Source organism: Onychostruthus taczanowskii, unplaced genomic scaffold, assembly GCF_017590055.1.
Source record: "Onychostruthus taczanowskii isolate IOZ18803 unplaced genomic scaffold, ASM1759005v1 scaffold26, whole genome shotgun sequence".
Taxonomy (NCBI): domain Eukaryota; kingdom Metazoa; phylum Chordata; class Aves; order Passeriformes; family Passeridae; genus Onychostruthus; species Onychostruthus taczanowskii.
In genome coordinates this window covers 8,279,852-8,403,075 of record NW_024499906.1, presented here as the reverse complement: position 1 = coordinate 8,403,075, position 123,224 = coordinate 8,279,852, and the positions used below count along the sequence as shown (strand labels likewise).

Sequence of the window (123,224 nt, the reverse complement as noted above, 5' to 3'; positions counted from 1 at the left end):
AGGAATAATCAAAACAGGAAAGTTCATATATGTACCTTCTGTATTAAACTAATATGACCTCATGAAAGCAGTGCTTGTGCAGACACCTACAGTTTGACTGTTCTGGCTGGCATGGGTAACAAGCTACTCAGCAACACAAGCAAGGCCTTCTAATTACATTTAATTCTGCCCTTTAAATCAAAACTATATTGTACTCTTTTAGTTACAAAGCAAGACAGTACAAATATGTGCTTCCAAAACCTGCCCCATGGAACCACAAGATTTTAATGTGTAAAGCATTCAAAAGCATTTAAAACATTTAGAAGGAAAAAAAAAAACTCAACAGAACAATCTATTTAAGAAAATGTTTTAATTTTTCTTACCTTCTAGCAGCCATTTTCTCATGTGTCTGTTTGAATTCTAAACCAGCAATACAATTTACCCTATAGCCTTTTTGTCTGGAGGAAAAACAAATTCAAGGAAAAATCTCGGAAAAGAAAAGCTTGAGAAGGTACCATTATTCTAAATAGGCTGTATTATTATTGCTTAAGTAAGATAATGAAACACTCAGGGCTGGAGGGACGGAGGCTGGCAGTTTACACTTGGCATTTCCTCTCACGTTTTGTTCTTCCTGCACACGACGTGCCCCCTTGTGGGGAGAGGTTCAGGCCCACAAAGCACTGGCCTTCCATGACAGGTTTTTATTGGGCAAAAGAGGCAGGTGTTACAAAACAGCCTTTTGCTTCCAAATTTCTCACTTTTCAGTCTCTCCTTAGATATGTGGTGCTCAGTGTACTTGTCATGGATCTCTCCTTTGGCTTGTGGGGAGGACGAAGGAAAGCAGCAAGCTGTAAGGCTCCTGAAGAGATGACACCAGGTGACTAGCACAGTAAAAACAGTGTGGAACTGTTTCCCTTCAACCATGGCAAAGACATAAGTTTCAGCACCCTCGTGGAGCAGAGGAAAGCTGCCTTAAAGAAAGCATTGCATGAAAGTTTGCTTGTGATAAGAGTAAGAGGATGTAATTCCCTGGATATAAAGGACATCCTACAAGCCACAGGCATGATCACTGTAGGAATCTCTGCACTGAACTATTAGCAGGCTCTTCACTCATGTCTTAACTCATGCTATGGTAACACTGAAATAGTTCTGAAAATATCTTCAGGCTCATATTAAAAGCCTTTTTGTCCTTTCTTGTACAGTTGATCCGGCCATCACAATGCAGTTACCTGTATGATGTCCTTGCCCACATCTTAAATTAACTTTATTTATTAAAAATAGTCACTTCAAAATGCCAAAAATTCAGGTAATGTGGATCATAAACATCCACTTAACTGTTATTATCATGACAGATCTTCAAGTAGTGTAGCAACTCCACTGGAGTTATGAAAACCGAGGCTATTATATTGCATTCAGTGTGAACACAGGGTGAAGAATACCAGACAATGATACCTTGTGGTTATTGAACACAGGGTGATAGTCTTCCTCCTCCCTTCAATATAGAAAGCATATTAATTTTCACATATGAGAGGTAAGCAAATGAACTGTTTCCCCAAAACAGGTAATAGGCTGATGAAACAAACAAATGATCTTTTGTTAGAAGTACAAGATAAAATACAAGCACATTGAAGCATAGAGTCTGGTAAAGTGACAGGAGGCTGCTCCACTCTGCTACAGAGAGGACAGAGAAAGGGCACCCAAAGTGCAACATAAATGGACAGGAAGGAAGATGGCAAGGAAAGAGAAGGGAGGAAGTCTGTGCTAACAATGCTTCTATCTGAGACATTAGTGTAAGACACGACAAAATAAACACGGTAATTTCTAGATTCGCCTGACATACAATAACCTCTCTTGAAGCAGGTTCTTTCTGTCTCAAATTCTAGAACCCCAAGATCGATCCTCCCTTAGAAAACTGTTTATCACTTCTGGGAGAAGGGGTTATTCTACACTAGTTTGTTCCTTATACCTCAGTACACACCGAAGTCCCATTTCTTATCACTGTGGATACATCTGTCTGCTTTGTTGCTGCAGCCATAAGCAAACTGGAATTGGAGTATGCAGTAAGTTAGCTTCTGGGTGCTGATCCTCACAGCACTCTACAGCGATATTCTCTTCACTTGCACAGGTGTGGAATCTTCTCTTGAAATGAGAAACTACATAGCACATCAAATAAAACTTGAAAAATGAGTGAGTTGTCTTGAGACAATAGACATGCTTCTCACTTTGTGATTTCTATTTCCTTTCAGTTCCATGTAAGACAATTCAGCACTTGAAATACCTGAGAACTGTAAAAGCATTGCAATGTTCATGTCTCTTGCAGTTGACTAACGAAATAAGAATTTTAAAGTCAGTTCTTGGAAGGATTCTGCTCTTTTGTTCAATTATTACATAACAAATTTTACACAAATGGTATTAGCTTTGTGTCAGAAATAAATTTGGGTAGAATCTCAAGCCTTCCACTGAATCATCTCTGCAAAGATGGCCCATCTTTTCAGCAAGAAGCAGCCTAGAGAAAGCAAAAGAAGATGTCCTGTATTACTTGAGGACAACATGATAACTGAAGTATTAAACACAACAATTATTACTTACCTTTCTTTGGCTAAGAGAACAGACATCCCCACCAGCTTAGCAAACTCATCAGCTGTGAGAGAACCCTTTTCAGATACCTATCAAAGAACAAATACACAAATGAGCAAACTATGGCATTAGAAGAAGAACGAAGTTCTCTCAGCTACTGAATCAGGTCTAGCCTTGTGATGTGATAAATTGGTAGCAATTCCCTTGAGAAGAGAATTAATTTGTTTGCTTTTGTAAAAGTACAATTAATTATGAGTATTTCCCCTTAAAAACATCTCTTCCGTGTCCCGGGAAAATTGCTAAGTACAAAAAAGCAAGAGAGAAAAGAGTTAAATCTGTAAAAAATCATATGGTACACATTCCTTTGGATTTTTTTTTTTTTAAAGATGCCTTGGAACCAAATGAACTGAAAAATTAGAATACCTCAGCAGCACAACACAGTCTCCATCAGTATTTACACAGCAGAACTATTCTAAGTGATTCTGCAAACACTGAAGCCTAAAGGAGGAAATAAAAGACCTGTTCAGGGCAGCTCATCGATGTAGAAATACGTTATCTCAGGTGGAAGAGAAGAATTTGAGTTTTATGGCATTTAAAAAACACCCACTGCCTCCAGGAAAATCCCCAAACCTTAGTACTTCACATTATGGCATACTAGAGGAGAAACTAAAAGCCACCATCACATTCAGCTGACACAAAAGACAGGCTCACTCTTGGGTCTCAAACCTTTGGCCCTTTTGTCTCAACCATGCTATTTAATAAAATTAAGCCTTCTCACACATGTTGGAGACGTTCAAAATACTAGATAAATACTACATATGAAGTCTAGACTTATTATTGCATTGAATTTGCCAGATAAACATGTTTTATTCCCTAAAAATTAATAATCCTTCCATTTCTCGGTTGCTTTAGATTCAAGCAAAGTTGCAAATCCGGATGTAGTTGCCATTTCCTGCTTCCCACATAACTGGGTGGGGAGGGGTCTATTCTGCATCATTCTCAGCAGTAGTCCTTTTACAAAAACTCAGATTAAATCAGTCCTAACATGAGATTTTCAGAGGCTAAGAGATCAAATCTGAGTAATGGACGTCAGCTATACAATGGGTGATGAATTATCTTTCCTCCCCAAACCACTATGCTCATCAAGGGTGATGTCGGATTCCTTTGATGTCCGTGTCATTTCCTGTCCTCACCAGCCATTCAAAACCACATCTCTCTCCTGCCTGAAACCTATGGCTTCCTTTCACTTCTCAGAACTTAATGCATAATGTGCAGTAACATTGAAGTAAGGTGCTTTTGGCCACAAGTCTGATCTCATCTTCCCTTTTCCATACAGGCTAGTCTTCCCCAGTCGAAGCCTCTCCCTTCCATTATTCTATGGAGCCAAAGTCTCATATTATGAAAATAACAGAAAAAAGGCACCTTGGTAATAAATCCACCACCTGCTACTTTTGCAGTTGACTTCCCTTGTTATCAAAAAAGATTTTTCCTTTCTTTTCAAAGACATAAGCACTCTTACTGAAGACAAAAAAAAAAACATTAGAAACCAAAAATAATTTAAAAAAAGCACTAAAATGGTCTTGGTATTTTTCTACACATTTAAGAAAATAAACTGAAAATATTAACGTACACTGAAAGACTTAAGCATTTTAGTGTTGTTGATTTTGAATGGAATCTTTTAAATGACTGTAAACATTTATCTTATCTATTCCTCTTATCTAGAAGTCTTTCTGATGAGCAAAAGCTGTAAGTTGACAATCATGCAAAACACACTGAGCAGTCTACCTTGTGTCAAGTGAGGAGGTGTCTGTGATAGCTCTACTTTTTCTTGACTGCCCCCTCTTTGACCTTGATGTTTAACTTTGGATACACTGGATCGGCCTTTTCTCAAATGTATGAAAATCAAAAAATTACACTCCACTCAGAAAGACATGAGAAAATGTAACAAATAATGGGATAACAGGACTGTAAAGCAAGACCACAAAGGTTTATGACACTGAGCAATTCATACAACCTTTTTCCCTGATGAAGCTGGCTTAATTCTATACACACTTCTCTCCTACTGAGTGCTCTTCAGAGCAGCAAACTTGGTACACATACAATGTACTGTTCTATGAAATAAACCCAAACCAAACATATATCAATATTTAAGAGCTGTTTCCACTGCCTTAAAGCAGTACTGTGTCTGAAGTCCACTTCAGACTTCTGTTAAATTAGGTGCTCAATAAATGCCATGAATTTCAACCTACAGAGCAAAAGATTTGGAGGAAGGCTGAAGGTTAAAGAAGTTTGAAAAGAGATAGAAAAGTGATTTATTCCTTAAAGAGAAAATAATGACTAAGATTATTGCCTGCACAGAACTTTGAAGTTGAGAAGTGCTATTTAAATATTTCTCTTAGAAGATATGAAGTGGAATGCTTTGTATTTTGAAACCTCAAGAGGAAATCTCATACCTCAAGTTTTTTAGCTAATGTGTTTAAATTTCTCTAGCATGGTCAGAACACTGAAGGAGATGAAGTACACTTACTGTCTCTAAAGCAGCAGCTACCATTTCCTCTTCGTTATGAGACTGGAGTTCAATCACCATCACACCACTATCAAATATCCGAAGCCTAAAATCAAAAAAGAGAGGCAAAGTAACTGAAAACCTTGTGCACGTCACTCATGGTCACATTTCTAATGCATCCACATCTATAACCACTTTACAAAAGGGCAAAAAATCCCCCCAAACCCAAGCAAGTTCTCTAAGATGAACTTAGGCTTAACAGCATATTCAAAATCTGAAGAGACAGAAAAGAGCAGGGCATATGTCTGGTCTTGGTTAAACCCTTTTCCAGTACAAAAAAATTCCAAGTGAAAAAATAACATCTTCCTAGCTAAAAATTAATGTTTTAATGTAGAGTGAATGTTGGTGCATATGGCATCATCCTTTGAGGAAAGAATGACTTTGTTAAAATATCCACAACAGCCACAAAAAAAATCTATTTCAAGTAAAAATTAAATCATAATGGTCTGACCTGTGAGTGCCATGCTTTATAAATAAATCTGTAAAGCTCTTACCTTAGTGGTAATTTCAGTGATTCCAGCATTTTACAAGCATTTACTAAATCTTCTGGTGACAGCAGCTATTAAAATAGTAAAACATATTTATTCACAGTTTGCATTTCAAGTTTATAGTATAACATCAAAACAAACAAAGTTTTAGTAGCTGAAGCTATAATATACACCAGGCTACATTTATTGTTAATTCTTTTTCCTTCCTATTGTGTAGTCTATTTTCTTGGCTTCTATGCTCCTTTCTGTTCTCTTACTATGTATTCTATAATAATCTTCCTTGTTTTGTTTACAGAAAGAATTGCTGTATTTTGTTAAAAAAAAATTCCCAGAACATTCACCATTCTTTAGTAGTCTCTGACCTTTAAGTTTTGTTTCCAGAGAAGTATGTATTTTCCCTTTTACATGGTATCATAAAAAGCATACATTATTACTACTTGTAAAGGACACATAAATATTATAAAGAAAAATGAGAAGGAAAAAGGTAAAACCCCTCTAATTTTAATAAAGAGCTGATCACATTGTGTTGTAGACAAGTAGAATGAGCCATTGGTAGGGAACATTTTTACCCTTTAATTTCCTTATGACTGAAGTCCTGTTACAGCACACTGACCCAGAGCAGTGCCTCACCTCTAGCCCTCGAGCACGATTCACCAGGCAGTACACTTCTGTCAGAGACATGATCCCCCCTCGCTCCTGTGTTAACGAGCACAAGACTGATGAGAGAAACAGCATTAGCCCAGGAAACTCAGTCTCTACTTGCAGATGGCTGATTAAACAGGTGAGACAGAGGGGCTAAATGATGGGCCCTTATGGGAAAAAACTAAAGAGGCAAGTTGTACCTTTCACTAGTCATTTTCAAATGCAAAATAGTGACGCTACACCCAAGGACTGTGAATTACTTTGATTTTAAACCAGAGAATAAATCACAGGAACAAGGAATTTCAATATATAAAATCTATCAATCAATTTACTGTTTTTACTTTTCAGAAAAAATCAGTTTTCCATTCTGATCACAGTAGGTAGCATGTACCTTTCACAAAAATACTGTAGTATATATGCTTTTTAGGAATAACATAGCCTTGTAAGTTGCAATATTCAATTTAACTTTTTGGTGAGAAACCTGTAATCTGTAATACTTTAAAGATAAATTAAAACGAGATATTACTATGGGTTGGTAATCTACTTAATATTTCTCTCCTATATTTGCAAAATATATAAATTTTAAACAGTTTAAAAAGACTCATTACTTTTATTCTCAGTCAATGTCATTTCACTCTTTCTTTAAAAAAGGAAATATTCTGCAGTAAGGGATAAATACAGGGCTGTTCAAATACAAGAAAGACCACTTGAGTAATTTTCTGAATCTCATCAACATTTTGCAAATCAGAAGTTGATGCCATTAGTCCAAAGAAAAAATCATACTGAACTTTTTTATTCAAAAAGGCAATATATATTCCTCCCCTTAACATGGAACAGGAGGCTGTGCTGCTAAATCTGCTTTAAAAAGAGGTAGACTACTAGAGCCAAAACACACATCAAAATTCAGCAACACATGAAAAATGCTGGTGCAAGATGTGGTGCTTTACCTCTAAGGGAGTCTGCAGGATTCCAGCCAGTTGCTTTGCCAGCTGCATGTGGTACTGTGTACCAGATCCGTATGTTTCCCTCGTAACTGGATTAGCTATACCCATACTCAGTAGGTAGGACTTGAACATAATGGTCTGAACAAGCAAACAAACAAATAAATTTAAAAGTACATCAGCTAATGAGTGATTCTGGTTTTTAAAAATCTTTAAAAAAATTGATTACTATAACACAGTTTTGGTGAATAAATCAATCAGTTTGCTACCAATAAAGTAAATTACTAGACAAAGAGAAGGCAAGACTTCATACCATTTGTTTTTGACCAGCACAGGTGAAAAAATAGAAACATTTATATAAAAGCAGTAAAATCATTGCTTTTAAAAAGAGTTGAAATAAAAATTAACACTAAGTAAGTAAATTGTACACCAAATGTAAGGGACTAAACACAACAAAACCAACCAGCAAAGGTTTTTATTAACACCACATTATTAATCAGATAGCTTTTTGCTTTTCATTGGAACATTTTTGTAGAATTTAAAAACAAAATTAATTTACCTCATCCTCAGTGATGTCACCTTGTTTTTCTTTAATCTTGTTGGCTATTGACTTGGATAATTCCACCATTTCCTTAGCCTATCAATAAACATACACAAATAAGTCAACTTCCAGTGCAAGAGAAAAAAGCATCCTTAAAACTGAGAAAACAAGCCTAAGTCCACTTGGCCAAGTGACACATGCCATTCATCCATACCTTCTCCATTAGTTTGCTAAGGTCCTCAAAAGCCTGAAATGAAAAGCAGACAATGCAGATCAGTATAATTACAGCATTCAGTTTTATGAACACAGGGAAATGCCTTTGTCCACTTACCCAAGCTACTCCTAAGAGCTGCTACCCCTTTAGGTGAGTATGTTACAATATGAGATACCACACCTTATTTGTTGACACAGCTGTTCTACAGCATGTCTTACAATTAAAATAAACAACAAACAACAAAAAAGAGAATCAAACAATCACATACTTTTCCAGTATATGAACAGAATTTCAGAATGATTTATGATGTCCATGTGATAAGAAAGGACAATGAGATATTGAGTCCAAGAAAAGATTAAACTGTCCAAGTTTATTATGTGCTCTGTAAGATGGGGGAAGGTTTCTGGGTGGTGATGGTAGGTTTTATTCCAACAATTAACCCTCTCTCAAGGAGATCTGGACAGCTGCAAGACAGCTGTAAAGCTACAGATGTACTCCTCCTGAAAAGACAACTTTAATCAGTGAATGTTACTTAATTAGTAAGAAACACTCATTTCAAATGAGCAAGAAAGAGGATATCTGAGGGACAAAACCCCTGAAATGTGTGGCAACATCTCTTCATTTAAGTACTCTAATAAAATGCTATGGTCTCAAATACAACAACTCTACAACAATGCACAAAGGGTTTTTAGGCTTAAATAAATCATACTTTAAAAACAGCTGAAGGTATACTGAAATTCCAAACTTTTAGTAATGATAAACTAGCATTAAAAAAAAAAATCATGTTAACAAAAAAAAAGAGCACTAGCAACTCCATTAATGCAACTATACTAAAAAGCAACTCTCTTTTCTCCCACCCTCATCAACACACATTCATTCAGCCTCCTCACTACTCTCAAATGCATGACAACATGTCCAGATGATCAACCTTTTCAAACAAACTTTTTTGAACAACTGGTATGAAAAAGTTCCTGGACCTTTTCATCTAAAGTTTGCCTGACACCAGCACCAAAGCCCTCCAGCCACAAGTAAAGAAGGTTCAGTTACACTGCCAAATGGCCAGAGAGACATCTTGCCTACAGCTTCTAGTCACTGCCTCTATGTCATTTCGGCCTTACTCTTACTTTCCCCACTAGAAAGACACACTTTAGCAGTGTTTTTGCAGGAAGACCCCACCGTTCCCATATACTTTTATGTAGAAGCTTATTGGTCAGAGATTCAATGTGCAAAGAACAGAAGGAGATGCCTCTAGAAAGAGACAGGGTTTGCTTTTCGCCTCCTGATAGTGCCAGGGTTTCTCCACTGACTGAACAAGTTTAGTGCCCTAACACTTGGTACCTGAGTTAGATATCCAAAATCAGGTGGTTCACAGGGAGAAAAGAAAATATGCCACTGTATAACAATAATTTACCACTAAGAAAACAGAAGATTCTATTTGGAATACTTCTTACTCCCTAATCTGCCAAACTGAGTAACATACAATAGATTTCCCAATCTCTAGTGTAAATCAAAGTCCTGCTTCTCTACTTGTATATGATATCAACAATAAATTTTCTGACAGGGCTTTTCCCAGCTTATTTCTAACCTCTATACCTGCATGAAAACAACATTCATCAAAAGAACCCCTGATTTAGCTAAATAAACAGTATGCTGTGTCTAACTCCTCCTCTGCCTGACTCACCCGGGGCAGGCCTGGAAACAAAGGGGAATGTGCACACACCTAACAGGAACTTCCTCAGATAAACAAAAGGCTAAAGAACTGGATTCTTATCAGCACTGAACAGCACATGCAGGAAGCCTTTTCCTGGAAGCCAGGGCACCATTTTTTAAATTAAGTCATTTATAACATTTAAAGCTGGAGGAAGGCAGGATTTTACAAGTCATGGCTTTCCTCTGCTCATACAACATGTATAAATGGATTCTTTTACTCTCTGCAAAGCTACTAAAGGAAAAAAATATGCAGACAATGCCTTTTGAACTATATACCCACGCATGTAACCACAATACCTTTTCAACTACACACAAAACTTCATTCAGTACATTCCTCACAGACAGAAACCAAGAAAGTTTAATGCTCCCAGTATCTGAAACAGCACGTGGCCTGCAAAGGCACTTTAATTTTCATAAGCATTAGAGGAGGGAATGCCTTTTTCTTGTGGCACATCCCATAAAGCTTTGCCACAAGAACAAATCTGCTGCATGTAGTTTATGAGTACTTTTGTATCAATCTCTACTACCAAGACAGACTCAGACTATTTTTGAGGGTATTGCTCTCAGGTATATATGAAGAAATTAGATGCCTCCACTGTCCATCAGTATTGACATCTGGAATTCAACTATTGTGCTGGATCTATGTAAAAGAATGGTCTCCATCTAGGCTAGGTATTTTGCAAAATACTTGAAATATCTTGTCAATGCCTGAACTGCAAATCATTTTCTGTAATTATAAGCCTAAATGTAACATCTAAAAACTTGACTATAAGAAGAAAATCTAGCTTCATCACAGTTATATGCACACACTTGGATCACCATATTCTGCTTAATATCTATTCAATTTTCAATTGAAATCAAAATTAGTTTAATAACTACACACTGTCAGTTTCAAAGAACAATCGTCTTGAAAGGAATTGTTTAAATTAAGTACCTTTACATATACTGGTAAGCAAGTTAAACGAAATAAATAACTGCACACTATACACTCTTAAACAGTTCAGACTTCTCAACAAAAGCTAAAAGAAAGTGTGAATGAATGCAAATAGTTCAGACAGATGGCTGTCCTTGAAACTTCAAATGTACCTACCTCGGAAATGTTTTTGTCAGTCTCTTTTCTTTTTTCTTCTAATTTCCTTTCAATACCTACAATTCCTACAGCCCTTATTCTTCCTGCCTAGGAAAAAAAAAAAAGGAAACAAGGAAAGAGTCAAAATAGGAAATGCTAAGTTTTCTCATCTGCCTCACTGTGAAAATTAGAGGACCGGAAATATTCCCCCAAACAGCAGATATCATTCATACAATAGTTCATACATTTCTTGACAGTAATTTCCAAACCATTGTTAAAAAAAATAAGAAATGTGAACCATGTATGAATTTGCTGTACTAGACAAGTATGATATTGACAGTATATTTGAAGCTATTAATATGGCTTAATATCCAGACTAAGTATTCCAGCTCATCTCAATTCTAGCCTCTCAAGTCCATGTGAACATCCATACTAGAGCTGTGAAAATGCCTGAGTGTATTACTTCAAGAAATCCAGCCTGCAGAAACAGAAACATAGAAACACAATGCTAAGTACAGTCTAATTTACCTTCCTCAGAGGTATTAGAATGTGGGCGATGGTGAAACTTTTACCAGACGCCAAATGTGTTCTAGAAAGGTTGGTACCTAAGTGGCAGCAGTGCCAGGCCTCTCATCTCTGACTGCAAAGCTTAGCACTGGTGTTAAAGAGCTGCCATGACTTAAGTAGAGGTAAGGCATTTTGATTAGATTCTTCATGCATTACTCCAAATGCAGCTGTCCATATAGATACTACATTTACCACAGGGGACATACATGATTTCATATTGAACAATCTTTAAATCATCCTATTTCACTCATGCAATACCATATATTCATATATTCAGCACATTAATATATAGAAACAACAGCTACATGTTTATCAGAGTTAATAACTTAGAAGTATGTAGGCAGATAAACATTACCTAACATATGACATTCTCCCTAACAACTGTCCTTTTAGAATACACATTTAAATCAAACATGTATCAGTTTCAAAGAGTTATATAAAAGTCACATGTTAAATATTTGACTTCCAGCCACAAAAAAATAAATCAGGAATCACAACAAAGACAAAAAATTTTCCAGCTTCATTGGACCTCATATGCTGAATAAAAGTATATGCAAATAAATACTGTATTTGCACAATTATGTGTCTGCGTGTCTAATTAAAGCAAACAAAAAAAAAAAGAGCCCATTATCTAAGCATACTCAAGAAAGAGAGGCAACCTTTGCATTGAAAAATGCAAAGGAGAAGCTAACTTATGCCAGTGAAAAAACAGGCAAACTAAAGCTGAATTCCTGCACATGCCCACGGTGTTGGTTAGAGTCACACGCTGGATGTGGTGTATGGGGGTGGCAAAAAGTGGCAGTAAGAGATTACACACAGATCCTGCTCAGAAGCTCTGCACATACCTGTGAATCCTTGTTAACTTGCATGGCCTGACCAGTGGGCATGCTCTCCCATCTCCTTTGTGTGATTTCTTCTGATAATCGTCTGTAGAACTGCAAACATTAAACAGTAACAATAGACACTTCATTAACTGTGCAGAGTTCCTCTGTGTGTTTTTAGCATCTTGGTGATGACACAAACTTCACAACGTATGGAGACAAAACATGGTATCACCTACACAACTCATTATATGGAAATTCTTAATGCCCACTCTTCAAAAGCATTCACATTAGAAGAGAAACCATGTAGTCACTAAGTACTTTTATTGTAAAATATTTCTTCAGATATTCAAAATGTCCCAAACCATGTTAAATGTTGAGGTATACTCAAGGCATGTTTTTAAAGGAAGGAAAGCTGAGCAATCCAATTGCTATTAATCTGCTAATTCAACAATATAAAACAACCACAGAGATCAATTACACCGATTTGTTTATTGCTAATACCAGAAGGTTGCATTAGTTATCACTAAGTGTGTCCCACTGACCAATACCCAGACAGAAAATCTATTCCACCCTTTTCATTGTTCAGGTTCACAGAAAAGCATTCTGAAGTCATAAAGAAAGGCTGGGGTTTAGTTGATGTGCTAGGCAACCAGTAAGCAGAGTAAGTTTGATTTTGAGACACAACATTAAAATAAATATGATTATGATTGCAAAACACACACATTTATACTATGCATAAACCCACAATCATCATAATCTGAAAGCTGCTCACAAAGAAATGAAAGTGAGTCTGATCAAGCACGTGCATTTTTAAGACATTTCTAACTAATTTGAGCCGCAAATCTTATTTTCTGCAGTGAACAGGTACTGCTTTTTCCACAGTACAAAGTTAAAGTTCTCAGTCTCGTCAAATGAGGATCTTCCACTGTGAAATGTCTTTACAGAGTGCAATTTCTTAGGTTTTTAGGATGAGCTTTCTTTTAAGAATATATTACATTTTTCTTAGAATGCTCAAAGCCTTTGAGATTTGGTGTACGTTAAAAAAATTATACAGTGTAAAATGAACTAAATTTCTGAGGCAACAAAAGGCATTCAGCAATAAAATTAGAGAGATAATTAGGAATAAGTTGTATGATTCCTGTTCAATAGAGGGTACAAAGAAGTATCTTTTACTGTTAAACATTTAACAGATTCCAGGGATGTCATTTTGGAAAATCCCATGTTCAATTTAGTAGATTAGCAAAGGAAGTATAAGATTATACTAAACGCCCTAAAATAAGAACTAGCCTAGTAATGCCTCTTGACATTTTTGGAACTCTATTTGCAGTATTTAATGAAAGTATAGAACATGGGAGGCTCATAGTGTTTGTCTCCCAAAAGGATGTATTGAAAAAGCTCCACCTCAAAAGTAAATATGGAAAGATAATGGAAAATTATCAATAACACAGCAAGAAGAGAAAAGCATGTCCAATGACCTGACTGTGCTTGGCATCCATGGTACAAGACTTACCTCAATCTGCCCATGTTCTTTGAAAGAAAGCTTGATGTAAGAATATTTGCTGCTTTGGAATGGACCAGGCTCTTTGTTTGAAGAAGCAGGGTGAAGATGAACTACTATTTTGGCACTATGAAAAAGGTAAAGCAAAGAGAAGAGATTTTTGTAATATTTAAATAAACTATTTCTGCATCAAAGTAAACCATTTCATCAAAATCTCTATTAACTATCTCACATAAGAGCTAAAGATCACCAAAGAATGCTTTATATTCATGCATCAACATTTAAAATATTTTGATGAAGTAGATCTTGCATAAAAACTACAACAGCCTCTAAAGCAGAAACATTTTACAAATTTAAAATGTACCTACCATCAATTCTTTAGAAATGAACACAACAAATTTTAAAAATTCAAGCAATAATTTTCAAAAACCTTTTAGTTAGGATAAAAACTGATTGTCAAGTTGTCATTTAATTTGGCATTAGTTATTGCAGGTCAAAAGCTAAAATACACTACCTTTGACACAGGAAAACAAAAGGTCTCAATATTACGTGTAACCATCCCACTTCTATATGTCACTTGTGGACACTGTGTGTGAACTTATCCAAAACTAACATTCAAAGTCAACATGCATGAAAATAACAGTCTAAAAGGACACCTACTATCAAAACAAACCTTGGGAGACCATGATTTTAGGAAAATTAACAGACTGCTACCACAACACGACTGCAAGTCCTCCATTCCCATCTCATTCTACTGATAGTCTTTGCCCTGGTCTTTACTTACTTCTACAGCATTAGTGAATGAACTGATTTCTTCTGGATACCTCCACCATATTACCTTGCCAATCTGACTGTAGGCTGCAAGCAGATGTTAATTGTGTATATATTTTTTCAGCCAATATTTTTTCTCTCTTTAGAAACTTAAAATCATAGAATTGTTTATGTCAGAAAAGACCTCTGAAATCATCAGTAGTGATTACAAGACAGTTAGTTAACAAATCACATCAGACATGACTCTCTTACACATTTGACCTCAATGGTCCTTGTGACTGTCAGTATGAAAACTTAAGATTGTAAACGGAACCTACCATGAATTGATCTATAATACTGGGTACCTCACATAACATGCATGTGAAAGGATCCATCTGAAAAAGACAATGAGGATGGCCATACCTCTTTCCTATCCCAGCTGCTTGCTCTTCAATAAATACAATCTGAGACAGAGGTACAGCAATGCAGCACTCCTGCAACAAACACCACAAACGCAGGTGAATTAAACCATATCCTGTTTCTTCACTCTCTAAACCCAAGTGTTCTCTATTTTATAAACAGAATGGATATCTACAGGTGCTGCCTGAAGCACTCTATGTAAAATATGATTGGTAACAACAGAAACAATGTATTACAGTGAAATATATGTAGAAAAATAACAAAAAAAACCCAAACCCAAACCTGAGTTCTAGTTAATTTAAAAACCTCAACAAACTTAAGTGTCAATGTGTCAACTTTAAAAACCTCAAGCTAGATTCAGAGAAAGGACTATGAGATTTAAAAGATCTTTAGATCTAAGGTCAAAATTTAAAGACTAAAATTTTCACACAACTGCACCTTATCTCTGAAGGTGCACAATACTCACGGATTCTTGACATTTTTGCACTGATGTTACTTTGGGAGCTAAAAAAACATCCAAACCCACATTCTTTTAAATGCTAAATATCTAAAATCTACACTATTGTCTGAATGTAATAGGAATTTTTCCATCCATTCTACAGTGAAGGATGCTGCTTAATTCAGCAAAAACAAAACAAAGAGCAAGAAACAAGGCTGTATCCATTTGCTGGAAATAAACTTATCCCAGGCTAAACCCTTTCTACATGCATTTGAGACAGAAGTTGCTATGGGAATGATTCAAAACATCTAATAAGGTGCCTGGTCTTGTTTTGGTGAACATCCTCTGAGGAACATCATCTTCCACACCAACACCTTGGTGAGTGACACAGTCACACAGAATGCAGGAAACACAGCTTGCATTCCCCCTTCTTTCTTCCACCTGCCACTACCTAGCACCAATTTACAACAAACACTATTACAGGGCCCTCTCAATCCCTACTACTAAAACTGTTCCTCTTTCTGTGGAGTAGTTAAATACCCATTAAATATGAGAGCAGGGAAGTATACATGCAGGAACTCCAACTAATAAGTAAATCTCTTATTGGGAAAAAACCTGGGTGGTACTTCCTTTTCTAAAAACTCTTAATGCAAGCTAGCTAGGCTCTTCTATGACTCTAGTTTCTAAAGCTATTACCAACAGTTAATGTCAGCCACAAAGTTGTGGACACTTTAAAAGATAGGCAATATTATACTTCTGTTTAAAATGGTTTTGAAAATGACAAAAAGAGTTCAGCAATATATATGTGCACTGTCAAAGTGACTGATTTGTTTATTTCCAAGATAGAAAGTTATGAACCTATTTTAAGTACAAGGACTTAGAATCACCCCTTCCTGATGAGAGAAGCTAGAGGAAGGGATACAAAACCAGAAATGTGTTAAATATGCTGTGTGTTTATTTGAATTTTGTCTGCCTCATGCTCACATTATGCATGATTGTGTCATTTAAATTTTGTACAAGTCTAGCTATGTAACAAACTTTACAGCATTCCTTTTTTTGTTTCTTAAACACTGTTTAACTGCAGATGACACATAAAAACAGCAGCTATAGGACCCAGCCATCTGTTTCTGTAAGATATGTTAACCTATCATGTGCCCCATTAATTATTATACATTGCTGACACAATAAAAAAGGGAGTCTCTCTACAAATGTTTTCTAGGTGAGCTAGCTAAGGTTTCTAAGTCTGACGTCAAACCACAGCTGAGCTTAGACAACAGCTACTTGTTGTTTATTATGAAATTCACAACTGAATGATGTACAAGAGACAATGGTGGGACTTACATGATTCTTCTGATCCCTCCAGATCAGTCTGTGTGTGCTCAGCAGTAAAACTCCACTATCGAATTTCACCTGGGCAGGAAAAATAAAACAGATCAACAACACATTGAACCAGTAAGTTACATAAATACTGGTCTTGGAAACATTACACCTTACCACAACAGAGCAATCAGATTTAACAAGCTAGTATTTTGAGAACACTCCCTTTTTTCCAGAAAACAAAATACATAAAGTTTAGGAAACAATGGAGAAAAATAGTATAAAAGGATTAGATGGATAAACACTAACTTCCTTTTTCAAGTGAATAAACTTTCCCCCCGGAAATCCTGAGGGATCCTCCCTCCATATACTCTGCAAGATATACTAAAGTTCTTAAATGCATTTTAAACAGGCCTATTGGCTTTGGAACATTCACTATATGATGACAAAGAAGGTAGAAGTTATGCAAAAAAGCAAAGCAACCTAATAAAAAGATGCTGCACATAGTCTGAAATCCTCCATCCTATCACAAAGGAGTATTGCTTCTATCTGTGCTGCTGTTGAAAAGCTCTTTACTTATCAGACAGCAAACAGTACCTGGAAAATCTGCATTAGCAAATTGCTTCCTACTTGTAAAATCAGAAGCATGTGTTCACAGCTTTTTGTGATGGCATGCGATTACCATGGTGTAGAAAAATGGAGAGATCAAGAGTCAGTCCCGCAGTGAAGTGAAGCAATAAGCAGGATGGCTCAGAAGAGAGGAGAGGGTATGTCGGCACCCAGGACGGCTCAGGTGTGAGTTGTGCGTCATGCCCGGTACCACACCAAAGGCAGGCTCAGCCCCGCGCAGCAGTGACAGCCCGAGCAGAGCGACACTGCCTACACACACCCTGCGGGGGCCCAACCCGCACCCCGTGTCACACACACTGTCCAAGGCCTTTCTCACAGAATCACAGAATCAATTCAGTTGGAAAAGCCCTCTGAGATCATCGGGTCCAACCTATGACCCAAAATCCCTATGCCAACCAGACCGTGGCCTTGAGCACCATGTCCAGTCTTTCCTTAAACAGCTCCAGGGATGGTGACTCTACCACCTCCCAGGGCAGTCCATTCCAATGTCTAATAACCCTTTCTGTTAAGAAATTCTTCCTAATGGCCAACCTAAACTTGCCGTGGGACAGCTTAAGGCTACTTCCTCTTTTCCTGTCACTTGTTGCCTGGGAGAAGAGACCGACCCGGACCTGGCTCCACCCTTCTTTCAGGCAGCTGCAGAGAGCAACAAAGTCCCCCCAGAGCCTGCTCTTCTCCAGGAAACAATCCCAGCCCCTTCAGCTGATCTTCCTACGATCTGTGCTCCAGGCCCTTCCCCAGCCCCGCTGCCCTCCCCCGGATCCGCTCCAGCATCTCGATGTCTGTCCTGAGCTAAGGGGCCCGGAACTGAACACAGGATTCGGGGCGCGGCCTCACAGTGCTGAGTACAAGGGGACAATCCTTGCCCTGCTTACCACACTATTGCTGATACAGGCCAGGATGCCATTGGCCTTCTGGGCTACCTGGGCGCACCGCTGCCTCACGTTCAGCTGCTGTCCACCAGCACAGCCCCTCAAAGCCTGCAACTCCGCCCTGATCTCCCCACAGAGACAAACCCTGCCAGACCCTGGCGCAGAGCGTCCTCCCACACCCCGGATCGAAGCTCCGCCTGCAGCCCAAGCCCTTCACACCCTTTGTGTCGCGTCCCTCGCCCAACACCACCCGCACCCACAGCCCTGCCAGCCCCCTTTCCTGGGGCCCACTGCCGCGTCCTTTACCGTCCGCCCCCGCCCCGGCCGCGCCGCCAGGCCCCGCGCGGAGCGACCCCAGCTCCAATCACCTTCTCCTCCCCATCGCTGAGGCGCACGCCGCGCTGCTGGATCACCAGCGTCTCCCCCAGCTCCAGCAGCCCAGTGGTCCACGAGAACCTGTCCATGGCCGCCCTTCCCCTCCCGCACCGGGCCGCGGCCGCTGGGCGTGCAGGGACTGTGTGCGGCCGATCCGCACCCTCTAGCGGCGGCCCGGGGAGCGGCCGCCATGTTCTCCCCCGGCGAGCGGCGGGAGGGCAGCGCCGCCCGCCATTGGCCAGTTCAAGCCCCGCGGCCGGGCCAATCGGGGCGGCGCCGGGCCAATTCAAACGCTCGTTGCGCGGCGGCTATGGCGGTGCGTGAGGCTCCGCAGCTCCCGGTCAGCCGCAGGTCCGAGCCTGCATTCCGCGGTAAGGCCAGGACACCGAGGGGCACGGGGGCATCGAGGGGTACAGCTACTCCCCGCCGCGGGCCGCTCGCTCGCTGGCCCGCGCGGGGCTAAGCGTTACCGGCCGCCGTTGCAGGCTCGCGCGTCGCTGCGGCGGGTGCAGGAGAGCCTGTGCGAGAGAGAAGCCGGTCGGTCTCCGGACAGTGGGAGGGAGCAGGGCAGGAGCTCCAGGCGAGGTCGGAGACCGGGCAGCTCTTAGTGGTAGCGCTCGCTGTTGCGGTCTTGGAGCTTGCCAGTGGGCGTACGAGACTTCACCCCCCTTTGGCGGGGCTGGGGCCGGTACGGACCCCGCCCCATCCCATCCTATCCCCAGCACCAGGTAGGGCTCCTGGGCTGGAAGCCTCCCCTCATGGCAAACGGGACGCCCTGGCGTTAAGCGCATCCTCTTGACAGCAGCAAGTGCGGCGCCGCCCTAGCCCCGGCGCCCTTGTGCTTATTTACTTTCTGCCCGGTTCGGCTGCTGCAAGTTGAGGCGGGCCGTCGCTTTGCTGGGGCTTTGCTGTTCGTGCGAGGGGCGGTGAGAGCCGTTTGTGAAGCAGAAGGTCGTGGGAAGCTCCGGGATGCACGCCGAGCTCGCTGCCGTCAGCGGCTCTTGGCAGGGGCACCGCTGCGGTACGAGCTGTGCTAGCTCCTTCAGAAGCGGGGGATGGACACTGCCTTCTGTAGATTTGTCCAGAGAAGGGCAGGAAGCTGGGGAAGGGTCTGGAGAACAAGCCTTGTGAGGAGCGGGGGTTGGGGGTGTTCAGCTTGGAGAAGAGGCTCAGCGGAGACCTTATCACTCTGTAACTGCCTGAAACGAGGGTGGAGCCAGGTGGGCACCGCCTCGTCTTCCAGGTGACACAGGACAAGGGAACAGCCTCAAGCTGTGCCAGGGAAGGTTTAGGTTGAGCATTAGGAGGGATTTCTTGACAGAAGGGGTGATTAGGCATGGGAATGAACCGTCCAGGGAGAGGGTGGAGTCACCATCCCTGGAGGGACAGTGACAGCTGTTCTTAGGGCCTTTTCAGGATCGATTCATGCTGGTATTAGCAGTCCCAGGAGTCCAACATTTGCACAGATGTCCAAGTGACAGTGCAAGAGAAGCAAATGATTTTACAGACGGTTCACATGCATGGTGCTTTTCACGTGTGCTATCCTTGCTACTGCCACAAATGAAAAGTGTGCTTGCTGAACCAGCTATGTGAAATACTGGACGGGCATACAGAAGACAACAGCAAGCCTGACTTCATGTTGCAAAATTGTATCTCTTTTAGCTTAATACAGCCAACCAGCCAATTTTGTGTAGCTGTGAAGTTACATTCAACCATTTCTTGAATACTGCCTTTCTCAAGAAATGTGAGAATGTGTAAGCCATTGAGATGTGAAAACTAAGGCCTTCTTAATCCATAGCGTCTATATTTTGTAATGTCTTGATGCTTTTCTAAGTGCATTTCCTTCTTGACTAAGAAAATTTAGATTAATATTTTAGCTGAAAATGTAACAAGTCTGTCTGTCTTAAAATCTGCTAGAACAAAGACGACAGAAAGTCGAAGAGTATCTATCAAGAAAGAAGACTTTTTCTGGTGCACCCATTCAAGAAAACCAGACATCGATCAGGTAGTGCTTGTGCCATGGCTTAGATTCTCTTATGTTCATATTCACTAATGTTCCTTCATTTTTATCTCAGCTGGCTTCTGTAGGTCCTCTCATGCAAAGATACCTCTTGCTAACTAGAATGTTCATTTTCAGTCACATGCAGTAGTGCCACGTCTCTTATATAACACATCACAAAGCACCTGAGAAAGAATTTGGATTTGTAACTTTAAACAGAGATGTTTTTCTTCTAAGTTGTCAATACATTTTTATAGTTGCTAGGAGACAATACTGCTCTTGGTGGTTTTGTAACTTTCTGGGTAGTCTGATGCCAGCTCTGGTGCCTGACTGATGGTTTTGGAGCCTGTCAGTGTGGTAGGACTACATGTCCTTGTTCAGACTTGTCTCAGATGGCCTGGGCTCTCATGATTGCAGCAGCTGAACTTCAGCTTCTTCTGCTACTCCCTGTTTCCTCTCAACTGCAGCATTTAGAAACCTGGCCTTCTGTAGCAGATGCATCAGACCAGACAAATTGGTACTCATTCTTAAACATGAGAAATTACACTTGCAGTAAGTTCCAATCTGTTAGACAGCTCTTTATGGTGTAAGAAGGATGTTTTCCAGCCTGGATTCTGATCAGTGGTTGCTTAACCATTTGTTTTTGCTGGAGGAATAGTGCAAGCTAAGCAGAAATGTTTCAGTATGAGTACATTCTGCAGACTACCAACTGAAACATGTGAACATCCTCTAAAAATACATCCCATTGTTGTATGATTTAAGATGTCTTTTTTTTTTCTTTAAGCAGTAGCAGAACTAGGAGAGCAACTACCAGTAAACTGCAAGACAAGTTACAGCTCTCAACATCTCCCAAGCCAGAAATGGTAAGTTTTTGACTGATACTTAAATACTGATGGCACTCTGTTTATATGGCTACAACATTCCACTTACTTAAATCTATGTTGTATGACTTCCACAGCATGAGAAGTTTGTAGGTGCAGAGGTGTGGTTTGTTAGAACTTTATTTAGTCACTGCTTATGATATGCTTTTTGGAAAGCTGCCATATTATGGTAGGAAATTGATTATATTGACATTCAGTTTGTGCCCAGTGGGAGAGAGAGTTAAACAGGATTAAACCATTATTGCTGAAATAATGCTTAAATTTTAACAGTGTTTCTCAAGAATCTCAGAGGGGTTTTTGATACATTTTGAGTCTTTGGGGAATTTATTTAAAATCTGAGTAAGGTCTTCTGTCACAGTAAAGAAGTTTATTGTTACTTGAAAGAAAGCCAAACCATTAAAAAAATTAATTATGTTGAGTATGTATGTTTTTTCAGTGGTGTGCTGGCAAAACTAAGGTAATCAGAAGTAGATGCCAATACCTAATCAGAGTTTAAGGAAATGTGTTCCCTGTATCCTTTCATGTCACTTTCCTGGAATTAAGATGCAAATGGTTGTGCTGCTTAGAAATAGCAAAATAGAGATTCTTCTCCAGACCTGTTCTCAGGGAAAGATTATTTAAAAATAGACATAAGAGCTGTGTTCATGTTAGACAGTTTAGAGTTTGGGTTTCAGAAGATTTGAGATATGGAGTTATTTGAGGAGAAAAGCAAAGAACTTAAAACTTCAAAACTGAATGTTGAGAAGAAATTGCAGAAGTGAGAACAAGTGGTTTTTTTGTTTTAGAAATTTCCTGAAGGGACATATATTTTTTTTTTGTATAAATGTCTTGTATCATTTAAAGTTGAATTAAGCTACATAGTTTCCTGAAATAACAGTCCTCACACTCAAATTCTAGTTATGCTGGCTTTGTCAAATCTAACTACTAAGCCTCAGTGACAGACCAGGAAATGAGTTTTCTTTCAGATCAAGGGCATCTTCTTTAAATCTGCTCCTGCAGACTTCCATGTGCCATTCACTTTGGTTTTTTCTTGCCTTTGGATATTTCACTCTTTCAAAAGCTGCTGCTTGGACAATGCTGAATTAGTTGCTGTAGAGTAACTCTTTTGGAAGAAAAGACTAGATTCCGCTTTTCCTAAGGGGTTGTGCTGAGAATATATGGCTGATTGGTTACATCAGTTTTACACAGCTTTACTGAAACTTTCTCAAGTTGCAGCATCCTGCATATAGTAAGAAAAGTTCTCTTCTGCTGACATCTCCTAGTGTCCTAATTACTGCTACACTCACTTCCTTCTGTCAGTAGGCTATTCACACTAAGTGGAGGAATGGTGCTGCCATTCAGTGATGAGGTATGCAGAGATACTGCTCTTGACTATATACAGCCTAAAGCAAGTTTCTGCTTTATAGCTCCTCTAAGGAGACAGTTTGGGCAGTTTAAAGCCAGCAGTTGCTTTAAGAGTTTTATTTCTTACTTCCAAGGCAGAATTTAAGCAATTTTTATTTGATTTTTGATGTGAATTCTGCAGTAATATTTGACAAATAATCTACTTAATATTTATACATTACTTCTGTAGGCATCTTTAAATTTGCATTTACAGCTAAGCACTTTAGTCCTGTGAATTATTGGAAGCCTCTTTGGAAACAAGTAACATGCAGCATGAACATGTGTCTAACGTTTCCATGAATTTGCTTTTGATTTCAGGAAAATAAAGAGAATGCTGATAAAGTGTCATGGGAGCAATCAATTGTAAATTCAGAAACAAATGTTACTTTAAACTCTTCTACAGTCCCACTGACAAGTTACATAGCAGGGACAAACTGTAATCTTGAAAACCAAGCTCCACAGAATAAAGTCATTGATATAAAATCTCAGAATGTATCACTTAGCAAGGCCATCTTGGAAATCAAAAGAATTAAAGAGAGGCATTTGACAGCAGAAAAACAAAATGCAAGTGTCATCGTACCAAAGAAACCAGCTCTTGGCAGATATCGTGGCAAAGTTATCCAATCCAAGATAAATTCTTTCTGGAAAGCAGGAAAAACGGAGGGGGAAAAGAGTTCTTTGCCAGACAAGAAACCTTTTCCTTCTGCCACCAAACAAGCAGCAAATTCTTTGTCCACGAAAAGCTGTAATACAGTTCCGAAGACCATCAAAGTCGCAAACAACCCTAAGTCTGTAAAATCAAATGGTGTCCTGCCATTTCAGAGCAAACCATCTGACAAAGCTGCTACTAACTCACAGTCTGGTCTGAAGAAACAGACATTTGCTGTGGCACCAAAAAAAGTTATAGTCCCAAAAGCGGTTGGTGGAAGGCAACCACAGCCGCTGAAGGCCGTCTCTAGCAATCCTGATCGCAAAGTGCGGGGTGTGAAGAAATGCTCAGATTTTTGCGAAGATGCACAACCAGAACCTTTAGCAAGATCAACTTTTGCTGCTCCTGGTACAAAATCAGGACACAATTCTAGAATGGATGAAAACAGAAAATCTCTTCTGCCAAAAGAGTCAGCAGAAGAGAGAAGGTAACTAAATTACTGTTATAGCTTACTCTTCAAAGTTATTCAGGCCTTTTTCCCAAGAATATCTAGTTTGATATATTTGTTGCTGTATAGACTCTGAAAAATAGAGAACTAAGTGTTTGGACTTGATGCCCAAGGACAGCTGACTAAAACTTAAGGCTTAAACTGAGAAATGAGGATTCAATTGCAGGACCTCTCCAGGCTTACAAATTTTCCCGCACAGTTAAAAAATAGATGTTGCTGGAGCTTTTTTTTAGTCTAAGTATTGTGACAACCTTAAGGATGACAGATAATCCTGTAAATTAATTTCACATGCATGTCACAGATTAAAAAAAAATTACTAAGGGGGGATGTATATAGGCAGGAGCATCTTTACAGACTTAAGGAGAGAACTTGTCAATGACATTTTTCAATTTGGTGAGTGCAGCATAGACAATGGGTGGGAATGTGCTTCACTGTCTAAAATTACTTACTATTCCTCATATAGAGATCTTTGTAGTAAATCACATATACTAAAAATTGCTGGTCTAGGGGGTAGGGTTGAAATGAAACATTAAAACTGAATTACACTTCACATCAGTTTCAGATTCTATAAATTGTGTGATAGGGTGGTTTTGGGGTGTTCTCCATACTGTCTTATGATATTAGTTTCTAGTTTTCTGGTTTGAAGTGGGATGGGGTGGGGAGGGTAACACATGAATAATTTAGAAGCATTTTTTTACCTTCTTTTGAAAACAAGAGTCTGTAACCTAAGTCTCTTGTTGCAGCTGGAAGGGAAGAGATTAAAGTGCTTTAACCTGGTAGATACCTAAAGCAGACAGTAATATGTGTAGTTCTGAAATTTCCATGCAGACCTAAAAGACAGCTTTATTCCTCTTGGAATTAAAAGAAGATTCAGACTACCTGGAAAGTATATCTTGGCATGACTTCCCCTAATTAGTGTCAGTCAATGTAAAAAAAACTGATAAAACATCTGTCAGTTCAGCTAATAATATTCCTAAATGCAGAGCTCGCCTGGATGAGTGGAGGTCATCTAGAGGAAAAGTGATGAGACGACCTCCTATACGTGCACTTCTGGGACCCCAGTCTAAAAGTGAAGAACAAGAATTCTCTGCTGCTGATGCAGAAAAGGTCAACAAGACTCTGAGTGAATGCCTGCATTTAACAAAACAGGTACTTGGACCCCTGCCTACTGAGTTCTGGTCATATAGGTCCTGACAATGCAAAAATCCTCTGGGCATGTTAGACCCACGTGAGTCAGATACAGGACACTAATTGTTCCCCAAGTTAAGCAATATCATAGCTTTTGCCAACAGCTGAAGAAATTAACCTTTACTAACTCACTGAGGTACTAATTAAGTATAGGTAATAATAGCAATTGAACTATAATGTAATGAGACTAGATAGAAGGAATTAACTTAAAACAAGTTTGCATTTGCAGAAACTTGTCTTCTGAAAAAGTCTGTTTCAAGTAGTTCTGAAGATGCCTGTACATCTTACTAGCCCTTCTACTTACAATACTGTATAAATACTTCTAATTTTGAAGAATTGGTGAATAACAGTTCTTCCAAAGGAAAAATCCCTTCCTTTCTAGTTCAAAAGCAGCAAAACTACAGCACCTCAACGTATCAAATGCATTTACATCTCTACTTGTGTGTTGGCTTTAGGGACATCATGGCGATGAAGCACGTGCCATGTTGGAAGATCTGATACACAGCATTCCTGGGGTTAAAAAGCTTGCAAAATACTGGATCTGCTGTATGCGTCTTGAACAGACGGGCCATCTTGGAAAGCTTATTGCTGTCTATGAGGAGGCCATTTTGGCAGGAGCAATGGTAAGCAACTTTTCTTAAAATTTGAGATTAACAATTAGAAAGGCATGAAAGTATGGTCTGTGAAATACAAGTGCTTCTGATTTTATTGAACACCTTTCTAGTAGGAGAAGAGCCACATGACCTACCTGACCATAAAAATAATGGATTTGGTTTGGTCTGTAGCCATTGTAGGTACTAATTTGAAGAAGAACGGTTTAGGATCACCAAATTACTGTAGTACCACTAGAAACCCAAAATAGAACAGAATTTTACACCTACTGATGAACTTAATTTCTGTGCTTTAATGTCAGCAAGATTTTAGGGCATCAAATACTTCTCTAGCACACCAAATACTAAAAATACAGGATTCACTTGTGTTCTGACTTAACTCTGAACAGTATTAAAAAAGGATTTGTAATATGAAAATCACGTGGCCTGCTTCACTTTCCCTGTAACTATTATACCAATCAAATAAGCTGAGATAATTAATTTTGGAATTGTTTTTCTAAAACAGTGCAACTTTTTTTCAGCCCAGAGAGGAATTGCGACACACACTAGTAGATACTATCAAAAATACTGAAGGTCTTTTTAACTCTGACAATGGTAAGTCTGAGTACTCTGTTCTAGTTATATGTCTGACTTGACAGCCAACACAAGGTGATTAAATTATTTGTACTGATATTAAATTTTAATTCATGCAAAATTTTCCATGGTCATTTCATACTCAGTTGTCTTTGAAAACAATCTTTGCTAAACAAATCCTTTTCAACAGTGGGCATGTTAAAGTGATTGGAGATGCTCTTGTATTCAGACGTGTTAATTAAACTTAATAAAAGCTGTGTTGTCCAGCTATTTCAGCCTTATAATCAAAGAGTAAATAAAAATACTCTTGTGAGCTAAAAATCAGTGCTTCTGTCTCAAACTCCTTCACTACCAGAAGCCTGGTTGTGTTATGGCATAGTGTCAATTAAAGGTTGTAAATATTCTAATTTTGGAAGTAAAGTAGCCATAAATATTTCCTTTCATTATAACATAACCTGACAAGTATCTGAACTCAGAAACTGGCTGAAATACTTGCTGAGAGCTGCTGCTCTTGAAAAGGAAGAGAATGACTTCTCAGGATGTGTACTTAGCCTGAGCTTTCAGGTTGCAGGTTGGTACAGGTGGCTAAAATTATCAGCAACTTAAATTATTGTGGCTCAGACTCCAATGCATACTTTTATTCTCATGTAGAACTCTAAGATTTCAGGTATCTCTCTTAAGAACAATCTCTTTAGTTGTAACTAATTGCAGGTGTACTCCCTTCAATGTTGCATTTTTAGGGGGAACTGTGATAGAAGCTCATTTAAGTGAGGTAGTGGGAGTCAGCAAGGAACCAAATTCATCTGTAGAGCCAGTTCAGGAAACCTTCAAAGATGTCTGCCCAGATGATGACCAAAAGGAAGAGAGTGATAATAAGAAGGCAGAGACAAGCAGTGAAGTTATCAAAAAAGAAGAAATTGATTTAGACTTAAAACCAAGAGGAGACATCTTGCCAAAAAAGAATAAAAAGCAGAAGGCTAAAGAACGGGCAAAAAAGAAAGGAAAATGCGAAAGAGAACAGAAGGAGGATGGGATAAAAAATACAGCCCAAGCAATTAATTCTCCTGAGAAAGAGAATGACACATCTTATTCAATGAGATGCAACCCTCCTACCACACCATATTTGGAAAGGTAAGATTACTTCAGGTAACCATGGAAAGTCTGTAGTGTCTGCAGTGACTGTTTGTGCCCTGTTAAAACAGGGAGGCACTGCATTTATGAATACTTAGTTAAAAGCTCTCAAGAACCACATTTTTAGGATTGCTTCCTCTTCCTTCAGAAGGAAGTATTTTTAAGTAAGTTTCCTTATTTACCCAAACTGTTTTGCTTTCTGAATGATTCACTACAGAAAGACTTTTGTGACAGAGACCTAAATTCCACATTTAGGAATACCTTCCACTGCCAGCATGGTAGTAGCAGTTCTACACTAAGCTAGGTAAAGAGAAAGATGTCTCCATTCCTCCCCTTTTCAAATGCAGATAAGGCTGTATGTCATAACACATAATTAGTGAACAAGATGTAACTGGCCTGTAAAGGTTATTTAATTGTATCTTGAGGCCAAAACCTGGGTAGTAACCTCAGTACAAACCAACTAATGCTTAAATTTTTTTTTTGCCATAAATTTTTTTTTCTAAGATGGTAGACTTAAGGAAGTTGTGCTCAGCTTTAACATCTGATGGAGTTGGAGTCCTGGCAGCTGTCCTGTGTCCCTTGCAGCAGGAAGAACAGTTTCCCCTGATGGAATAGGAAAGAATCTTTCTTTGGTAACTCTTTTCAGGAGATTTTCTGGGTTAAAATATTTTGCCCAAGAAAAGTTGTACATCTGGTTTTAACTGAATGAATGGAAAGGGATCTGTTTCCTTTGGCTATGGGAATGGGAAAGAGTTGAGCAGGAATCATGACTTCTTGTTTCTGCTGGTTGATGCAGAGGTAACTTGTATGATGGCATAACTATGTTTATGTTTCTGGTTTGTTGTTTTCTTTTCCTAAGTGTGAAGATGCATCCTGAGGCAAATGACTGCAGTGCTAAAGATCTGAAAATCATAACTCCTTTGCGATATTCTCAACGCATTCGGGAGAAGATGTGCAAGCTGCCTGATGCTGTTAAAGATCAAGATCCATGTGTCTCTTCACTTGAGCAACTGGGAGACTTGGAATCAAAAGCTACTGTGTTTATTCACAAACAGAGCAATGCCCTCCAAGAAACAAGTGCTGAAATAGAAGAGTAAAAGTACAGGGGGGTTAAAGATTTGATAGGGAGAGTTGAAGGGTACTTGTTTTGTGCAGCTTTGAGAAAGGAGCTGTCTAAAATTTTTGTGGACTGCCTGTGTCACTAAAACTTTTAAAGTTTCTGCCTTTTCAAAATTTTAAAATCTGTCCAAATTTTTTAATTTCAAATCTGTCCTGGGTTACGTACTAGACTAGGCACTGTTGTCTTTATGTTGGCTATGTTTCATTAAATTTTCATTTAAGGACTAGGTATAATGCTTTGTGTTAGTAGGTCATGCTAGTATATTGCTAATACCTACTGTTTATTTCTTGCAATTGCTGTGAATTCCTTAGAAACATGTAATCTTTTAGTTAAAGAAAACAAAATAATGTAGGTGTTCCAGTAATGCAGTGTCTACTCTGACAAGATTTAGCTTTGAAAACTGAAGCCAGCTAATAAGGTGTGTGCTGAATTTAAACTGTTGTATCTAGTTTAAGGGCTGCTTCAACAAAACAAAGTTTAATCTCTTTAGTTACTGAGGTTTGTTCATTATCAAGTAATTCTAGATGAGGTCTGATACACTACTTACTATATGACAATTTTTATGTTGGTTTGTATTGGCCTGTACTACAGTATACTTATTAAACTCATCAGTCTGTACTATGGTACCCTGATTAAACTCATCACTTTAGTTGTGTTTGTTCTTTATTTAAAGATTAAAGCTCTTTAGTCTGCTCTTGAAAGTGAGCTATCAAAGCAGAACATTGCCGTATTTCCCATCTTTCCGTGTCGGGCCTCATGGAGCCGAGCAGCACCGCCAGGGCCCCACGAGGGCGGGGCCGCTCCCGCCGCCGCCGCGGGGCGGGCGGGGCCAGCGCCGCCCTCCTCCTTCCGCGGCCTCCGGCGCGGGCAGCCGGGCCTTCCTGCCGCTCGGGCCCGCCCGCTCAGGTGAGTCCCCAGCGGGACCTGGGCTGGGCTTGGGCTGCTCCTCTTCAGCGTAAGGGAGCCGGAGGAAACAAAGAACTCATCAAACCCCTTAGAATACCATGTGTACACGCAGTGCACAGAGGATGCTTGAATTAAGTTACCAACTGAAAAGTATCAGGGTTTTGAAAGAAAGGGTCACAGCCCCTTGCTCCATGAATGATCCTGCAGGAAATGGCATCTTGTGCGAGTTTCAGCAGCTGTGGGAGCTCTCAGGAGGGCTGGGACTAAGCTCAGTATTGGAGGACGCAGCCTCACACTGTGCCCCGGGATTTGTGGGTTGGATAGCAAGAAGATTTTCTTCACAGAAGAGGCGATTAGACATTGGCATGGGCTGCCCGGGGCTGTGGTAGAGTCACCATCCCTGGAGCTGTTTAACTGGATGTGGCACTCAGTGCCATGGTCTAGTTGGCATGGTGCTGGGTCATGGGCTGGGCTTAATGGTCTCAGAGGTCTCTTCCAACCTCGTTGATTCTGTGATCCCCTGATATACTCTAAATATAGCAACAGGACAACTGGGAGCATTTCAAAAGTGCAGGAGGGAAGGTTTACACTAGGCATTAGAAGCATCTATTTACTGAGAGGATTGTTGAACATTGGAACAGAATTCTTAGAGAGGTGATCAATGCCCTAAACCTGTTAGTATTCAAGAAACATTGTCATGATGCCACTGTCATGCTAGTTTAACTTTTGGTCACCCCTGGAGTGGTCAGGCGGTTGCACTAGATGACTATTGTAGGTCCCTTGCAACTAAAATATTTTATTCTATATCTGCCAGTTCTTGAGGTCTTTGCACAGTAACTTTTACCAGTTTGATTTTCTTTATGCTGTTTTAGGTGAGAATTGTCACTGGAGGCTTTAAGCTTATTTCTAATAATAAGCCTGTGAGTTTTCTTTAGTGTTCTGAAACCACCTGCAGGAGTGCAGGTAACAAAAAGAAGATGCAAATTTGTAAGTCTATAACTGACATTTTCTAAGAGATTGAGATTAATGCAGAAATAGTACTATAATGTTTCAAGTTTTAGTTTCTGGAGGCCTCATCTTCAGTAAAATCAAGGTAACAGTGCAGGGAAGTTGTGTCATGGTGATGCTGAACAGTTAGGTACCCACATTTATCACCCTTTCTTGTTATTTTGTTTGGGTCTTTTTTCATGCAGGTTATATTAAGAGAAAATTTTTAAAAGTGTTAAGGTACTGACAAAGTTTAGAAGATAATCCTGTGAATGAAGAAAAGTGTTGGAACTGAATTTATAAAGAATGGAAGGATACAACGTGTTGAAAGTGCTCGGAGAGGGATCCTTTGGCAGAGCTCTCCTAGTTCATCATAGAATCAGTGACCAGAAGTATGTAATGAAGGAAATAAGGCTTCCAATGGTAAGTGGGACGCAAACATCACCTCACCCACCACTTAAAAAAAGAAAAATTAAAAATCCCAATTCTCAGTGTATTTCTAAAACACTGAACAGTTTTTCTGAGAGTTTTGTGTATTAGACAGGTGTGTGGTATGGTTACTTATAACTACATCTTGAGCTGATGTTGGTACTAAGTGAAGTACATGGTTAGATATTGGGATTTTGGGAAATGTAGCAGGTATGAAGATGCTTAGAATGAAATCCCTGTTCCCACTGATGCCCTTGGCTCGATTGCCATTGATTTCACTGAAATGCAAATTTCATTCTCAGTGTCTAATGAGGAAATTAGTGTTGTATTACTGCTGGTAATCAGCTATTTGGGTTACATTTTGTGCAGTCAGCTAAGCTAAAAGTCACAAAATGGGAGGCACTGGCTTTCTGAGGCCAAAGCTCAGCAAGACCTTGCTTGCACTTGGCCTTACATTGAGTTCATGCAGACTATCAGCTGTGTCAAAGTCAGTGTGTGCTGCTTTATTATATAGTTCTGCTCTTTCAAAATAGAAAAAGTCATTAACTGAAATAGGAAAAGATTCTCTCAAATTAAAAAAAACCAACAAAATACCACATGCCCAAAAAACCTAAAGACGTCTTCAGCTAGTAATAAACCATGGATTAAAAAGATGGGGCTTTTAAAGTTTCTAAATTACTTAAAACAACTGAAGAACAATTCTTTAAAATAGTTTTCTTTGGAAAGTGGGGCACTTTATGTGTATATGTGAAAATTTGTTAGTGCAAAATTTATTGTAAGTGTGTTTATATTTTCAGTCTTCATCTGGTGTAGAGAATTCTAGGAAGGAAGCTGTTCTTTTGGCTAAAATGAAACATCCAAATATTGTTGCCTTTAAAGAATCATTTGAAGGTAAATATAAAAAATTTTAATTCCTTCATTTGTTTGAAGTTACATACTCCTCAGGGATTGAGATTACTTTCTATTTTTGTTTATAGTATTTATGATAAAATACATGTTTATTGTAACATAACACATAGCATGTAGTTGGAGCTTTCCAGTAAAAAGTATTACATAGAATAAAAATCAATATGTATCCTGCTAATGAAAATAACTAATTATTCTTAAATTGCCAAAAATTTAGCTGATGGACATCTGTATATAGTGATGGAATATTGTGATGATGGAGATCTAATGCAAAAGATTAAACACCAAGGAGGAAATTTATTTCCCGAAGACATGGTAAGAAAAGACATTGTTTTGAACCAAGGGGGCTGGGAATCCTTTTCCATGTCAACTGAAGCATGCTGCATAAACCAAATTAGAATGTGCAAACATCTTGATGAAACAAAGTCACTTACAGATAGAATTGGAGAATTACCTCTTCTATAGTTTCCAGCAGATCAGGACAAGAATTGGACAGAAAGGAATAAAAAAAGACATTGCTACTTTTATCTGAAAATTGTTCAGGTAGTGTGAAAACCAGTCAGGTTTGTATGCAATTAAATAAGAATTTTACACAACAATTCAGGCAGAATTCAAAGCATAGTAAGAGTCCTGCAAATGGAAAGTGAACAAACCACTCTGGTAAGATAAATAGAGCTAACCAGGAGAACAAATGCTTGCTTTTTATGTAGCAATTAAACCACTTAGTTTAAACCATTCAGCATGTGCTAACTCCTTTTACCAGAGAAGCTATAAAATTACTTAGGAGAAGGTTCAAAGGGACATTGTAGTGAATAGAAGCTAATTACTGCTACAGTTAGGAGCATCACCTCCATTAAAATGAAAGGACCAGAAACCTCAACTAATTGAATATTTAGATTTTCTATGCACCTTTAAGAGTTTTCTTCTGTACTTAGAAAGGAACACATTTCCTTTTAGAAACAGTACATTATTTCCATGTGAATTTTGGGGTTTTTTTTGTTATTTGGTGGTTTGGGGTTTTTTTCTGTTTGCCAATTTACTGTGTTACTTTAGTTAACTTATTTATAAAATGACCATCAGCTAAAGCTCCAGGTAGTGATTCCCAGTTCATTATTGCTAGGTATTATTAGAGCTTTTTGGACAAAGGTAATAAACTTTTCCTTCTGCCATGTTAAAATATAATCTGTTTTAAAGAACTCAATCTTTCATGCTGGTTGGAGGCTGTTATGCTGGAGTTACTTTTTACACCCAAATGTTCTGAATATGCTTTTGCTTTCCTAATTTTTTTTTAATCGATTAGTAAAATATTCATTATATTGAGCATTGAGCTGTTATAACTCTTAGCTAATCTTTTCCAGATCCTTCACTGGTTTGTGCAGATGTGCCTGGCTGTGAAGCATATCCATGATAAACGTGTGCTGCACAGGGATATAAAATCCAAGGTGAACCGAGCAAATTTTGCCATTAATAAACTCTCCTGCATGCAAAAGTTAAACCTTCTCTTTTGTAATTTCCCGTGACTTCTAAGTTCTGTTGTTTTTATTTAAGCCTGAGAATATAATATAAATGAAATTGTTGAGTGAATGGGATGATGTAACACTGTGTTGTAAACTTCATCTAAGTATAGCTATATTCTTCATATTCACACTGCTGATAGCACCAATTGCTTGTGACACTACATATAACTTAAAAGAACTACAGAACTATAAAAAAGTGTGTGGATTATGCAGTTTGCAAATATCTTGCCTCACAATTTTCTCTTTTTCACTTTTCCCTATCAGAAAGAGGGAAATTCAGAAGAAAGTGGACCCTTGGTTTGAGTGTAGCATAGAGATTAAGGCAATTCTAAGTTCTGATTCTTCTTCTGCTACTGATGCTGGTGCCTTAGGCCCACAAAGCCTTTCTGTTTTGGTAGAAGTATTAGGAGAAGCAAGTAAAAGGAAATACAAAGACAAAATATCAGAAGTGGTTATTGCTGTGTTTTCTGTATATCCAAACTGCAGAGATGATTCATAGAAGAATATTTAAGTATGTTAATCTTTGCTCTTGAAATGCAGAATGTCTTCCTCACTCAAACTGGAAAAGTCAAGTTGGGAGATTTTGGATCTGCACGCCTTCTTGCACAGTATGTGGACATCCCAGCTGATCTCAGTGGTGTCAAGTTTTATTTTACCATTGACAAACAGTACAGAGTTCATAAATCTTTACTTTTCACCTGGCATTTCTTCTTTGTCGTTTCATAGTCCAATGTCATACGCTTGCACCTATGTAGGAACTCCTTATTACGTGCCTCCAGAAATATGGGAGAGTCTGCCATACAACAATAAAAGGTACTTGTGTTTTCAGTGGTCACAAATAATCCCTTACTGATGGATGGGTTTTTTTTGCTCTCTCAGTCTGGCTATGTGGCTTACCCATATTTGTTTCAGAGAAGATACTGGGCTTAAGAAATTCACAAAGAATTACAATTTTTTTTTAAGATTACAGTGCATAAGTTCCTCTTTTCTTAGGTAGCTGAAAGCACAGTGTCTTTAGTCCTAGAAGTCTGAAAAACAGTGTGCAGACTTGTTTGTTTGGGAGAGTAAATACATACATACTTGTGTGTATGTTTTAAGTGTGTATATATGCACAAACATAGGTATGTGTTGGCATCTTTTTGCTGGTCTTGTTTTTTGGGGGATGGTTGTTTGGATGATGGTTGATGGATGATTTTTTAACCTCTTCATGCTAGTCGTGATTATGTAAGGATAATGGCACAGAATGGATTACTTAGATTTACAGAGCCCAGTTATTCTGGTCCTTATGCAAGAACTGTGATTGATTTTCAAGGGGAGGTAAGAAACATTCTACAGTTCAAGTTGTTTCCTGCTCTTCTTGCAAGAAAGGCTTCATTTGCTTTTTGTGCAAATGGCAGTACTCACTTTTGGTGGAAAATGATGGGGTTTTTTCTCAGTAGGAGAATTCTTTTTGGCAGGGCTGGAATTCCAGCTCTCAGAATTAGGATTATGTGGCTGCAATTGGATGTTAAGGGCCATAGAATACAGAGGTTTTCCAATGCAGAAGGATAAATATTGTGGGAGCAAATTACTTGAAAGACATTTTAGGAATAAAAAGCCAACTACAACTCTATGACAGTCATTTTCTTTTACATCAGGGTAGGATAAAATAAGGAAGAACATTTCCACAGGAGAGGTTAAACACATAATTATATTGTCTTTTATGGTTACTTACATTTATTTTTAGCTTACTCAGCTCAGTTATGTACACAGGTTAAATCACACGCTTTTAAGCAAGATACTAAATTGTAATTTCTGGCTCAAAATTTTTCATCTCTCTATATCTACAGTGATATATGGTCTCTGGGATGTATTCTGTATGAGCTGTGCACTCTAAAACACCCGGTAAGTACAGCTTTATTGCCATGAGAAAAGTTTTGGAATTCCTTGAAACCTAATTAGCAGTTAGCTATACAATAGAGTTGACCGAAGTGCTTGCTGCTGCTTCCAAAAGAGGGAAGTATTGCTCCACCCTTCCTATGCCTCCTCCACTGTGTGCTTCTGTTTCAGCAGTTTTTGGGACCTACTGGACCCTTCTGTAGAAGACTCTATTTTCAAATTTGTTAGTAGAAAGCAATTTTTATTTGGTTAATTTTCCTCAGTATCAGTGAGGTGATCTGGACATATTGAATCCAGCAGCTGCCAGATGGTTCCAGATACCTACAGTTGCAAGGGCATTGCATTTTACATGATCAAGAAAATCCCAGAACATAGTGACAAAGACACTCAAAATCTTTGCTAATAAAAATATACTGTGTGCAAGTACAGCAAAATGTAGTGAACAATAGACATTTTTGTAGCTTGCATCAGTGATACACCTTTGCTTATTCTTCAAATCAAACAAATCACTGTACCAGCACCATTCTCCTGTTGGAATAGTGGGGACCTTGATGAATGATGCAGTCTTTCTGTCATTTCTGGGACACTCTCTTGGACAGTGTTGTTGCTGTGTTTCTTATGTGTTAACATCCTCTGGCTTCTCTATACAAACACATAGGTAAAGTGAGAGCCCTTACCAGGATTTGTTTTGCAGCAAAATGTGATCCTAATTGAGGGTCATTTTGTGTAAGTTTTTTATAAGCAGCAGTTTCCTTTCATTGAGCAAATACTGTATCTTGAAATCAGAGAACCACAGAGTATTCTGAGTTGGAAAGGACCCACAAGGATCCTCAAAGTCCCAGCTCCTGACCCTGCAGAGGACAGGCCCAAGAACAACACATGTGCCTGACAGCATTGTTCACATTCTGTGTATCAACAAAAGGTTCTCCACAGCTGCAAGTGCTAGCTGTGCAAGAGTGTGGAAGCTACACTGATGTGACTGAGTGATAAGGGAGCCTAGGGATGCGTTAGCCTAAGTAGGTCTGTGGCAAGTCTTTGGCAGTGTCAGGGCTATTGAGGCGGAGCTCAGAGCTGGGGTTCCAAGGAGGGGACTATTCTTCCCTTATTAGCAGTGTTGAAGTTATGTGTCTGGTTTGATGTGATGGTCATGTATGTTCTTGCATAATCTGTCAGAGGTGATACAAAAAGATGACACTCCGTGGGTGCTTGGCACCCTGCAGCCAAGCCAGTGGGGTGTAATCCAAGGAAACTTTCTGCATGAGAGCTAGAAGTTCTCAGACATTAGATTTGCAAGAGGATGATTGTGCTTTATGGGCATTTTTGATGACTTTTTTTTAATCAAAATCTTCATATTTCCGAGCTTACTGTTTCACTCTTGCAGTTCAAGTCTGATCTCAAGTATATTAATTGGTGAATTTGATTTCTATACAAATAAAATTCAAACAATCATAAATTTATAGGAGTAGTTTCTTTCTGATTTTCAGTTGTAGAAGTTATCTTAAATTATGTCAGCTACATTTTACCTTATGCTTAAACTCTGTGCTCTAATATTAATTTCTTTTTAATGCAGTTTCAAGCTAACAGCTGGAAACATCTCATCCTTAAGATATGCAAAGGGTCCTATGATCCACTTCCATCTCACTATTCCTATGAGCTTCATTACTTAATAAAACAGATGTTTAAGAGAAATCCCCAGAATCGTCCATCTGCCAGTACTATTCTTGCAAGAGGCTGCCTATCCAAACTTGTGAAAAATTGTTTGCCTTCCGGGGTATGGTGTATTCTTTGTCTCTAGATTTCAGCAATACTATCTACATTTTAGATGTTAAATCCTTTTTCTTTGTAGTTTGTTAGTGTATAACTATAAAATGAAGTGTTGTGTAGGTCCTACTCTAAAATACATGTAGTTGTAGACTTACCAGAAAACCTGAGTTTTTAAAAGTGTCTCTTTTGAAAATTAAATTTGGATGTTGACCTGATGCTGATAAAATTAGATATTGTTAGCTGGAAGAGTGCACTTTTATAGTGCACTGTTTTTAACAAATATTTATTTTTAACAAATAGTATATGCAATAATTTGAAGAAGTTTAAAATTATACAGCACTTGCATCTCTTCGTACACTTTTCAGATTGCAAATGAGTTTGAGCAGATATTAAAGGAAACCAAGAAACCTGAAGGCAATGCAGCAAGACAAAAGGGTAAGTCAGTAATATTTTTGTTGATGTAATGAATGCCAAAATGAGTAGGAAATATAAGATCTTAAATACAGCTATGAAACATTAGCATTATATGTCAAAATCTACTTTTAATTATTGCAAAATCCAGTATTATTGAACTTCCATGGAAAAATGCTTGAAGGGTGTAAATTATATTCCAACATATGTGGAGTGCAAATCTGTAATATATATATTGTAAGTCTTAAGACTTGTGCTAGAAATAAACGTTTCAGTTTTAGAATCAGCAAAGCTTTTAACAGTGGCATGTATTTTAAATATGACAGTTCTTTCTTTCCCAGAATATGGTGAAGCAAGTTATGTTCATTATTTGATTTTTAGAGAGAGAATGTTGGACTTTTTTCTTCTGCAAAAATTTAGCTACACCACAATTAGTGCCTATTTGGAACAGAATAGTAGCAGGACTGTTGAGAATGAGCTGTGTTGTCAGAAGTGTGAAGAAGCTGTCACATAATTGTCATTGCTTGGTTCAGTGGCATTGCTGTCATACCTCTGGAATACCACCTTACTGCAAATGTTTGCTAAAGGTGTTAACTCTTGGATCTGTTTGTTAATGTGTCAGGTCGTGTCGTGGCTGGTGGAAGCTCAAACAATAAGACAGAAAATACAGTAAGTATTCAAATATAAATATAACATCTGTATTTTAGTAATTTAGAATATTCTGTGTTATAGAAAATTTTATAATGAAAATTATTCCTATGCTAAACCATAAATCGGCCTATTGGTGTTCAAATTGCAGCTAACTTTTTGTTTCTTCCCATGTTTAGTTTAGTTCCAAAGTGGATTTTTTTATAATCCTGTCAAAACAAAACCCAACCAAAAAGAAAACTTCTATTGTCTTCTATTGTCTTTCTTTTTTTTTTTTTTTTTTTTTTTTTTGATACTGGAAAAGATTATCCATTTTTTTTTGCTTTTGGGACACATTTAGAACTGGCTGCTGTGGAAACAGTCTAATCTGGACATAGTTCTCACCAGGTTTTAGGGCCCATATGAGATTTCAGTAGAGGAGAATTAAGTCACAGGTGGCCAAGATGTCTCCTATGGGTACATTACCATAGCCTGACTCAGCCACATTCAGTATATTTTTAAAAAGCATGTTGCCCTGGGGCTTAATTTATTTTCTTTTCATAGACCTGTCAATCAGAGAAGTTTAATATTTGGGTGCATCTTGTTTTCCCAGGAAATGTAAATAATTTATATTGCTTGTGTTCTTAAGTGTAAAAAAAACCCAAATGACAAATACATCAAATAACTACATATGTGCTTAGCTTCAGAAACTGAGGTTGTCTGTCATGAGCACTCAATGTGAAATACAGTGCAATAACAGGTAGGGTGCAATTGCAGTTGGCTTCACAATGTTAGTGGTTTAGTTTCCAAATCTTCCAATCTTTAGGCCAGGTATTTTATAGCAAAACTGAAATAATTAATGCCACATTAATATGACTGCTTTGTCTTTCTTGACAACAAGGATAATAATTAATACAGACTTTACTCTTTTAAAGCAAAGGAAAGATGAAAGTAGCAAGCATAGCCCCTTAGAAAGGAAAAATGCTGAGGGTTTGAGTGAAGGCACAAGGGAACAAAGGAAATCTTATCAAGAAGGTAAGTTTTACAGTTTTAAGGCTGATGCACTTCCTTCTGTGTTCTGGTATCTACATGTCAGTGATACAGCCACTTAAATAGGTGGCTCAAACTAGTCTCAGGTACCTCAAGACACGAAAACTGTGCCACCATGAGTAACTTCTGCAAGTACATTGATTCATACTGCTCATCTGAGATTTAAAGAAATAATTAAATTCTGTTGTCAAAGTAATAAAAAATGACTATTTGAAAACATTTGGAATAGAGTAAATGTATGGGGACCACTTTCCAGTTGAGATTTGCACTCATAGAATCAAACATCACTGCTTGTTAAGTGATTCTTAGTACTACTTTGCCTGGACAGGGCAGTCTGGACATGGAATCAAGTTAGATGCTGGCTGTCACGGGAGTTTTTTTGTTACCATTACAATATGAGCTTCTGCTGTCTTCTCAGGAAGTACTGATCTGTCACATGCCCATAGGAGGCAATGGGAAAAGAGGATATCCAATACTGTGCTGGATGTCCTGGAAAATGCATCCTTGCTTTCTTCCAGTTTTACACCTGAAGAGACTGAAAGTAAGACTTAATTAAATGGGCTTTGAATTCAAGTAATGTCAGTGATTCTTTACAGATTTTTAAAACCAAAACTTTACATGGCATGTTTAAAACTATGTTAAAATAATTTTAAAATACTTCATTAATGAACACTCAAAAAGTTCACTGTGCTGAAGAGAATTTCTTTGTGTTTTTGTGTGACAGGAAGATTGCAAAAAGTGATGAAACTGAAAGAGAACAATAGCAACCCTAAAATTATAATAATCGCTAAGAAATTATCCTGTCTTTCAAGTACAGTGTACTGTTGGGAGCATAAAACAACTACACCTCTATTTTTGTTGTGATTTAACATACAGGTTAAGGCCAGTGACAAGAACTATCAATGATGTACCTCAGATGTGAGGTAGAGACCTTTCTTTTGATTAAAACACGTATCATGAGGTTTCTCCTGAGACAGGTTTCAAAAATGCCCCTCAATTGTCATGAGTATTTAATGTGATCCTGGATATGTGTCCTAGGTAAATGTGAATAAATGCTGTGGAAATAAATAATCAAGGTATGACTAGTCAGAAAATTCCCAAGTTGCAGAGCCACCACATAAGTTTGCTGAGACACTGCCTCCTCACTCCCTCAGCCAGTTCCTGTGGGCTCCCTGGTCACAAGGAGGTTCCACGGTTTCCTCAGTTTGTTGAGAGGACAGTGGTGTGACAGATGGAGTTCTCTAGACTATGTTCTTCCTGTTTCTTCCTGTTTCTCATTTCTCTCTTGAATGTGACCTTGAATGTAATCCACAATGCTAATGCAATTTTCTGTAAATAGCATTAATGAAATGATTTTGTACCCAGGTGGTGGTGTTATAAACTACAGTGAAAATAGGCCACGGAAGCAGTGGAACAAGGAACCCCCTCAGACCCTGATGGACATGCTCAGCAATGCAGATGTTAGCTTAGCATTTAAAACATACACAATTTATACACCAGGTAAATCCCCATGTTCTGGGCAAACATTTTTGCAAACAGGTTTATTATTAAAGCTTTTTCTTTTTTTTTTTTTTTTTGTTTTTCCCATATATAGCTCCTGTGTATACAGATCATGCACCTGAGTTCATGTCACAACAGGCTAGTTTTTGGGTTATTTTTAAGTTTACCAAATGAAACATGGACTTAGAAAAGCCAAGTTTGGAATTCATGAGTGATTGTACATCTCCACTACAGCTCTTCATGATGGACTTTCACTTGCAGCTCAACAGCTGAATGAGGTTGTGACAAAACACAGACGCCTGCTATGTGCTCCCTCCTGCTGAGCTGTGTGGTGTGTGTGTGTTAGGGAGATGCAGGAAATGCACTGTAGCCCCATCAGGTGAATCACTCCTCACTATGGCAGTGTGCCCTGGTTTGAGGGCAGGATGGTCAGATGGCACAGCTGAAGACAGCTGCAGTGTACAGATGTGCACAGCCACAGCCACAAATACTTGTTCTGCACTTCAGTTGCCTTACTAGTTTATCTTCCCACCTAAAACAGGTAACAGCTTACCCTGGAATCTGCTACAAGTTGGGGATGAATTAGACTATTATTTATTTATATTCTTAATAGTTCTACTTTAAAAACTAAAATATTTTGATGACATTTTAATTTTTATATTTTCAAAGCTTCTGAAAACATATTAAGAGGTCCACTTTCTGATGAAAGCAAAGCATCTGATGAAGTAGATGGTGAACATGAAGCTATTGTCATAGATTCTGAGAGACTTGAACCTAGATCGGATGAAGATGACACGTAAGTCCAAGTGATGTCCTTGCATTTGTTTTCTTTGATTCCTCAAAGAGATTTTTCCATAACAATATTCCCCTGAAAAGAAAAAAAATAGTATTTTTCTTCAGCATCTAAATCCATCCTTCTCTTACATAATGAAATTGAAATTTAGTAGCATTTGCTATCTTAAAATGTATGAACAAAAATGCTGTGAGTTTTGGATGTGTGTATGTTTTGGGGATGGTTCTCAGATTGTCAGAATCTCAGTTTGTGTCACTGTTTATTTTTGTGGCACCTAGAGATGTCTGCCTCGGCCTGTATTGCTGCAGTTCAGCTGCAGGCTGTCAACTGCCAACACATTTGCAGTCTCTTAATATATTACTTTGTCTTTGATTTTGATGAAACTACTTTTGTAAATTCCACAGAGAATCATAAAGAACCATGTTGGTTCTTTAATCACAGTGGGGCAGGAAGCAAGTCTCTTGTGCAGAAATTTTAAACATAATTTATCCTAATTACAGGGTAATTTCTTCGGGGGAAAAAAGCAACTAAAGATTTATGAAGTTGTATTTTGCTTTTCAAAACAACATTTTTTGAAATTGTTTTTAGGGACTTTGAGGAAGATGACCCGGACTGGGTGTCAGAACTACAAATGGTATTGAAACAGAGTGACTGAAAACCTGAATTTAGCTGAAGTTAGGTGTGCTGGTATCCAAGTTGTTGTTAATAAATAAATTCATTATTCATTAAATAATTTCAGTCAAAAAAGTCTGAGTGGGCATGTTTTCTGTATCACAAAACCGAGGCTGGAAAATGCACAATAAACTTTTTTAGAAAGAACACTTGCAGATGGCTAAACAAGTCCATGTATTAAATATGTTTGGAATTGGTAATAGCTTTGCAGAAATGCTCAGTTAAATTATATCATTGTTCAAATTGTCCTCTTGTCATATTTCTAGGAAATGGTGTAGCACTATGAGAAGGTGTAAAGGTGTTTTTCCTGAGTACATAATAAAATGCAGCATTGTGGTGGAGGGCTGATGCTGGGTGGATATCAGGTGCCACCAAAGCCTCTCTGTCACTCCCCTCCTCAGCTGAGCAGGGGAAAAGGAAATTTAATGAAAGGCTCATGGGTCAAGATAAGCACAGGGAGGGATCACTCACCAGTTACTGTCACAGGTAAAATGGACTTGACTTAAGGAAAAGGATTTATTACCAACCAAATAAGAGCAGAGTAATGAAACATAAGCCCAAACCTTAGAACACTTTTCTCCTACTTTCCCTTCTTCCTGGACTCAGTTTCCGAACCTTCACTGGTCAAGGCTGAGCCCATCAGCGATGGTAGTGGCACCCCTGGGATAACGGATCAGGGAAGGGGAGAGGGCGGGGCATGGATGGGGACACAGCTTGGTGGGTCTGTCTTGGAGCTGTCTGGCATTGATTTGGTCAAACATGGGGAGCTCCTGGCAGGTGCCACCCCTGTAGCAGGTGCTACTGAAACCCTGCCCCACAAACCCAATACATACACATGTATAACTTTGAAGGGCATCTTATGGGAAACATTTAGCTATGATAAATAGTAGTGAGTGCCATTATTAGTCCCCTGAAAATTCTTTGAGACTGAACTTTTGCCTTGATTCAGTGAAAGGAGTTTTTTATATGCCACTGCATGTGTGAAAGGAAGCAAATGTATTCATGAACAAGGACAAATTTTCCGACTTTGATCGGAGATAGGCTCTTGCTTCTGAGAGCGCTGTGGGCAGTGTCAGGTTTGGACTCTGTTCTGGTTAATAAATAGACACTTTGCAAGAAAAATGTGGCAAGGGAGAGCACAAATCCTCTTGGCAGAGCTCTCCTGGAGAAGCTGTCCTAGAGTATGTCCTTGTAATAAATAATATTAGGAATAATACACAAGGAATGCTTTAGGAAATCTCTAGTTCTGGTGTGGAGCCAGTTCATACCTCACCTCCCCTACTGCACATACGCTGGTACGTGAGTTTCCACCAAGGATTCAAGACCTTCAGGCAGTCGAGATTTCCTTTCAGGCCACCCCACTCCTACCACCGACCATGCATACCATAAATCCGTGTCCGTGGGAGGGCGGGGCGCTTTGTGTCCGGGAAATGAAGCTCCCGCCGCTCCCGAAGGGCGCTGCGAACGCCACTCCTGCGGCGGGGCCGGCTCCTCCCCGCGGCCGGCCGGGCTCCGGAGGTGGCTGAGCGCACCCAGGTACCGCGTCCCCCCGGCGCCCCAGGCTGCTGCCGGGGCTGGGGCCGGCCGAACCGAGCCGGGCCGGGCCGAGCCGAGCAGGTCGGCAGGGCAGGCCGGCCCCACCAGGGTTGCCCTCCGGCGCGTCCCGTCGCCATGGGGACGCGGGGCGGCCGCAGCGCTGCGTGCCCCGGGCCGCCCTTCCGCGCCGTGCCCGGCCCGGCCCGAGCCGCGCTCGGTGCCCGCGGCACTCGGGACAGGCGCTGCCGCCCTCCCGGAGCCCGTGAGCCCGGGCGCTGCCCTCCGGGGCGGCGGGAGGCCGGGCTGTCGCCTGGGGATGCGGGGCTGAGCCCGGGCGGAGCGCACCCCCTGCCCGTCTGTCCCCGGTGCCGCTGCTCAGCTGCGGCTGCCGGCAGAGCTGGCTCTGACCCAGACACCCAAATCCAAACGTCCCGAGGTCGCCCTGCTGCCCTGCCGGTGGCCCTCGGGGGCTGCCAGCGATGGAGCCTGTTGCAGAGCTTGCCTGGTGGGGAACGTCTGGTATCGGAGCAAATCTCCCTTGCTAAAGCTCGGGACAAGTAATAAGAACAGTTTGGTAGTGTTTGCTCGTATTTAGGTGTGCAGCTTTGCCTGTGGAACCACTGAAAGTACCCAGTGACTTCAGTGTTCCTCACAGAGGTTTCTGCACTACCCCTGATCCCCAACTTCACTTGGCCATGGCATCCTGTGGCTTCTCATCTTGTGAGATCTGACTGCACTGCTGTGATCACACTATGCTAGTGTGATCTAACAGACAGCTTTAGATCACACCAGTATAAACTAAATCAATATGGAATAGATTTTTTTTCCATTAAAAGATCAATTCCACAGTATTGTTCCATTCACGAAATAATGTCACTCTTTACAAAATCATATCATAATCCTATACAGTACTCTGTACTTCCTTTCCATCCATTTACTTTAGGGTGCACTATGCTTTTCCTTATTAGACACTTATAAACTTGCTGCTTATTAAAAGTTAAGATCTGCAATCATTTGCATACTTCCAGGACATGGTATTTTTAGGAAGAATCAACAGCAGTAATGTTACAAAAAGTAATAAAAATGACAACCTTAAAAGGTAGTGCCTATTTCAGTAGCACCAACTCGCATATTAAAGTGCTATGTGCAGTACTAATTTGGGGAATTTTTATTTTAGCCACTGCTCTAAGAACAATACATCATGGATAAATACGAACTCATTAAACAAATTGGAGAAGGATCTTTTGGCAAAATATTTTTGGCAAAAGGAAAAATGGATGATGAGCCATGTGTTATCAAAGAGATCAATTTAACTAAGGTAAAACAAAAAAACCTGAATTGTATTTACCAGGTTATGCTACTTGCATTTAGCTGGGTATGAACTTAGGTTGTTTTTTATCTCCTTTGTAGTTCCATCTCAATTATGTAGAACTAAGCTTTCCAAAGATTGTATTCTTTATGAATTTATTATTTTAAAAGCACAGATGAAATACATGTTTTGATATTAAGTCTTAGCTTTTTACTGCATTTTTGTTCTTTTCAAAGCTTCTTTCTGCCTACAGTGTGTGGCACTGCCTAATTCAAATTCTGTAATAGTTGATTCAACTACAATGAAAATATTGCCACTAAAGTAACAAATCACAATTCTGTGGTAAATTTCTCTAAACTTTTTAATTTCCTTGTTTCCCACATCCATCTTTCAGACAGGAGTAATTCACCATGGATTCTTTGCAATTCTCATTTTTGTTTATGGCAGTTCGATTAATCTCGTCTGATTTTAATTTTCCATTCTGGTGCTGTCAGCAACTGAGCTGCTTGGCCAGACACCCTTTCAAGGAGAACAAGAGAATTAAGTCATTTTAGGAAGCTGTTGGTCACATGTGTTTTAGATTTCTGATTTAGAATGAGCTCAGTTGGGCCATGAAGCTTCTGCCTTCCTTCCCACTGACTGCAGAGGCAGCTTAGGACCACTTGCTCAGGTGTTGGGGGAGTACCATGCCTGGATCTGGTTCCATAAAGGCACTTCAAATCTCTGTGATTTCAGTTCAGGGGTTTGAACAGTCCATTTCAATGAGTGCCTACATGCTTTTGACAGGTCTGTTGCTATTCTGGGCCACCCCAGTGAATTTCTAATATATTAGAGAATTACAGTAGAAGAATGAGTTCTAGAAAGAGCTGTATGCCTTCCAGATTCAAACCTGAAAAGCTGATACATGAGTAATGACAGCTAAATTAAAAGCTGAATAGTTTCTCTCTCTGCTCGTGACCAATAAACCCCATGCATTTCTAATCTTAGATTTTGATGTACAACTAAAAGAATGGCTGCTAATGAAATGTTACTGTGAATCCCACTTGTTCAAAAATCAGAAGCTGGAGACAGAAAATTGCTACTTTGAAGTCAAGAGATTTATTTTTTTTTTAATATGGTAGAGTGTGTTTTATTCGGTTACTGATTTTTAAGTCTTTAAGGATTACATTTCAAAAATATTTCTTAAGAATGAAGGTAAGAAACTTTACAGTCCAATACAAGAGGACATTTTGAAGGATAGATACTCAGAGAAATGAATTTTTAAGTAGTGTTGATGGAAGTGTGATCATAATAAGCTAAATAGAAGTTTTTCATTAATGTAAGAGGGCAAAGAGTTTGCCTGGTATGTTACAAGAACAAGTAACACCAGTAAAATGAAGGATTTCTTTTCTTTTTACTTTGATCTTTTGACATCACATCTGTTGCCATTACAGGGTCATCTGCATCCATACTTTTCAAATTCTTATGGGATTTCTTTAACTTTAGAGTTTAAATTCTTTAACTTAAGTTTAAAGGTATACATTTGCCTGTTTGTAAAATGTTGAAATTGGGTTTGACTTCAGTCATGTTCCAATTACTGAATACACTTTCAAACATACACTGCAGTTTTTTTTAATGTTGTATATACATCATATTTTATAATTTTTCTACATTGTCTTGGTACACTGTATTTTTGTATTTGTGGGAATAGTGTGGTAATGTGACTATTTTTGAAAAAGGTTAAATATATAATTGCTAGAATTTAGTTTCTTAATTATTTGTAGATGCCTGTGAAAGAAAAAGAAGCCTCTGAGAAAGAAGTCATCCTGCTGGCCCAGATGAAGCATGCAAATATTGTAACCTTCTATGCTTCTTTGCAAGGTTGCTTTTAACATTTCTGTTTTAATTGTGGTGGAAGGAGTGGAAGGCAGAAAACCTACATTGTTAGCATTGTTAGTGTTGACCACTCCTAGCCCTGTCCCTAATGCCTTACTTAAACATGGGGAAAGGTCTCAACTCCTAGAAATGGACACCAGGCATCAAATTCAGGCATCACTTGTGTTTTTCACCTGTGTGAGTGGATACTTGGCATGAATCCTAGATCCTGAGCTCTCTGTACTGTACAAGTTGAACTTTAGTCTTGATTTCTTGTTGGAGTCCACAGTTTAATGGGAATTTTCTAAGAGTTTCAATAGAGGAGAGCTTTTGAGTGTAGCAAGGAATAAGCTGATCAAATAGGACAAATGGCTGACCAAATAGGTGAGAAATAGAATAAACATTTTATCTGGTCTAACCTTGGGTTCCTCATATTTTGTTTATCCACATCACATACATATGACATTATATGATAATGATACATACACCATCTATTCATGCACACATATATACATACTTATGTATGCATGTACATGCAGACAAAACAGGCAAGCACAAAAAGAGGCTATTAAATAGAAATGCCATCTGTTAGTACCTCTGAAAATGTCTTTCAGCATCTGGAATGTAAAAACAGTATTGGCATTTCATACCTTGATACAACACTATTTCCAGGGATCAAGTATCAATCTCATAATGCTGTGCTAGCCTTTTTTCTTCAGATATATTTTGAATTACCACTTAAGGATAAAGAATTCTTCAGGACTGAAGGAGATAGAAGGAATTCTATTCACCATGAAAGCTAATTCCCTCTCCCATAAGCAGTGCCTTATGTCATAAAAGCTATAGTTGCAGCTTCTGTTCAAATTGTTCTCTGTGACCAGGACTGTAAATGTTTTAGGGGTCATGTAAATCAGATAGTTTTCTAACCCCAGAGAGGTAAGAATAGGTTGAATTTTTCTATTAAGCAAGCTCTGCTCTTTATTTTTGCTTTTTTGGAATATTGTCTACTTTTAACTTTTTCCCCAAGCCTTACTGCATACTTAGTTATTGAGCAAAAAACCTGAACTTTGGAGCATTCTGCTAAGTTTCCTGTAAGAACATCTCTCAGTGGGGTCTCTTGTGGATTTCCTCATGTGTTTAATATTTTGCTAAGTCTCCATTTAAATATATTTTCACATCTTATTTTTGCATCAGGTTTCACTGGTTTCTCAGTTAGTCTTTAAAAAGGAGGAGCAGGTAGAGGTTAACTGCTACCTTTTGAAAGAAGGACCGTAAAAATAAAAATAAGTTGTTGCTGTGTTAATGAATAATACAGGAATAAAGACAAAATTATGCTTTTCCTTTTAGAAAAGAACAAGCTATATATTGTGATGGAATACTGTGATGGTGGAGATTTAATGAAGAGGATAAATATGCAGCATGGAGTGCTGTTTGATGAGGACCAGGTGAAAGACATTTTCTTTAGAGGGAAGAATATATTCTGTGAAACACATGGTTTGAATTATTCAGTAATAAATGAACTTTTAAAGAAAACTTTGGTGATTTTAGTTGGAGTATGGAAAGGTTTTTTAGCACTCTTTAAGGTCTGAAAAGAATTCATTAGCAGTATGAGGATGACTTTTTTATTGCCCCCTTCCTCCTATTGCTTCTTGTGTCATAGATGTACTTTTTCTTTACATTAGTAATATACCCATTAAACCATGAAGACCTTCTTTTAAATAGTGCTTTCCAGTTATTGGGAGGATCTATTACAAACAAATTCTTAATTTGTTGGTGCTAGTTGCATCACAGCATATCCTCTTTCGTACTGAAGTCTGTGGTAAATCTCTCATTCATTTCATTTCAGTCACAACTTCTCTGATGCCATTTAAATTTTAAACCAGCACAGAGAAACAAGCTCAGATATCTGACTGCTTTTAGGCCATGTTCATGTATATTTTATTTTGTAAATAGGGAGTATGATAAGTACTGCAATTCACAGAAATAGGATTTCCCACTATCCCTTATTTATTCCCTTATTTTTTTACTAACTCTTAACTTTCTGAAGGAAATTTTCTTTATGTAGGAATTAGTGGACTGAACTCTGGGATTATTTAGTAATAAATAAAATCTACTTTTGCAGGAACAATAAAATTTTGCTTAGAAACCAAAGAGATACTATCCAACCTGCTAGTGGAAATATACTCTAAGGCATAAAACTGAAGAAAAAAAAAAGTATTGTGACTTTTCTTTTTGCTTTAGTAGTAAAAGAGGAACTCCTTGGTGGAGAAGTCAGTTGAAAGTGAATTACTGGTTCAGTAATCATGAATTTTAAGATCCTATTGGGAGTCATACTAGAGGCAGAGAGAACATGAAAGAAAATACAGAGAAGACAAACCCACATATCATGGAGGCCCAAAGGAGAGAACCAACACACAAATCCCTTGACAATGCCACAGAATAATACATATCCAGTACAAGGCAGAAGAAATACAGACAGAAGAATGAAGTATAGAAACTAAGGATACATCTGCTAATCAAAGAAATGAAAGCAAATTTTCCCAATTTAACATAATAGTGTTAAACTATATTTTCAAATGTACTTCTGAGAAAGCCTCATTTGTGGCATCAGCCCTAATCAGGAAATTATCTATTTTATGTCAAGCATTGCTAAATAGAAGGTTATTACTTGAATCAAAGTCTTTCATGTGCATGAGTTTTCCTAAATAGAGAAGTATATCAGCAAGTTGTAGTTTTGTTTCTTAATTTAGTCCAAAGACCCTTATTTAAGAAGACACGTGTATATTGGAAATTAAATATATGTTTAAAAGCTGTACTGGGCCAAGGATAAAGGATAAACACATGTGCTTACTTATTATACAAGTTTCTTTATATCTCACTTCTTTCACCACATTTCAGTCCTTCTTTTTTCTCTTTTTTTTTTCTTTTTTTTTTTTTTTGTTTCCTGGATCACATTCAGTACAACTACAAGTACTACTGCTGGCTGGTATGACTTCCATCACTGAGGATTAAGAGGCCACTTCCCAATTCTGTCTTAGTTATTTGCACTCCCTCACTTATTAAAAAAGGTCTATTATTCTTATTCTCCTTTGGCATGATTCTTCAGTCCTTGTTCACAAGTGCATGTCCTGGCACAGTCAGGGAAAACTTGATGGTGATAAGGGAAGTAGGGTAGGTATCTATTTCCATTTAGTTTAGTGAGAACACTAAATGGAAAGGAAAAATCTATGGCATTAACTTTAAAAATACCTTTTTCACTGTTTTACATTGCATATGTTCTATATATTTTAGATTTTGTTGTTGTCTTTATTTTATATATTTCAGTAAGATGCCCCATTAAAGTCACACTAATTCTTAGGTATCTATCTCTGTAACTTTCATCGCAGATTCTCAGTTGGTTTGTGCAGATCTCCTTGGGCTTGAAGCATATTCATGACAAGAAGATTTTACACAGAGATATAAAAACACAGGTAGTAAAACTGATACTGGAGAGGGGGTTATTTTGTCCTGTGAAACATATGCTCGAGAAGGCCTGCCAGCTTTCATTATCACATACTGCTTTTGGGTTTATTTGCAGAACGTTTTTCTTAGCAATAATGGAAAGGTGGCAAAGCTTGGGGACTTCGGCATAGCGAGACAGATGAACAGGTAAGCATGGTTTTTAATCAGTCTGTGACCTGCCCCAAATGGAATGTTTGTGAATGTCCAGAATGCAGCCTGAACATGCAAATTGTTTGTGGATTGTACTTGCTGAAGGGATACAAAGGGTCTGACACTACATTTTCTCCTGTTATCCTAAAACATGCCATCCTGCATGGTACCACAGATCTGTTTCTGGAGATACAGTCCTTGCTCATGCAGCTGTTGGCAATGACTTCTGTTATCTCATAAAAACAAAAGTGAAGAGCATTTAAAACTAAAGAGAGAGTAAAGGAAGAGAGTTTGGACATATGTTGTGTGTTGTCCAAGACAGAGCCTATGTTTATTTTTTTTAAATACCCAGAATGACCACCTGGGCCTGAGAACATAGCATGGCTGGCCTTTCATCTCTATTGTTCTCCCAAAAAGGGAGGCCTTGTCTTTAATGACTTTGGGGACAAGGTTGGCCTATCCTGGATAGTGGCCAGGTGTGGCCAAAACATGCCGGGGGCATGATAACAACAGGGAAGTGCTTAGATTTGATCTCTTTTTGTGCTTTTTGATTATCTTTGACAGAACTCAGCTCTCAGTATGTAGACTACTGATGCCCAGAGTGTCTTCCTTTGGAAGTGTTCTGGGCATAGCTGCTGTAACGATTGTTTCTACACAGCAGAACAGCACCCAGCAGATAGGAAGTAAACCTCAGAATTTGAATGTCCAAGACATTCAGAAAATAAAATATGTAAAAAAAAAACAAAACCAAAATGTAATAGACTTATACAACAATATAATTTGTGCTTGACAGTACTTTTTGTCCTGTAACTAGTGAATTAAGTTTCTGTGGAGAGCTGACACTGTCTGGATGCCAGGTGTCCTTAAAAGCTCTGTTACTCCCCTCCTCAGCTATAAGAGAGAAAATAGAATGAAAGGCTTGTGGACCAAGATAAAGGACAGGGAATTGCTGTGCTTTCTGTTGAAGTGCAAACACTCTCCACTATTAAAACAGTGGAGAACTTACACAGAACTTCACACAGAACTGGGAAATGCCGTAGTTTTTCATGGGATGTTCCATTATTCAGCTATTTGGAGAGCAGAAGTAATGTCCCCTGTTTTAACCTGTGGCAGAGAAGTCTCTAGTTCAGTTGTTTGCCAGTTTTTTGCAGTGTGTAAGCCTTTCTGTTCATTGTGTTTCATTAGTACTACAGAGTTTGCCCATACCTGTGTAGGGACCCCCTATTACCTTTCACCTGAGATATGTGAAAATCGACCATACAACAACAAAACGTAAGTCTCTTTCCTTCCTACGTGTGTGAGGATGTGCAGGCATGACCGGACTTTTTAGAATATTTTAAAGAATAATATAAATATTTTAAAGAATATTTTAAAAGAATAGTAATATGATTTAAATCAGTATTTGTACAGAGCATGGGAATTTCTCATGGTCACCCTTTGTGAAGTTTTGTATTATTGTGTACAATGATTAGGTGCATCATTGTACACAACAACTACCTTATAGTATACAAAAATGTCAGTAGTATTTTCACTTACAATGTCCCAAATATAGCAATCATGACTTTGCTGTGATTAATCTTAAGGCTTAATATAATTATATATTTCGGCTTTATAAAATTACTTCTATTTTAAACTCTCATTTAATACTTCTTGTTAGTAGTGGTGGGAATTGCAAACCAGTATTTTTCCCTTTGCTTAATCTGCTTCTTCATCAAATACCAAATTTATCTAATTTCCAAGATGTAAGAAACAATGCATCTTTACAGTTCCAAGTGTAAAGATTTTTGATACACTCATTTATTATTTATAAAAGCACACTAAAATGAAAACTGCTAGTTTGGCTGCTTTGGAAATTTGCAGTAGCCAGCTGCAGGAAAGATAAATAGGTCTGAGGCTTACCACAAAATACCAGATGAGAAGCACTGCAAAGTCAGGAGGTGAGTGAGCCTAGACCCCCTTCTCCTTGTGGGGAATATGATCAACACCAAATGTCCTGGAGCTCAGAGTAGCATCTCAGCTCTCAGGTGCTATTCAGACAAGTTTACTCCTGTATTGTCTCCCCAGCTATCAAATCAGCTTTGTCCTTCATCGTGCTATAAATATTAAGTAGACTTCCTGTATCATGTGCCTTTTCAAATTACAATTAAAAAACCTAATTAGATACCATAGAAACACTGGTGCCACAACTAAAAATAAATTTCTAGTTGTTCTTTTTAGTGCATCTTAAGAAAAAATAAAATTTTCACCAGTCTGTGACAGAATAATGGTAATAAATTTGGGAGCTGATAAGAGGTACTGATTACATGGATGAAAATATTATAGACTTTTCATTGAAACTTTACTTCTTATTCACAGAGATATTTGGTCTCTTGGCTGTGTGCTTTATGAGCTGTGTGCACTAAAGCATCCTGTAAGTACTGTACAATCATCTCCTTATCATATTATTAGAAAATATAGTGGTCACCTTGCAAAACCTGTAGTAGTAATAGTATTCACAGTCAACTACAAGAGTTATTTTCATCTTATTTATTGATATTAAAGAACGACTGCTAATATTGAACTTTTCATATTGTATCTGTTTTGTGTGTAATAAAATAAAAAGTATTATGTTGTAGTCCTATAATTTACATATATGCATGTGTACAAACTTTGAAGATATATTGGCTCTTTAAAAATTACTAAACGTTTTCAAGACAGATAAACAATGGAAGGAATAAAAGACAGCTTTCAAGACTAGGCTTAGGTATTATAATTTTACTCATTTCTATTTGAAAAGACCAGTCTACACTTACTAAAGGACCTAAACCCCACATTTCCCCAGAAAGTGGTTTGAGTCCCAGGAAGAATTTTCCTAAAGGCAATATATTTTGTTTGAAAGCACATTTATGTCAGAAAACAGCCGAGATAGCATCTTTAGGAAGCTGTGTTGTCCTCAGCCTGGTCTGAGCCTCAGCCTGTGGCTATTATATGGAGAAGGGAACACAGCATAAACTAATCTTGACAGCAGGAAAAGGATCAGATTCCTGGGACCAGCAGATGTTGACTTTTTGCTGAGCTCGGATGTGGGAGAAGGTAGAGCAGCACTAATAGAGCAAATTGTGCTGAGCTAGGAGCAAGGGGGATACTGCTGAAGAAAACTGCTGATTTCACAAAGTGGCAAAACATGAAATATTACTTTGTATGAATATTAGGTGTTTTATTCCATATTGCTGCCCACTGTTTCAGTGTGAAGGCAGTGACTCAATGCACAGGTAGACAGGAAATGCCAGCGAAGCTAAGGTGAATTCAATTCTACCACCTTCGGAATTGCCACATAAATAAAAGGGTGATTTTAGAAAGAAAAAAAAACTTGGGTTTTTTTTTGTCTCTCAGTGAGCTGAGAGGACTGAATTATCTGACTGGCGTCACTTGTTAAAAGATAAGGATTATATCTTCATTCTGGTGGGAGCACAGAATGCAGAGGCTGCTGGGTGAAGTGAGGTTTTGAAGGTGGACCCTGTGAAGACAATATGTATGTAGATCTCTGTTGAGCAGCTTTTGGCAAAACACATCATGTTTCATTCTGGAAAGATGGGGTCCTGTGTTACTGTCTGACAGCAAAGGGTGAATAAAACTCTTCCAGGTACAGATGTCATTAGACCTTTTAGTTGTGCAGCTAAAAGCAGGAAAACATGATCAGAGAGTATTTATATTAATTTTCTACATCAAACCATGGTTAGCAAGGAAGGATTTGCGGAGGGATTCCACAGCACAGGGCTTCTCCCACCTACTCTGCTCTGAGAGACCCCTCCTGGAGTGCTGCATCCAGCTCTGCAGCCCCCAGCAAAGGAAGGTCATGGAATTATTGGAATGAGCCCAGAGAAGGGCCACAAAAATGATCAGAGGGCTGAAACATCTCTTCTACAAAGACAGGCTGAGAGAGCTGGGGTTGTTCAGCCTGGGGAAGAGAAGGCTCCAGGGAGACTCAGCAGTTTTTCTGTGCCTAAAGAGGGCCTGAAAGAGATGAAGAAGGACTTTTGACAAGGGTATGTAATGATAGGACAAGGGAGAATGACTTTAAACTGGAAGATGGTAAACATAGATATTAGGAAGAAATTCTTTACTGTGAGGGTAGTGAGGCACTGGCACAGGTTACCCAGAGAAGTTGTGGATGCCTCATCCCTGATGCGGAAGGACAGGCTGGATGGGGCTCTGAGCAGCCCAGTCCAGTGGAAGGTGTCCCTGCCCATGGCAGGGAGGTTGGAATGAGATGATCTTTGAGGTCCCTTCCAATGCAAACCATTCTATGATTGTGTCAACAAGTACCTGTTTTCAAATTGGGTTGTCTAGTCCATAATTCTGAACCAGCAACACTTACTGTCCTCTTTTCACTGTTTTCCCTAATTAAGTTTCAAGGCAATAGTTTGCATGAGCTGGTGCTGAAGATTTGCAGAGGACGTTTTCAACCAGTGTCTCCTAACTATTCCTACGACCTGAGGATATTGATTTCCCAGCTGTTTAAAATATCTCCGAGAGATCGACCATCCATCAATTCTATCCTAAGGAAGCCCTTCTTGCAGAAACTTGTTCTCAGGTATCTGCCCCCTGAGGTGAGTGACTGTGCCGCTGCCTGCTGAGAGAAAACAGGTATGAAAGTAGCATAAACAGTTCTGTCAGATATTGTTTTTTTCTGATAGGCAGCACGGGAAGAACTCAGTCACGCTGTGGTATGTAGAAAAAGGCCTTCAGCATCTCACTCTAGAGGCAAGCAGATACAAGGTAATGATAATAATATTGTGTATCATTAGTTCTACAGTAACATTTGTTAGTTATGATACAACTGTTGGGTGTAACTTTCTCCAGCAGTCTTTACTGCACATTTGGATGAAGGGTTTCACCCAAGTGTAAAAGTAAACAGAGGAGAGAACTGCAACAGCAGAACCATTCACCCAGGCAAGAAGCACTGCTGTCCTGTTCAGGGAAAGACAGCTTTAACACCAGCTCTTCAGCTGAGGTCATCCAGAAGAGCTGCCGTAGGAAAGTGCTGAAACGTTAATCTTGGTTCTTTATAAAACAGAATTTCCAGAAGTGAGAGGCTTTGGTCTTGTTTGTGTCTGTCACATGAAAAGCATCCTTACTGTGTGAAAAAAGCATAAATCTTGTAAGACATGCTCCATAGTGTTTTACAAAACAATAAGAAAGTATTTTACAAAGTCTTACAAATTTTATTAAACTGTGAGACAGTGAACTCTATTTTGATTTAGTGCCCATTGATAGACCAGATTATGTATGCAGTTTCTAAAAAAACCTGAATGAGGCTAAATATATGTCTATGAACTGTTGAATATCTGGCATGTTTCTGGCAGTGTAACTTTGTTGTAATTATATATTCTTCATTATATCACAATGAGTCCTCGAATTTATCTTTGGAATATCAAAACAGTTAAAACAGTTCTGTGAAAATAACCTAGGTAATTACTTAACAACACTTTGGACTCCCCTCCTCCCCCCACCTCCCCCCACCAAAAAATATTAATCAGTAGTGTAGGAACCCCTGTTATTCTGAAAATTACTTTCAATGAGGTTTATCTGCCCGCACAACCAATGTAATTTGGACAGAAGCCTGAACTACTAAATAACTTAGGCACTTAAAAAAAATCTCTGATCATTTAATCATAGTTTTAATACATTTTGTCTTCCAAACATGATAGTCTAACAGTCAATACTCATGTAAGATTTAAAACTCACTTAGAAACTACTTAACCCAAGAAAGGATACTGCTTTTCATTACTGCATCTAAGATATTTGCAAAATATTGACTGACCAAAGTGGAAAGGTCTGTACTTGTATTCTCCTACATGGGAAACTGTAAAAGTAGATTTTTCACTTTTCAGCCTTTTTTTCCAAATTTCACAGGTACTACAACATTGCCTTGTGATTTGTAGCATATGGAGGGTCTGGTTTAGAAAGAGAATGCCTAAGCACAGGCACCCAGAGCCTGTGAATTAGACCTCCTGTTTTGTGTTCTTGGAACTAGCATGAATATAAAGGTCTCCCTCTTATTCAGTGTGCTGTGCAAAACTTTGTGTGGTATGGTGTGAGGTATGGTGATGATGGTGAAAGGATGTAAGAAATGTTTACTAACCCAGCCTGTCAATGTTAGGTGTGGGCATCCTACTATGGTTTGCAACCACATGATCATTAATTATGAAGAGAGCACAGAATGCGTTTTTTTAATCTCTTATTGTTAAAAAGCATATAAACTTCAGAAAACAAGAGTCCAGGACCCACTTTCTCTGGAATCTGGAATAGTGATGCCTTTCAAGAAACAGGAATTATTTCAAAGAAATGAATGGAAGCCTCCTTCAAGAGTACAACAGCCTATTATTCAGGTACTGTGTATCCATATTCGCATATCTATATATATATATATACACATATATATATTTATACACAAACAAAATTATCTTCAGAATTATACATTATTGTACACACACACACTCATATATATATATATATAATCTTTAGAAAGCAAATGCCTGCACTTAAAAAGTTACTTTAAAAGGCTTAAGACATGTGTTTGGCTATATATATATAAAATAAGTATTTAGCTTAATGCTTCTGCTAGGACAGTAGAGACAGTTAAACGTACCTGAATCCTCAGAAGAGATGTTTTGAAAGCCTAAATGGGAAATACTGAATCTAGGCTGCTTTGGTATGGTCTTTTGTAACAAAAGGATTGAGACATGCTTAGCATTTATGTTTGCACAAAGATGAATAAGCTCCATGTTTGCATTTTTTGCTATAGAAGCAAATACACTGATCCTGTTACTTCAACCCTTCTGACAGCTCATTCATGGGCAAAATCACCAGCACTCACTGCCATTGCCTCAGATACTTGTTACTGACAGCCTTCTCCCAAGTGCAAGCCCAGTTTTTCACAACCACTTTGTCTCTCGCTTGTTTTCCACCCTCTCCTTTCCTCAGGCAGGATATCAGCTGTATGCTATGCCCAGCCTCTTTCTTAGCATCACTGCACACATTTATGTTTATCTTTAAGAGCATGAGGTAGTACCTTGAATGCTGATGGACATAAGCACAGCCCATTTAGGATCTGGGAGCCCCCAGATCTGCACACTGCAGTTACATGAGCTTAACTGCTGATAGGTAATGTGGAATTCCCAGAACTGCGTCCATCATGCAATCACTAACACTAACGATGACTAATACTGGCCCTGTGTGGAACGTAGGACTTCATTTTCCTCACAGTTACATTTGTGCCAGTGCAAATCCAGAGATGGATTAAGTTGGAAAGACAGTTTCCTTTCACTGCTATAATCAAAGGCAGAATTTTGTCCACAGTGTTTTGACCTACACTGGGAACACATTCCCAGAATGTTTCCACATTCTTTCAACATCCAAATAAACAGTGTGCAGGGTTTCAGGGACACTTGCATAGTGCCATACTTTGAAGATATTGCTTCAGGATTCACAGAATCACAGAATGGTTAAGGTTGAAAAGGACTTCTGGTCGTCACCTTGTCCACACCCCTGCTCAGGCAGGGTCATCTAGATCCAGTTGTCCAGGACTATGTCCAGTTGGCTGGGTATCTCCAAAGATGGAGACTCTAAATCCTATTTGGGCAACCTGTGCCTCACCCTGAGTCACCCTCCCCCACAGTGAAAAATATGTTTTGTGATGTTCAGAGGGAACCTTCTGTGTTTCAATTTGTGCCCATTGCCTCTGGTTCTGTCACTAGGCACCAGAGGAAAGTCTGCCTCCATTCTCTCTGCGCCCTCCCTTCAGGCAGCTACAACCATTGATAAGATCCCACCTTCAGGCTAAACAGTCTGAGCTATTTTACCCTTTCCTCTTAGGAATAATGCTCCAGGCCTTTCATTGGACTTTTTCAAGTTTGTAACTGTCTCTTTTGTTCTGGAGAGCTCAGAACTAAATACAGCACTTCATGTGTGACCTCACAAATGCTGAGTAGTGCAAAAAGATCACCTCCCTTGACCTGCTGGGAATGCTTTTGCTAATGCAGGCCAGGATGTCATTCACCTTTTCAGCAAGGGCACATTGTTGGCTAATGGTCAACTTGTTGTCCACCAAGCCCCCCCTTCTTCTTCCCTGCCAAGCTGCTTCCCAGCTGGATGGCTCCCAGCATATACTGGTGCAGAGTGTAGGACTTTGCACTTCCATTGCTGAACTCCATGAAATTTCTGTCATTCCATTTCTCCAGCCCTTTGTGGTCCTTTTGGATGGCAATACAACCCTGTCTTGTATCAGCCACTCCTCCCAGTCTGTGTTATCAGCAAACCTGCTGGGGGTGCACTCTGCCCCCCTCTCCTCCATGATCTAAATCATTAGTGAAGATGTTGAATTTTAGTTACTGGCCTTCAGCTGTGCTTCACCCTGTGATCATTATCCTTTGGGCCACTTTTCAAGCAATTTCACTGCCTGCTCATCTCACTCTCAATTCATCAGCTTCCCTATGAGGATTTTATGGCAGACAGTGTCAAAAGCCTGCATGAAGGCAGTTGCCTGATAGGAAATGTCCCCTTAGTCTCCATGCCAGTCATTTAATTGTAGAATGTTAGTGAGTTGGTCAAGCATGCCTGCTTCACTAGTCACAGTTCTCAGTCCCCTGGCATTTATTTGAATAGCCTAATTTGTTCTTCCTACTGCTTGGGATTGCCATCTGGAAACCATACTGTAAAGCCTACTTCACTGAGGAATGAGATAAACACTTGGGGTTACTTCTTCCTTGGGAACTTTGATGACAGTTGGAAACTTTCTTCTTACACAGATATGAATTTTTATTCAACTGTAATCTGGACTGTACCACAGGTACATGAGTCTACTTTCAGAGTATCTATGAAGGAAAATGGGGAGGAATAGTTAGTGTATTTAACTGTGAAAGTGATACTTAGATTCATGTACATTTATGTAAGAAAGTAAGCAAAATTTAGCATTTTTCTCATGCACCGTATAGTCTCCAACAATGGAAAAGTTTGTGGATGTCTGACCACAGTTATATCAGGCAGTGGCAGCTAGCTAGGTGATCATCTTCTCTCCATTGTTCTTATGAGAAATGGAAATGACAGTCTTGTCTCAAAGGAGGAATACAGGGATGTTTCATCACAGTGAGGGCTTTGAGAAATGAAAGCCCAACTCCCACATGCTCGTAATCAAAGAGATGTGAAATGAAGCAGCACAGTGCTCCCCTGAAAGCAGCCATCAATGCCTGTACTGTCCAGAGCTACATCCCAGGTTCCCTATCACGTGTCAAAATGAGGCTGTCCTGGAAATAATTCAGTGCTTTAGGCTCCAGAACAATGAAGTGACTCTAGGGCCAGGATGCTACAGAGTACAAAGCCTTATGCTGACTCACTCACAACAATGTGAGTAAGCTGCTGCTTAATGACAGGAGCTGATGGAACAGGGGAAAAGGAAAAGGCAGTGGTGAGATCACATAAGCCCTGACAAGTTTGGAAGTTTCTGGATTATATTTGAAAGGATTTGGAAAACTTACACTAACTATACCATAGACAGTCATATTACCATGCAACTCAGACAGGGGAGAAGTACAGGAGGTTAATTCAAACTTGTGCTGATACATATGAGTACAGGATAAATAACATCCTTTGTTATATTTCCAGCCACAGACATCCAGATTTAATATGGCAGAAAGGCCAGGAAGCATTAGAGTGCATGGTCATTATGGTCATTACTATGAGAAGCTTGAGAGCTTGCAAAGGAAAGCTAATGTGCATTATGACCTTTCTCATATCAGCCAAAGAGTTGAAGATTACTATGAACTAAAAGGACAAGTTGCTCCTCCACCACCCGACTGGTAAACACATCACTCTATTTATTTTGTCTTGCGTATTTTGAACTATCAGCCTTCCTGAGTAAGTAAGGCTGGCATAGCTGATTTAGCGGAATGCCTCCTCTCCTTCGTCTTGGATAATTTTTCTTTTTTTTTTTTACATAAGTTTGTCGGACAACAACACAATTCCTGTTCATCTAGAAATTCCATTTGAATTGGCCTAGTGTTTGACATTTCATTGTCAAAATGTCTCCCAAGTCTCAGCCCCGTCTTTTACTGGGTAAAAAGTAAAACGTAAGCTTTCTGTAGAATCTCTGATTATACCAGGGATAAACACTGCCTGTCTTTCACAGCAGGATGAGAATAATACAAAGATCAGAAGGAGTTCTGCACTGAAGGGAACTGAGTGAGAGCAGACCATGAAAGTGGGGTTTTTTTCCATATAAGCAGCGCTTATATTTCTGTTTCAGATATAAAGACCCTTTCTCTAGCAGTTTATTTACTTCAAAGCTTTTCTGTTACAAAGTAGAGGTACAACCTTAGGAGATTTCCTGTCCATTCTGTGACTGGCCATTTTAGGTGTGGATGAACATTGAAAACGTTGAGAAAGAAATTTTGAATACTTCCAAAGCTTTCCTTTAAAGTTGACGGAATCATTAATTTGCATTCAACAACAACAGTGTTTAGAATGTTTCAGTTACAGATCTTCAGATTTAGAACATCTTTCCTGACCTGAATTTCTGATGCCTTATTTAAGGACAGAGTCAATTCAGTTTTGTCTCCCTGCGGCACAAGTGGATTCCTGAGGCAGGAAATGAAATAAATGGGAAACAGGGAGCTTACAGGTGACTGATGGTTTTTTTACAGCAAAAAGCAAAGGAAAAGTTTAGAAAATGCACAAAGTTTGCCTGATAGAATTAGGCAGAGAGGAGAAAGACAATACAGCCCCCATTATGACAATTTCCACTCATTTTGAGGACCAGGGAAATAAATTTTGTTTTAATTAATGCTTTCAATAACAATTGGTTTAATTAATGCTTTCAACCATTTATCAAATAAAAGGTGGAAGGCCTTTGCTGCACTCTTCAAAAGGCTTAAGTAACTGAAGTAATAGGAAAAGGAATGCCAGGAAAGAATGTTTCCTTATTTTACTGTTGTGTCATATTTATACATATTTTATCCACATTTATATATCCATGTAGTATAAAGAAAGTTCGGTTTGTCATATGTTGTAGAACCTATAGAGAATTATTTGTGCAAAGGTAGCAGAGTTTGTGATATAAAACATAGTATATGTACATCACTTTCTTCTCTCAGGACTGCAGAATTTCTTCAAAGGCGGTTTGAAGCCCAGCAGTACAAGATTAAAGTGGAAAAACAGATGGTAGGTAAATGATGAACCAGAGAATAAAATCTGTAAAAGAAGGAGAATGAAAATCCAAAGATGAATGGATGTTTTTTGAAAAGCAAACTGTAACACTGTCAGGTAGAAGGTTTTGCTCTAGCAAATTCCCTGATCTGCTCTGCAGTGTTCATCCTGAGGTTTTATTTCCTCATACAAAACTGTAACAATGTAAAATTCTACTGTGATTTTTTTCCTGCAAAAACATACACTTTCCTTTACTGCATTCTTCAGTAGAACAGGGAGAGTGAATTGAGTGAGCACTAAAGGAGAGGATTCTAAATGAAACTCATTTGCTCTGGGATTCATTTGTACATCCATAGGGACTGCGACCATCCTCTGCTGACCCATATCATGACCAAATACAGCAGCAGAAAACCAAGGAAGAGCATCTCAAAAACCATCAGCAAAACACGTCTAGAAAGAATGAAATGAAAGAACAGGTAAATGAATCTCTTCCTTAATTGCCTAAAACTTTCTTCTTATACTCTTGACAGTAGTGTTCCAGGCATAAGAATTCTTTTTCATCAGATTCTCTTTTCCATCATTGATTCTTTTCCATTCTTTTTCCATCTTTTAACGGAGAAACAATATACCTCTATAGTTTTGCTTTTGGGTGACAAACAGATACTTCTATCTTATGTGAACATATATAAATACATTTATTCTTTCTATCTTTGGTTTATTAAAAACATATTCTACCCTACTGTTCTTTAATAGGAGTATTTGAAACAATTGCAGAAAATTCGGGAAGAATACCACAATGATATAAAAGAATTCAGAGTTAGAGCAGGAGTACTCCAGGTAACAAAGCTCAGACATATGGGTATTCATATTTACTTTTTTATGCTAGAATACTTTATTGGGAATTGAAATAAACATTTTTAAAAAATATTCCTTAGGAAAACCAGAAAATACAAGATAAAACCTATCTTGTGAGGCAAGGGAAAGCTGAGCAACAGTCTGAAAACAAAGATATATCTGGAACAGGAGAAAAGTCACTTCAGGTATCAGTACCATCTCCTTCTAAATAGGTCTTTCTGTGTGAGTCCCACACTGTCTTTGATTCATTCTCTGGGACAAATCTGCCAATATCAGTAGTATCCTCCTCAGTGATCCTGGATCTGAGTTTTAATAAAATGAATTCTGAAATGAAATGAAATGAAAATTAATTTCACTTGATGAAATTAAGTGGGTTATAGGCAGCCAAATTAGGAGAGAATTTGGATTCCCAGTGATTTGATGGGAAATGCATGATAATGATAAAGAAACATTAGATTTTGGGTCTGCCTTCTGTGACTATATTTCATGGGCTCTCCATCTTTTGGAGAAACTGAATAAAAGTAAAATCTGTAAATTGTTATGGTTTCTCTTGAGGCTGAAGGCATGCACTGATTGCCACAGATCACAGAAGAAGCTGTATACTATTATTTACTTTGCTTTTCTCTGATGCATTCTTATAGGAGTCATTATAATATGAAAAGGAGTAATTAAATATTTTTAGTTGTTGCCAGAAAACAAGATATTGCAAAACAGGGCTATACTTTTTACAGGCATAGGTTTCCACTAAAATCTTGATTTTAATCACTTCTAAAGTTTTCCAGAATGAAATGAGTTTGAGTCATCTTGCATGTGATCATAAAAAATAAAAATCTGTATTATTTTTATCTTGTCACAGTACTGTATCTTTCTAACATGGGTTTTTGAAAAATCAGAGGCTTGCAATTTGTGCAAGAGTTTCTGTTTTTCTTTTGCCAGATAAGCGAGAATTGGCAATGAATGGAATATTCTTGAAAATCTTCGTAAAGGAAATTCATGACTATATTTGCTGCTTAAAGAAGTCTCTTTCTTTATGTGGTATACATATATTCAGTTACAAAGAGTGTAATTAAAACTGTTTTTTGTTTTCTCCTTCTAGGATATGGAGGAAAACTTTAAGCAAATCAAACTCCAGGATAGGGAAGACCAAACAATATTAGAAAAGAGATATAACACAAAAGTATCCATCTTTACTGTTGTATTTTTAAAAAAATTTCTTATTATATCTGTACATTTCAAATTACTGTATTGCTATGGTAGGTCTGGAAATGAAGTTATTTGAGAGTCAATTAAGAGTGCTGGTTTTCTGTTTGTTAAAAGTTAATATCAGAAGAAAATAAATGAGTTTTCTGACCATGTGAGGAAAACTCGCCTTAGATGTTCCCACCTAGTAATCAATCTCTACCTCCTCCTCCTTATATCAAACTGCATTAGTAGTGCATGGGAACTCATGTTTATTCAAAGTCTAAGTAGATTCAAGTCTAGTCAAGAATGCTAATTTTAAAATATTTTGTTATAAAATGTGATTCCCTATACTGCTTTCAAAATCATAGAAGGAGACGAGAATTGAATTAGAAATGCACATAAGATACCAGGAATATTTCTGACCATAAGATCACTGTGAAATCGACTAAAAGTCTTTTATGAAATATTGTGTGGAAGCAGTACAGTATTCAATTTTAGTTCTGGTTGACAACCAGCTGTAAGAACCAACTCTGTGTATTGCAATGATTTGAATTAAATGTTTACCAAAAGCCCTTAAAATCAAAAGTGGATGCAGTAATTTTACAGTACCACTAAAGGAAAAGGATTATATTTAAGGAGGTCTGTTTTTGTCCAGTATGTTCAACTTTGATCTTCTTAAGCAGAAGAAGAATGTTGTAAAATAGAAGTTATTTTCAATAGAAGAATAATTTTCAAATTTGTAGTTCCATATAATCTGTGTACTTTTAATTAAATGCTTCTATTTATTAGAACAAATTATTAACATGTGAATTTTCTTTAGGGAGGAGTAAAATTTGAAATTAATTTAGATGTATGTTTTCCTGAGGAGGACAGCATTCAAGAAGCAGAGGTATGTTTTAGTTATATTCACAGCATTTACATTAGAAATTTGGAACCATGACAGCTCCATGATCTAAGATTTGTTTCCATTACCATCACCCTCTGCCTTTGTTATAATGAAGCTTCCTATTGAGGATTTGTTGTCATGTTGCATATGTCTGCCCTTCTACAAGAGGATAATTGCTTACAAGAAAATTGGGTGATACTTGGGTCAGTCTTTCACGTGGTAAAATGAAGGAGTGCAGATTTTTAAGTGTTCTAAAATGGCTTGAGAGGAAGAATTTATCTCAAAACTGAGTTAGTCTGCAGATGCTAAATTTAATTTGTAGATTGTTTTAGTACATTTCTGTTTCTTTTCAGAAATGAAATGGTATTGTATTGTATCACAAAGCAAGAACAACTACAGACAATATTATGTTTTCATTTAGTAAAATTATATTTGTGGCTTATCAACATGCAATAGCTACATATTAAGATTTTATTAGTATATTAGAATTTAAAAAAAAATTCCTAACAGCAACAAAAAAAATTTATTATATATATTTTTAATTTATGAAGCACTATTTTGTCATTCTTTTGTTTCACATCTCTGTGGAGCCCCATGCAGCCCTCTGATGAACAATGTGGCTTCTGAGTCCTGCTGCTTCACTTTTTGTTACACAATTTTCCTGTGCATACCAGAGGTTGGCTGGCAAACACAGTAAAATGAGAAGGGATTAGCTATTGTACCATCTTTGTTTACTGCTTCCAGAGTAACTTATTGTTTTTTCAGGTATTAGATAAACTCAATGAGACTTTAACTTTTGTGGATGGTGCGAATCTTAAGGAGAAATTGGTGGAAGTTTATGAAAATCATACAGACAGAGCTTTGGAAAAACTGTCTGACTACCCAAAAGGTATTTATTGGGGAAATGCAATGCTGAGTATTAATCCTGAAAATTATATAGGAGTTACATAAATTCAGTAACTCAGGCTATAGCAAGTTTATCTCATGAACTCTTTCTTTATATCACATAATATTATAATCACAGGGACATCTACTTGACAAAAAAAATCCAAAGAACTTTGCCTCTTCTATTTCTTCCCCTTAGAGTCCATACATGATATGAAGAAACCCAGAAAACATTGGCAACCTGGAGCCCCTCAGACACTACTGAATTTTTTAGCTGGTGCTGATGTCACATCTGCATGTCCTACTATGGCTGGAAATGAACTTGGTGAGAAAGTTTTGAGCACCTAAAATTCAGACTGAATTCATCCATACCTGAATGTTCACATGATCCAGCAGGCTTTTAATTGCAGGACTTTGTAACAGCAGAGGTCATTGTACGTGTTAAGCCACAGAAAACAATTGTCACTTTCCCCTCTCACACTGCAATCATGTTGTGTTGCTCATACGTATCAGGAGCACTGTGTTTTATCAATCACTCTGGCTCAAAATGCCAGTCTATTCAATTAATCATCACCACTTTCTCAGGCCTTGAGCTGATGACACACAGCAACAGGGCAGTGAGTACCAGTGCCATCCTTGGAGCGTGGTGGAGTTCTGTTTTCCCTCTGCACACAGCGGCGGTGCCACCACTGTCACAAGTGCCACCTCACCCCGCTGTGGCTGTGGGGATGCTCCACTTGAGAAAAGTCCCTAGGCTCCTTACAGTACCACTGTGTGCATTGCCAGGCAGACAAGTATCTCCAGTGGCTGGTTTCTGCAAACAGGAACTCTTCCAGCATTCCAGCACGCTCTGCACACCAAGATAGACAAAAAATCACCTGAAGAGTTTGCATGGATAGTAAAGACAAAGCAGAATATTATTAATACACCACCTTTTGTTCATTCTGCCTTAGATTAAAGACCACTGGGCACAAAAGAAACAGAACTTCTGTTAAGCTCCTTCAAACCAAGAATCCAACAAGTTTCAGAGTAAGGACTGCTCAGGGAAACTGCACCTGCCTGTTCCAGGTTTAATAAGAAGTTACTTAACCATTAAAACCGGTGTTAAACATTTTTAGTGATGAGTAGTCCAGACCATTTTTCCCTATCCATCAGATCAAGTACTTATTAAAAAATCAGGAGTATTCCATAAAGGAAAAAAAAAAAATCAGAATTGCACAAAAAGAAGAAATCAGTGTTGAGACTAGAAAGTATGAATCTGACAAAAGACAGTGCTGAGCTAAGTAATGCTTTGGTGACCTAAGAACCTTGGTGTTCTTCAGCTCACCATGTTATTCTGCCTGAAGACATCCCAGAAAACAGGAAGCAGTGGAAACAGACACCACCAGAGACACTCCTGAGCATCTTAGCAAAAGCAGAGCTGTCTGATGATTCCTTTATCTGTTTTGAGGAAGACAAAGGTAGGATGTTTTTTTCCTGTAAATTCTGCATGTTTTTCTTTAGTGTAATATTTCTTCTACCCGTGACAGAGGGTCTGTGATGAGAAACAACATTTTGAAGCAGTTGGCAACCTAGAAAAGCAGGGACAGAACCTCTGCTCTGTCCCTGAAGCGCTGAGAGGCCTCTTCCAGGATATTGCTCTTTTCAAAAGCAGGGAAAGGGGCAAGCCCTACTCACTGGCTATTACCTTCATATGTAATTCTGACCTTTGCCTTGCTAGACAAAGGAAAGGTGCTACTGCCAGCAGGCTGGTAGGTACCACAAACCTGGAGCTAGCCCCTGCAACTGCTGAGCTTGAAGAACCCTGTAAAAAGCATCTATTCAAATACATGTGATTTAAATGACAGTGGTGACTTTACAACAGGGTCCATGGTGAGACAGCTGACACTGCAATTGACTCAAACTCACCTGCACTGCAGCCCACTTTCCTAAGGTAACACTGTTAAAAAAATTACATTTACTTTGCATCAACAGAAGTGTGACATTTACATTGTAATTTGAACAACAAAACACTTCAAGCATTTATTTGTTTGCTATTCCTCTATTCCTTTACACATACTTTTATAGTTTTCTACTATACAGCTGAGGGAAAGTTTCTCTTTCTTTACAGAAGGGAGATTAACTCTGTTGCCTCCAGAAGAAAACAAGGAAGATGATTCAGAAACATACTCTGCTGTTGATGTTGATGAAGGTAGACTTGAGCCAAGATCAGATGGTGAAGACACGTAAGTCAAGCACATCAAGAGAAAAATCCACAACTGGACAGTTTTTTAGGTTGCATTGCCTAAAGTTTTACTGTGTTCTTAAAAATTCATAAATAAAGAAAACTTACAGTCTGCTAATTTAACTTTTAGTTCTGGAATTTGTCACAGCCAATTCAAATTCATTAAAAATTACATTTAAAATGTCATTAAATATTACAGCAGAAATATCAACATGGCCTTGCAGCTCTTTTCTCTTGCCTTTTAAATACAGGTAAACAATCTGACAGAGACAGAAGTTCACATTAGGTGTGTTACTTGTATATTATTTATAAAGTGTTTAAAAAAACCCTGGTAGTCCTTGAATGGAGAAAGGTTTGCTATGAAATTATATTCATTTAATTAATATAATTTTCTTGTTTTACTGTACAGAAATTTTGAAGATTCTGAAGATGAACTCAGACACGAGCTGGAAGAATCTCTGGAAAAATTGTCAACTTCTCCAGCAGAAGAGTCTCACATCTTTTCAATAAATAAAAGTCAAACAGATGAAGAAAAGATGAGTTTACCTCACAAACTTGGAGAATCTGATGATGATTTAGAAAATAATAATGGGTAATTTGGTGTTGATGCACATGAAGAAGGCAGCTTTGATTCTTTTTCTTTAAAAGAAAAACAAATCAGGGTACATTTCAGATATCTGAACATTGAAAAATTCTCATCCAGACTGAAATGCTATTTCATCTATTATTCTTACCTGGACATACCTGACAAGTCTTGCTTAAACAAATTTCTGATTGTGTACTCTAACCATTTTTGTATCATGTAAGAGAGTCTCCTAGTTTGTGTATTTTATTGCCCTAGATAAATCAACTCCTTGTTTTAAGAATCTCTTCCAGCTTTTCATAATCAGTGTGTACTGCCAGCACAGCTTTGTAATCTAGTTTCATTTACATGGTACTGACCCTACGTAGTAACAGCAGCTGCTCAGGAGTTTTATATAGTAACAGTAAAAGGGTTTATTAGTGCCATGAGAATTGTGCATTCCCTAGTTCCTAATAAAACATGTAGGTTCTTCCAACCATATTTTTTCACATAAAAAATTTCATACAATCCAAGTGAATCTTAAATAAAGGGAAAATTACAGTCTGTAGTCTGATTTTAGCAGGTTTTTTTTTTTTTTTAAAAGAATCATTTATTTTGGAAAATATCTTAGAGTTCAACTGTTAATACTGCCAAGTCCACCACTAAACCATGTCCCTATGTGCCATGTCTTTTAAATACCTGCAGGGATGGTGAGTCCACCCCTTCCCAGGGCAGTCTGTTCCAGGGCTTGACAACCTTTTCTATGTCAAAATTTTTCCTAATAGCCCTGGTTCAACTTGAGGCCATTTTCTCCTATCACTTGTTACCTGGGATAAGAGACTGACCCCCACCGGGTTCCACCCCCCTTTCAGGCAGGTGAAAAACGTGATAAGGTTCTCCCCTGAGCCTCATTTTCTCCAGGCTAAACACCCCCAGCGCTCTCAGATGCTCCTCACAAGACTTGTGCTCCAGACGCTTCACCAGCTCTGTTGACCTTCTCTGGACATGCTCCAGCACCTCAACACCCTTCCTGAACTGAGGGGCCCAAAACTGATCAAACTGATCACCTGAGGTGCAGCCTCACCAGTGCCAAATACAGGCATACTGTAGATTCTGGGGGAAAAAAATTCTGGGTATAAAGGCTATAAAACAAAAATGTTCACTTCAAAATAGAGTAATGAAACAGGTGAAGACTGAAAATATTCAATAAATAAAAGAGGTTCCTGATAAATAAAATAACTTGATATAGTTCTGTTACTGAAGCACTATTATGGTTTGTGAATCCAGTTTTAAAGTGCACCAAACTCTCATGTAGTTAACATAGAAGCTTTTCTTTCCCAAGAAACAAAAAGTCTCTGTTACATAAAGCAGACAGCTTGACAGAAAGAAACCAACCTTTTTATTGAATGGAACCAAGGGATCATAGCTTAGATATATTTACATGTGCCACACAGTCAAATATAAAAAGTTCATTTTACTCATGTTCATATTTACTTCTATACACTTATTTAAATAACGGCTCCACAGATAACAGGAATGTGTCTTCAAAATGCTGGTCAGAAAACCTGTGCACAGAGCGACGAGCATTTTCTCTGATCCCCAGTCTTTTCTCAGGAGACAAAGAGAAGATGTAAGCCATTGTCTCAGCATAACTGTCCTCATCTTCTGCTAGGAAGCCTGTAACACATCCTTCGTGGGGTACCACGATGTCCAGTTTGGGGCCACCAGAATTGTGAGCCAGGATAACTGTGCCAGCTGCCATACATTCAACTACTCCTGTAAGAAGAGAAAAAATGCTGATATGAGCCTGCACATCGTGTGCTTTGATCTGTAAAACACTGGAAAGTTAAACCAACGGTAAAATTCACAACAGATTGCTGTTCCAAATCAGCTGGAAAAATACAGCAAAAATGGTCCCATAAGAAACACAAATTTTTCAGTTTTAAGGACTGAAATGACAGTTTCTCTTAACACATAAAATTGAAATTAGATATCAGATATAACTGGTTAATTTGTGGGTCTTGTAACACACCTGATTTTAAACGTTTGGAAAGATATGGAGAAAAAAGTTGACTACACACATTTCAATCAGAAAATATTCAGAACTTCAGTATTTTGCAGATTAATACATCTTTATAGCTTCTGACAACTCACCAAGACACTATTAAAAACTGTTATCTCTACATCTGTATTTCTGATGGAAGAAATTTTAATGAGTAAGCTTTCCTCAGCAAAAGCTGTGGGATAGGCACAAATGCACACAGCAACTTCGATTCTCCTCCATGGTTCCAGAACAAACCTCAGAAATGCTGATTTTTCTCAGTTCTGATTTGACTGTTATCAATTCTCTCAGCTCAAACATTGACTACTATAAATAGAGCTCCAAAATTTTGGAATATGTTTTTTTACACATAAAAAGCCTGTTAAATGAAGGTTAAATCCTGCTCAAATTCAAAATCATAGTGTGATTATATCACTTTAAAAAAAATTAACTAAACCGTTTTGTGGGAGGAAAAAAAAAAAGAAAAGACAGAGTTTCCAATATTTTGCTGGTGCTTCTGAGAGATGCTTCAGTGTCAAATTGTTTTTATACCAAGTTCCTACAGACCATAAACTACTACTCCGGATACTTAACCTTTTTTCTACTGAAGTCTGAAGACATTAGCTGCAGTTTAGTCACATTATAGCAGAGTATGGCATCCATCTGCTTGGCTACTAACTTACCTGGTTGCTGTAGATTCATAACAGATGGGCATTCTGGCACTCCCTTTCAAGGTCAGGACTAATCTAATCCAAATAAACTGAGCTCTATACCTTTGTTCAGAGGGGAGCTGGGACCCAGAACTTTCTGCTCCATGCTGCACCCTCCAATTTAAGGGCTTCATACATTTGCCTCAGCAGAGATGCCTAATGCAATGAGATGACCAAAGGTACCTGGTGGCCTCTACACGGGGCTTATTTGTAGCAGGCAGGATCTGTGGGAGACTTACAGCCCTGAAACAACAGCTGGAGTGCCACGACATACACTGGACATTTCAAGTGGCATTTGAGGCAGGTGAAACACAACCAAAATCTCCAATATGAATGTCTATACATTAACTGTCTATAAGCTCCCCTTGCAGTCAGTGGAGCCACCAGGGCACAATTTAAGGTGTGGAAGAGAAGCACCTGCAGCCTCTTGAAGCTCTGGTAGGTTGGCAAACCTAACCCAAGGACAACTGGGTGACCCATGACCTTGCAGGGCAATAGCTGGAGGTCAGCAGGACATCCTGGGCAGCAGAGATGGGACTAGCTCTGTGTTTAGGTGACCAGAGGATGCACAGAATTATCAGCCTACGACTACAGCACTTCAGCTTGCACTACAGTAGCACCTAGTGGTGCATCATCTGCACCACATCTGCACTGGTCCTGCAGGCTTTACAGCAGCTACACTGCCTCCACGGGAACAGGAGCTGGACACCTGCTTGGCATGCAGACCTCTATGCTTAGATATGTAGGGTCAAGCAGCTGGACACTCAGGAAAAGTACTGACCTATCCCAAAGTGCTCATTCCACATGGTGTGCAGGCCGATGGTGGCCTCGGCCAGGTGTCTCTTCAGCTCCTCAAAGGGAATGTTAATCCTGAACACCACATCATCACCAACTCCCAGCTCTTCACACAGATGTTTCAGGTTATTTACACGCTCTTCATCTTGCTGGTTACGACAGCCGCCAATTAAGATCAGCTTCAGCGATGGCTGCTGCCCCACTCTCTTCTCTTTCAGCAATTTAGCAAAGGCTCTGATTTGCAAAGGATGATCTTTTTCAGGCCTGAACTGGCTGACAGAAACAATGGAATATTCACTGGTGCTCTTTTCCACTTCCAGCGGAATATCCAGGAAAGCCTGAACATCGCACGGCGGATACACAACACTAGTGCAAGCCCCAGCTCTCCAGAGGGAAAGGATGTGATTCAGTGTCCAAGAAGAATTCACCATGACCACATCACTGCAGGAACCAACCAACCCGTACATGAAAGCAAAGAAGTAGTAGTAGACAAGTTTAAATTTGCTGAAGAGAGGACTGCTTGTAATGAAGGCAGCATTGTTAAACCTGGTATCCTGGTTCCTCACGACAGAGAGCATGTCCGTGCTGATAGTGGGATAATGGACGTAGCACCCAACGCGACAACCTCCCACGTATTTGAAGAGGGGAATTGTGAAGGCATAACCCATTGAGTCAATATAAATATCAGGAGCACACTTTAGAAGAGCTTCCCAGCCAAGGAACAATGATCCTAAACTTTGTCCCAGCAAAGTAAAGTGAGGATAAAGAGAAGCTTCCACAAGGAAGCGTTTTTCTAGAAATACAAACTTCACAGGATGGATTAACTTAATATTGAATCTTCTGAAAGCGCCTTCTACTATTTCTTCTCCAGTGGCATCTCTATCACCAGTGTAAACAACACACGTTACATTTCTGTACCTGCAAGAATAAAGAAAAAGAATTTCATATATTCCTCTCTTCATACTTTTCAGCAAGAAACTAAAATATAATCCACTTTAAAGTACTCAAGGAGAATGTGAGAACAAATGTCTGGCCCAGAAATTATTTTAACTAAATAATACTTTTCCTTATACTTCCACAGGTTCCTTCTGATCTGCTGAAAAACATATGGCTGAGAACTTGGGGAATATTTTAATGTGAGTAAAACATAAAAGGAGCTCAGTATTATTCTACAGACTTCAGAACACCTTGCTCTACATTAGGAGGTATCTGTCTAGTGCACAGCATGAGCAAAATGCAAATGATGGCAAATCAATGGATGTGCCCTTGTTAAATCCACTTTAGGTATTAATTTGTTTTGGCTCCTACACCAAGGGACAAGTATAAAGATGTTATCAGTTATCTACTGATGCTGATGTTGTCGGTTATCTACTAAGGAGTTATGACTATCCAAATTCCACACCAGTAGTGGAAAACTGAGGAGGAGAGGTTTACTCAAGGAAAGAAAGGAAAAAATTGAGAGGTGCCACAGCAGGAAATATCAAAATCTAAAGGGATGAAGTAAAATGCAACCACATGAAACTCAGAAGTAAAATAAAACATATAACCAGCAGATTAATGACACCTACTTAAATACATAAAATGCCAACATATGCATAAAGAATAGCAACAGAAACTGAGAATGAAATATGGTGATTGATAAACACATAAGCTTACTTTTTCTGGAGCGTTCTTATGGCACACCACAAGACTCTCTCCCCTCCACCTCCTGCATTGCAATACGGGTGAAAAAAGGCCACCAGCAGTGGCCGCTTCCCGTCTCTTCCTGCTGAGCTCAACTGTTTCTTCCTTTGTATCCAGAGCCGTACTCCCCACAGCAGTACGACCAAGCAGATGCACAAAATTCCACTTAGAAATAATGCAGGGAGTAACAATGAGCACAGCAATCTGAAACAAGCCAGAAATTTTAAAATACGTAATTGCTTTAAATAATTACTGTGTATGGCACTGAGCAAGAAGGACTTGAAAGTAGAACTATAGGAGTTTGACAAACTACTTGAGTTCTTCTAATCTCAGAAATCATCAGTGTGTATGACTGACAAATACAAAAATGAAATCACTGCTCTGCATTGTTTATCTGAAGATCTTTTTCCCCTGCTGTTACCTTGCAATCATTTATTACTGTTTATTCATGCCCTACATGCGTTATCTATCTCCACGTGCACTTTGTAAAAGTTGCATGCCCTTAGCAACCTGGCAATACACAACCAGCAGAGTGACTTCCAAGCAGATTTTTAAAGAGTTTTTTTCCACCCAATCTCCTGTTTGGCTCGCTCTACTATGAACTGCTTTGGTGCCGCCTTACTGGGGCCAGGCATCTCCAACTCCAACCCGCACTTCCCACTCTCCGGAGGCAGGAACAGCGATGCCAGCTGTCCCGAGCAGCTCAGGGCAGTCTCTCAGTGCAGAGAGCTGTTTGCCCTGCTCTCAGTCACTGTCAGGGCAGTGCACCGCCTCCTTGACAGCTCTGCCAACCCTGCAGCGGCAGGCTTCCTGCCGGGGAGCCTCACGGGGACAGCGCCGGGTTCCTCCCGCTGCGCGGCTAAGCCTTGCGACAAACAGCGTTTACTCAGCCGCTCCCGTTTACCGAAGGAGCGACCCACGCGTCCCGACAGACACATAAGGAAGCACTTTCACTTTGGGCCGGCAGCGGCGGAAAAGCACATTAACCCATCCGAGCCCGCTGCACAGCGCGGAGCCGGGCAGGGGCCGCCCCGGGGGTCGGAGGAGCGCGGCCGGGCCGGGCCGGGCCGGGCCGGGGCCGCCTCCCGCCCGCCCTGCCCGCCGCCAGGACGCGTCGCCCCCGCGCCCCGCTACCTGAGGAGCCCACAGAGGCACAGCCCTCCCGCCACCATCTTGGGCAGCGCTGCGTCGCCTTCCCGGCGGAAAGGGAGGTTCCCGGCCGGCGGGGCGGGAGCAGCCGCGCAGCAGCACCCGGCTAGCAGCGCCCCGGAGGGGCAGGAAGGGCACCGGCACCACCGCTGCTTTTTCCTTCTCCTCCTCCTCCTTGCCTGCCTCCTCCTCTGCCCTGGCCCCACCCAGGAAACACAGAGCCTGCACCCACCCCGTGGAAGGCGGGGAGTGCCGTGGGTTGTTGTGCGGGGCCGTGTGCCGCTGCAGGAGCGTTTATTCTCAGCGGTGCCGGAAGAAAGCGGACAGCAGCACATTCCCGGCACGGTTCAGTCAGACATAACACTCACTGCTCCTTGAATTGCATTGCGTCCTCTTCAAGTGACGTTCTCGCATTCCTTGGGCAGGATGGAAGGGAGGGTGCTGTGAGGAGGCGGAGGCCTCCCGGGGACTCGGGCTTTCTTCTGTGTCCCACGCTCCCCCAGGTTTTGCCTGTGTAAATGTTGGTCCTTCACGTTTCCGAGAGAGGATGTCCTCGGTGAGCCCGATGTCCTGGCTTTCCTGAGCCCTGCCGTAAGCTCCTGCTTGTCAGTGAATCCCTCATTATGGAGAGGGAGCTGCCAGCAGCTGTGTGCAGGTTTCTGTTGTGAGGCCGAGGGCAGGGTGTCCAACACAGGCTGCGCCTGGCACCGTCTCCAAAAGGGTCCCATGAACACGATCATGGGGACAGTTAGCGCTGAGGTTATCTCTGTCTTACATGCTTTTTTGGTCTATTTTGTCTTGATTGGAGAGTATATGCACAGACCAGAGCGTCAGTGTAACCATAAGACTGAATGGTGCTGGTTTTTCAAAATACTACTAAAGATGTGTCAGTCCACGTCCAGACTTCATGTTCCTAAAATGCCATCCTGGGAACAACATAAGGAACTCACCCTGATCTCTGGGGTCCTGGGAAGTGTTGGGTCAAACTACCAGACTCTCTAGATCAAGAGAGATTTTGAGAGAACAATCCGAAACATTTCTGATCTCCTGTCACATTGCTACATGCTTCTTCTCCCCCCGCCACCTTCTCCATTTTAAAATAATATAATGCTTTATGGCAGAAGTTTGATCCAGAGAATTCATTCTTCAGTCTCTTGCAGAGTTGAAGCTGCCCACAATTTGAAGGAGTTTCAAACCTTGTTTCTTTAAACAAGACCTTTCCAGAACCTGTGATCCTTCAGCCTCTTTGAGGTCAGCATGATGTAATTCATATTCTAGTCGCCTCTGCATTTTGAGGTCTTGTAGGTGTTAGGGATGTTTGTGAAAGTCATCCTGTGTCTTCTGCATGAGAAGAGTGCAGGTTGGAAAATGATGAATCATTAATTTATGTGGCCACTGCTATAACCAGAAGCAGAGAGAAAAAGGCTCTGCTCTAGTGGGAGTGAGAAAAGTCCTGCTTAAATGGTGGTTATTTGGTTCTGACCTGCCTGAATTGAGTTTTCCATTTAGGAGGACTCAGCCTGGGGGGGTGAAACTGGAAATGTGGAAACTCAGAAATTTATTGGTTGTTTTACTGATGTTTTTATTTAAATATTTTGACTGTCCTAAGTACCACTGACTGTAGGTTTTACCAGGACGTCTCTATGTAAGCAGGTGATTTGGAAGAGGTCTGTGGGATGTCCAGCAAGCATGGCGTAACATTTTGTTTCTGAATCAACAGCTCTCATAAAGAAGATGCAACAGATATTGGTTTCTCTCTCTTAATCTTTTTCCTCTTTCCTGACAGAGCAGTTGTCTTGAAAGCATGTGGAATGTTTACAGAATAGATCTCTGCTGTATTTACATCTCTGAACTCAAAACACCTTTCTTTCTTCAACATTTGAAGATTATTGTTCGAGTTCAGAGGAAGAGGCAAGTTATTCTAGGGAACAGGAAGTCCAGACTATTTCAGATAAGAAAATGCTTCTCCCCACTGACTTGGAAAGGAGTCCATGGTCACTCCCTTGGAAGGTATGAATCTTACACCTAGTCTACAAGAAGTTGAAGGACAACAGGTCACAGCTTAATTAAGATGAGACTTAAGTAATAATGGTGAAGAGTTCCTGGAAGCAAGAAGACTAATTAATGAGGGAGATACCTACATACCTACCTGACTTTTGAGTTTCACTTGCTCGTTTAGAGAGAAATCTGCATGATGGTGGGAGTGTCAAATAATTTTCTCATCTCTAATTTATGGTTCACGGAATCACAGAATGTCTGAGGTGGGGAAGAATTGGTTGGATGGATGCAGCCAGAGAGCTGTGGTCAAAGGCTCAATGTCTAGGTGCTGCACCTGGATTGGAGTAATCCCAGATGTGAGTTCTGAGTAGAAGAACTCATTGAGAGAAGCCCTGCAGAGAAGGACTTAGGGGTTCTCATGAACAAAAAGCTGGAGAGGAGCTGGCAATGTGCAATTGCAGTGCAGAAGGCCAACAGCATCCTGGGCAGCATCAAAAACACTGTGGCCAGCAGTGTGAGGGAGGGAATTCTGCTGCTCTCCTCCACTCTGGTGAGACCCCACCTGCAATGCTGCATCCTGCTCTGGGGTCTTCAACACAGAAAAGACAGGGGCCTGTTGGAGCAAGTCCAGTGGAGGGCCATGAAGATGGTCAGAGGTCTGGAACATCTCCGCTATGAAGACAGGCTAAGAATGTTGGGGCTGTTCAGGCTGAAGAAGAGAAGACTCCTGGGAGACCTCACTGCAGCCTTCCAGCACTTAAAGAGGGCTTATAAAAAAGAGGGAGGTTGACTTTTCACGTAGACAGATGTAAACAGGACAAGGGAAAACAGTTTTAAATTAAAAGAGGAGAGATTCAGATTACAAGTTAGGAAGAAATTCTTTACTGTGAGGGTGCAACAGGCTACCCAGAGAAAGTCTGGGTTTCCCATCCCTGGAAGTGTTCAAGGCCAGGTTGGATGGGGCCCTGATCTAGTGGGTAGCATCCTTCATCACAGTAGAGGGGTTGGAGCTAAATGATCTTTAATGCCCTTCCAACCCAAACCTTTCTATGATTCTGTGGTCTCTGGAGGCGATCTTCTCCAGCCCCCTGCCCAAAGTGAGTACCTAGAGCAGATTGTCTAGGACTGAGTCCAGATGAGTTTTGAATACTTCCAAGAATGGACATTGCACAACCTCCCTGTGTAACCTGTGCCAGTGCTTAGTCACCCTCACAATGAAGAAATGTTTCCTGATGTTCAGAGGGAACTTTCCATGTCTCAGTTTGTACCCATCGCCTCTGGTCCTGTCACTGGACCCCAGTAAAAAGAGCCTAGCTCCTCTTTTCACCCTCCCTTCACACACTGAAGGCCTTGTCAAGCTTTGTCAAGGCTTGAACATTCCCAGTTCCCTCAGTTTCCTCGCAGAAAAATTGTCCCACGCTCTTAATCATCTTGGTTGTTTCATTTTTTTTTCTTAGTCCCTCTAGTGGTAATTAAAAACAGATGTATTCATACTTTCAAAGTTCTTCTGTTAGCTTTTCATTATTCACAAAGTCTTCAGCTGCTGATGTGAGCAGTATGAAACCCGTGTGCTGACAGACTTGCAGACTGCAAAGCTTACCTTAGTGTGTGAATGTCCAACACAGGCTAATTAATTGAGTCATCGACACTTCACGACTTCCCCACCTTCATTCATATGTAGCAGAGGATATTGCATGCATGCATTTAGGGTACTGCCAAGAACTTTAGCAGGAGCAGTGATGAGCTCTCTGTGGTGCTCTCACTCCAGCAGTGAGAATGCTATTTGAAACCTTGTCTGTAGAAAGGCCTGCACAAGGCTGACATGCCAGCAAAAGTAAACTAGCCTCGTTATGAAGTCAGTTTTGTTTTCACCTTCCCAGAGATGTACCAAGTTTTTAATATTTTGTTGCCTCTGTAAGCTTTCTTGGTCCTCTTTTAATTGCTTTTGTTATTAAGCTCCTTACTCTAAAGAAAGCCCTTTGCAGTCTGCAAATGGGCCTGTTAAAGTGAAGAGTATTTAGAAGTAGCAGAATCCACTCACTGTGTGTTCTCCCCATGCTTGCAACACATTTGAGACAGTTTTAAAGCATATTTTTTAAACTCTCATTGTTGCTGAGTAGTCCATGTATGAATAACTTAAGATGAAACTGCTGGCAAGTAATAATAGAAAGAAACTGGATTAATATTGTGCAAGGATATTCATATGACAGTCATGTGGTCTATTATATTTGTACAGTTAGTTGCTTTCAGAAATATTCACTGTGTAGCACCGAATCTCTTGCTCAGGGCTGCTTTCTGAGCTGTGAAAATGCCTGGGACTGTTTTTAGTAGGTGGAATCTCAGATCATTCATATACAGAGTAAGTTTTTTCACTTTCATATGTGTCTATTTTGATAGGCTGTTGAACATTACAGTGCATTTACTCTTCATTGCATAGTAACAGGAGCAGAAATAAAGTTGCACCAGTTCTATGCTAAATATTTGTGAAGCAAAACCCAAGCACTGTTAAGAAATTGTGGTATTGATATACCTAGGGAAAAACACTGTGGCATTGTTTTTACTGATGTCTTGTAATAATGAAAATATAATGAATTCTAGTAATTTCTTTTTCGCTGTCATTCTTAATTCTGAGTTACGTGTTCTAGGGCATAGGTGTTCATGCCGTGTATCTGTGAGCAAAAGCTGCTCTGTTTTTTTGTTTTTTTTTTTTTAATAGAAGCAATGAAGAATTAAGCAGCTTGGATCTACAAACTATATTTGCAGGAGAGCCCATAAAGCACATTTATTTGTATCACCAGGCAAGTTATACAGGTTGAACCCATATATTTTGGTATGATATATTTTCATTAACAGAAGATAATTTGCACACAAGTTGTCCCCGTTGGGTAAGGACCATGAAGGAAAACAAATCTGTTCCTGTAGATTGTGACAGTGTTTTAAACTCCCATGGATTCTAAACATCTGCTGTTTTTTAGGGTGGCTGAAGGAAACATTTTCAAGAAACTTAGAGCACTGGCAGAAACGAGATGGCAAATTATGTACCCCTAATGATAACATCACTGGGCTTGCAAAAGAGCATTTGGACTCATCTTAAGTTGCAGCTTTTTCAGGTGAAAGCTTTTGATTCTTGAGGAGCTAGGGACCATTTTTGAGGGTCTGTGATAGCAGACCCAAGCCCTTTCTGCTTTTAATTCTCCTTTCTACAGATAGATAGTAATATATCTGTGGCCATCTGTGCCTAATTAGTACGTGAAGGGGATCATGAAAGACCACCTCTTTCACCGTCATACCTTAACTCCTGCTCTGATCAACTATGAAAGTCCTCAAGGAGCTGTAAAACTTCACAGTGAATTTTTTTATTGAGTGAAGTGCTTCCCTTTTCAAACTTCAAAAGTTTGAGAACATAACCTGTTCACTCCACTGGCTTGTTCTAAAAGCATTTTGCCACATGTGTTTGTGTGTGCCTCTCTGCCTGTTTCAGGAAGCAAGGAAGAATGCTATTTGAATGAAAATCCAAGTTGTTTCACACAGAGCAAGGATGAAGCAGGATTTGCATTCTGTGCTCATGTCTGGCTCCTTGGCACTGATTAGAAAGGAGAAAGGAGCCAGAAACTGCCTGCAGAGCAGGACAGAAGGGAGTTGGAAGAGACTGTTTGGCTAGTCCAGGCATGAGAGTTGTGGATACTGTGCCTCATCACCTCCTCTGACTTATTTCTATTCCAAGGATGAAGAAGGCTTGAAAGGTTGGTGATTTTCCCATGAAGTAGATTCAATCAAAGATTCTCTTTCAGGGGGCAAATCAGGACTGCTTAAAAGTAGTTCTCTGCTGCACTACCTTTTTTTTTTCATAAGCAGAGGTACCAGGAGGGAATGGTAAATGAATCAAACCTGAATTTCCATGGCTAACATCTATGCTTTCCAGGAACTGAGTTAATAAATCTCAGATGGTTGCTCAGCAACTCCCACGGTTGGTACCTTTTTTTATGCTGAGCTGTGGAATGCATTGGTTTTGGCTAAATGTGTCCTTGGAAGAAACCTTCTTTGCCTAGAGAACAGACTGATGTGACCTCTGGAACTGAGAGTATTGCTGAGAGTTAGAAAGCCTTTTTGTGTTTTCTTTTTCTCACAGCTTCAGGCACCCAGGAACTCTTTTTTTAGGAGTCAGATGTCTCCAGTTTCCCCTGTGTCCTCATGCAATAAATGAATACTGTTTTTACAGTGAGTTTGAGTTGTGATGAGCCAGTATGTATGTCACAGGAAACAGCCTGAGGCAACATGTCTGCATTTGAAACCAGGATTTTAACTGTATTTCAATCCAGGTGTTAAATATTTCAGATATTTTATTTATTTATTATTTGTTTATATTACAGTATTTTTATACTTGTAAACAGAAAGAGGTTTACTCTGTATTACCATTTCCCTTAGATGTTCTTGAAAGCAACTGTTTGTATGGAAGAGATTGCGTAAAATTAGCAGCAGTTTCCTGTGTTGATCCTTTCATCCCTGACTGTTGCTTTAGTTCTGACATTTGTAACTGAATTCTTACTGAATTAGTGTGGGCTGCCAGTGACATCATTCAATAGGGAATTATTAGGTGTTCCAGCAGAAAGAACCAAGCAAACATAAAAAAAAACCAAAAAAACCCAAAAAACCCCCAATGACAGCAAATATATTTTCATTCTCATTTTTATTTTTTATTTCTCTTCTTAGTTTCTGTAAGGCTCTGCAGTGAATTAGTATGTCTCTATCCAGGCAAGTTCTACTTAACTTTCATGGTTATTTGAAGTATGTTTTTTCCACTAATGAAACTGGCTCTTGCTGAGAGTTAACTGTATGTTTATGGGAGATATTAGACCTGGACAGGGCACTGTTGTATAGTTCTTAGCCCTGGATAGCAAATAATTGACAAGACTTGTAGAAATGTTAGTTAGCTAAACAGCAGCTCACATACGGTACAATTTTGACCTCTGAGAACTGGAAACATAAAAGCCTCTACTCCATATTCTCAGCAGTGGTTCTCCTCCTTGCTTCTTGCCTGCTGTGGCAGAGCAGGTCAGCCAGACAGCTGGCACATTTTCTTCCCTCTCTAAATTGAGAAGAAAAATGCACCTAAGGGCAGCCCCGTATTTGGGGAGGCCCCGGCTGCTGCCCCTCGTGTCCCTTCATTCCCACCATGAGTGTGGTGATGTGTGGCATTCACATTTTCTGAAAAATCCCTTTGTCTAGGATTTTTCTCCTGGGAAGCTGAGAAGCCTCAGAGAAAAAGGAAAACAAATTCTTATCTCATTTGATTCTCCTGTGTTTTGCTGCTTTGGAATGTGGTTGGAGATTGTTTACCAACAGGTGATTGTTTCATTGGTTTCTTCTGGTGTGAATTATTTTGACTCAAAGGCCAATCAGTGCCAAGCTGTGCTGGGACTCTGGAGAGCGTCATGCGTTTTCATTATTATCTTTTTAGCATTCTATAAATGCTGTAATAATGCTTTCTGTATTCTTTTATATAGTATAGTTTAGTTTTCTTTGAATATAATATAGTATCATAAAATAATAAATTGGCCTCCTGAGAACATGGAGTCAGATTCATCATTCCTTCCTGCCACAAGGGTCCCTGCAAATACAGTAGTGATGCTGAGCTCAGAGGTGTGTGAGCAGTGCTGTGGTTTGCTCGCTCGTGGAAGGACAGTCACTTGTCTTGGCAGCACGTGGCACAGTCCAAAAGGGCAAGAAGTGAAAGGCAGGTGAGAAGGACTCTCGTGCCAGCCTGGTGGGGCTCTACCTGAGCCCTGTGGCGCAGGGTCACCTGAGACATTGTGCTCTCTGCAAGAGTGAGACCACAGAGAGGGCTCTAACACTGCCTTGCCCTTTTCTACCCAGTAATTGCAACCAGTCCACAGAGAGAGCAGGGAAAAAGGAAGTAAAATAACCAAACAAAAAGTGGAAACTCTTCTTCCCAGACAGAATTTTGCCTGGACCACCAAGAAAGCAGACAGGACTTGGCTCACGGCACTGTGTTGGAGGAGCCCAGGTGCTGTGGTGAGGAGTGCAGCTTTCAAGCTTACATAGGGATTTGGGGGTTTCTGGAAACTCCTCTCTGTCTCCTGCCAGTCTGAGGTAAACAGAAATCATTGTTAAGAGAAACTGAATTAGGTCTTGCCTTTACGTATCTAGCCTGCCCTAACAAAGACAGTATGTTTGCATTTTACATGTGGCATCTGTAATGCAAACACAAGATACTGTTTTGTCTTTTTATTTCTTTCATTCAGAGGCTGAGCGGTTGACTGGCCATAGAATCTGAAATGCAAGCTTAAATAAGAGTCACCAGTTTCTGGGTTTTTGTTTTATTTGTTTTTGGTTTTTGTTTTTTTTTTTTTCTTTTCTTTTTCGGTATTGTGTACAAATATGATGTGCCTTTTGCTGTTTACATAGTCCCAGGTGCCTCATCCTATTAGTTTACCTGCTACAGGGTGAATGGCTGCTTACTTTGAGAAAAAAATAATAATTAAAAAAATCAATCCTCTTATTTACTTAAATCACAATTCAGAGACGTATCACTTTATATAATCAAAGTAAGTGTAGGAGCTATTTTTTAAATGCTACAACAAATACTGAGAAATTTTAAGCAGAAGTAGCACTAATTATTTCTAAATGTGGACAGCAAATATTAGTTTACAAGAAATAGCTCTGTTTTCTTAAATTAGCCTTTTAAAATAGTTACTTTTGTAATATTACCCATTCTCAAGTTGTATTTTAAATATTGCCGTTAAATTGACTAAAATGCAGGTCCCTTTTCTCTGCCTGGACTTCTAAAAAGCTTTTGCACAAACTTCATGAGACAAAACCAGCTTTGAGCAAGGGCAAATCGTGGACAAGATCAGAAAATTAAGTTGGAAACACATAAGTAAAAATCCTGGGTTTGTTGTGGCACTGCCTGACAAGTTCTGCCAGCCTTCTTAAACTGATTGGAGCATAAGCAGTAGTGGAAATCTTGACTCAAATTAATTCATGCCAATTGCAATTGTTCTTTGCACTTAAACCTTGACCCAAAAGGTGTGCCTTGTTGTGTGATAATAAGATCAGCCTCATGGTTTCCAGGTCTTGAAAACAAATTTCTGCAGTATAAACAGATAACAGAAATTACCATAATGAAACCAACTAAAAGCGGACAAAGTACCAAGTCCACACAATTTGTGATCATATGAAAAGCTGTGGAATGAGAAAGATCAGTATGCGTTTTGGGGCCCTGTTACAAACAAGGGACTTTGTTGAGTTTTGCTGGTTTCGAGCAAACAAACCTTTTTTAAATATTTGGAGAAGATTGAGTCTGCTTCCTGAAAAACTGAAGCCAAAGTCTGAGCAGATTTGATTTGAAATTAGGTCATCAACTCTTAAGCAATTTTAATCATAGCAGGTCAGAATTTTTTTCCTTGTCTTTCAGATTTTTGTAGTTTCCTTTTTGCCTTATAATGTGAGAAATAATGATCACGCTTCTTCATCTGTAAAAATAGATATATCATTTATGCTATAGAAACACTTGTTTGTTTGGTTGCTGCCAGTTTTCTTATGACTGTGGCCAAAGAGTTCTTTCTGATTTTGTGGCTCAAAACTAGGTGCAAATGTAGGTGAAGAGATTGCTTCTTCAATAAAAATGAGGTATGGCCCTTTTTTTGTGTGTTTAGTAAGAAGTATGTTAGTTAGGAGAATGAAGGACTTTCTTCTGTACCTTGAATATGACTGAGCTTCCACTGAACTTTCAGGTGTGACTGATTGATGCATGGGGGAAATGGGAGGCTTGAGTTGCTTAGTATGACTGAAAAATTGTTTTGGAGCAAACACAGGGATTTGTTTAAACAGACAGTGGATACCTTCACTAACTACTTCTCTTTTCATATAAAGAGGGCCCTGACAGAGAAGAAACAGTTGTGTCACACAAGGGCTGGGTGTTTCCCAGGTTCACTCTCAGGCAATGTTTAAGCAATTTGTTGATACCTATGAGTTGCCAACACTGTTGTTTGTGATATTGAGTTTTTACTTTACTTCCCCCTTCTCCCTTTTTTTTTTTTAACTAAATGCTCCATTTCCTGCAGTTGAATTGTATATGTTAAAACCAAATACAATCTAACTCTACTAAGACTGGGAAAGGAGAGAGGAATTCAAACATTTTAGCTGACTGCGTCCTGAAGACAAATTAGGAATAACTCAAAATACTGTCAAATATGACTTGTGGTTTAGCCTCGTATCATTGTTTGTATGCTTCATTGTATTTTGGTGCTGATTGTATGATTGTATTTTGTAATGATTGCATGATTGTCATGGTTTAAAATGATGTCTGAAGAGGAGAGCAGGAAAATGATTAACATTCAAAGGCAGACTGGATTTCTGGGGTGATGTATTAATACCAGTGCATCCCTCTTTGCACTGACATGAAGTGCACATAACTGAACTGGTTCCTCTTGTTGTCTGATGGATTGTTTCCTTAATAGTAAGGCTAGCTTTTCTGTTGTGTTAAGAGGAAGGAGATTTTGGCACAAAATAACCCCCTTTCAGTCCAGCTGGATCTCAGGTATCACAAGGACTTGGGACAGCTGAGTGATAGCCAATTCAGCTCGAAGCATCAGAGATACAGTCCAGGTGTGCTCAGTGAGAAGCATCATTACAGATGCACAAACAGCGCAATTCACTGTAAGTCTGGTTGTGCCCAATGAGCTTTTGCAGCCAGATCTGAAGCCTGGTGGCATTCAATAACTCTCATGGCCAAGTACAAGATAGTGTCATTTACTGAGGAACAGAAATGCAGATTGTTACTGGGTTGCTGGTGATAAATACACCATCTGAGAAGCATGTGTGAATACACAAAATATGAATAATACAGCTGGTGACAAAGACATTAAATTGACAAATGCCTCTATTGGGCTAAATTATGGTCACAAATACGAGGCTGTTTTTAAATTTCCCAAAGAAGGACTCAGTATAGCCGAGTGTTCGAATCCTACTTCTCAGGCATTCACAAAGGTGGAGTCTCCTTTAGCCTCCTGCCCCACTTAAGCTGTATCTATATTTTCTTTGAGGGAGGGGAAAAAGGCAAAAGTTAAAGTTGATGTCATTCCATGTTTAAAGCATGTACAGGTTTTAGTCTGTTAGCATGTGCAGAGGCATGAAAAGTAATATGTATTTTGAGTTAGTGAAGCAAGGGTTAGCTTTTGCTCACTATTTGAGTCATTCCTGTGGCTTAGTTCCTGTTAGCTGCACTGTCATAACCAGGGCATGACTACAACACCTCTGTGCTGTTCCACCCTTTGTTTCTTGCCTCTCTTGGAGTGATATATCAACCTCCTGCAGTGTTTCTGCTCCTAAGGTGGGCAGCACTTTGTGCCTGGTGAACTACAGCCAATGCATGTGCTCCTTCCCACAGAACTTTGTTTTTCATTCTTTTTCCCCATGCAGATTAAAGAAATATGACTCCCTAACCCCCCAGTCCCCATTTTTTTCCTTCAACACAAGCATCTCATCTGTCAAGGCATTGTTAAGACTATTTATGCTTTCTTTGGTTACAGAAGCAGAGGGATTAGACGCAGGCCAGGGTATCCTATAAAGCCAAGGATGAATGCACCTGGGAAACAAAATTTATATGAGAACACATTGTTCTTGTATGTTTATCATGTAGCCTGATAATGCAGGTAAAATAAAAGGGAAAACCCATGTTTGATCAGCTCTGAGCCTTTAAATCAAAGGGATTTAATTTTCTTGGAATGTCCTGTGTTTTCTGACTTGAAAATGCAAACACCATTGCCAAACACTAGCAGAAAGCTGTGAAGGCAGCAGGCATGTTTTCTATTTGCCATCTGAATTTCATACTATCAAGCCAGAATGATTCCTCCTGGTGAAAATCCTAAGCTCTGCCAAGTCCACCCTTAAATCAGAGTGGTACTGCTATCAGATGAGAAGGGCAATATTGCCTTTCCTATTTCAGCCTAAAGTAAAATGCTCACCCTCAGTCTGCAGCTGACACAATTAGCTTAGACTCTAAAAGGGCAATTAATTGAGATAGCATGGAGAAAATAATTTGGAAGCCAGTAGCAGTCTGTTGGAGTGCAGCAGCAGCAGCCAATTGCAGAGGTTAATTCCAAGCATCTGCCTCACTCCCTGGCAGGTGTTGCCAGCCTTGAGATGCCAATATTGGATCCCTTCCTAAAGTATCTCCTGAACCATATGAGAGTTGTGCAGTGATTGAACTGGGGCAGAACCTCTGAGCTTTCAGTCCTGTGTATTAATGTATATAGGAATTACTTAGTGCAGTGATTGAACTGGGGCAGAACCTCTGAGCTTTCAGTCCTGTGTATTAATGTAAATAGGAATTACTTAGTGTTAAAAGATTCTCAGTGGTTTCTGCTTCGTGGCTGGAGCCTCTTCTCCAAGACCTGCTCAAGATTCTGTCAGCTGCACAGGTTTCTTTTGCCACTGCTCTGCTCCAGCCCACAGGTAAATTAGGTACTTAAAGTGGTTTAAATTTATCTTATGTCCCTTTTGTCTGAAGAACTATAGCAAGATTCCTAGCAAATCCTTCTTTTTAATGTGAATAAATATCTTGTAAACTGAATGTGCTCAAAGCATAACTTCATGTGTTTCTTCTCTATCTCCAAATCAGTATTCAGGACTCTGCTGAATGCAAAGGACTGTGGGGCTCTAAGCAAGAATTTCTCTCCATTGTTATTAGAAACAAACAGCTTTTTATCGTAGGGTTGCTCAGAAGTTGTGGGGGGAAAAAAGGGTGATGGGAATTGGAGAGAAGATATTTGTTCAACATATTGTTATTCTGTCAGTCTAAGCTGAGTTTTACTGGTGAACCTGAAATGAAGGAAAAAATCCCTAACTTGTTTTTACAGTCTTTTTCATATTTTTGAGTATTAGTTACCTTCAGAAACATGCTCAGTAGGGTTTGGGATATTTTTAATAGCAAAGATACTGTCAGAGATGAGTGGATCAAATATATCTTTATTGATGGTCAAAATTTGGAATTCCTGTTCCCTTAGAAAATCAAGAATTTGAAATTACCATTGTTTGGAATTAGAACACAGAGCTGTATTTCTAAATATCTTTGATTTGGGATGAGAGGCCTGCTTTCTTTCAGAAGGATGAATATTAGTTTTTAACTTTATATATGCATTTAGTATGTAGACTTAGCAGTGGTATTTAAATATGCTTTACTGAAATTTTTCACATAAGTCAAATTGTAAAATTTTCAATTGCTTATTTCAAAACCAGTTAAAATCAGTAATTCCTGAAATTATTTCACCTTTAGCACGATTTTATTTTTCAGTAAAGTGTTTGAATTGAAATCAGGTGTGGCTCTAATTGAACAAACACAGACACTTTGTAGTAATTCTCTTTAGAAGGGCTATTTCTCAAAATGTTTTCAAAATAGCCCTTTAAAAAAGTTTAATACTAGCACAGACTTTTTATATTAAGACAATGATGCAGAATAGTGCTGCAGCAGTATTTGAAGTTTCACTTCCCTGGCAGAAGACCTTCTCTTCCCAAAAACTGAGGATCCATAGTTGTGGGGAAGTTATGACAGGGAGATAAGCTGGGATGCTAATGTCCTGAACGGTAACTTTCTGGACCAGTCTCTGTGAGAAAGGGGTGTGAGGGGTGTACCTCTGCCTTCAGAAGTTAGAAGAATCTGAGTTTATCCTGTCATTGGGTTTTGGTAAAGCTAGCTGATGGCAAAGAGGCACATTATAGAAATTATAAATATTATACTAATTCTTTTGTCAGGTGTCTGTCATTCATCCCTCAGGTTTTCATGACACAACAGAGATATGCTAAGGTCTTGACCCTGTGTGCTAAGCTATGCATGGGTTACTTTTTCCAGCAAGTCCAAGGGATTCTGATTAAATTTAAAGCAATTAATTTAAGGCTTGCATGTGCAGTGATGTCACTGCACTGGCAGGGAGGGTGAAAATTGCTAATAAATGAATAATAACATCTGTTGTATTTTATAAATCTTATAAATGCATGGCCCTGTTCAGCAGTGCCTTCAGAAGTGGACTGCACTACTGTGGACTTGGGAATAGGAGATCCCACTTACTGCATTGGCATTGTGCTGGGAATTTGCTCTGGGCAATCCCAGAGAAATATATTCAGGCTTGGCTCAAGGCACTTCTAGTGGTGGTAACTCTTGTTGCCTGGCTGTCTAAATTAGATGTTCTTGCTGTTGCCCAGAGAATTTAAGGAGAATATATTTTATTTCTTGCCTTTCTGGCATTAATTGCTCATTTAATTTTGTTTGGTTCACTGGCTTTTAGTAAAGCTTACTGACAGTAAAGAGGCACATTTTAGAAAGTGTAAATATTGTACTCACTCTTTTGTTTTCCCTCTTGGTACAAAGAATCAATGTTCTTGTGCTCTGAATTAATGAAAGACCTTTGGTCTAGGAGCCTTATCTAATTAGATAATCATGGGCATGTTTTCAGTGCTAGAAGGGACTTCATTTTATCCAAGAAACCCCCGGTAATTTCATAGAAGGAGAAAATGGAACAGCGTTTTCCCTGTGCAGGAGCTGTGATTGTGCACATGGCCACAAGGAGCTAGTGCCTGTCTGTGTGGGCTGGTTACATGCTGGCTGCTGCACACAGGTCATGTTTGAGCAGCTTGTGAAAGGCAGCCTTGGCTGAGCCTGCTGCAACGCCGTGTGCAGAGATCAGCAGTGCCGGACGCAGTTTGCAAAGCACGAGGGATGCCAATTGGTGGGAAACATTTAAACTGGCAGGGAGAGCAGGTAGCTGAGTGCAGCAAGCAGCCTACATAAGGATCACAGGTTGCATCTGGGATTTCCTGATGAATGCCTAATAAGCAGATGGATTAGACAAGCAGAACTCTTCAAGCTGTTGTAAATGTAACTGAAAGAAGAGCGGCTTGTAGGACACCAAATAACTGCTCTCGTGAAACTTTTTTTTGGTGTTGCAATATTTAAAGTCCAGAAAAATAATGGAGAGAAAACTGGACAATAAAATGAAAAGGGAACTGTCCTACTTAGCTACTTTAAACGACAGAAACATATCCTTGGTGTCTATTCGTAAGCAGCAGGCAGCTCATGATGTGCCTGAACTACTGATTATTGGTGAAAAGTCCAAGACGGCATCTCCGGTAAAAGCAAGCTGTAACTTGCAGAAAGAAGAGAAACTTTTGCAGAGTTACTCCATGGGAATGACAGAAGTCAATACAGATCTTAGGCAGGTCAGTGTGTGTGTGTGTGTGTGTGTGCAGGTTGGGAGGGAAGTGGTGTTTCTGAACTGGTGAATTTAAAACAAAGCATGTTGGGCATGGGTTGTATATTAAAGGAGGTTAAACCTTCTTTATCTAAATTGTGTCAATACCCAGCAAGGATGCCAGCCCCATAACAAGCAGTACAAATACAAAGTCCTCTGGGGATCCTCTGAAAATAATCTTTGAAACGAGATGTTAATGATGACTTATGCTGTAGAAGCTAATGAGCATTGTTTCAGCTCCACCTCTAATAATACAGAGTGGTGATTCTTAGGAAGGAGACAATATTATTTCTCCTTTTGAACTCCAGTTGCTCCAGTAGTTTGACAGAAGCTCATACTAGTTTGGAGTAACAGAAATTGCAGAAACAATAAAAGGTCCTTATTGTAGGTAAGTAGTTTATTTATATCTAGTAAGTGGTTGCTTGTGAAATTCTTGATAAATACGTCTGTGCAACTTTTTTTTTTTAATTTCAACATTGTATATCACTGTGGTATTTCTGCAGATTAACTGCTGTGATGAAGAGATTTAGAAAGATCAATGCTGAAAGAAACATGATGAGGTTTCTTCTGTTAAGAGTTTTGCTGTTTAAAATGTATGTACACTGGAGTAATGTAGTTTGGATCAGTGAATATTGTGAATATTTAAGGAAAAGAAACTGTTAGAACAAAGCTCAGTTGGTTGGAGCATGGTACTAATAATGCCAAGGTGGTAGGTTTGATTCCTGCATGAGCCATTTGCTGAAGAATTGGACTTGATAATCTTTATGGGTCCCTTCCAACTCAGAATGTTCTGTGATTCTGTGTTTTCATGTTCTTTTAAACTATGTATGCTTAGAATGGCTCAAATAGTGTCAGACTGGAATGAAATAACAGCCAGAAGAGACCAAATATACCTGAAGGCTTTTTCTACCTCGAGTTTCTTCTTGTATTATAAATGTTTACTAGAAAATAGTCATGACATAAATGACTTTGTTCTACCAAAGGATCTCTTTTCTGTATTCAGTTCACTGGGATATATATGCTGCTTGTAGTGGTGCTGTGAAGAACATCACAAAGAGGTTTGCCTTGTTTTAATTCTAAATTAGAAATGTTTCATTTACAGCAAGCCTTTCCCATTTCCCATAAACCAAACTTGGTTTACACAGCTCTCTTTAATTTAAAAGAGCCTGTTAAGGTCTCTGAGGTTTGTTGACTACAGTGTAGGTGTCATTTTAGTATGACTGGCTGCAACTACCTAAATCTTTCCCTATCATCTGTACTGTTAGAGAAGCCTGATCCCAGGTGGGAATTAGCAGTCCCTTGGCAGAAGCCTTAGTAAATCAACTTAGTATTTTGGAAACAAAAGGCTTATAAAGGCTGCTTTGTAGTAATAATCTCATTGAATCTTGATATTCGGGTTTAGAAGGTGTTTTCCCCCTTGTTTAAGACTCAGGGACTGTTTGAAAAATAACAAATTTTGTTATAAGTAGTTACTAAATATAGTAGCTACTGTCGTTTGTTAATCTTTCTGTGGGAGATGAGGGGAGAAAGATGATCTAATACATTTAAACAATATGCTCTGGTGAGATGCACTAAAAAATGTTAAGGAGGGTGAGGATTGAATTTCTGGCTACTCTGTGTGCCAGAGTGCTGCTGTTACTGGCAAAAAATTGAAGACTCATGACCTTTGATGTTTTTGTGGTTTCTCTGCCCTCATTTTGTTGTTCACTGTCTGCCTATAATAAACTGGGAAACTTCTGAAGCGTTTAATTATTAGTGTGTGGCTTTTCAGTTGTGTGCTGCTGCCGCCTGAATCCAAAGGCATGAATCAGGCAGTTGTGAAAGAAGGAAGTAAGGAGGGTAAAACACAGATAAGATAATTCTTTGGCAGTTGTGTGCTCAAAAGTAAGAGGGCAATAACTGATTGCAGCCCACAGAGGTACAGGGAAAAGAGCAGCCCAAAACTTCAGGACATAGTGGATGAGAGGTGCAGTGACCTCCAGCACTTGTGGATGAGCAGGCAGGGAGAGGCAGAGGGGGAGGTGCTGAGTGGGCCAGACCCTATCTCCTCCCTGGCTGGTTGCCTGGCATCACTTTGAGGAGCCTAGTGCTTGAGTTTTAGGGTGTGAAAGTTGCCATCCCTGCAGGCCAGGCAAAGGAGGGCAGGAGAGCAGTGCCAGAAAAGTGGGAGAGTCTTGCTGGAGGAGCAGTGCTGTGCTGGATATTGGTGTGGGTGGTGCTCAGGGAGCTGCGGAGTGCGCCAGTCACAACCTCAGCCTTGTGCTGCAGAGGCCAGGAGTGTTATACTGGCATTTTGGAGGTGGCTGCACCTCTTGGGAAGGGGAAACGGGTAGAGGGATGGCTTTCCTGGTGACAGACTACCCCGTGAGGTGACCATGACACACAGCAATGGAGACAGCATGCACACTCAACCAGGGATGGCTGGTGGCTTCACAGCCAAGGAAGGCACAAACCTTGTTGTGTTCACAGCCATGGTGTTGCATCCATTCTCAAGACATGGGGCACCATGTGTGCATGTGTGGGGGTCTTGCCCAGTGCCATGGTTTCTGTGTCTTTGGGGTTTCTTCTGAGTTCAGTTGTTTTTCTCAGATTTATTATGTATCCCTTCACTGATTGAACTCTCTGCCTTTGCATATTTGAATGGGAATATCCAAAAGAAGGAGGCTGTTTTGGGGCACCATGGGTCAGCATGGTGCTAGGCCTCTAAGGGCAGCCCTCAATGGGGTGGGTTTGCCCCACCAGCCATACAGACCATAAGCAAGGACTGCCTTTCCCAAATGAACCTGCCATGAACTCTGGATGCTATGATGCCAAGAGCTCTGTGCCAAACCAGGGCTCCAGACTTGGTGCTTCCAATCCAGCAGCCTCTCCCTGCCCTGCTCCATGTCCATGCTTTCACAAAAAGTTAGTCCAGGCCTAGGGTATATTCCTGTTGGATGATCTTCTTCCTGTTGGCTAGAGGCAGTCTGAAAGGGGAGTATGAGCCTCTGCCTCTTCCAGCTGTTCCCAAGCCCTGCTTTGTCCCAGGACAGGCATGAGTACTACAGCTCCTGTGTGGGACATCAAGGGTTGTTCTTCATGCCTTGTTTCTTGCTTTGAAATCCTCATACTGGGACTTGGGCTTCAGGTGCCACACTCCTGCACATTTGCTACTCATCTTGGGTCTGGTTCAGAGCTTCTCCTGTAGATGCAAGTGTTTTCCAGCCAGTATTTGTGCTTTCTTTAAAGCTGTCTCCATCTACTACTGATTCTCTGTTAACTATTTCTCAAGTTTTTAAAATTTTTTTTTTTGTATTGTTCATATAACTTCATAACTTCTTTGTGTCAGGTTTCTTAGCTTTCAGAGTAGAGACTTGCTCTGCTGTACACTTTCAGTTCCAACTTTTACATGCAGAACAAAGGAGGGAAAGAATTGGCATCATTTCATGTGTAATTATTTGCATATTTTTCATATAGATACTGTAAAAATATGCATGAGGCTGGTAGAGCAAACAGACTTGGTGTATACCTGCCCTGAAAAGTGAGCCATTCTTCTTTGGTGTGGAGACAAAAGAGTAACTATTGCCAGTTCTTTCACACATTCCCTTCTGGATGTAGAGTCAGATGCATTTCCATTGTTTTGTTCATATTTATCTCTGGGCAGGAAATAGCAGAAGGGGCAATGCCTGAGATTCCCAAGCACCTTTTGGGATTTTTTGGTGGTGATTGCTTTTCTGATCCTCTTGCAGATAGTGTCTCTGAATTACCATACAGCCTCATAGATGTCATTTGATGTGTGGATGTCAGCTGGTATCAGGAAACCCTTTTCTGAGACCCAGCATGTGCCTGAGGAAAACTATGGACACATTTCTGTATGCCTCATCTTTGTGTCCTTACATGAATCTGCTGTTTTCCTCTTGTCTGGTGTAGAAACACCCTTCTTGCAAATACACACATAGATGTATTTCTGTCTATTCTGTTTCTGGTTTTTTTGTTTGTTTGTTTGTTTCGTTTTTTTTTTTTTTTTTTTTTTTTTTTTTTAAAGCTGTTAAAAACAATATTAAAGGCTTTTTAAATACTTTGTTTGTACCTGTGCACATTTCTTGGTTTTGGGGGTAGATTCTTCAATGTTTTGGCACTTGTGTGGGTTTTTTTTTAAGGGAAAGAAACTTTTTCGTTTTCTTATGACCACATCCCCTCTCTATTTTTTCCTTGTCATTTAAAAATTTGTGTGCAAGGATTTTTCTCCTACAGAGCATAAGCATCTAGTTTTGACAAGTAACAAACAAAATATTTTTGCCAATTCTTCTGACTGTTGGGATAGCTTTTTATGCAAAACAAAAAGCAGTGGCCAAGTTTTGAAGTTCCTGCGGCTTACAATGCATTGAAGTCATGAAATCAGTCCTTGCTTTTATGTTTTTCAAAAGACTGGATAACAAGGAATACCCTCTAATCTTTTTACAGATTTGAATTGCTTTTATGTCACAGGGTACCTTGGAATACTGAGGCAGTGAGCATGGTGGGGGAGGGAACACAGTGGAGGACATAAGGCCTGTGATGGTTCCTGAGTTTCATCTGCAAGTGGTGGCCAGACAGGCAGTGAAGCAAAGAGTGGAAGACGCTCATCTCCTCCACTCGTGCTCTGTTTCAGCAAAGGTTGCAGAAGGCAAAATACCTTTGTCCAGTGAGCCAAAGTACATGCACAGTGTGAGCTTCTGTGGCTGCCACACAGATTGCACCTGGTGTTTTTGATAAGAGCAGGCCACTGTGAGCAGTGTCCTTGGGGGACAGGGAAGAGGGGATGACAGACAATATTCACCTAATGCTTCTTCAGGCAGAATTTACCATCAATGCGAGTTTGAGTTTAGCCCACATGTGAAATGTGGTGGCTGGGAGACTGTTTTCAGAAAGGTTTTTTTTTCCCATACACAAGGCCAGGTTATTATTTCAAATTGTGGGAAGTCACAAAAATAGGAGGACACAAGAATGGGGATGTCCTGGTTCTCTTTGTGTGGTGTTTAAACAGGGCACCACCTTCACAGGGAAGTCTGATTACCTGTTAATGCTTTGTTTTGAAAAGAGGTGCTTGTGGCACGTTTCCATGTACACTGGGGATTTCACTAATATATGGGAGGGGAGGTGCAAGGAGAGCAGTGTCCTGGGTGCTGCCAGTCCAATGGGAGGAAGAGGCAAAAGGGGATGCCAGGACAAAAATATTCCTCTGACTCTTCTTCCCCAGCATCCCTGGAGTGCAGCCATGAGGCCAAGCAGAAGAGGGGGAGCAGGAGAGAGAGTTTGCTGTCAAGATAGTTGAGGGGCTGCACCATAATCTTGAAGAGTTGAACTTGCTCATTCCTCCTCCTTTTCTAACAAATACAGTATAGAAAAGTCTGAAAGCAAATTTTTTGTCTTAAGTTTTTGCTGGTTTTGTGGCCCCAGACCTCATTATTCCCAAGCTGTCTAAGCGTGAAACAAAATCAAGTTAATGAATTTTGAATACTGCGTCAAATGAAGTGGATGCAGTCTAGTGTTACTAAGCAGCCTAAATGCTTCTCATCCATGCTGTGGTATTGAGAAATAAGTTTTCTTTGGGTCATAGGAACAGGATCTGCCGTACTGAGCCTGATCCAGTGGGCCCTTCTCCAGGCTCTCTCTGCAGTAATCCCCAGCATCAGGTGTTTTATTGAATGTCAGAGAGCCCAAGGCTTTGCAGGCAAGATAATAGAATATCCTAGCTTTAATCTAAATCTCTAATATTTAAAGTTGCCTTAAATCATGGACATGAATTTTCATGTTCTTTCCATGAAATCTGACACTCTAGGACTTGTCCCTGCCCTATTCATTCTTTCTCATCTCATGGCCCCAGTAACTGGAGCTCTCAGTACTTGTTCTGTAAGAAGCATTGGCACTCTTTAAAAAAAAACAAAAATTCATTTTCAGTTGAATTGAGTGCATTCAGCTGTAGAGTTCCAGTATTGCAGAGGCTGTGATCTGACTGAGAGATAGGCCAGCCACAAGTGAACTATTTCAGTACTGGCCATCCTGAAAATCAGTGTTGGATCAAATCAGTGACTTACTGTAGCACAATTTATAGTCTTAGGTGCCTCACAAGAAGGTAAATAAAATGAAACCATTGTGAAAATATTGGCTTACAGTTCTGTGTCTTTCAAGGTCTTTGTTAGATACAGATTTCAAGTAAAAAGGATTACGTATTAAATGCAGATCCCAGGCCTTTGTGTGTGTGCAAATAGCTCTTCAAATATCATGCAGCTGACCCTCCCTGCACCAACTTGTTTCAGGCTTCTGGGAAAGTCACGACTCTGTTTTCTTGGGCTTTTTGGTTTTCTTTGGTTTGGTTTGAACCCCTCCTGGGAAGTAGCAGGTTGGCAAAACTGGGCCAGTTTATGACCTTTTTGGAGAGGCCCTCAGCACACTCTCGACTGTGACCCACTGTGCCAGTGCCAGTGTGCTCTGGAAGAGCAGCTCAGGCTGTGTGATGGAAGTGTCCTGTGGCTGCAGAGAACTCAAATTTTAAATTACTTGGTTGGGGTAGGAATATTGAGTCAATTCTGCTTTTATATCCCTAGTCAGTATTTCCTAAATTGCTGCTCAAGAGACTGTCAGAGGCCTGATTCATCATCATGGGCATAACTCACTGGTAATATATTCCAAGTGTAAAATAATGTTGGAAAGGGTTTTGGCCACATAGACTAACTTGAGAGCACTTCTAGTATGTGCTTGAGAGCATATGAAGACTGTTGTTGCTTTTACAGGGCTAAGGATACATGCATTCATTTTCACTTTTCCACTTTCTCCTTAGGCTTTGTCCAACATCGATTCTCCTCCTGGTTGTGAGCTGAAGCCTACAATGAAACATAATTTTGCTTTTGTCAACATGGGCTATGAGGCAAGCTCTGAAACCATGCCCTCTCCACCTTCCCAAGAGCACACTGTGGTAGTCAACATTGTGGGAATGACCTGCCAATCCTGTGTGCAGTCGATAGAAGGCCGAATTTCCAAGGTGAAGGGCATTTTGAGAATTAAAGTCTCCCTTGAACAGAACAATGCTGTTATCAAGTATCTGCAGTCGGAAATAAGCCCTGAACAGATTTGCCGGGAAATTCTGGATATGGGCTTTGATGCCAACATAGCAGAAGAGAAGTTGACAACAGCAACTGTAAATTTGCCAAGCTTGAAAGAAGCAGTAGCTAAGCTTCGGGTGGAAGGCATGACATGCCAGTCCTGTGTCACCAACATTGAAGGAAAGATTAAGAAACTGCACGGTGTAGCAAAAATCAAGGTGTCACTTGATAACCAAGAAGCAATTATTGCTTACCATCCTTACATCATTCAGCCTGATGACCTCAAGAGACACATCAGTGACCTGGGGTATGACTGCACCATTAAAAGTAAATCAGCCCCTTTGAAGCTGGGTGCCCTTGATCTCCAGCGCTTGCAGAATGCAAACCCCAGGGAGACACCGGCAAGTCTCGAGAGTGATGGGCTGGATCTGCTGGTCCCTGAGATGGGTAGCACAGCAACAGTGACTCTAGAGATAGAGGGCATGCACTGCAAGTCCTGTGTCAGAAACATCGAAGGAAATATGTCAGATCTTCCTGGCATAAAAAGTATTAAAGTGTCTTTGGAGCATAAACGTGCTGTGGTACAGTATAGCCCAGATTTAATCACCCTGTCAGCTTTGCAGCAAGCTATGGAATCCCTTCCACCTGGAAACTTTAAAGTAAGCCTCCTTAGTAGTTCAGAAGCAAATAAAGCAGCATCTCCCTCAGGTGCTTTCACATACAGTGTCGTCAGACAGCCACCACAAGGCACGACACATACGGCTGTTATTAAGATTGATGGCATGACCTGCAATTCTTGTGTACAGTCCATAGAAGGGGCCATATCACAGAGGCAAGGAGTGCAGCACATAGCAGTTTCTTTAGCTGGCAGTACTGGGACCATACACTATGATCCAGCTGTCACTAGTGGAGAAGAGTTAAGAGCTGCCATAGAAGACATGGGATTTGATGCCTCTGTGCTGACAGGTAACAGTGTTTTCTCTTCTGTGGGTAGCATGCCAAGGTGGGTCATGCAAGGTCTGCATTGAGATTCCTTTCTGGAGAGAAACTCTTAAAGCATCACGTTGACATGGTCTGTTCTGAATGCCTGGCCTGACCCAACCTCACTTAGCAAGGGAGAGAGGTTTCAGCTGTAAAGCACCTTGTTTCAGCCCTTAACAACTGCAGCAGTGAGCGCAAGAGCTGAGTTACATTATGAAGCCAAAAGGTCTGAGGTACAAAGCATTTCAAATAGCTCATCCCCTTGCCCTCTGAAGCAGGTTTCCTCCTATGTCTGCAGGCTGCTGTAAGTAGATCTGTCAACTCAGGTGTTTACATTTATGTTCTGGAATACTAAAACTTACAAACTTAATGGAGTACTTTTCATTTAAAACCACTTTTTACCTAGCTAAAACCTCTTTTTAGTGTCTTTAGCCTTTGACCATTATTTCTTGAGTATTTTTACCTGCCTTACTTCACTAAACCTTGCTTTAAGTGGCAAAATGCAAGTACTCTTTGTTGGGAACAGCTGCTTTTACATGTCAGTTGCATCAGTGCATGCATTTTGTACATATGCTGAATGTTTAAAAGGTTGTTTTGATGCACAAACTCCTCTCTCACAAATTTCAAATGTGGCAATTTTTACCTGCTTCAACTAAACATATTTGCTTTGAAATACTGATGTAGTTTGCCTGAAATTAAGTAGTTTGATCACAAAAAACCACATCTTATTCCCTTCTCTCATGGGTCCAATCCCTCTGAATCTGTGGTACTACTACAAATGAGGAGGAGCCTGTGTGTGTTGTTTAATTATAATTTGCTTGGCTTGTAATTTGTTGGTAGGAGAGCTTCCACTCCATCTGGAAAAGGAGGGACCCCCCTGTGTTTTAGATGTTCTGAAGCAACTCCTGCTCCTTTACACAAACCTCTGCCCAAGGGAGGTAGTTTGTGAACACACCTGGAACTGTTGCGTGTCTGTTCAATATCTGGCAAAGAATAAAAATGTTTGCAAGAGGCCTGTTTGCGTTCAGGTCTCTGGGGTGCTTCCAATACTCATTTTGCAGTACTTGCAGTGTGAATACTGTGCCATGAAGGGAAACCTGTTGAGAAACTTGTTGTTTTCCTTGTTTGAGATGAAGTAATATGAGTCCTGCATAGATGGCAACAATGGCAGAATGGGTATGACTGGACTACTTTCTCTGTGCTGGATAAGGACCCTCTAGATACCAATGTATCTTTATCAAGCGGAGGTAGCTGACAGCTCTGGGCATTGAAATTGGAGGGAATCATTTGCCATCTGAATGTGGAAAGCTAGTTTTGTAGAGTTAGATGGTCATGGAAGTGGCACAGGTGAATATATATTTTCACAAGCATAGTAACAACTTATATTATTTCCATATAGAGACCAAGGTTATTGTGTCACCTTCTAAACAACTGTGAATGTTTGTGTGGTTGATAAATGTGACTTGTTTGTACTTTTGGGTCATCCAGTCCCACTGTAAATAGTTCAGTGTATTGTGCATTTATTCAAGATACCGCCACTGGAGAACAAAGGTGCCAGCCTGATGCCAGCAAAGCTGCTGTGCAGCCTCGAGCTCCAGAGCCTCCTCACCAAGGCAGTTCCTCAGATGCTCTTCCGGTCAGTCCTCACCCTGATGGGTCAAACCAGCTCAGTGGAGCCACAGAAGAAAAGTGTGTTTTACAAATCACAGGCATGACCTGTGCATCGTGTGTGTCTACCATTGAAAGAAATCTGCAGAAAGAAGACGGTAATAAATTTAAGCTTCCTGTAATGAGTCTAATGATAAGGGATGATGGGATGGAAAAGATGTTCTATGAGATTGATAGAAGAGGCTGTCATACAACATCTGGAAGTTAAATAGACTTAGTGCTCTGTCTTAGTGCTAATGTAACTATGTCACTGTTTAACTATCCTATTGCACTGGTGGGCAAACATGATGAACACACTTGTAGCAGGTTGTAAAGTGATAAAAAATTCAAATAACTCTGAAGACAAGAACAGAGAAACGGTTGTCATTTAGTTTTCAGGGCCTTGTTGGTTTACGAAGCAATCCATCTCCTCCAGAGCCGTTGAGAGCTCGGGCATGCTCAGGCATATTTGCACAAGCAGGTGCAAACAAATGTATGGCTCCACTGCCAGGGTAAGCTTAGGCACAGTGCTGTTTATTGGTCTAGAAGTCTGCAGGCTGGGGCTGCCTTTCCTCTGGCCATGTAGAAGATTAACAGATGAGCCCTAGCAATGTCTGGTTTCATTTGTGTCAGCATGCCTTTGGAAGGTTGTGCTTATTGCTTGCTCTCTCCCCAGTCTCCCAGTGGTGGTCTCACTGCCTTGATTTAGAAATCAAAACAAGCATTAGCTCTTCAAACCAATTTTTTTTTGCCTTGTGTTCTTTATGTTTTGATTTTCAATTCTAAATGTAGACTTCTGCAGGCTTTTTATTTATTAAAAAAATAAGGAGGGGTGGAGAACAGAAAAATACAAAGGTATAGCATTGTGCTGTGGGGTTCATTCCAAACTACGAGTTTAGGGTAGATCTTGCAGCAGTGGATTTGACGGTTGCTTACAAACATCCTTTTTCTCTCATTAGATCACAGCAAAACACACCTCCTTCCCTGTGTAAATCTTGAAATTCCTCTCATTGCTAAAGGGAGACTCAGTGTGGCTGGGTCTCTGTAAAAACATTGCTGTTGTGACTAGGGAACAACACTAGAAGGAGGCAGAGAGAAATCGTCAGGCTTAAAATATCTCTGAAGTGTTACTGTCCTCACTGACAATCACTTGTAATATTTTATTTTTCTTTCCCTTAAAGGAGCTACATTATCTAATATTTTTGTTATTGCCACTGCAGGAATTGTTTCAGTGTTGGTAGCACTGATGGCAGGTAAAGCAGAGATAAAATACAAGCCGGAACTCATACAACCTCTTGAAATAGCACAGCTGATCCAGAATTTGGGTTTTGAAGCTACCATAATGGAAAATAATGATGAAACAGAAGGGCAAGTGGAGCTTCTTGTAAGTCATATGTATTTGAAATTACATGTTTGTTTTGGAAAAGTCGGGTCTGGAAGACTGATTTTCTTGCAAATAGCTTAGCTTGAGTAGTTGTAGCTTCAGCAGCTCAGTTCTGGCTGGTGACACTATTTTTTTTATAATTGCTGAAAAGACAAAATCAACTTGTCTTAGAACAGATCCAAAAGCACTGAAATAAAAAAATGACAGTTCTATGTACCGATTAGACTTTTCTTAGCAAGCACAAATGAAACAGAAGTTTTCCATTAAGACACTTTAGTACAGACTCTGAGTAACTGAGAGTTTGTCAACAAATACATATTGCTAATGTTAAGGGCTTTGCATAGAAGTCTAGGAACTTGGGATAAAATCAGTAAAATTAGTAAATTGCTTTTTGAAGGATGGATTCCTCAAAAATTAATTTTTATTCTCTGACAGATATTTACTGCAAGACAGAGAACATCAATCTGCTGCTGTGTTAATAGATCACAAAGTGTTAACATGCCTTATTGAAGCCACAGGAAAATTTAAGAGAGATGAAGTTACACATGCAGAGTTTGGCTTTGGCAATGTGAATATAGGTGTTGATAGAACCATATTAGTTACACTTTTACAGTTAATAGCATGTCTGAGTGCTGCCATGCAAATACATGGCTGTGACTATATCTGCTCTCTGCACAATTTTATAATGAAAGTGGATAGTTATGTTCTCAGCTCTGTATCATTTAAGACAGCTCTATAAAACCTTTACACTGAGGCCTTGTCTCAAGTACACCCACAAATACTGGGTGAATGTGGGGGATTGCTAACTACCCAAAATTGTCTTTTCTTTAGATTATAGGGATGACTTGTGCTTCTTGTGTTCATAATATTGAATCCAAACTCATGAGAACAAATGGCATATTCTCTGCCTCAGTTGCACTTGCAACTAGCAAAGCTCACATCCTGTTTGATCCTGAAATTATTGGACCTCGAGATATTATAAAAGTAATCAAGGTAGGCTCTGGAAATTATTTATGTACGGACAATTACATGTTGCAATTTAGAAGGAAATAAAGCAGCTGATATTTGAGAGGTTTCACTGATTTTGTAGATGCCATAGTTATTGCCATGTTCTAATGCTCTTGTGGTGAGGCTGCTGTGCTCCACAGGAATGCACAGGCTCCCCAGCCTAAAAACACACTCTAAAAACACACACTAAACACTTCAAAATAAACCTTTTATATCTTTACCTGTCAAAAATGTCATGTATTCATTTCTTGGAATTCTGTGTGTAAAATCACAGTCATTTCAGTGAAGTGTTGCTAATTCAGAAAAAAGTACTTCTTTCTCTTGACAGTGACAAAGGCTGTAAAGGAAGTTTTGCCACAGCTCATGCCACAAGCATTAGATATCTCTGTACTTGCATCTATCCCTACATCTTTTTGAATGGAAACAGCCTGATATTAAATGAAAAAATCCTGGTTTACCAGTAATCACACAGATCATAAAATCTACTGTTATGATAGCCCAGATGTGGACAAAACCTTTTTCTTTTTTGTCCCACCAGAAGGGAAGAGGTGATACTATATGAGGTGCATGCAGTGAATAGTCAGGAGGACAGCAGAGACTGTTTGCCTTCCGTGCTCTAGAATATTTATTCAGAAAAGAGCTGCTAGACCACAGAAATGATGCAGCAGCAGTTATTAGCATGTTAACTAGTAGACTGTTCAGGCTGGCAGAGTGGTTCTCTAAAGCACACTTTGCACAGAAGCATGTCATGATGCAGGTAGGAAGTTTAAGTGTATTGCTCTTGCAAGTGTGCTTTGGGTTTTTAGGGTGTTTGGGCAGGAGACATGATTCAACTGCAGTAACTCACCCAAGTGACTCAAAGCTTGTTTGTTTTTGTTTCTGGGCTGCTTTGCCCTGCAGTCTGTTGTCCTACGGGATTAAACTAACTAACACTTTAATTTTCAACTTCAGGTGTGTTTATTAAACTGCAGTGTTAGGGACTTGCTCACAAGGTTGTCAAGCTCCCAGTGGCTTGTGCTTTTAAACTTCCTTTGTGGTATGTCTCATATCTCCTGATTATTCCGGTGGGGGTGAAAGGGCATATATTTTCCTTAAGGAGGAGTGCAGTAGAATTCCAGCTCTCAGTGGAAGCTCCCCATGCCTAAGACATGGGGAGAACTTGGACACACTGCATCTATACACTGTGTTCATGTATAGGTACCAGAAGTCCTTTGGAGTCCAAATTTTGATTACTGACTGAAATATCCTCTCATTTTGGCAGAATCTAAAAGTAAATAAGGGGTTGGAATTTATTAAACACAGAACAGTGTCCCTTTCTGACATTTCTTCTAAAAGTAGTGTAATTTAAATGTGTTGTGAGTAATATGATTACCTAAATCAAAACTAACTTATCTTTACTTCCGTTTCAATAAAAAGGAAATTGGCTTTCATGCTTCTGTGGCTAAAAGAGCTCCCAATGCACATAACCTGAGTCATAAAAAGGAAATACAGCAGTAAGTATTTCTTTTCTCTCTCACTAAAGAACATGTCTAGATCATATCTTGTAACTCTACTCCCCCCAGCACTCTTCCCAGTTAATTAGATTATTCTTGTGTAAAGCGTATTTAATTTTACCATTCGCCATTTCATTCAAGTACTTTTATTACTTTCATTAGTTTTAGTTTTTAACTGCCAGAAGTCTATACAGTTAAACATGTTGCAGACACTGAAGTTGTTCCAAAATACTGGATCTTTGCAAATATCCCAATGCTATGTGTTAGTACAGTGCTAATAACCCCAGTCCTGCACTACCAGCACAGTTGGGCCTGAGTGAGGTGTAAAAAACCCATGGATTTACAGTTTTTCTTTTTCAGGTGGAGGAAATCTTTCTTGTACAGCCTAGTGTTTGGTATCCCAGTTGTAGTTATAATGATTTATATGCAAATACCCAGTGGTGAAGGCCATGGGTCTAAGGTGCTGGAACAGAACCTCATTCCTGGATTATCTATTTTGAATCTTCTCTTTTTCATCCTGTGCACTTTTGTTCAGGTATGTCCATACTACTTCCTAGGGGTTTGCTTTGTATTCATGTCCCATTTATGTAATATGATGCGATAAAGACAGACATTGAAAGATTGAGTGGATTAGGCCTGCCCTCTTGTCTGTACCACCTAAGCAGAACAAAGTGGCATTTTTCTGCAAGTTATCCTTTCTGTTTTTACTCATAGCTCTTACTCCTGCCAAAGTTGCATCAGATAGTTTCCAAGTGGAGAAGGTAATATTAAAATAAAGAGATACCTAATCATCTACAAACAAATTGGGTAGCTGTAGGTAAATCCTTTCATTTTCTATGCCTTGTGTACTTTGCATTGTTGAGGAAAAATATGATATTTGTTGGTTTTGAGAAAAAGGAAGTGCAAATGAGAGAATGTCAATGGAGTCAGTCTCCTAGTAGATCTGAAGTTATATCACTATCAAATTTCCTTGGGCCAGCAGTGCCTTCCCTTATGTCCTGCATGGTTTTAATTCTGCTCTGGGCAGTATTATGTACTCTGTGATCTCAATATGAGTCTGTCCTGCTCACACCAACAGTTCCTTGGTGGATGGTATTTTTATGTACAAGCTTACAAGTCCCTGAGGCACAAGACAGCCAATATGGACGTGCTCATCGTACTGGCCACGACCATTGCTTATGTGTATTCCTGCGTGATCCTGATAGTAGCAGTCATTGAAAAGGCAGAGAAAAGCCCTGTCACTTTCTTCGACACTCCTCCGATGTTGTTTGTGTTCATTGCGCTCGGCAGATGGCTGGAGCACATAGCCAAGGTAACTCATCTTCACACAAATGTTGTGTATTTATGACAGGAACAGAATAAACTATTCAGAGGAATTTTGAGTCAGCTGTTTCTGGTGTAGTCTATAATACGAAAGGTTGTTTAGAGTTCATTGTGTTAAGTACATATCAGCATTTATATATCTCAATGTATCTTAAGCGTTAGTCTCTGTTTTTTAGGGTAAGACCTCAGAAGCTCTTGCTAAGCTTATGTCTCTTCAAGCCACAGAAGCCACTGTGGTGACTCTTGGACCTGGCCACTCTATTGTTAGGTATGTATTTATGCATCAAAATCTCTTCAGCCTGCTTGGGTCACAAACTAGGCTTGATCCAGTTAACCTGAAAGCTGATAACATAAGTAACCTGCCTGTTCTACATGTGTCTTTTGCAGGGAGGAACAAGTACCTGTTGAACTGGTTCAAAGGGGTGATATTATAAAAGTCGTTCCTGGTGGAAAGTTCCCAGTGGATGGAAAGGTCATTGACGGCAGTTCTATGGCAGATGAGTCTCTCATTACTGGTAACTTCCCTTATCTTACACAAAGAAGTTAAATCTTCTGGAGCTCTTTATTACAAGAAAAGAGAGCAGACCCAACCCAAACACTGCTGTCTCAACAGCCGCCCACCTTAATGGATGCTGTGGCTTTGTAAGCTTGAATTTAAATCCTGCATCTGTGCACACCTTAAAAAACAGAAGGTTTTCCTCTCAGTCTGGCCACTTACTAACCTACTGATGGGATGGATAGAGTCATAACAGTATTGCCATTATTCCAGTGATCTGGCTGGAGTTTCCCCTGGAATGTATTTGTAGAGATGGTACCTTCTCAGAAATAAGTTCTAAAGGATGATGTGGAAATATTGATGAGATGCTGGAGTTGCATGACAGGGCTCTCTCACTGAGCAAGGAGGGGGAAAGAAAGCCTCAAAATTTGAAGTTTATTAAGGATCACAGGACATTTTACATCTTCTGTAATTTTAATTTCATTTTGTAAATATAGTAAGGATTCAATGCATTTTACAATTCTTATAAATAAAGTAAAATGTATAAAAATTTGCTTTGGCATTGGATTATTTGTGCTAGTTCTGTTTTTACTTGGAAACAGGGACACCTTTAGCTTCAGGGAACCAGTTGTTATTGCTACCACTAAAAACAGAGAAAATAAAGATGTTCTAGAGCTAGTATTCATGCAGAAGTAGCAGGAGAACAGGAGCTTTTCCACAGAAAAACTTTCTGGTCTTTGAAAACTCAGGGTCATGGAGATAAAGACAGATTTCTCAAACTCCCATTGCTATGCCAGGTGTTAATGGAGAAATTCCTAGAAGTACCTTTTCCTACCAATTTGCTCCTTGCCCTTTTGAGGGATGGTTTGCTGAAAAGTTACAACCAAGGAAACAGCATTTGCTTTGAAATTATTCCTATAAAAAGGTTTATAAAAATATAATGCTATCTATCCATGTCTTCACCAGACAGAGATACCCAGTATGTGATTTCTGGTCATTATTGCTTAGCCTACTGATTTTGCTATCATTGAATGAGCTGTGTGCTAGTGGATTATGCTGTTAGGGGTATTGGCTCATTTATTCTTACCTTTTCTTTCCAGGGGAGCCTATGCCAGTCATTAAAAAGCCTGGGAGCACAGTGATTGCTGGTTCTATAAATGCATATGGGTCACTTCTTGTTAATGCAACTCATGTTGGTAGTGATACCACTCTGGCACAGATTGTGAAATTGGTGGAAGAAGCTCAAATGTCAAAGGTAAAAATAATGGAGAAGAAAACTTTTTTCACCGATTTTGATTGTATAATAAAAAGATTTTATGTTTTGATACTTACACACTTCAGCAAACTGTGTTTTTCCAGAACTATTGTGTATTTTCATGAACTCTGCATATTTATGTGTTTCAACCATGAACATGCAAATAACTGGGTTTATTTTTTATAGGCACCCATCCAGCAACTGGCAGATAAATTTAGTGGATACTTTGTTCCATTTATCATCATCATATCAACTGTGACATTGATAGTATGGATCACAATTGGTTTTGTAAATTTTGATATTATTAAAAAATATTTTCCTGTAAGTAGTTTTATTATTACAACTGGATTTTTGTGTTGGGATGTCTTCCAATCTAATTAACATACCTTTTCTATATAAGTTTTGATGTTATAATCACCCAGAGAGGAGCTCAATTGGTTAGGTAATAACCAATTGACACACAAAGGTTGTGTCTTCAATCCTTGTATGGGCCTTTTTCTTTAAGAGCTGGACTTGATGATCCTTGTGAGTCCCTTCCAACCCAGAATATTCTGTAATTACTTCTGTGAAACATGGTATTTTCTGCACAGAGCAGATAATTATGCTATTTAAAATCTCTCTGCAGGCATAAATATACTTTTGCATTTATCCCTTAGTTCTGCATGGGGTTCTTAAAAATGGAAATTATTGACAGCATTTTTGGACTAAACATGATCTATAGCTGCGTTGCAAGGAGCTGAGCCATTCCTCTTATGTCTGATTTTTTTGTGGGCATTCCTGTTTCTGATGGCAGATAGTGATTTTGGCTTGAGAAAGAGGATGTGTATTTGCTGTGCTCATCAACTGGGGGGATCTCTGTATCTGGAAATAGTGTTCTCCTTTGCTAAGCTTTAAAGGAAATTCCAACAAGTTATGTTGACGTCTGGGAGACTCAGAGCAGAAACAAACATTTGTATGCTTGAGCAGCAAAAAATCCAGAAAACACTGCCATAAACAATTCATAACATTGACCTTTCTTTAGCATTACAGTAACAATAATAGATTGATTTCCTGTACTGAAGTTTTCCAGATAAATGTGTTTTCTGAAACGACTTTGATTGATTGTACACCTGTGTTATCTGCTGTTGGCAATCTTACATATCTTTATTTTTTTCCCCCCTTCTCTTCCCTCTTCTTGCAGAATCAGAGCAAAAACATTTCAAAAGCTGAAATAATACTGAGGTTTGCATTTCAAACCTCAATCACTGTGCTGAGCATTGCATGCCCTTGCTCTTTAGGCCTGGCTACCCCCACAGCTGTAATGGTGGGCACAGGAGTGGCTGCGCAGAATGGTATTCTCATCAAAGGTGGAAAACCCCTGGAAATGGCACATCAGGTTAATAGTTCATTCTGTACTTTTGTAGCTTACCCAACTATTGCTATATGTAATATAATTCCCCAGGAAATCCTGCATGACCAAAGAAAGACGATGGAAATTTGTTCCTTTTTTTTTCTTTTTTTTTTTTTTTCCTTTAATTGATTGCTGCTCATTAAGGTTAAGAAGGTAAATCAAACCTTCTTCAAAGTAGTCACAGCAAAGTGTTGAGAGCCAACATACCTTACAATCTCACGACTGTGAGGTTGCTAATCCTCTTCATGGCAATCCTCTCTGTGCTAATCCTCTTCTGCAAAAGAGCCAGTAATCCACTGAAGTTTTTTCTTTCTTCTGAGGCCTGTTGTGAAATGCATATTGTTCATGATCAGTAGTTTAAAATGTCAAATGCAAGGAAAAAAATTATTTGAAGTTGTTTTAGTGTATAGACCAGAAAAACAGAAGGGAGGCAGGAAAAAACCTTCAAAGACACAAAAATTATGCAAAGAGGAGGAAGAGGTTGAATGAGAAAGAGGTTTGACATGTCCATAGCCACTGAAAAGAAAATGAATCATAACCATGCTGTGATAGGCTGTATTAGACATATGCAGAACATTTCAAGGGAGGAGGATGGTAACAGCAAGTTAACCAGACTGATAATTCTTGTTATTACTTGACCAGAAGTTTTTCCGAGGCTCTGGAAAAAATAAAAAAGACTGCTAATTAATGCTGGAAGTTTTTACCTTTTGGATCCAAGCAAGGCTATGGTCAGGGCTTTGAAAATTAGCTGACCTGTGTGATTCTGCAAGGTTGGTGTGTTGGAATAGCTGGATGTGGAATAAGTGCCTACTTTGCTGAGTTTGTGGGGTTTGTGTTTCTTTCTGCTGTGTTTATTTTCAGGATTAGAATTGACTTTATATTTGGGTTCCAGTATATGTGGGGCTGTGTTTTTTGTTCATTTCTGATTCCTCAAGACCCATTGGCCTTGCTGACAAGTGATGGCTGAATTTGGTGAATAGCATGACATTGATTTTGCTTAGGTTATTGTTTCTTGAACTTCTTGCACCCTTTACATCTCCTCTATGACCAAACCACTTCCTGAGTCCTCTTTCCTCAGTGCTATTGTTAGTTGTTTAGAACTGCATTCAAAAAAGCCCTCTTTGCATCACAGACCTTGTGGTAAAGGTGATTAAGGTGCCAGTACATGACTCCTGCCTGTGAATGCGTGTTCTGTCCTTTGTGTATGCATCTCAGTCCTACAATTATACTGTTGTCTGGGATCCTGATATGTGCACAGGATGATCTTGAAGCTTTATGAGGAATTAATAAGAAAGTATAAGGAAACCTGCTGTACAGATAATTCAAGGTACCTAGAGGAATCCCTGCTTTTGTAGATTTATTCTGTCTTTGTGTGGATATAGTCAACTGCTTATTAAAGTCTTGACTGTATTTATGTGCCATAAACATACAAGTATCCCTGTGCTTGCAGGGCTTAGGCAGTAACTGTTGTTTTCTTGCAGATCAAGACTGTGATGTTTGATAAAACTGGGACCATCACCTATGGAGTTCCTAAAGTAATGAGGGTGCTGTTGATGGGAGACGCAGCTGTGCTGCCCCTGAAGAAGGTACTGGCTGTTGTTGGTACAGCAGAAGCCAGCAGCGAGCATCCTTTAGGAATGGCTGTCACTAAATACTGCAAAGAGGTACTTAGCCTTCCTATTTCATCCAGGGCCTGAAGGCATCTGTGAAAATGAAACAATGTTGTATAAAATGATCAGATCCCAGAGGAAAACGCCTGCCTAAACAGTAACAGACTGGAAAGCTGGGAGATTGCATGGTTGTACATCTTGGTCTGGATGTTACCAGTGTATTTATCTAAGCTGTGCTTTTCTGGTAACAGTGTGGAGTTCTGAAGGAAGATCTTGCTAAGTTTATCTTGAACTAATGTGACAATAAGGAATATATGCAGGAGGAATACTTATGCTTAAAATAACACCATGAAGTAAAATGTGTGTGATGACATTTCATATTATCTGACTGTAGTCACTTCTATTAGTCACTTGCTCATCTGAATAAATTAGGCAAAAAGTTTTAAAGCTTGAATATTAAACTGTAATATCTGTGAGTTCCACAAATGCATTGATCAATTACTCAAGTGTTGCAAATTCTACATATTCTCAGAGGTAATATGTCATGTGTTCCTCAAGCTTCAGGGAGAAGTAAAACACAAGTCACAGTGAAAATAGGAAACCTATGTAAATAAACAATTTATGTCTGCTAAGAAAAACCATTAATTGATTTAAGAAAAAAATAGTTTAAAAATAGATCAAATTTGCTAGATCTTTCAGTGACAAAATTTAGAAGTAAAACCACAAATTTAGAAGGAAAAAGAGAATATAAGCAACAAACCAATTGCCTTTCTTGTATTTTACATTTTTAATTTAAAATTTTTATAGTACTGACAGTTCTGTAGTCATCCCATGCAGCAGTTATTACTGGATCATGGCTTATATGTATTGTAATGCTATAGTGTTGGCTGATGTTCTTACCTCCTGCCTATTCATCCCTGTGTTTTAAGATCACTGAGAGGTACATATAGTTCCAACTTCCAGAGACAACCCAGAATAACTTGTTTACAGATTAATATTTTCTCAAAATTTTTGTTGGTAACTTGTCATGATGATCCCTTTATCTCATCTTGAAGGTACTCACTCACTTCTCTCCCTAACTCAACAGAAAAACCCAGTTTCCCTAACATCCATACAGATCCCTCCAGAGATTAGATACAATTTTTCACTGTACTCCTACATATGTACAAAAAGGTCTGATCCACCACAGCCTGTCTGTGAGGTTAATTAGAAGTTGCATCATTTGTCAGCTGAGTCTCTTAATATTGAAATTTTTTTTTTCGTTCCTTATCTTGGGTGAAGTCATGAACCACCAATCTAATTTTTTCACCCTTGAGCTACCAGAAAAAGCTGTTCCTTATGGTTTGCTGTTGCTAGGGCTGAGACCTGGCTGTGATCTGTATTGCTGCCCCTTTCAGCAATACAGCAATCAGAAGTCTAAGCCACAGCACACCCAGAGCATCCTTATTTTAGTTCTGTGCTACTGATACTCCAGGCTAGTTTTCAGTTGGTCAGTCATTGTCAAGAGGAGGAATGAGGCCTCTTTTTGTCAAGAGTTATCTAATATTTGTACCCCACGTGGGCAGCACAGATTGATGATGGCCTCTGGTTACATCTTCAGGAGCTTGGCACTGAGAGCCTGGGATACTGCACCGACTTCCAGGCAGTCCCAGGCTGTGGTATCAGCTGCAAGGTCGGAGGAGTTGAGGCCATCCTTGGCACAGCTGAGGAAGGTCCCAATAAGCTGGATGCCAGCAGGAGTGGGGACAACAGTGCTTCTCTGGGAGATAATGGAGTTATCACACCCTTGGAATCACAAGGTAGGTGATTATCTGCCCTGTGCCGCTCCTGTGCCAGCTGCAGTGTGAGGGAGAATGAACCAACAGCACCAACCACCCAACAGGCTATGTGCAAGAGAAAGGTAGATATGGGGCAGAAGAACGCAAAGAACAGGAGGGACAAAAATGTACCTTAACAAAAATTGAAGCTCTCTCCACAACTCTTGATCTCTCTTTGCAATTCAGAAACTTAAAGGAGAATTAGATACAGTGATGGGTACTTGAAAATTCCACCCAATACATAGACAATGAGACATAACCAGCAATGTTCCTTTTGGACAGAAGAATGGTCCAGCAAACAGCAAAGTTTGCATTATCTTCCCATTTAGAACAGTTACCTTTAACATATATTATCTTACTGCAACTTTTTACATCCTACCCTTTAGTTCCATATTAACTTGGACCTTTTGTTTCCTGTTCATATACCTCTCAAGGCACTTAATTAAAAAAAAAAAACCAAAAACCTCAAACCTATTCAGCAGATGCAAAAAAAAAGTGTGCTGTATCTGAAAACTTATCTTAGTGCCTTATATTTTTGATTAGGCCAATAAATTTAGGTTTGTTTCAGACTCTCTGGATGCCACTTCACTATTTTGTAGTGTGGGAGAGAAAGAAAAGGTATTTAAAGCCTTCTGTAAGGAGCTCATCAGTTCTCTTCAGAAGGCTGTGGTGCTCTTGACCTTTTTGAGAAAGCTATTAGAAGAATTAAATAGAATGAGAACTTCAATCATCAGAACTGTGCCATTTGTGAATGGTGCTAATGTAATCTTTTCTCACCTGCTTGTATGGTTCTTGTTAAGTTGGATTGGATTCATAATGAGGTGCATTGTTTGTTAGAACTACACTACTTTTTTCTTGGCAGAAATAGCTTTTATATTTGAAAGTCATTAGTTGTGAGAACAAAGAAGGATGGCATTAACTAAATGTGTGCACTGTGCTTATTCAGAGAAACAATGCCAGCTGACAAAGGCAAACACGAGCAAATGCTTCCATTAAGTCCATGACGCAGTTTTGTGTGTAAAGAGGCACAGACTGAGTCTTGAAAGAGAAAACTTTTATCAGGCTATCTTCAGGCCTAACTTGTCCTCCTCAAATATCTCTGCTTGTGTACCCTGCTTTTGAGATGCTCATTTTTCTTTTTGTCTGTGCACAAAGGTCCATCAGCTTCTCGGAAATACTCGGTGTTGATCGGAAATCGTGAGTGGATGCGACGCAATGGCTTGAATATTGCAAATGATGTAAATGATGCAATGACAAACCATGAAATGAAAGGACAGACTGCCATACTAGTGGCTATAGATGGTAACTGCTCTTCCTTTGACTGACTTAACAAATATGAGTCAATCCTACTGCAGAATGGATGGAAAAAATCTGAAGCAGTTGATCACTGGCTTAGTGTCAAGAAACTACTAATCTTTTAGTGCAGAACTGCTTATGAACTGTGAGGTATCCAGGTGTTCTTAAAAGAAGATTTAATCCACAACAGTGTTTATAAGGTTTTGTTTTGTAGGTCTTCATTTAAGAATTAATTTCTGAACCCCCTGTTGTCTAGGATCATTGTTCAAACAAGCAGTGACAATATGGTGCCGTGTCCAATCCTTAATTTACATCAATTAAGAATCATGGACCAACCTATCACATCACTGCTTTCAAAACATGCATAAATAAACATGCATGAATAAACATAATGATTCATTAGATCAGTCAAGTATCATAGCTTAGACTAAATTAGTTTTGCCAGTGGGGTTCTGTTCTGTACCATGCAGAAAGGGATCCCAGACAATGCCTTGATGTGAGAAATCATTACAATGGTGATAGATTGCCAGCACACCTGTGATCTTGAAATGAGGCCAATGATTCATTTACTGAACAAATATTCTTGGTGCTCCTAGAGAGCAATTTTGAAAAGCATTTGCTTGTGAAGGAAGTATGGATGCACCTTTGAGCCAATGTACTGGAAGGCAGATGCAAGACTTCTCAATTAGAAAATAATTAATTCTAGTAGAGATCCAACCCTGAAAGACTAGGGGACATAAAACCAGACTCTGTATGCTTCCTCTTGGATGAGTGGCTTTAACATCTGACCTGGACACAAATACCAGCACTTTCTCTGACCCACTATCATATTTGTCCATACCATAAAACATAGAAGTCAGGCCTGGTTTAAAAGCTATTCTTCTCCTCATCTTCCTGATCCCTAAATATCAAAGGTGTTTATTGTTTGATCTGAAACAGGCAGATGATAAGAAGAAGAGACCATCAGTGAGAGAGCTGCAGACACGAGTGTCAGTATTGCTCAGAATGTGTTATTTCACAAGCTGCCACAGTGGGATGGAGGGGGAGCTCTGTTCTCTTGGTGCCACTTTGCCTCCCACAGCTGTGACAGAGGATGTTTCTGTTGGTGCAGGTGTGTTGTGTGGAATGATCGCAATAGCAGACACTGTCAAGCAGGAGGCAGCCCTTGCTGTGCACACGCTGCAGAGCATGGGAATAGACGTGGTGCTCATAACAGGGGACAACAGGAAAACTGCAAAAGCCATTGCTACTCAGGTATCTGCTCCTCTGTGGTTCAAAAAGCTACATGACGAGGTTCTACAACTCCTGTTTGCCCCGGTGAATTTGAAGCAGGAGCTTCAGTTTCACTGAAACTGCAGTTTCCCTGGATATATTAAATAAAGACAAAGTTTTCTTGAACTGGACTGAAAATCAGGTGAAGTCCTATGGCATAGTAGAAGCCAGTGGTTGTGTTAAGATCCCACTGTAGACATGCAGTCAGTACTTCTCTAGAGTAATGGAGTTTCTTGCAGTAATTGGTTGCTGAACTGAGGCCTCCTGTTTCCCTTCACTGAAAGGCAGACTGTTTTGTTAGTGATGAAGGAAAGTTCCTTGAAGGTCCAGTTAGGCAATCCACAGTGTGGATTTTTCATTGTCTTAAAGGGTAACATAACAATATGAATTTTTGCTAAGAAGCATAGCAGTCTGAAGGAGGTTGGGTTTATATGAGATTTTTCCCCATTGCAAACTATAAATGAAAAGTCAGATTCTCACTCTACCTCACTATGTTTCCACCCTCTCGATCTTTCTTTTCCTCTTTCCCTTTGCATTGGTCTACTTCTAATCTTACCATGTGCCACTTTGCTCTCCTCAGGTATCCCACCACACAGCTGACTCAGCCAGCACTGTGGTATGCATGTTCTTCTGTGCTCTGAGGTCTGTTTTGTTTCTCTGTGTGATGCTTTAATCCTCCTTCTTTCACACTTTCGTTTTTGTGTTCAGTTATGATAAAGTGCCTTCCCACCCAATTTTCTTCGTCAAGGGAAAAAAGCATTTCAGAAACAAGTTTGAATTTGTGGTTCCAGGAACACAGATGAATTTTTTAAACAAGCTTAGTTTGTGTCAACCTACATTTTCATTAAAATTTTGGAATGTACTTTCTAATGGAAAGAAATAGTGAACAGTTTAAAAAACATTTTAAATGTTACTTTTTAAAAGGTTAAAAGAGAGCTTCTATCTTATGTGATGAAAAGCTGCTTCTTCCTGGTGAGGCAGCCAAAGGGCATTATCCCAACACTATCTAATACAGTCGTCTGTTTTTCAACTACAACACTAGAGCCATTGCTAGCAACTCCACATAAATTATGATGTGGATGGGTAGAATAATTTAGCCAGCCATCTGCTTTATTTTTATAATCTCCCTGAGACCTGCACATACTTGTTGTCTCTGTGTCTCCCCTGCTGTAACTGCTTGATCATACATGGTTTGTGTGTTGCATTATCTGCTTGAAGGCTCTGCAGAGGGATCTGCGCAGCCTGGATTGATGGGCTAAGGCCAGTTGTGTGAAGTTCAAAAAGGTGAAGTGCCAGGTCCTGCACTTGAGTTACAGCAACCCCTACAGCACTGCAAGCTGGGGGCAGAGTGGGTGAAAAGCTGCTCAGCAGGAAAGGACCTGGGGATGCTGCTTGACAGTAGCCAAACATGAGGCAGAGTGTGCCCAGGTGGCCAAGAAGGCCAATGGCATCCTGGCCTGGATCAGCAAAAGAGCGGTCAAGCAGGACCAAGGGAAGTGGTGGAGTCATCACCCCTGAAGGTTTTTCAAAGACAAATCATTATTGCTGGGCCAGTGGAGCTCCTGAAGCCATGCAGGGCATGAAGTGAAGGGCAGAGTATGGTTTGCCAGCATCTCTGCAGTAGGAGGGTGCTGTTATCAATCCTGTTCTTATGCCAAAGGTGTGTTGCTCTGCAGTTTTCTGTGTACCTTGCAGATGTTGACTTCACCAGAATCAGTTTAGTTGATATTCCTGTTTGCCCTTCACCTAGAACAGCAAATGGCTCTTCCTTCCAGCATGAAGCATGTCACCAGCATGGGATGTCTTTTTTTGTATGTAGGTTGGGATCAAAAAAGTCTTTGCGGAGGTTCTTCCTTCTCACAAGGTTGCAAAAGTCCAGGAGCTCCAAAATGGAAAGAAGAAGGTTGCAATGGTTGGTGATGGAGTCAACGATTCCCCTGCACTAGCCAAGGCCGATGTTGGAATTGCAATTGGAACAGGCACCGATGTTGCTATTGAAGCTGCAGATGTTGTCCTTATCCGAGTGAGCACTACAGTTTTGGCCTGTCCTCTTTTATCACTCACACTCCTCATTTTAGTTTAGTTTTCTGAAGACTGCATGTGGAAAACTTTCAGTGCTCTTCTGTCTTGCAGAATGATTTGCTGGACGTAGTTGCCAGTATTCACTTATCCAAGAGAACAGTTCGAAGAATACGAATAAATCTGATTCTTGCCTTAATTTATAATCTGCTTGGAATACCCATAGCAGCAGGTATGTGACTGCAAGAGCTCAGCTTGTCAAAGACAGCAGCACAGTTGATCTCTGTGGTGCCTCTTATAGGATTGATTACCTGCTCCAGGAACCAAAGACCGGTTGCTAGATTATTTAAAACTTGGTAGAAGGAGGGTGAAATCAATACATTCTTTTTTGTTGTTGTTGTTTTTCTCTTTGCTTGCCTCTTAGGAATAAATACTTGTTGATGAAATGAAAACTATGCTCCTACTTCCTATAGCACTACCTGGGGATTAGTTCCTGTATATTCAAACCCAGCTCTAATCAGATGTACCATCCTACTTTTGGGTGTTCCCTTTTTTATTTGCCCTGAATCACACATTTTCTCTCCTACTGCTTGTATTTTTTATGCCTTTGTCAGACATTTTCTCATGCTCTAAATTCCTACTTAAAACTTATTTCAGGTATTCCTTGTTTTGTTTATGAGTAACTTCTCCCTCCTTTTCCTGTACTACTTCCCTGTCTTTCTGTTGCCTTTGCTGTGTTTCATATGTGCAGAATATCTGGAAGGGACAAGTAGTCTTGCCCTGTGGCTGCAGTCTTGTACCTGTATTGGTGCAAAGGTCATTCCTTGCAATGGAAGGGACATGTTCAGTAATGAGTGAGTAAATACATATATTGATCTAGCTGGAGGTCTCAGCAGGTTGTGTTGTAGAACTGCTGATCTGTTCTATGCTATGCAGTGGTGGAAATGTCTGTGCTGGGATGGGCAGCTCTGGCTCATGTCCATATGTTTTTTTCCTAGGTGTGTTCATGCCTGTTGGCCTCGTGCTTCAGCCTTGGATGGGATCAGCTGCAATGGCAGCTTCTTCTGTGTCTGTCCTTCTGTCTTCACTGCAGCTGAAGTGGCAAGTTATCTTGTGTTTATCAGCTGGGGAACTGGGACACTACTGAGGCTGGGACTACATCTAAAAGTACCTGAAAGTCCATGAGCTTGGGGTTGTTCTGTCTAGTCCATGGCTCCAAAAGAGACAGGTGTCACTATTATGAACTTACCTGGAATAAGACAGTATGCAGTATGGTTTAACTAACAGCTAAAAGTGTGACTGGATGTCACCTGGGCCCATGTGGTGGAGATCTAGTTCAATACCAAGTAAAGTAATGGTAGATATTGAGAACCCCCTAAAAAATATTTGGCTTCAGACTTCTGGAAGCTGTATTACAGTTTTGTACATGGAATAATAGAATCATCTGGGTTGGAAAAGACCTTTAAGATCATTAAGTCCAACCTTTAACCTGGCACCACCAAGCCCACCACTAAACTATGTCCCTAAATGCAACAGAAGAGTGCTTAATCAGTGGTATGTGGTCTTGAATGACTGAAAGCTCAGACCAGAAACATCTTGAGGAGTATTCTGCATTTCCCCATCATCCTTCCTTATACTTCTGTGCTTGTCTTGGCTTGAGAGAATTGTCAGTCTCAAAATTCAAGCAGTAATAAAAATTATTATTTTGTAACTGATTTTTGAGAATCCTTACACTCTTTGCACCACACATTTTAAATTAATTGTTTCTGAGCTATTAGGAAATTTAATTTAAACATATGCAATTAAGCTATAAAGTTATTTTTTCTATATAAACACTTTCAATACATTTAGGTTATCAGAAGTTTCTGATTTGTTCCAGCGCCAGATGCTTCTACACACTGACCTCTTGCTAATATCTTTTCTCTTTCTCTTCTTAGTTACAAGAAGCCAGACACGGAGAGTTACGAAGCACAAGCTCAAGGCCGCATGAAGCCACTCACCCCTTCTCAAATCAGTGTTCACATTGGAATGGACGATAGGAGGAGGGACTCTTCCAAACCATCTCCTTGGGATCAGACAAGCCAAGTGTCCCTCTCTTCCTTGGCTTCGGACAGGCTGCCGAGACGCAATGGGTTCATCCAGGAGGAAGGGGGCAAGTGGTCATTGCTGATAAACGGAGCGGATGAAGAGCAGTACATCTGAAGCTCTGGACTCTTAGCACAGGGGGAAATGTTCCTCCTCCCCAGTCAGGAACTGACTTATTTCATCAACAGCTTCAGTGTTGTAAGTGAAGTATTCCTTCAGCTCATAAGACAATTGCAACTCAGCTCAGTGTTGGGTTGCATGGATTGTGGATTTTTTTCAGGTCACCAGTTATTTCTAGTTATGGAAATAATCTGTGCCACTATAATGAACTGGCTTGTTTGCACACAGCATTTAGTGAAATAATGTAAAACTGTAATTTTCAGAGTCTAAAAGAGTCTTTCTGTGACTCTTTGCTAGGAACCAAATGTCATATTTTCACTCTTTCAAACTTTATTACTTCAAGACCACATGAAGCAAGAGTATTTTCAGAGCTGCCAAATATTAATTAATTGTGTCTAAATGACATTAGCAATGGCATAAGGAACTCTGTGGTCAGAAGTTGAATTTTTACACAGAATCCTAACTAGTCATGTCACTGTGAGAACACTTTGTATTTAGGATGCGTGGCATCTCCTGGGACCAAAAATGCTTTGTTGCTTCACCTGCTTCAACTCTCTGAAAGGTCTTTTTCAAAGATTTTCACCTGCTTTGAGGTATTGCATCCTTTTGATGCACATTTCTACTGCTCTCTTTGATTTTCTCTTTTGCTCCATATGAGCCCCTTTCCCCTTTTTCTTGCACAAGAGATCTTCTATGAGTTATCATTATGTTTACAGGTATTCCTGTTCGGGACAAACTCCTTTAAGTCACCAGGAACCTTTCCATTCCAATTGAAATCCACAAAAGCAGAACAGTTCCTGGTCCCAGTTATCCAAGATACCTTGCTGGACCCCAGGGACCTCCTTAGAGTTGGGCAGTTGTCTGTCTCTTTCCTCTGACAGAGTGAAGAATTTATGCCAGTGTGAGCAAAGGTTGTATTTACCTTGGTATGACTGAGCAGAACTAGCACTGCTGTGGCTCCAGCATAGCTGAACAGAGTGAGATCATTGCATAACTTTACCCCAGCTTGCTGGTTGCTTAAAATGCAGCTAAAAGTTTAAATTAAAAAGGTGGGAAAATGGCCTTAAAGTGGGCTTCTATTTGCCATCATATGAATAAATGACAGAATTGGAACTAGGAATATTTGTAATTTAAATTTGTATCTATTTTTTGCATTGGTTTTAGTTCCCCTCTTTACTTCAATGAGAAATCAAAGTACCGGACAACCGTTTTTTTTGCTTTAACATTTTTACCAAAGCTTGCAGTAACTTCATCCCTGTGGATGTCAGATTCACCCCTTAACACTTTTTAGAGTCAGGACAGTAGGAATCAACAGCTTTGGTGCACTGGATCAAGCTCCAGAGTGCTGTGTTCTCCAGCTGTGGGACTCTGATGTAAGCAGAGTTTTATAGTCAAATTTAGAAACTGAAAGAAGAGGAAATACTTTGCAAAACAACATGGAATAACTACTTACTTTCATTGACTGAAATATAGAGCTGTTTCTAACACAGGTTCAAATCCTGCTTCTCCTAATGTAAAAATGAAAAACAAGTTAGAGAGGAAAAGAATTGTTCTTAAAACATTGGATGGGTCTTCCTATTTCTCAGCACTGTCTTAAACATAATTATGAATCAGTTTTAAAACTCTGTATAAGTAGAGATTACTTTCACAGCACACACACTTTTCAAATACACCATAGGTGCATGTCCCTGTGGGAAAGAGGGTCTGAAGTTTCACTGTTCTGTATTTTCTAACCAGTCCTTACAGTAAAAATATGCTTTTTAAAAAAAAAAAAATCATCAAACAAATGACTGTGTGTCTTTTTCTTTTTTATTGAGGGATTCAGAATAAAAAGAGCATAAACAGAGATTTTTGGATTGCAGGGTACATATGGACAAGGTTTTGTGACTGCTTTGTGATCTGTTTCAGGCAGGATATATAGGAGGGAAAAAGAGACACTGTTGTTTCATGTTGAGACAGGTGAGGTTGCAAACATATTAAAGGGTAGAAATAGGATTCAAAATCATCTTGGGGAATTGGACAGAACCAGGAAACTTTGCAAACAGAACAGAGAGGAATTAAAGGTCAACATAGCTGAACAAGGTCAGGTAGTTGTCTGGCATTCATTTTGTGACCCATTCTAACAACACAGTGATCCTGCAAAATGAAGAGAAACATAGAGAGGTATAAAGACTGTATCACCCATATGACAAAATACCTCATTCTGTTCTGCTCTGGAGAGGCATCAGCTGAAATAACAAGTCTAGTTTTATATGTCATGCTTGTTAGGAAAAACCAGTTCAGAGAAGAGCAATGAGATTTAATAGAAATCTAGAAAGCGTGATAATGTAAGTATATGAGAACGAGAAATAGAAGATTGATTGAGTTTGAGTAATTTTGCTTACAGAACAGCATAAGGAAATACAAGTCTCAAGACACAAAGAGAACAATTTATTCCTTTCATCTTTTCAGTGTCTTTTGTGTTCATGGTGAATAGAACAAGAAAATAATAGACTTATTTAACCAAAGAATATTTAGATTAGTCACTAGGGAGGAGCTGTGTAACAGGAAAGATTGTGGAGCACTGGAAGAGGTTTCAGATGGTGGCTCTTCAGATGCACATGGCAATCAGGCACATATTTGGTGATGATGTGTAAGTCAGAGGTGAATCCTCCCGTGGGCAGGCAGCTGCCCTACACCAGCACCTGACCTTCTCCCCAGATGGGCTTTCTCTTATTTCTGTGAAAGTAATATGAACCAAAAAATTATTGGAGTAGAGGACTGACCACACTATCCTGCTCTCAAGAAGTGCTGAAGAACCTGACTTATTTCATACTTGAAATAAACTGTAAAAGTTTTGCTCATTATATTTGCATAATGTCTTAGGCTTTAAATGGCTGTCACACTTGCATAAATCATAGAATCATAGAATGGTTTGGGTTGAAAGGGTCCTTAGAATTTATCCAGTCCAACTCCCCTGCCATGGGCAGGGACACCTTCCACTAGACTGGGTTACTCAGAGCTCCATCCAACCTGTCTTTGAACATTGCCAGGGATGGGCCATCCACAACTTCTCCTGGCAACCTGTGCCAGTGCCCCCGAACCCTCATAGTAAGGAATTTCTTCCTAACATTTAATGTAAATGTTACCTCTGTCAGTTTAAAGCCATTCCCCCTTGTCTGATCACTACATGCCCTTGTCAAAAGTCCCTCTCCAGCTCTCTTGTAGCTCCCTCTAGGCCCTGGAAGGTGCTCTAAGGTCTCCTTGGAGCCTTCTTGTCTCCAGGCTGAACAGCCCCCACTCTCAGCCTGCCTTCATGGCAGAGGTTCTCCAGCCCTCTGATCAGCTTTGTGTCCTCCTCTGTAGTTGTTCCAGCGGGTCCATGTCCTTCTCATGTTGGACATAAGATGCAGCACTCCAGGGGAGGTCTCAGAGTGGAGCAGAGAGGCAGAATTCCCTTCCCCCTGCTGGCCACGCTGCTTTGGATGCAGCCCAGGATACGATTGGCTTCCTGAGCTGTGAGTGCACATTGCTGGGTCATGTTAAACTTCTCATCAACCAACACCCCCAAGGCAAAAATGTCTATGAGAAAGAATAATAATACATAGTCAAGGAAAATAAATATGGGTGCTAGTCCTAACACTTGTGATCATGTGCTCTTGTTAAACTTGAGCTCCTGATGTACATCCAGTCTCGCTGGGGGTGTTTGCATTTCTGCATGCTGTTTAATTAGGAACTGTCCTTGTCCCCACTGGGCCACCTGCCTGCAGCCCCCAGCAGAGTGAGGTACTGGCCTGGGACTGCTGCGTGTGCTGGCCCCACAGCAAGTTAGCTGGAGGAAGGTGCCTGAGAGGATGGACTCACAGACTCCCTAAGCTCAGTGCCCGAGGTGTTCAGCAGAGTGCCAGACTTGTCCTCTTTCCTAGGACTGAGTATTTTGATGGATTAGACAGTATGGAGCAACTTTTCAAATCCCAGTTTTGATCTTAGGTGTCTGCATTGTGCATGTTCTCCCAGCACGACTCAGTTGCTGCTATCTGATGGTAAGTGTTGATATATCTGATGATTTACAGGGGACATCCAGTTATTTTGCTCTGGGAAAAATTCGTGAGTCTTTAGTTGTAACTTTTAAATTCTTTTTTAATGAACACAGAAGACATCAAATGGATCAGATCTTTGATTCCATGTTATTTTCAGTGCAATAGCTCAGGAATACTGTTGCCTGCTAAGTTTTTAAACTGTTTTTCTTCTCTTGTTATAGTTTACCATACAACTTTTTGGTGCCCTAAGTTCACAGGAAAGAAATTATTCCATTTCATTTCCTCCTCCTTTCCCTTTTTTTTCAAGTGAATAAGCTGTCTGATTTCTATCCAAGCTGATTACAACCTTTCTCTGACTAAGTATTCGTTCAACAATTATATTTTCTCTAAATGCACTTGTGTGTGAAGAAAAAGAACGAGTAGGTGGTGAAATTATACAATGATGTGCAGGGATGTGAAATCAGATAATACTGAAATGCTGGATTTAATTTTCTCTACTAAGATGCCAACAGCAAGCCTGTTGGTTTTCAGTGGGAAATTGTTTGAGAGTCACAACAAAGAAGTGGTGAAGTGCAAAACATCCTGCTCACATGTGAGCCTCAGACAGACATAAGCACAGGAGGAGACAGACTAACTCCTCTCCTTGTCTCCAGTTAAAAGCACCAAGGCTTTGCAGGCAAGTACAGCCCGCCCACAGGCTCTCTGTGCAATGATCTGATTTTCATGGCTGGTTTACCTTCATGCTTAAAATGATGATTTCTGAAGGCTCCCCTGGTGCCACAGGTGAAGGTGAAGGGATGTGGCAGGGCAGGTGTGTGTTGTTTCCCCCTGGACATTCAGTCACTCCGGGTGGAGCTGTGTTCCCAGGGAGGTTTGTGCTGCTCAGTGCTGAGCAGTCCTGGGCTCCTGGAGGAGATTTGGGTCGGGGGGCTGTGCCACTCAGCAGCCAGCCCCTCACCTCGGGGGGGACCAGGAGGTGTCACGGCAGGTCCAGTCCAAGCCACAGAAAGCCCTTAATCTGCAAAGCATCTGAAGATTACCAGCAAGGGGAAAAATGTAAAGGGATAGTTTAATTCGTGTCTAAAATTTTGGTCTGACAATATTACATAGCCCAGGAATAGATTTTAGGCTAGTGTGTATTTCCCTTGAACTCTGAATTGGTACTTTGTATCATTTGATGCTGAAGTAAATCCTGAGTTGCCCAGATGTGTCTGCTGAAATTGCTTTCTTTTTCCTTTGACAAGCTGAGATTCGAGGCGAAAAGCTGCACTGCAGGAACC

At 39.8% G+C, this 123,224-nt stretch overlaps 6 protein-coding genes across 6 annotated transcripts; 4 read left to right on the top strand and 2 right to left on the bottom strand.

Moving 5' to 3' along the window:
* Nucleotides 1–2,192: 2,192 nt before the first annotated feature.
* VPS36 (vacuolar protein sorting 36 homolog) lies at nucleotides 2,193–18,598 on the bottom strand. Its single transcript, XM_041407370.1, has 14 exons — nucleotides 18,413–18,598; nucleotides 16,567–16,635; nucleotides 14,790–14,860; nucleotides 13,629–13,743; nucleotides 12,140–12,229; nucleotides 10,749–10,835; nucleotides 7,949–7,981; nucleotides 7,753–7,830; nucleotides 7,200–7,334; nucleotides 6,241–6,306; nucleotides 5,617–5,681; nucleotides 5,084–5,168; nucleotides 2,569–2,645; nucleotides 2,193–2,485 (listed from the first exon to the last, which is right to left on the bottom strand). Exons 1-14 carry the CDS (start codon nucleotides 18,506–18,508, stop codon nucleotides 2,392–2,394), a joined length of 1,161 nt encoding a protein of 386 aa, XP_041263304.1. The 5' UTR covers nucleotides 18,509–18,598; the 3' UTR covers nucleotides 2,193–2,391.
* A 131-nt stretch (nucleotides 18,599–18,729) lies between these two features.
* CKAP2 (cytoskeleton associated protein 2) lies at nucleotides 18,730–29,055 on the top strand. The gene is made up of 9 exons (XM_041407350.1): nucleotides 18,730–18,790; nucleotides 20,337–20,424; nucleotides 21,206–21,281; nucleotides 23,001–23,818; nucleotides 24,823–24,988; nucleotides 25,483–25,650; nucleotides 26,160–26,232; nucleotides 26,952–27,342; nucleotides 28,202–29,055. Exons 1-9 carry the CDS (start codon nucleotides 18,730–18,732, stop codon nucleotides 28,437–28,439), a joined length of 2,079 nt encoding a protein of 692 aa, XP_041263284.1. The 3' UTR covers nucleotides 28,440–29,055.
* Nucleotides 29,056–29,325: 270 nt separating this feature from the next.
* NEK3 (NIMA related kinase 3) lies at nucleotides 29,326–41,937 on the top strand. The gene is made up of 16 exons (XM_041407345.1): nucleotides 29,326–29,368; nucleotides 30,562–30,778; nucleotides 31,582–31,675; nucleotides 31,908–32,005; nucleotides 33,049–33,132; nucleotides 33,748–33,815; nucleotides 33,934–34,020; nucleotides 35,037–35,091; nucleotides 36,656–36,856; nucleotides 37,215–37,284; nucleotides 37,883–37,929; nucleotides 38,823–38,922; nucleotides 39,356–39,478; nucleotides 40,303–40,437; nucleotides 41,107–41,233; nucleotides 41,819–41,937. Exons 2-16 carry the CDS (start codon nucleotides 30,662–30,664, stop codon nucleotides 41,883–41,885), a joined length of 1,473 nt encoding a protein of 490 aa, XP_041263279.1. The 5' UTR covers nucleotides 29,326–29,368; nucleotides 30,562–30,661; the 3' UTR covers nucleotides 41,886–41,937.
* Nucleotides 41,938–44,613: 2,676 nt separating this feature from the next.
* On the top strand, nucleotides 44,614–68,061 carry NEK5 (NIMA related kinase 5). The gene is made up of 22 exons (XM_041407361.1): nucleotides 44,614–44,756; nucleotides 46,511–46,607; nucleotides 47,949–48,046; nucleotides 49,988–50,071; nucleotides 50,179–50,249; nucleotides 51,438–51,524; nucleotides 52,608–52,662; nucleotides 54,641–54,845; nucleotides 54,942–55,010; nucleotides 56,487–56,623; nucleotides 59,895–60,088; nucleotides 61,382–61,448; nucleotides 61,790–61,909; nucleotides 62,187–62,270; nucleotides 62,369–62,473; nucleotides 63,385–63,465; nucleotides 64,291–64,359; nucleotides 65,122–65,245; nucleotides 65,441–65,566; nucleotides 66,564–66,701; nucleotides 67,379–67,466; nucleotides 67,875–68,061. The coding sequence occupies exons 1-22, from the start codon at nucleotides 44,640–44,642 to the stop codon at nucleotides 68,059–68,061; spliced, it is 2,403 nt and encodes an 800-aa protein (XP_041263295.1). The 5' UTR covers nucleotides 44,614–44,639.
* Nucleotides 68,062–69,352: 1,291 nt separating this feature from the next.
* On the bottom strand, nucleotides 69,353–74,561 carry ALG11 (ALG11 alpha-1,2-mannosyltransferase). Its single transcript, XM_041407409.1, has 4 exons — nucleotides 74,391–74,561; nucleotides 73,230–73,460; nucleotides 71,560–72,491; nucleotides 69,353–69,803 (listed from the first exon to the last, which is right to left on the bottom strand). The coding sequence occupies exons 1-4, from the start codon at nucleotides 74,426–74,428 to the stop codon at nucleotides 69,532–69,534; spliced, it is 1,473 nt and encodes a 490-aa protein (XP_041263343.1). The 5' UTR covers nucleotides 74,429–74,561; the 3' UTR covers nucleotides 69,353–69,531.
* Nucleotides 74,562–96,512: 21,951 nt separating this feature from the next.
* Nucleotides 96,513–117,922, top strand: ATP7B (ATPase copper transporting beta). The gene is made up of 20 exons (XM_041407334.1): nucleotides 96,513–97,726; nucleotides 99,280–99,476; nucleotides 100,578–100,741; nucleotides 101,573–101,734; nucleotides 103,166–103,242; nucleotides 103,603–103,777; nucleotides 104,321–104,554; nucleotides 104,742–104,833; nucleotides 104,953–105,080; nucleotides 106,162–106,316; nucleotides 106,503–106,637; nucleotides 107,497–107,691; nucleotides 109,188–109,370; nucleotides 110,917–111,115; nucleotides 112,298–112,435; nucleotides 113,541–113,683; nucleotides 115,521–115,724; nucleotides 115,835–115,952; nucleotides 116,719–116,821; nucleotides 117,658–117,922. The coding sequence occupies exons 1-20, from the start codon at nucleotides 96,516–96,518 to the stop codon at nucleotides 117,920–117,922; spliced, it is 4,278 nt and encodes a 1,425-aa protein (XP_041263268.1). The 5' UTR covers nucleotides 96,513–96,515.
* The last annotated feature ends 5,302 nt before the right edge of the window (nucleotides 117,923–123,224 follow it).

What these genes read in the sequence shown, in the direction of transcription:
- VPS36 (XM_041407370.1), bottom strand. Translation starts at nt 18,508, where the DNA reads ATGGACAGGTTCTCGTGGACCACTGGGCTGCTGGAGCTGGGGGAGACG. An exon ending in ATCGTGCTCGAGGGCTAGAG is followed by an intron (nt 5,682 to 6,240) that starts GTGAGGCACTGC and finishes CTATTTTAATAG; the next exon opens with CTGCTGTCACCAGAAGATTT. An exon ending in TCACTGAAATTACCACTAAG is followed by an intron (nt 5,169 to 5,616) that starts GTAAGAGCTTTA and finishes TTTTGATTTTAG; the next exon opens with GCTTCGGATATTTGATAGTG.
- CKAP2 (XM_041407350.1), top strand. Translation starts at nt 18,730, where the DNA reads ATGGCGGTGCGTGAGGCTCCGCAGCTCCCGGTCAGCCGCAGGTCCGAG. An exon ending in GTCCGAGCCTGCATTCCGCG is followed by an intron (nt 18,791 to 20,336) that starts GTAAGGCCAGGA and finishes AAAATCTGCTAG; the next exon opens with AACAAAGACGACAGAAAGTC. An exon ending in ACCACACCATATTTGGAAAG is followed by an intron (nt 27,343 to 28,201) that starts GTAAGATTACTT and finishes TCTTTTCCTAAG; the next exon opens with TGTGAAGATGCATCCTGAGG.
- NEK3 (XM_041407345.1), top strand. Translation starts at nt 30,662, where the DNA reads ATGGAAGGATACAACGTGTTGAAAGTGCTCGGAGAGGGATCCTTTGGC. An exon ending in CAATGCAGCAAGACAAAAGG is followed by an intron (nt 37,285 to 37,882) that starts GTAAGTCAGTAA and finishes TTAATGTGTCAG; the next exon opens with GTCGTGTCGTGGCTGGTGGA. An exon ending in ATACACAATTTATACACCAG is followed by an intron (nt 40,438 to 41,106) that starts GTAAATCCCCAT and finishes ATATTTTCAAAG; the next exon opens with CTTCTGAAAACATATTAAGA.
- NEK5 (XM_041407361.1), top strand. Translation starts at nt 44,640, where the DNA reads ATGGATAAATACGAACTCATTAAACAAATTGGAGAAGGATCTTTTGGC. An exon ending in CGACCATACAACAACAAAAC is followed by an intron (nt 51,525 to 52,607) that starts GTAAGTCTCTTT and finishes TCTTATTCACAG; the next exon opens with AGATATTTGGTCTCTTGGCT. An exon ending in TGTGTGCACTAAAGCATCCT is followed by an intron (nt 52,663 to 54,640) that starts GTAAGTACTGTA and finishes TCCCTAATTAAG; the next exon opens with TTTCAAGGCAATAGTTTGCA.
- ALG11 (XM_041407409.1), bottom strand. Translation starts at nt 74,428, where the DNA reads ATGGTGGCGGGAGGGCTGTGCCTCTGTGGGCTCCTCAG. An exon ending in TGCCTCTGTGGGCTCCTCAG is followed by an intron (nt 73,461 to 74,390) that starts GTAGCGGGGCGC and finishes GGCTTGTTTCAG; the next exon opens with ATTGCTGTGCTCATTGTTAC. An exon ending in ATAAGAACGCTCCAGAAAAA is followed by an intron (nt 72,492 to 73,229) that starts GTAAGCTTATGT and finishes TTATTCTTGCAG; the next exon opens with GTACAGAAATGTAACGTGTG.
- ATP7B (XM_041407334.1), top strand. Translation starts at nt 96,516, where the DNA reads ATGAAACATAATTTTGCTTTTGTCAACATGGGCTATGAGGCAAGCTCT. An exon ending in AAGGGCAAGTGGAGCTTCTT is followed by an intron (nt 100,742 to 101,572) that starts GTAAGTCATATG and finishes TCTTTTCTTTAG; the next exon opens with ATTATAGGGATGACTTGTGC. An exon ending in TGGAATACCCATAGCAGCAG is followed by an intron (nt 115,953 to 116,718) that starts GTATGTGACTGC and finishes TTTTTTTCCTAG; the next exon opens with GTGTGTTCATGCCTGTTGGC.